The sequence below is a fragment of the Rhinoraja longicauda genome, chromosome 1 (assembly GCF_053455715.1).
Source record: "Rhinoraja longicauda isolate Sanriku21f chromosome 1, sRhiLon1.1, whole genome shotgun sequence".
Classification (NCBI taxonomy): domain Eukaryota; kingdom Metazoa; phylum Chordata; class Chondrichthyes; order Rajiformes; family Arhynchobatidae; genus Rhinoraja; species Rhinoraja longicauda.
The window spans coordinates 61,289,325-61,424,644 of record NC_135953.1 but is presented as its reverse complement, the minus strand read 5'-3'; the positions used below and the strand labels follow the sequence as shown (position 1 = coordinate 61,424,644).

At 42.8% G+C, this 135,320-nt stretch overlaps 1 protein-coding gene and 1 non-coding gene across 2 annotated transcripts; both read left to right on the top strand.

Annotated features, from left to right (window-relative positions):
* Positions 1–27,684: 27,684 nt before the first annotated feature.
* On the top strand, positions 27,685–27,757 carry trnar-ucu (transfer RNA arginine (anticodon UCU)). Its single transcript has one exon. It is a non-coding gene; the product is annotated as a tRNA-Arg (tRNA).
* A 23,481-nt stretch (positions 27,758–51,238) lies between these two features.
* Positions 51,239–114,589, top strand: kita (KIT proto-oncogene, receptor tyrosine kinase a). The gene is made up of 21 exons (XM_078398554.1): positions 51,239–51,356; positions 65,191–65,430; positions 66,657–66,947; positions 74,946–75,082; positions 79,756–79,918; positions 82,123–82,309; positions 83,182–83,297; positions 85,205–85,319; positions 88,201–88,388; positions 89,029–89,135; positions 89,228–89,354; positions 90,300–90,404; positions 90,752–90,862; positions 95,874–96,027; positions 97,024–97,112; positions 97,904–98,031; positions 98,159–98,281; positions 102,916–103,027; positions 103,110–103,209; positions 108,045–108,150; positions 109,625–114,589. The coding sequence occupies exons 1-21, from the start codon at positions 51,305–51,307 to the stop codon at positions 109,781–109,783; spliced, it is 2,910 nt and encodes a 969-aa protein (XP_078254680.1). The 5' UTR covers positions 51,239–51,304; the 3' UTR covers positions 109,784–114,589.
* The last annotated feature ends 20,731 nt before the right edge of the window (positions 114,590–135,320 follow it).

Here is a 135,320-nt window from a genome sequence, read left to right as displayed (position 1 = left end):
GCGAAATGATTTCAAAGGGATTGAATTGTTGATGCGTGTCTGGACTGTATGTAGGTTGATGTCTCAAACATTTTATTATGATGAAATTACACAGTTTAAATTTTTTTTAAAGAATTTCTTTATGTTACATCAAAAACACATTGTCTAAACTCAGCATTTCTATTTCAATAAATTCAGATGAATGTAATGACTGGTCTTGGACCGTTTTTCCCTCATTCTTTTTAGAAATAGATGTTTCTTAGCTTTTCGAGTATTGTTGGGACAGTAGTCATCCAATCATGTGAGTTGTATTTTGGCATAATCCTGACTCATGGTTAAAGGTGGTGGAAAGGCTTTCAGGACTTGCGAGCTGCGCAATTCATCACAAGAAACCCATTCTGTAACTGGCTTTTGTAGCCACAGTATTTGTGTGGTGCTGATTAATGGCGCTTTGGATGTTGATGAAGGATGCTCAGTGATATTAATGCCATTGAAGTCAAGAGGAGTTCTTTGGTCTTCTGTTGGAGATGATTACTGCCAAGCACTTGTGTGGTGTCACTTTTCAGCTGATACCTTAATTTTATCCTGATCTTTGAGATCTGAATGTTTAATTATGTGAAGAGTTGTAAATGGAAGTTGCCAGATGACCTGCAGGTATCTACTGATTGGTTAAAGCCTTGAACAGCCCAGCACAGTCTTCGGATTGTAAAGGAAACTAAACAGAAAGGTGGGTTGCTGGTGGTAATGGAGTACAAGAGTGAAGGACCAGGAATACTTGAATAGAATCATGCAATCTCACCAACGAGAAGTGGCCATTTTACCTATCCTTTAACAAAAAAAACATTATTCCCAGTCCTCCTTCTGCATAGTCCTAAAATTGTTATAATTTGAAGTGTCTATCCAATTACCGTTTGAATTTTATTTTAACCTGATTCAGTGGCTCTTTTCATCTTCTACCAACTGCATTTCATCTTCTACCAACTTTCTGTGTGGGGCAGAAAAATTTACACCTTTCCTCAGACTCTTCTGCCATTTATCTTGAAGATCCTAGCATTATAATAATTGTTTTTAAAATATAAAATATGAAATTCTCAGGAATGTTATTATTTCCATTTTCTCTGTGGGCAGTACATGTAGATAGAGTGAAAAAATAAGGCACCTGGTTTGCTTGCCTTCATTGGTTGGGACATTAAATATAAAATTCTGGGAATCATGATACGGCTGGATGGCTGCATTAGGAATGGACCGGAGCGAATATGCCACAGTTGCTACTGACTTCATAAGGAAATGCGTGGAGGAGTTCCCACAAAAACTATCTGAGTGTTCCCTTAACCAGAATCCTTGGATGAACCAGGAGGTTTGCAATCTTCTGAGGACCAGATCTCAGGGCAGTCAAGTCTGGTGATGTGGAATCATGTGAAAAGTCCAGATATGAGCTCAGTAAAATCATCAAAAAAGACTAAAAGGGACTTCTGGAGGATGAGATGTATGTTTGGCAGCTGTGGATGGGCTTGCACTCCATCACTTCCTAAAAGGCGAGAACTTGTGGCAGCTCAATTGACAGCGAAGCATCACTCCCGAAAGAGCTCCAATGCATTCTATGCATGCTTCAATAAGGAGAACACTGATGTGCCTTCTTAGGCCCCATAGCTCCCGATGGTATTACAATCTCAGTCACTGAGGCTGACGTTAGAAGAGGGTGAACCTTCGGAAAACATCTGAACCTGATGGTATACCTGGTCGCGTTCTCAAAACATGCACGGACCAGCCGGACAGAGTTTTTGCTTGCTTTCATTACTGAGGACTTGCTTTCATTACTGAGGACCTGCTTTGAAAGGGCATCAATAATACTAATTCACAAGAAGGGTAATGTAACATGCTTGAAGACTACCGACTTATGGCACTAATATTCATGGTGATTAAGTGTTTTGGGAGATTGGTTAAGGTGCTTATAAACTCCTAACTCAGTAACAACCTGGACCCGCTGCAATTTGCCTGCCAATGGGAGACACAATCTCACTGGTTCTCCACTTTGCACTGGACCACGTGGACAAAACAAGTGCATATGCCAAGCTTTTGTTCATAGACTACAGCTCAACGTTCAACACTATCGTCCCCTCTAAACGTGTTACCAAGCTTAGGGAACTAGGTCTCTGGGCTTCCCGTTGCAAGTGGATCCTCGACTTTCTCATCAATGGAACACAATCAGCATAATTGTGAAACAACACTTCCTCCTTGATAACCATCAGCACAGGGTTACCTCAAGGCTGTGTGCTCAGCCCTCCACTCTACTCAATCTACACCCATAACTGTGCAGAACACAGTAGGAACTCTGTCTTTAAATTGGCTGATGACACCATTGTTGTTGTTGATAATAACCAGAATAAAGGAGAGTGTACGACTGAATGGTGCAAGGAACAACCTTGCTCCTTACGTCAGTAGGACCAAACTGATTGTTGATATTAGAAGAGGAAGGCTGAGAATCAACAAACCTGTCTTCAACAACAGTTGGGTGGTAGAGATAGACAACAACCTCAAGTTCCTGGGCATGCATATCTCTGCACATCTACTTCCTTAGAAGATTGAGGAGATTCTGTATTTCAACAAATACTCTCTTGAACCTCCGCAGATATATAGTACTGAGCATACTGACTGGTTGCAACACGGCCTGTTTCAACAACTCAACAGGATAGAAGGAGATTACAAAAAGTGGCGGACACTGCCCGGTCCATCATGGGTACTGACTCCACACCATCAAAGGGACCTGTAAGAGGTGCTGACTCAAAAAGGAGTCTGAAAATTGTAATGTCCAGGTTCAGGAACAGCTTCTCCCCAACAACCGACAGGCAATTGAACAGTACCAACGCCAACTAAACTTTGAGGTGAGAATTGCCTGGGCTGCACTAGGGACTTTGAGCTATGTGTGTTTTTAATTTATTGAACTTATTTTATGATTAGTTATTATATTATCTATTGAGCACTGTTACAAACCTGTTGTACTGCTGCTGCAAGTTTTACAACATTTTCAACTTTTCATTGCTGTCTGACGTTCCCACCTGCTTTCAAAGGATATCAATAATACCAGTGCCCGACAAGAGTAAAGTGACATGCCTCAAGACTACCAACCTGTGACACTAGTTTCACAATAGATTATTTCATATTATTATCTTATCTATTGAGTACTGTGTTAACAAATCTCTTATGCTGCTGTTGCAAGTAAGAATTTCATTGTTCCATTTCAGGGCATATGACAATAAAACAATCTCTTGATTCTTGACTCCCCTGCAGGGGTGAAAGTACCAACTTTTTACCTGTCTGTTTATACTGGTCAACTTGGCTGCTTTACCCATTTGTACTTCAATACTTCAGCCATATTCCTACTGATATGTCAAGTCGTCAAGTCAATTTTATTTGTATAGCACATTTAAAAACAACCCACGTTGACCAAAGTGCTGTACATCTGATTAGGTACTAAGGAAAAAAAAAAGAAACATACAGTAGCACGCAAACAGTTCACAGCGCCTCCTCAATGAGCCTCAAACGCTAGGGAGTAGAAATAGGTTTTGAGCCTGGACTTAAAGGAGTCGATGGAGGGGGCAGTTCTGATGGGGAGAGGGATGCTGTTCCACAGTCTAGGAGCTGCAACCGCAAAAGCGCGGTCACCACTGAGCTTAAGCCTAGAACTGTCATGCCAGACAGTTCCAGCTTCATTTCCCCTCCACTCCCTCCATAAAATTTCACATGAATTTTTGTCAATGGGATAACAACTACATTGTATCAGGAAGAAGGGAAGTATCATTAAAGATGCCTGCCACCTTGACCATTCCCTTTTCTCTCTTAGGATTGACACAAAAAGCTGGAGAAACTCAGCAGGTCAGACAGCAACTCTGGAGATTTGGGTCTCGACCCTTCTTCAGACTGAAGAAGGGCTTGACCCGAAATGTCACCTATTCCTTTTCTCCAGGGATGCTGTCTGATCCGCTGTTACCCCAGCTTTTAGTGTCTATCCTCAGTTTAAACCCACATCTGCAGTTCCTTCCTACCCTTATCTCTCTTTCACTTTCTGAGAACTTGAAAGCCCAGAAGTCCAGACACATGAACAGCTAATGTAATCATGTTCCTGAAGGAATCACCTTTTGTACTAGTCACCTCTTTCACACCCCCTTTTGTCCAGAGGTGCTGCCATATTTTCTCACTCTGAACCTTACCTCATTCAGTTACTCCATGATTGCACTTTACTATATTTTTGCACGACCACAGACTGCACTAAAATATTTGCACCATTCTGCTATTTTGCACTCATCATCATATTTATTGTTTTTTCTATTATTATGTTATTATATTGTATGTTGTTTACTCTATGAGTTTCATGGAAACAAGAAATTTAGATTAATTTAGACAACTGAGGAAATTCAGAGTGTCTCTGAGGATCCTTCATTGCTTCTACTCTGGGGCTGTAGAGAGCATCCTGTCCGGCAACATTACAGTCTGGTTTGGGAACAGCTCTGCCCAGGACAGGATAGCCCTGCAGAGAGTAGTGCGTTCGGCAGAATGCACCATGGGAACTACACTCGTCCCCCTGCAGGACCTATACATCAGGAGGTGCAGATCCAGAGCAAGCAAGATCATGAGGGACCCCTGCCACCCCAGTAATGGACTGTTCCAGATGCTATGATCAGGCAAACACCTCCGCTGTCACGCTGTGAAAACGGAGAGGATGAGACGGAGTTTCTTCCCACAGGCCATCAGGACTGTCAACTTTTATAACTCCAGAGACTAAATTTTTGTCTACACTATAGTAACTTATTAACTTTATTTATATGCTGTAACTGTAATTCTTTTTTGTGCACAATCCGCAGGCATTGCCACTTTCATTTCACTGCACATCGTGTATGTGTATGTGACAAATAAACTTGACTTGACTTGACTTGACTTGAGATACAGAATGTAAACAGGCCCGTCGGCCCGCTGAGTCTGCGCCGACCAGTGATCTGCCATTCACAAGTTCTATCCTACACACTCGGGGCAATTTACAGAGGCCAATTGACCTACGAAGCTGTATTTCTTTGGAATTTGGGAGGAAACCGTGACACCTGGAGTAAACCCATGTGGTCACAGAGAGAACATACAAACTCTGTGCAGACAGCATCCACAGTCAGGATCTAATCTGGATCTTTGGCGCTGTAAGGCAGCAACTCCACCTTTGCACAACTGTGCTGCCCCAACTTGCTTTCACCCGTGCGAATACGGCAATGAAATCATCTGAATCTAAATCTATGGTATAACTAACTGCATGAAGTGAAATCTAAATCTATGGTATAACTAACTGTATGAAGCGAAATGAGTAACTCGTTAAGATGAGAAAATAAGAGGAGTGGAGATTCGGAATAATTGCCATTTGGTCTCGGGGTGTCTGTAACAAACAGCCCCAGATTAAAGTTACCATCACTGCTTGAGAAACGTATCTTTTTGTGCACCAGCATTTCCTACACCAACTACATCATCCTGTGTAAATGTCAAGACTAATTATTAGCAAATGAGGTGTGGAAATGTTTACATCCCAAACACTGTTACAACTTTTCAACAGATTTCTTTCATGGGCCTGAAAGCAGACTACATTAATAATTCATGATGGTGACGGGTGCCTTTAAAGCTGGTTCCATTATTCATGGTCATTGGTGAGGTGCTGGCACCTTGTCCTGCAGAGAAGGGTCAATAGTGAGCAGCTGTTTTCTGCACTGTTAAAATAGCTTCTTCAAAGAGTTTGTCACATCTTCACCGAGAGCTGATAACACAGCAGGTAGCAGCAACGCCATGCATTGAGTCAAATATTTAAACACACCAACAAATGTTCAAATCAATCAGAAGATTACAGTAGGGTAAAGTGGCTCGTCTGGTGTGTGCTTAACACGAAGGCAAATCAAGTTTCATGGGAACAGTCCTGGTCTCAAAACTTGCGTAGACCAACTGGCTGTAGTGTTTGCGGATATCTTTTATGAGTACTGTGTTTACAGACCAGTGTGTTGCTGCAAGTAAGAATTTTATTGTTCCATTTTCAATACATGTGACAATTAAATACCCTTGACACTGAACATTGCCTGGTCTTATTCCCTCTTTATGATTCCAGTGTTCTTGTCATCTGCTGATATCAAGTGGACTGGAGAGACTAGGCTTGTATACACTGGAATTTAGAAGGATGAGAGGGGATCTTATCGAAACGTATAAGATTATTAAGGGGTTGGACACATTAGAGGCAGGAAACATGTTCCCAATGTTGGGGGAGTCCAGAACAAGGGGCCACAGTTTAAGAATAAGGGGTAGGCCAGTCAGAGAGTTGTGAATCTGTGGAATTCTCTGCTTCAGAAGGCAGTGGAGGCCAATTTTCTGAATGCATTCAAGAGAGAGCTAGATAGAGCTCTTAAGGATAGCGGAGTCAGGGGGTATGGGGAGAAGGCAGGAACGGGGTACTGATTGAGAATGATCAGCCATGATCACATTGAATGGCGGTGCTGGCTCGAAGGGCCGAATGGCCTCCTCCTGCACCTATTGTCTATTGTCTATTGAATGACTTTATTGGTTGGAGGGGCATAGCCTCTGTGCGGATGGGGAATTCAGGAGGTTCTGAACAAGGATTTTAAAAAAAATGGGTTTGGTATAGTGGCGCTGTGATAGAGTTGCTGCCTCACAATTAATCTACAAATCCGCACATCTTTGGGATGAAGGAGGAAACCTATGCAGTCACAGGCCGAACATGCAAACTGTACACAGACAGCACCCAAGGTCAGGATCGAACCCAGGTCTCTGGTACTATGAGGCAGCAGCTGTACCAGTTTTTCGGTGTGCCGCCAAGTCCTTCTAGATGAACACGTCAGCACCCATGTCTTGTCTTCAGCACCCGCAGGCTGGGCCCCGCCACCATTATGAATGGGATCATTTTTGTGCTCTCTGCCTCCCAATACTTGTGGGGCAATCACCAATCACGAGTAAATGTGGCTGGACAGCAAAGTTTGATCTGACCTGTTGGTTATGGGATTGTTTGACTCAGTTAAACATTTAAACAGCATGTTGCGTCTGATGTTTAACAGTTTTGCAGTTTAGTTTTGGAAGACGTTGCTGAGGCCGAACTTCAAAGGTTTCAAAGGTCTTTTATTGTCACGTGTACCAATTAAAGTACATTGATATTCAAATTACTATACAGCCATATTTAAAAAAAAGCAACAAGACACACAACTATATAAAAGTTAACATAAACATCCACCACAGCAGATTCCCCACATTCCTCACTGTGATGGAAGGCATTAAAGTCCAATCTTCTTTCCTCTTTATTCTCCCATGGTCGGGGTAGTAGAACCATCCACATTCGGGGCGATTGAAGCTCCTACAACCGGCGGTCGAAGCCCCCACATCGGGGCGATCGAAGCCCCCGCTTTGGGGTGATCGAAGCTCCTGTGTCGGGGGAAGCTCCTGCGGTTGGAGCTCCCAAAGTCAGTCTCTAACCAGGGACCACGAGCTCCACGATGTGAAAGTCCACAGGCTCCCGCGGTTGGAGCTCTGAGGTCGATCCCTGGTAAAGGGATCGCAAGCTCCACGATGGTAAGTCCACAGGCACCCACAGTTGGAGCTCCCAAATTGATCTCCAGCAAGAGGCCACCAACTCCTCGATGTTAGGTCGCAGTGTGGATGTAGATACGATACGGAAAAAAAATCGCATCTCCGTCAAGGTAAGAAATGAAAAAAGTTTCCCCTAATCCCCACCCCCACATAAAGCATACATTTAACACATACTATTAAAACAACAAAGAAGGAAGGGACAGGCTGTTGGCGAGGCAACCATTGCTGTTGCCACGAAGCTTGGAGTATCATATTCAGATTTGGTCAATCTGATGAAGGAAAGATGCCATTACACTGGAATGAGTGGAAAGGAGATGTAGGAGGATGTTGCCAGGACTTGACGGACTGAGTTATTGGAAGAGGTTGGGCAGGCTAGGACTATCCCTTGGAGCACAGGAGACCAAGGGGGTGATCTTATAGTGGTGTATAAAATCACGAAGGGCATAGATAGGGTGAATGCACACAGCATTTTTCTCAAAGTTGAGGAATCTTGAAGGTGAGGGTATGGGTTTAAGGTGAAAGGGAAAAGATTTAACAGGAACCTGTGGGGCAAATAGAGACTGGTATGTATATGGAATGAGCTGTAAGGGGAAGTGGTCGAGGAAGGCATGATAAGAATCTGCAAAATGCATTTGGACTGGTACATGGATGGGAAAGATTAAGATGGATATGGGCAAACACAGGCAAATGGGACTCATGTAAATGAGCATTTTGTCGGCATGGATGGATTGGGCCAAAAGGCCGGTTTCCATGCTGCGTAACTCTATAACTCTGAATCTAAATGCCTGGTGCCACTCATGTTGTGCTCTACTGTAGCTCCTTTTTCAACTAGGGCTGATCCTGAAATCCCAGTTGTTTACGTTGGACTTCAAACCTTCAAGATTTGATTCCAGAATAACCAGTTGTACTTCCTCTTGAACATGACCGCACACTCAAATGTAGGGACGCAGCTGAATTGGTAGGACTTTAATTTCAATGGTAAATTCTGTAAGGATTTGTGCTAGGGTTGGATTCAAAAAGGCGATATTATCAAAATGTTTCAGTTGCAAGCCGAGGTTAAGTAGTTTATTTTTAAATGCTGGTCACCACAGCTACGTTGTGGCAGGTGATTGATGGTCGAAGTGGGAGTGATAATAGATTCTTAAGAACAATAAACCATTCACAGATACAGCTGTAATAGAATGGGACAGGAAATAATGTCCTCATTAAATCTTGTAGATGCAGTGTAGAAACAGGGCTTTCTGCCCACCAAGTCCGTGACGATCAGAGATCACCCATACACTAGTTCTATCCTTGAAACCAATTGAAGCCAATTAACCTACAAACCTGCACTGTATGGAAAGTAGGAGAAAACTAGAGCACCCAGAGAAAACTCACACGGTCACAGGGAGAACATACAAACACCATGCAGACAACACCCTTATTCAGGATCGAACTCGGGTCTCTGGCGCCGTTCGTCAATAACTCCACCACTCCAATGTGCCACCCTATGTTTTAGTAATAGATGTGGGATGGGAGTAAGGAGGAGAATGAAGGAAATTATAGTGCTGGCTGAGTTTGAATCGTTTTTGTGGCTTTTCAATGTCGATGAGCCATAAAATGTGAATTGTTGGTTTAGTTGAGTTGTTCAAATAGGGCACCGAGTCCTAAATCTCAGTAGGGGCAACGTGGAAAAGCTTAGTTTAAAACATGTGGGTGGTTGGTGTGCTGCACATATTTCCAGAACTGAATCATATATTGAGCCTTTGAGGACATTGCCATGGTACAACAGTGGCACCTACAGGTGAGGAAGCCAATTGCTACAGAGCGTTTAAACATTGGATTAAAGGAGGAAATGGACCACATCTTACTTACTTACCCTTGAAATTCAAAACTGGATTAGCATTTATTTTATTATGAACTACTGTGGACTGTGTCCTTGGTTGCACAATGGACTTTGATTTTTTTAATCTCAGATATTATTGTTCATAATTTACTGAATTTATATTATATATTGAAGTTCTTTTTGTTGTTTATTATGGCATCTACTGAGTACTATGTTTACATATCTGTTGTATTGCTGCGAGTAGGAATTTCATTGTTTCATTTTGGGACATATGACAATAAAACACTTTGGACTATTGATTTTTTGATTATTTTACTTATCTGCGCATATCGCCTTATACATGTCTGTTAAGCTGCTGCTAGTAAGAATTTATTTGTACCGTTGTTTGTACATATGTCAATTAAACACTCTTGACTCTTAACTTTTAGGGAAGGTATTTCACCAAATGTGTTTTAAGTTTTAGACATGGGAATGGTGAAGAGATAGCAATGTAATTCCAATTTAAGTAGTGGTGTTATAGAGTCATAGAGGCATAGAGTGATACAATGTGGAAACTGGGCCTTTGGCACAATTTGCCCACACCGGCCAACATGTCCCAGCTACACTGGTCCCACCAGCCCGCATTTGGAACATATCTCCTCCAAACCTGTCCTATCTATGTACTTGTCTAATTGTTTCTTAAAAGTTGGGATAGTCCCAGCCTCAACTACCTCCTCTGGCATCTTGTTCCAAACACCCACCACACCACCCTTTGTGTGAAAAAGTTACCGCACAGATTTCTATTAAATGTTTTCCCCTTCACCTTAAACATATGTCTTTTGGTCCTCGATTCACCTACTCTGGGCAAGAGACTCTGTGCATTTACCCTATCTATTCCTCATCATCTTATGCACCTCTATAAGATCATCCCTCATCCTGCTGCGCTCCAAGGAATAGAGTCCCACTTGATCAACCGCTCTCTATAGCTCAGACCCTCTAGTCCTGGCATCATCCTCGTAAATCTTCTCTTTACCCTTTCCAGCTTGTGTTTCCTTATTCTACTAGGTGGTGGTGGCCATGTGTTTGGGAAGAGCTGTTGGAGTGACCAAGCATTTCGGAGAGAGTACACACTGCAGGCAGAATGCACCATTGATGGAGGGAGTGAATGTTTAAGCTGCTGGATAAGGTTCCAGTGACGCAGTCCTCCGCAAGATCACCGGGGGCTGATGACTGACTTGCAATCTGGAAGAATAGCACCCAAGTCTGAAGAAGGGTCTGGACCCGAAACATCACTTATCCAGGTTCTCCAGAGATGCTGCCTGAATTGCTGAGTTACGCCAGCATTTTATGTCTATCTTCGGTGTAAAGCTGCATCTGCAGTTCCTTGTTCCTACCCTCACATTACAGTTCACTGGACAACATGAATCAGACCATCGGCTTCCCAGCCTTGTGACATCCGTTTCAAGAATTTTTCTACAATATGGTAATTAATTATTTTAATTATCTGCTCCCAATCACACCTCCTGCAGACATGCTTCTGTTCTTCATCAGTCTTTGAGGTGGCTCCAATGCAATCCGCTCATTCAGTCTCCCTTGATATTCGCATTATCACAGAGTTTGCATTTTGCTCTCTCTTCCACTCCCTATCGAGACAACTTGAATCTTTTATTTAATCTCTAAGATTTCCATGCCAGTAAAAAGCCATTGACCTGAAATGTTATAACTGTTTCTCTCTCCACAGACGCTCCCTGATCCGTTGAGTATTCCAAGCGTTTTCTGTTTTATTTAAGATTTTCAGCATCTGAGAACGTTGCTTTTGGCTTTTAAATGGGAGACAAGTCCCAGAGACTTTACAAGAAGGTGACTAGTTTAGTTTAGGATGATACAACGGCACAGCTGGTAGCGCCGCTGTCACAGTGACAGAGACCCGAGTTCAATGCTGACCTCGGGTGCTGTCCGTGTGGAATCTGTAGTGGTCCCTGTGGCCACATAGATTTATTTTGGGTGCTTTGGTGTACTCACACGTCCCAACGATGTGGACATTTGTAAGTTAACTGTCAGCTGTAAAATTGCTCTTAAGTACGTGGAGTGGATGTGAGAGTGAGACCTCATCACAATTAACCTTAAAACCTGCATGACTTTGGGATGTGGGAGGAAACCGGAGCACCTGAAAGAAACCCACACAGTCACAGGGAGAACGTTCAAACTCCATACAGATACGGCGGCACGGTGGCGCAGTGCCTTACAGCGAATGCAGCGCCGGAGACTCAGGTTCGATCCTGACTACGGGCGCCGTCTGTACGGAGTTTGACGTACAAAGACGTACAGGTATGTAGGTTAATTGGCTGGGTAAATGTAAAAAAAAAAAAATTGTCCCTAGTGGGTGTAGGATAGTGTTAATGTACGGGGATCGTTGGGCGGCACGGACTTGGTGGGCCGAAAAGGCCTGTTTCCGGCTGTATATATATGATATGATATGATGATATGTATGTAGGTTCATTGACTGGGTAAATGTTTTTTTTTTAAATTGTCCCTAGTGGGTGTAGGATAGTGTTAATGTGCGGGGATCACTGGGCGGCACGGACTTGGTGGGCTGAAGGGCCTGTTTCCGCGCTGTATCTCTAAATCTAAATCACATAGCACCTGAAGTCAGGAATGAACCCGGGTCGCTGGCGATGTGAGACAGCAGCTCTACCAGCAGCAGCCCCTGATTCTTGGTCACCATTACTGATCTCCGAATTTAAGAAAAATTTATTTAACCAACTGAATTTCAATTGCCGTCGAGTTGGGATTTGATCTTGAGATTATTAATACAGTAATTGAACCAGTTCCCTAGAGCTGCCATATTGGATCATAAACCCATCTATGTATAGAGGCAATATATCTGAAGTTGTCTCACAGATGGTTGCATTTAAGTGGAGACACAAACACTTGCAGATGTAAATCTGAAGCAAAATAAACAGCAGTTTATTTTTGTCACCTGCACTTAATATTGCTTTTCAATCTTTGCATTAGTAGAGGGCCATTAGCAGCCTGAATGTACCTCTGTATTCTGGCCACAAGATGGTGCTGCAGTGCAGATTTTAAATTCTTGGAAGAGACTCATTTGACTCGCTTTCCATAAGTGCTGAATATTTGATTATTAACTCAGTAGATTGTCATTTTAATTTGCATTTATTTTATTTTTATCTGGGTTTCATTTGTTTGTCTTAAAGTCTCCAGCATCCACTTGGATGCATAAGACAAACAGAATGACCTCATCCTCCAGTATTTCTGCTCTGTCCAGTTCAGGGTTTCTTTAGATTTTTTTTTCTTCTTTCTTTTTCTTTCATATTCCAGATACAGCGCGGAAACAGGCCTTTTCGGCCCACCAAGTCCGCACTGCCCAGTGATCCCCGCACACTAACACTATCCTACACACTAGGGACAATTTTTACATTTACCCAGTCAATTAACCTACATACCTGTACGTCTTTGGAGTGTGGGAGGAAACCGAAGATCTCGGAGAAAACCCACGCAGATCACGGGGAGAATGTACAAACTCCTTACAGTACAGCACCCGTAGTCAGGATCGAACCTGAGTCTCCGGCGCTGCATTCGCTGTAAAGCAGCAACTCTACCGCTGTGCTACCGTGCCTTGAGATAATTTAAAGAGAGGTTGAAATGCTCTTCCAAATTAAGATAAACTATGCAGTTGCAGTCATTACCAGTGAGGCTTCCTGCCACTCTTTGTACGAGAGACCTCCCCAAGATCTATCGTTGCCCCTTTCTTGTTTCTCACGCAGCTTGGAAACAGGCCCTTCAACCCACATTCTGTGCCCACCAGCAATCACCCCATATACTAACCTACATTCACTAGGGAAAATGTTTACAACCTATTGAAGCCAATTAACCTACAAACCTGTACATCTTTGGAGTGTGAGAGGTAACCGGAGCACCCGGGGAAAACAGACAACAGCCGTGGTCAGGATCGAACGCGGGTTTTTGGTGCTGTAAGGCAGCAACTCTACCATTATGCCACTCTGCCGCCACTTGCTGCCTTTCTCTTGAGTCATAAAATCCTAAACTGCGCAGAGACGGGATCTTTGACTCACAGGGTACCCACCGGGCATCAAAAACCCATTTATCCTTGTCCCATTTTATCCTCCCCACACTGCCATTACCTCCCGCCAGATTCTGCCCTCTCCCTTACACAGTGAAGGCAATTTACAGTGGCCGAATAATGTTCCAACCTGCTTACCTTTGGGGGGTGGGGAAAAAATTGGAGCATCTGTGGAAATCCCACGTGACCACGGGAAGAAGGTGCAAATAGCAACAGACTGAATGGAGATTAGAAATGAAACTCTCAAAGTGCCTCATTGGAGTTATGAGGCAGAAGTCACAACTGTGCCATAATGTTGACTATGCCAACATTTTGGCATAGTTGTGACTTCTGCCTCGCAACTCTCAAACATGTGCTCGCTCTGATTTGCCACGCTGTTCAGCACTCCTCACTGAACGAGCAGCGATTTCCTCCTACCCGATGACTGAGGAGATTGAAGCCATTATCTTTAGAATCCACCACAGGCAGATGAGGTTAGTTTATCTTGTCTCGACTCCAATCCTCCTCCGGCCTGCATCCTGAATCTGAACCAAACTGTGAGCCAACCTGATGTGCATGATGCTGAGATAAACTACTCAGTAGACAATAAACAATAGACAATAGGTGCAGGAATAGGCCATGCGGCCCTTCGAGCCAGCATCGCCATTCACCATGATCATGGCTGATCACGGCTGATCACGTAACAGATGTTTATTAACCTACTACATTAGTTCCAACTTAGATATTGTTGACACACTTATTTATCTGGAGAGCAGGAATGTGTGACATTTCGGGTCGAGACTCCTTCTGAAGAAGGTCTCGACCCGAAACATCACACAATCCTTCTCTCCAGAGATGTTGCCTATCCCGCTGTTACTCCAACTTTTTGTGTCTATCTTTGGTGCAAACTAGCATCTGCAGTTCCTTCCTACACCCTTGTTTATTTGTTACTTTCACACTTGACTGTCTCTGTGTTCTCCTGGCCAACCCCCTTTTCTCCATCCTGCATTAGCGAACTCCTCAAACATCTGAGGAAATAGAGGCATTGATGAGCTTTTTTTGTGATTGCATCAATGTGCTGGGTCCGACACAACACAATTCATCAGAGAGGTACATGGCCAGAAACTTGAAGCTGCTGATTCACTCCATTGTCATCCCATCGGTGAAATTTCATGGAACCACAACTTTCCCTTCCCTTTCCCTTCCTGTAGTTACCAACCAACTCCTTAGCCTTCCTAACATTGAGAGTAAGATTGTTATTTAGTTTAGTTTAGTTTAGTTTAGTTTAGTTTAGAGAGACAGCATGGAAACTGGCCCCACGGCTAACCGAGTCCGACCGACCAGCGATCCCTGCACATTAACGCTATCCTACACACACCTGGGACAATTTTACACTTATACAAATCTAATTAACCTACATACCTGTACGTCTTTGGAGTGTGGGAGGAAACCGAAGATCTCGGAGAAAATCCACGCAGTCACGGGGATAATACTCCAGTTTCTCACGCAGAACGTACAGACTCCGTACAGACAGCACCCGTAGTTGGGATCGAACCCGTCTCCAGCGCTGAAAGTGCTGCAAGGCAGTAACTCTACTGCTGCATCACTGTGCCACCCTCGCCCCACCAGGCCGTTCTCGCGCCAACCAGATTATCAATCCACCTCTTGTACTCTGACTGGGCATTATTCAAGCAATGATGATGGTATTGTCAGTGAACCTAAAGTTGGCAATGGAGCTGAGTCTGGCTGCACGTATATGGATACAGAGAGAGTGAAGCAGAGGACGGAGCACGTAGCCTTGAGGTGCCCTTTTACTAGCGGTTAGCAAGGAGGAGTTGTTTAGTTTTAATTTAGTTTAGTTTAGTTTCGTTTAATATTTTCATGTGTACCTAGGTACAGTGAAAAGCTTTTTTGTTGCATGGTATCCAGTCAGCGAAAATACTATATATGATTACTGTCATACAATCAAGCTGTCCACTGTGTATAGATACAGGATAAATGTTTAGTGCAAGATAAAGTCCAGTAGTCCAATTAAAGATAGTTGGAAGGTCTCCAGTGAGGTAGATGGGAGGTCAGGAAGGCATTGTTACTTAACAAAGAGAACATCGTGGAAGATAGAACTTGCAATAAACTGAAGTAATCATAACAACACTAGGCTATAGCAAAAGAAACATACAATTACAAGGGTGATATACGATGAACATAATGGATATTAGGGTTTTGTATAATTTCAGCAATAAGAAGGAATGGTTGACACAGGTTATAGAACATGATACCACAGGCCCTTCAGTTTATGATATCTGGGCAAACCATGATGCCAATTTAAACGACACATCTGCCTGCACAAGGTCCATATCCCTTTATTCCCTGCCTGTCTAAATGCTTCTTAAACATTGTCATTATATCTACTTCCACACTTCCCCTGGCAGCATGTTTCATGCACCTCTGCTAGGGTAGCATGCTGGCACAGCGGTAGAGCTGTTGCCTTACAGTGCCAGAAACCCAGGTTTGATTCTGACTATGGGTGCTGTTGGTACAGAGTATGTACCCACCCCCTGTGACCGCATGGGTTCTCACCGGGTGCTTCGGTTTCCTCCCACACTCAGACATACAGGTTTGTTGGTTAATTTGGCTTCTATAAATTGTAAATTGTCCCTCGTGTGTAGGATAGTGTTGTTGTGCGGGGATCACTGGCGGGTGTGGACTTGGTGGGTCGAAGGTCTTATTTCCGTGCAGTATCTCTAAATTAAACTAAAACTAAATCACTCTTTTTAAAATATTCCTTTAAATATCACCTTTATCACCTCAACGGAGATGCAACCTTTTTCCGTGTCGTATCTCCGTTCGCGCTACGGCCTAACACTGTGGAGTTGGCGGCCTCCAGCTGGGATCGACCTTGACGACTCTGGTCGCAGGGCCTGGACTTACCATCTCGGAGGCTTCGGCTGCGGGCCCTGTAGACTGCAACATCGGGAGCTCGCAGGTCCCTGGCTGGCGACCGGCTTTCGGGAGCTCCAGCCGTAGCAGCTTCGACCGCCCAGAAATCGCGAGGCTCGATCGACCTGCTTGCAGGGCCTTCATCGCCCTGTGTGGCTTGGCCGCGGCACTTTCCATCGCCCGGTGGGGGCTCAGGACCTTCATCGGCCTGCTCGGCTCGGTCCTGGGACTTTCCATCGCCCGGCGGGGGTTTCATAAGTCGGGAGCCTCGATCGCCTCGAGGCAGCAGTTTGACTGCCTGACCGTGGGAGAAGAATGAGGAGGAGATAAGACTTTCTTTGCCTTCCATCACAGTGAGGGTGTGCCTGGAGCAATCACTGTGATGGTTGTCTATGTTAAATTGTAATTGTGTGTCTTGTGTGCCGGACCCTGACGTGAGAGGACGCTGGCGCTGTTTGTTCACCGCTTCTCCGTCTGGATAAATCTTTTGTTTGTTTGTTTGTTTTTATGTCTTGTTTGCTCTGTAAAGCGTCTTTGAGTTTCTTGAAAAGCACTATATAAATTAAATGTATTATTATTATAATAATTTCCCCATCTTACTTTAAAGCTATGGCTTCTAGTATTTGACATTTCCACCCTGGGAAGAAGACTCCAACTCTCTACCCTATTTATGCTTCTCACAATTGTATATAATTACGGTATATCAGGTTGCCCCTCAGCCTCCGATGCTTCAGAGAAAATGATCCAAGCTTGTCCAATCTCATTCTACTGCTAATACTCTCTAATCCAGGCAACATCCCGATGAATCTCTTCTGTACCCCATCCAAAACCCCCCCATCCATTCTGTAATGTGGTGACCAGACTGCACACAATACTCTAAATGTGCTCAAGCAAAGATAATGCAGCTGCAACATGACTTGCCAACTTTTATATTCATGATTGCGACCGTTGCTGTCTACTTCTTTACCACCCTATCTACATGTGGTGCCCATTTCAGGACTTGCACCCCAAGATCTCTCTGTACATTAATGGTCCTAAATGTCCTACCATTTACTTGGAGGTCAAATGTAATGGGAATGTATATAGTACATAGCATTGGGACAAAGCCTGGTGTCGGGGAGGCACAGCTGGAAAACATTGAATTCCCCAGTTTCAAGCAATATCCCCCCTAACCCTCTCGTCCATCTGCCCCCTCAGCCCCAGAGTTTACACCCTGTCACCCTGCTCATTTCCACTCAACTCACCTCCAATCCCCTCATCTCACATTTCTCATTTCCCCCCCCCCACTTTCCCCTCCCCCTTGTCCCATTCCACCGATAACCTCCCTCTGGGTTTACATTTCACTACTCCTCTTCATTCCTTGTCTGACAATCTTACACTCTTGTACTTAAGAATGATTGTGCCTAATGTATAGTAAGATTATTACTGAACTCTATGCATACAAAGAATCTCAATGTACTTAGGTGTACTTTTCACTTCTAGCCTTTCTCACTTGCTCTACTCCGCACCTGTATCCACCTATCACTCACCAGGCTTTGTCCCACCTCCAACTCTCTTTTCAAGCATTCTCTCCCCCTACTTGAATCAGTCTGAAGGGAACCGCCCTGAAACATCGTCTGCCCATTCCCTCCACAGTTGTTGCCTTGCCCGCTGAATTCCTTCAGCACATTATTTTTTATTCATAATAACATTTTTGCCTCCAGCACACCTGCTGGAAATGTTTAGATATCTTCCATCCCATCCCACACCATTCCAACCAGATGTGGACAGACTGGGGTCAAGGGTAGCACCTTAAGAATTTTAGCATTTCACACTAGGAACTGCACAGTGGTAGAGTTGCTGCCTTACAGCGTCAGAGACCCGGGTTCAATCCTGATTGCAGGTGTTGTCTGTATAGAGTTTGTATGTTCTCCCCGTGACCACGTGGGTTTTCCCTGGGAGCTCCAGTTTCCTCCCACACTTCAAAGACGTACAGATTTGTAGCTTAATTGACTTTAATAAAATTATAAAATTATAAATTGTCCCTAGTGTGTAGGACAGCACTAGTGTACGGAGCCTGTCGGCATGGACTCGATGGGCCGAAGGGGTTGTTTCCGCACTGTATCCCTAAACTAAACTAAACGAAACTAAATATGATCCCCTCGCACTCATCTCACAGGTCTGAACACACTTCAACATACAACCTCTGCGTTGGCAGATGGGAATCTTAAAACAATTCAATCTGGAGGAGGGTCTCAACCCAAAACGTCATCCATTCCTTCTCTCCAGAGATGCAGCCTGTCCCACTGAGTTCCTCCAGCTCTTTGTGTCTATCTACGGTTTAAACCATCATCTGCAGTTCCTTCCTACACATCTGCAGTACCTTCCTAAACAAATCAATCTGGGGCAGGTAGGATGTTAACATTTTTTTAATCTTATTTTATCTAAAATTAGAATTGGATTGTGTGCCCCGATTCCACCTTATTTTACAGGCTTTGTGTGGTGTAGCAACCAATCCATAAGCACTGGCCAGTCATTCTCAGCACAACCACTGCTGTAACCCATTCTCATACGAAATAATAGGTTTCTGGCTGAACAATAAATGAGACAATTCAAAGTCTTTTGCCAAGTTGCAGAAACAATAGGTTCCCCCAGCATGTCTCTGGCTGAAGTCCATCAAAAATATCCCAGGCCATTTATATAAAAATACATATTGCTCTGAGACACCTGTAAAGTGAAATAATATTGATCCTTTGCATCTGTTAGGTTTTACAGTTATCAGTACAGTAAGGCAAGGCAAGTCAAGGCAAGGCAAGTTTATTTATATGGCACATTTCAGCAACAAGGCAATTCAAAGTGCTTTATATAAAACATTAAAGAGCAGTTAAAAGCAATTAAAAACAGTCATTAACTAGAATAGAAAATAAAAACAAGCTAAAATAAAATAAGCCAGGTATAAAAAACAAGAATAAAAGTTACAGTGCAATGTAAGAAATGAATCATTATTTGATTTAATAAAAGGCAGCGTCAAACAGAAAAGTTTTCAGCCTCGATTTAAAAGAACTGCAGCGGACCTGCAGTTTTCTGGGAGTTTGTTCCATATATGTGGTGCATAAAAACTAAACGCTGCTTCTCCATGTTTAGTTCTGACTCTGGGGACAGAAAGCAGACCTGTCCTAGACGACCTGAGAGGTCTGGATGGTTCACAATGTAGCAGAAGATCTGAACTGTATTTTGGCCCTAAACCAGTCAGTGCTTTATAAACCAATAGTAGTATTTTGAAATCAATTATTTGACAGACTGGAAGCCAGTGTAAAGACCTCAGAACTGGAGTGATGTGACCCACTTTCTTGGTCTTAGTGAGGACTCGAGCAGCAGCATTCTGTATCAGCTGCAGTTGGCTAATTGATTTTTTAGGGAGACCTGTAAAGACAGCATCACAGTAGTCAAGTCTACTGAAGATAAATGCATGGACAAGTTTTTCCAAATCCTGCTGAGCCACAAGTCCTTTAACCCTTGATATATTCTTCAGGTGATAGTAGGCTGACTTTGTAATTGTCTTAATGTGGCTGTTGAAATTCAGATCTGAGTCCATGACTACACCAAGATTTCTGGCTTTGTCTGTGGATTTTAACATTGCCGATCGAAACTGAGCGCTGACTTTTAATTGTTCCTCTTTGGTTCCAAAAGCAACTACCTCAGTTTTGTCTTCGTTTAATTGAAGAAAGTTTTGGCACATCCAATTGTTAATTTGTTCGATGCACTTACTCAGTGTTTGTATTGGACCATAGTCCCCTGGTGATATGGTTATGTAAATGTGTGTGTCGCATAATTATGGTAACTTATTTTGTTGTTTTCCATAATCTGAGCCAGTGGAAGCATATAGATGTTAAACAGGAGAGGTCCCAGAATGGAGCCCTGGGACCATTCCGCATGTCATATTAGTCCGCTCTGATGTGACAGAAACAGAACAAAGCAGTCACCAGGATGCAGCCTGGAGCTGTATAAACTTTATTCCACACAAATTGCATCAAACAACAGGGCAGTAATACATTGCAGTAGAGTAAACTCAACTGTGTCAGGGGCTGACTTTTCCATTAGGTTTTGATTTTTGTTAAACTTGGCAGAGAGAATTATCCCTTCAAAATAATTATATCTCCAAGGCCTTGAACTTTACTCCCGAGAGAGACTGAAGGAATCAATACAAGGATAACTTCTGATTTCATGTACAATATCAGAAGGGTTATTTTAAACATAATTTGGTGCTGGTGTGTAGAAGCAATTTCTTAATGCTAAATAAAACACAAAATGCTGTCAGGAAGCATTTCTGGAGAATATGGACAGGGGGTGTTTCAGGATGGGACCCTTCTTCAATCTGATTATAGTGGGGGGGGGGGGTGGGATAAGCTGGAATAGAGAGGTGGGGAGGGAATAGAGGTGGGGGAGGGCGTGAGGCAAATGATAGGTGGATACAGGTGAGGGGGGGTAAAGATGGAAACAAAATCAAAGTCAAAGTCAATGAGATAAGGAGAGAAGAGATTGGAAATCTGAAGCCAGACGAAGGGATACAAGGGAAAGGTGAAAGATGGAGCGGTTTAGTGGGAGAAATGGATGTGGATCCGGGTGGGGCACAGGGAAGAGAGGAGGAAATAAAAGGGAGGGGGATGGGATGTTGTTGGTTAGCTACCTAAAACTGGAGATTTCAAAGTCCGCATGGTAACTACATGTAAGCTACCCAGGCAGAATATGAGGCACTGTTCCTCTCCTCTGCTTTGCTTTGCTTTGTGGCCTCACTCTGGCAGTGGAGGAGGCCCAGGACGGGGAGGTCAGTATGGGAATGCGACGGGGAGTTAAAAGGGTTTGCAAACAAGAGATCCAGCTAGCCTTGATTTCTTGATGGTTATATATTTTTAAAGTGATTACCAAAGCAGCCACTGATTTAATTGAGGAAGCTGTCAACATTGGCAATTGTCCACTCTCATCTGCCATTCCAAATTCCCTTTTAGCTCTTCAAGGTTTGCAATGCTGGAAGGTGGAAGTGGAATCAGTAAAACCAAGACAAAATATACGACAAAGAATAGGGAAACAGGGCCTTTGGTCCACGGTGTCCATGCAGAACATTAATCCTCCTTCTCCATTTACATCAGTATGACATTAACTCCATTTATTCCATCCACATTTTCATTAACTCCCTCCAGATCCTTCCACCCATCTACACCAGGGACAACTTACAGTAGCCAGTTAACGGTAGAGTTCCTGCCTTACACAGCCAGAAACCCAGGTTCTATCCTGACTACGGGAGCTTTCCGTACGGAGTTTGTATATTTTCCATGTGACCGCAAGGTTTCTCCAGCTGCCCCGGTTTCCGCCCACATTCCAAAAACATTCAGGTTTGTAGGTTAATTGGTTTCTGTAAATTCTGTAAAAATCCTAGTGTGTAGGATAGTGTCAGTGTACGGAGTGATTGCTGATCGGTACGGACTCAGTGGCCGAAGGGCCTGTTTCCACACTGTATCTCTAAACCAAACAATGGAGGAGAACCGAAACCCCAGCTGAAGGAGGATGGGAGGTGGTAATCAGCAAAAGTCTCCCTGACCAAGTTTGACTTAATGCCGTCATGAGACCTCAAGAAGCGTGGGGAGAATTTTACAATGGGAGAATCATTGTCTTATCTGGATTTAGTACCCAGGCTGAACCTCATAGTTTTTGGGGGTTTTATCCCATGTACAGTTTCAGTGTAGCTATTATGCTGGTGTAGCTTGTTCAGCCATTTCTGAGGGTAATTAAGTGTTAACCTATTGCAATGAAGCTGGCTGTGTAAGAACATCATACTTCCTCAATCAAAGGTTATTAGTAAACCAGGTGGATTTTATGACAACTTGGCAGTCATCATTACTGGAACTAGTTTTTAGTTTAAAACATAATTTACATTTCACAGCTGCTGTGCTCTTTTGAATCACCCTGCACAGCCCTAATTATAACCTCCACCTCAGCACTGAATTGCTTTGGACATTGTATAAGGTTGCACTAGCTACTTTGGTTTGCACGATCTTAGTGCGGTTACCTTGTGTGACTGATATTTTATTGCACTATTGTTCATTGCATAGTTATTGTTGCATTGTTGTGTTAATGTGCCTGTAAATGCTGCAGTAAGTAAGGATTTCATTAAACCTATCCCAGTGGATATGACAATTAAACACCAAAAAACGGATCTTAATCATAATCATAATCATAATCATAATCATAATCATAATCATAATCATAATCATAATCATAATCATAATCATAATCATAATCATAATCATAATCGTAATATATTAGCCAAGTATGTTTTGCAACATACGAGGAATTTGGTTTGCCATTGTCATACCAAAAAAGCAAAAAGGCACACAACTACATAACAATTTGACATAAACACCCATCACATGGGCTCCTCCCCATTCCCCACTGTGATGGAAGGCAATAAAGTCTTATCTTCTTTCCTCCTTTTCTCCCGCGGTCGGGGGAGTCGAACTATCCGTAGTCGGGGCAATCGAAGCTTCGGCAGCCGGTGATCGAAGCTCCCACATCGGGATGATCGAAGTTCCCTCGTCGGGGCGGTCGAAGCTCAGGCGGCTTGGAGCTCCCGAAGTCGGTCTCTAACCAGGGACTGCGAGCTCCACGTTGTAAAGTCCGCAGGCTCCCGCGGTTGGAGCTTCGATGTCCCAGCATGAGGCCGCCATCTCCATGATGTTAGGCTGCAATGCAGATGGAGATATGACATGGAAAAAGTCGGATCTCCGTCGAGGAACGAGATAAAAAAAGTTTCCCCCACCCCCTCACCACCCCCCACATAATAGGCGATGTTTCGCATCGGAACCCTTCTTTGGGCAGATTGGAGTAGGATGGAGGAAGCTGGAAAAGAGAGGTAGGGTGGGGCAAAGCCTAGCAAGCAAGAGGTAGATACAGGTTGAGAGACAGGATGTGATCAGCAGATGGGCGGAGTAAGTGACCAAAGCTGGAGGAGAAAAGGAGACAAAAGGGTACCAGATAAGGAAAGAAGAGGAGGGAAATGTAAAGCCAGAGTAAGAGATATGAGTGGAAGGGAACAGGTGGGACGGGAAAGCAGGGGAATAAAATGGAAATATGGGAGATGTGCCTATATACATAGGAGGAGAAATAAGCAGGGTGACTGGGGTGCTGGGTGATGGTGGAAGAAATGTATGTGCACAGGGGTGGCGGAGGGCGGAGGGGGAGGAAGGGAAAGAGGGAATGTGAAAATGAAGCCTGAAGAGGTTTGCATGAATCTCTGACTCAGCTGGAAGGTCTGCTGATTTAAATGTTGAAGCAGTCTGAAGAAGGGTTTAGATTAATTTAGGGCAGCACAGTAACGCAGCAGTAGACTTGCTGCCACTTTCCTAAGACCAGCAGTTTTGTAGGTTAATTGGCTGCTGTAAATTGCCCCGAGTGTGTAGGATAAAACTTGTGTGGGGGTGTTCATTAGTAGGGGTGAACTCGTTGAGCCGAAGGGCCTGTTTCATAAACTAAACAAAACTAAACTAAACTAAGTTGACTGCCTTTTCCCTCCATTGATGCTGTCTGACCCGCTGAGTTACTCCAGCACTTTGTTTATTGGTCATGATTCCAGCATCTGCAGTTCCTTGTGTCTTGAGAATTAAATACTGTTGAAATTCACATCTTTAGGTCACTATTCCAGGTTGCTAGTTTGGAAACCTAACCACTCTGCCACAACCTTGCCGTGGAAAGGGTCTGTCAGTGTCACCTTTGCTGAAGGTGCTAAGTTTGATCTTTCGATTGGATTGGATTATCAATATTATGCAGGTTGGTGAAAATGCAGTAAAATTGCAAATACTGAAAATCTGAAATAAAAACAAAAATAGCCAGAATCACTCGGCATATCTAGAAACTCCCGTTTGTTTTGCTCACCGCCGCCTGGCTTACTGAGCTTTCCAGCAGTTTTTAAAAACATTTAAGACGGTGTGGTACTGGTTGGGGCTCATACCGCCCCTGTTTTTTCTGTGTTAGTCAAAATGCTGGAAGATTCCTGTACACAGTTTAATGATTCTCTTTGAGGATATGATGAGCATTGGGCAAGGGCAGGATTCGATTAACAATGATAAATCAGTCAGTCAATGGTCATCGTACAAGTGAATAAACAAATAGCCACTACTTACGGAGGTCTTTGAGACAACTTTGGGAGAGTCCAGAACCAGGGATTACAGTTTAAGAATAAGGGGTAGGCCATTTAGGACTGAGATGAGGAAAAACTTTTTCATCCAGAGAGTTGTGAATCTGTGGACTTCACTGCCACAGAAGGCAGTGGACGCCAATTCTCTGGATGTTTTCAAGAGAGAGTTGGATGTAGCTGTTAGGGCTAACGGAATCAAGGGATATGGGGAGAAAGCAGCAAAGGGCTACTGATTTTGGATGATCAGCCATTATCACATTGAATGGCGGTGCTGGCTCGAAGGGCTGAATGGCCTACCCCTGTACCTATTTTCTATGTTTCCATGATATTTATGGACCTTTTCCAAAATAATATCTCGAATCTGTTTAAGGCAGTCAAATAAACAGAACATTTGAGTTTATTACATGTGATTCACAATTGGCTTCTGTGCACTGTGCAGTAACATGAAAAACAGTTTTGTTAAGAAAGTGAAAAATATTTGCATTTGTTTTTCCTGGAAGCAGAAATAAGAGAAAACAATTACTTATTTTAAATATGACCTTGAAGTTGCACAAACATCTTTTATGCTCACCACCATAGATATGTTTTATTTTACTTTTGGTTTTCAGCCCCTGATGTGTCTTTTGTGTTTGTTACTTTCAGTTATGCTCTGATGTATATTTTATTTGTATCATGTTTGCTTTATTTATGTATGCTTTATTTGCATCATGTTAAAATGCTTTACACATGAAAATATGACACTTCATTTCAAAAAAATTTAATTTGCATTTGGAAAAGGAACACAGATGGTATAAAGCATTTGATGTGAATTTAAAAAAATGCAGCTTCCTGCTCAGAATTTCTTTTTGCAGGACTTTAAAGCTCTGGAATTCCTTACTTTATTCTCTCTTTTTCTTCCCTGCTACATCCCAACACTTGTAAAACTCAAGCCTACGAGAACCCAATCATGACATTATTATATACTTTGGTTTCATTCATAAGTGTTTCAATTTTCTCAGCATTAGCACTAGGTTCATATCAAACAGCAGTGGTTTTGTACACTGATTACCATGGGCTTTAGGACATCTTTGTTTACATCGCTGAATATGGCCCTGCACTAGACATTTGCAAGGCATATTACACAGACCTGCTGCCAGTGTACTGTACATATTAAATGTTCTTAGAATTAGAATGTAAATTTAGCCTATCAAGATACATCCTGGAGATCAGAAAGCTGAAGATCAAAACTAAATTGAGTAGTCAGATAAACTTGTAGGTAGCTCTGACTCCAGGTCCGCAATCAGGAATAGGATGCATTGATTTACTGAAATTAGACTTAAACCAGTTAAAAAATGATTCAGTATTTCGAGTTAAAATTATTGGTATGGTAAATTTCATCACGATTGATCAGCCTCCTGTAGATCTTTGTAATGATTCATGTTACGACATTTTAAATGGATGATGTGAAGTTCCACTCCATTGATTTAGAAGCTTGTTTATGCCAGCATGGACAGAGCCAATTCACACACAACACTGGGCCTTAAACTTATTGAGCTTGGTGAGTGCCTGTCAGATCCCCTGATGGAGCTCAGTGGTGAAGTCGATTCAAATTTTGGGTCACATCATGGCCTAAGGACTTCAGGTAGGTCTGGGAAGAGGAGTTGGGATGGGGATGGGATACAGGGACTGGGGAAAATGGGTGATTAAGAAAGAAGTTGTCGAGCAACACCTTCTGACAGAAGACACGGTGTGCTTTTAACATTGCATTTTTTGAGTGCAGCATCAACAGAGTGTGAACTTTGGAGAGTAGGGAGTCATTTTACTCTCCTTATAAACTAACTTGTACCATTTAGTTTTATCTTTACATTTTCTCAACATTGTATTTTACAACTGCAGTGATATAAAGTAGACTGTTAATCTCCGAGGGAATTTGGTAACCGGCTGCAATTGTTTAATTGAAGTTAGATGACTCAAGTACTGGTATAGATCATGAGCCCGTCTAAAACCACAGTGCAATTTTACCTCGGAGTCCACTGAGTGCAGTATTCATTGACTTTTAGTTTGATGAGTAAAGGGTTTTAGTGTAGTAAGGGCAATAGTGACAGATTTAAATGTATTGATTCCATTAGATGAATACTTTAAGACAGGTCTGCAAGTACAGATGATCTGCTGCAACTGTAGTATGGATGAGTTGGTATCCATGGCAACAACAGTAAGCATCTGCAGTTGATGAACCTTCGGTCAGAGTTGCTGAGCTGGAGTCTGCGATTTGGACACCAGGATGCATCAGGGAGCAGGAAGGTTGCCTGAATGTTTTGTTCCCCTTAGATTAACTACTGTAGACAGCTTTGAATGAATGGTGGAGCAGACTCGATTGGTTGAATGGCCTAATTCTGCTTCTATATCTAATGATTTACGATCCCTTTATCGCATCTTCTTGAGAAAAGTCTTGAGAAATTCTCTTCATAAACACCTTACTTTCCAGCACCCTAATCCCAGTCAAAGATGGAGAGTGGAGAGATGTTCGAACACAGGACCTTGATGGAAACAGGGAGTAACATCCCCTAGTGTCCTCCTTATTATCATTCCTTAAACACCCATCTGGTTACAGAATTGTGTGCAGTTTGCAAGGAAGGTGGAAGATTAAATTTATGGAATGGAATGTTGACATATAGATCATTGGAAAATGGTGTAATACAAGAATGTAGAGGCGGATAAGGCATTTTTCTTCAAGAATGTATATTAACACAGTTGACAAGGTAGGCCAATCCGGAAGGTGAGATCACATGGAATCCAGGGCGAGTTAGCCAACTAGATACTACATTGATTTGATGGTACACATTAGAGGATGGTAGTGAATCGTAGTGGAGTAATCGTAATGGTAGTTTTACAGAATAGAGGCCTGTGACCTGTGGTATGTGGCAGGGAGACACAAAATGCTGGAGTAACTCAAAGGGACAGGCAGCATCTCTAGAGAGAAGGAATGGGTGACGTTTTGGGTTGAGACCCTTCTTCAAACTGAAGAATGTTGCAGGGATTGGTGCTGAGTACATTGTTGTTCACCATTTATGCTAACGCTTTGGATGAGAATGGGAATGCTCACAGGCCTCAGTGAGAACCTGGATAGCCTGGATAGCTTCATCAGTAGAACATCAGATTTCTAATCTGATGGTCCAAGGTTCAAATCCTTGTTCAGGTATAATTTTGTGGGTGGCACAGCTGGCAGAGCTGTTGCCTCAGAGCGTCAGAGACCTGGGTTCAATCCTGACCTCAGATGCGGTCATGCACAGAATCCTGACCACGTGGACGTTGCATGTTCTCTCTGTGACCTTATGGGTTTCCTCCAGGTGTTCCGGTTCCGTCCCACATCCCAAAGACATACGGTTTTGTAGATTAATTGATCCCTGGACAAGGCCCTTAATGTGTAAGGAGTGGGAAAGTGGGATAACATAGAACTAATGTGAATTTGGCTGATCGATGGTTGGCATGGACTCGGTGGGTTAGGGCCCATGTCCATGCTGCATCTCTAAACTAAATTAAACAGAATGTCATTGGGATAGTCAGTAAGTTTGTAGATGATTCCAAAATAGGTGGTACTGTACAGTGAAAAAGGTTTTTGAAGTTTACAACAAGATCTAGATGGATTGGGAAAGTGGCCCGTAAATGATGACATTTAACTTGGACCTCTGTGGAGTTTAGGAGGAGAAGACCCTTGTCCCTTGTCTCTATCAATGGTGTGGATGTGCAGTTTACCAAGGAGTACAAATACCTCGGAGTATGCCTGGACAGTAAACTAGACTGGTCGATGAACGCTGGGGCCCTATACAAGAAGGGACAGAGCTGGCTGTGCTTTTTGAGCAGGCTCTGCTCCTTCAACGTCTGCAGTAAGATGCAGCAGATGTTCTACCAATCGGTTGTAGCCAGTGTCATCTTCCTCGCTGCCCTGTGCTGGGGCAGCAGGGCGAAGGCCGCGGATGCCAATAGGATCACAGGCTCATCAGGAAGGCTGGCTCTGTCCTGGAGTGGACTTGGGTTCATGGGAGATGGTCTTGGAGGGGAGGATGGTCCTCAAACTGCAGAGCATCCTGAACAATACAGCTCACCCCCACCATGACACACTGGTTAACCTGAGGAGTACCTTCAGCAACAGACTGGTTTCATCAAGATGCAGAACAGAACGCCACAGGGGCTATCAAACTGTACAACTCCTCCCCCTTCTGTCGTGGAGTAGACTGACACTGACTACCCCCCCCCCCCCCAATCTTTGCACATCCCCCAATCCTTTCCCCTCATCACTTTAATTTGCTGTTTCATGTATTTTGTGTTTTTATGACTGTTGGCAGATTAATTTCCCTCGTGGGATAAATAAAGTTCTATCATATCGTTTTGTATCGTATCGTATTGTGAAGTGTTGCATTTTGTGAGGTTAAACCAGAGCAGGACTTGCACAGAAAATGGAAAGGAATGTGCTGCAGAACAGACAGGCCTGGCAATACAAATAAATAATTCCTTGAAAATGGTGACAGAAGTAGACAGAGTGTTGATGAAGACGTTTGGCATGCTTGCCTTCAATGGTCAGGGTATCAAATACAAGAGTTGGGACATCATGTTACAACTGTCCAGCACATAGATGAGACCATACTTGGAGCAGTGTGTGCAGTTCATGTCACCTAGCAATAAGAAGGGTATAGTTAAACTGGAAAGAGTGTAGAAAGGATTCACAGGAACGCTAGATGGCATAGTTTTCTGTTTTGTTTATTGTCACATGTACCGAGGTACAATGAAAAGCTTTTGTTGTGTGCTATTCAGTCAGCAGAAAGACAATACATGATTATAATCAAGCCATTTACAGTGTATAGATACATGATAATGGAATAATGTTTAGTGCAAGGTAAAGTCCGATCAAAGATAGTCCGAGGGTCACCAAAGAGGTAGATAGTAGTTCAGCACTGCTCTCTGTTTGTGGTAGGATGATTCTGTTGCCTGATAACAACTGGAAAGAAACTGTCCCTGAATCTGGAGGTGTGCTGTCCCTGAATTTGGAGATTTAAGGAGAGAGGGGTAAGATTTAAAGGGGATCTGATGGGCAACATTTTCACATAGAAGGTGGTGGGAATGTGGAACAACCTGCCAAAGGAAGTGGTAAAGACGGGTACAATTACAATGTTTAAAAGACATTTGGATAGGCACGTGGATAGGACTAGCTTAAGTAGCCAACTAGGTTGGCATGGACAAAGGGCCTGTTTCTGTGCTGTATAGCTCTGACTCTGTCACTACATGACTATTACAACGCTGTCTTTTGTAATTATTAATGAGCTGGAGTTGGATATGCAAAGCATCATTCAAAAGTTTGCAGCTGACATGCCTCTCAGAAGTACAGTAAATAATGAACAGGATAAACATAGTTTGGAAGGACAAAGGCATACTGGTAAAAGGGACAAACACAAGACAAATGAAATTTAAGGGAAAGAAGTATGAAGTAGTACATTTTGTTCCGAAGAATGAAATGGCACAATTTTAAAGTGACAAATCTGCTTATGTATTTACAAGTCTTGTGTATTGAGATACAGTGGAAAACCTGTTTTGTGTTCTATCCGGTAAAATTATTTAAGACATGCGTGTGGCGGCTCCCGAGGGTCGGGCCATACCACTCACGACCCCTCGGCACGGGAATGGGTCGAGCCAAGTAAAGTGGTAAACTTGGCCCACTACATGCGTACAATTATACACAAGTACAAGCGTGGTATGATTGTAGTGGGTAAAAGTGGATCCTGGGACAGCACACAAAGCATTGCCACAGTCCGGTGCAATCTTATATTGTCTCAAATCTCAGTGAGAAATAGGTGGAGATGTATGGAGCATGTACACATCTTCAAAGAGCAGGTGGCTTTATTAAAATAGTAGGTGGCTTTATGAATCGCGCTGAAGTACAAAAACAAGAAAGATACATTAATTCTTTAAAAAAACCTCATCTAGCATATTGTGTTCAATTTTGGGCGCGGGTGTTTAGGAAGGATATAAAGGGCTTGGCATTCATGGGATGTGTATACCATTGTTCATCAATGATCACCCCAATGTGATTGGGTTGCTTGGGTATTTCAAAGGCCACTAAGAGTCAACTACAGTGGAGTGGATGTTTACTGCAATGGTGGCTTGGAATGATGAATGTAAAGGGAATGAAGAATGTGGTTGTTCTCCTTGTAGCAAAGAATATGGAGGAGTGGAGGATAAAGTTGTTCACAATGATGAATAATTTAAATAAAATAAATAATGACAAACTGTGTGCAGGGCAGAGAGGTCTATAACAAATGGGAATACAAAATAAAGGCTATTTTTTGATGTTGTGAGCTGTTATGGTCTGGTATGCATTTCCTGAAGGGCAGTGAAACTAAATTTAAGAGGTAATTTTAAAATGGAAACGCATAAATATTTGAAAGGAAAGTTAGTATTTGTTAACAAAATTTAAAACTAATTTACTTTCTCTTTTTTTTCCATTTCTGACAAAGGGTCTTCATCCTGAAACATTTACTTTGTTTCTCTTTCCACAGATGCTGGCCATCCTGCCAAGTTTTCTCTGTATTTTCAGTTTATTATTCAATCTTGTAGTAGATTTGTCTTTTCCATTTGCCTTGGAGCTGTACATGGTGCCTAACATACTTTTCACATATCATGGCATCCGGTTCCTTTATCTGTTTAAACATTCAAAACATGAATCCAGTGATTCCAGTATGGAAGCATCTTGGGGTGGAGATCTGGCACTTCCCTTGTTCGGTAGCAGTAAATAAATTGAGTTGTGACATGCCAGAAGGATCTGATTAACTCCCACATTGTATTCACAGCTTCCCATCCAAATTATACTTTGTTTTACATGTTGGGGTGGAATAGCAGCATTCTTACTGCACAGTAAATAATATTATCCTCAGGATAATACTTGGGAGTGCTGGTGCAGGATTCCCAAAGAGTTAATCTGCAAGTTGAATCGGTAGTAAAGAAAGCAAACACAATACTAGCATTTACAAGAGCGCTGGAGTACATAAAACAGGGATGTAATGCTGAGGCTCTAAGGCGCTAGTCAGACCGCATTTGGACTATCGTGAGCAATTTTGGTCACCATATCTGAGAAAGGATGTGTTGGCTCTGGAGGGGGCCAAAGATAGTTTGGAAGAATAATCCCAGGAATGAGTGGGTTAACAAATGATGAAGGTTTGATGGCACCGGGCCTGTGCTCACTGGAGTTTAGAAGAAAGAGGAGGGACCTCATTGAAACGTACAGAATAGTGAAAGGCTTGGATAGAGTGGATGTGGAGAGGATGTTTCCACTGGTGGGAGAGACTAGGACTTGAGGTCATAGCCTCAGAATTAAAGGACTTTCCTTTAGGAAGATGAGGAGGAATTTCTTCAGTCAGAGGGTGGCGAATCTGTGGAATTCTTTGCCACAGAAGGCTGTGGAGGCCTGGTCAGTGGTTATTTTTAAGGCAGAGATAGATAGATTCTTGATTAGAATACGGATGTCAGGGTTTATGGGGCGATGTCAGGGGAATGGGGTTGGGAGGAAGAGATAGTTTCGCCATGATTGAAAGGCAGAGTAGACTTGATGGGCTGAATGGTCTAATTCTGCTCCTCTCGCTTATAACCTTAAGTGAAAAGAAAAATCGACGTCCATGACTTGAACTCAATCATAGTATGATATATAGAAATAATTCTAGATAAAAAATTCTCTCATTCTCAATTTCTTCACCAAGTTTTTTAAATTTTACCCGGCAGCTCTCTGTTTTTGGTACTGATGATTCTAAAAATTGTGTACTGGGAAATCAGGATCGGATTCTGACATTGGGCATGTGAGTGATGTGGCCTATACGAGGAGGCAACTGTGTGCAATCTTGATGCTAAGGATGCAAAATTGTGATGGATCTTTTTTTAAAGTAAAAGCATTTGACTTTATAATCTCAGTACAAATGAAATTAGCATAGTTTAGTATCATTACATTTAAATGTTCTAACATACACATAATTTTCAATTATGCATTCTTTGCTTGCATGTCCCAGTAGAGATTCAATTACACCAATCTTTAAATCTCTTTCCCACTTGCAGATTTATCAGTACTTATGTTCTGCACGCTGGTATTTTTCTCTTCGCTCTACCTGTTATATATGGCTCGATTGTATTCATGTATAGTATTACATGATTTGACCAGTTAACCTGCAGGCAAATGTATTTCAGTACACATGACAATAATAAATCAATACCAATATCAGTTCCTCACAGCAATGCTAATAATACAACAACCTTACCCTGTTGCAGTTCAGTGCCTGTTCAATATGACAATGGTCTACATTATTAGAGACAAACTAAAGGTTAAGAGTAACTTGGAATTCTCTGGCTTCAAGTTACCACTAAATGTATTTGCATAACAGCCTATTATCTGAGAAAGGTTACTGAACAACCCTGTACTCTGTATTCATCATGACCAAATATATTACTGAACAGATATTTATCTGGATCGAGTTAATTATTGCAGCATTAGCAACTTTGTTTATGATACTTTTCCATGATCGCATCTTTGCGAGAGAAAAATTGCTCTCAGTTTCAAATTTTCCATGGGTCACATTAGTTATCATCTTTAACACTGTTTTCTGGTACAAATAGAAAAATATGGGTAAAGATATAATTCTCTGGTTTGTTTTATGTGCGGGGTGGGCAGGGGGGTCAGGGTAAACTTTTTTTCAATCTCTTACCTTGCCAGAGATGCGATTGTTTACCGGATTGTATCTCTGGTCGCTCTGCGGCCTAAAATTATGGAGCTGGCGGCCTTGCTCGGGAATGACTTTGAGCCCCACCGTGGGGACGTGGACTTATCATCAGAGCCTGCGATCCCTTGCCTGGGATTGACGCTCCAACCGCGGCCTCCAGACTTCAACATCGAGGAGCTCGCAGTCTCGGGTAGCTCCAAAGATGTAGAAGGTAGACCAGCCCTGATCCGGGTCAGATCGCCTGGCGCAGGGGAGCTGAGATTCCCATCCGATGCAGGAGCTTGATCGCCCTGACGAGGAGAGCCCATCCGCCGGCTACGGGAATCAAGATCGCTCCGTCAATGGAAGGCTTGAGGCCCCCGACCATGGGAGAACAAAGAAGGGAAGAGCCACTGGGAAGAGAACTTTTTTTCGCTTTCCATCACAGAGAGGGATGTGGAGGAGCCACTGTGGTGGATGTTCATGTTAAAATGCATTTTGTGTGTTCTGTTGCTTTTTATTGGTATGACTGTATGGCAAATGAAATTCCTCGCATGTTGCAAAACATACATGGCTAATAAAGTATGAGTATGATTCTGGTTAGATTATGATTATGATTATGATTATGAAAACAATTAATTTCTCCCATTTGCAATGTATGAAATTACGTTTTTAACTTCCTGCTTTCTACCAGATAGTTGTTACATTTATAGGAGGAATATATTCATTTGCCATGGCCAAAGGTAAAATGAATCCAGCCGAAAGATGAATTAATTTGAAAGAAAATTAGAATCACTTTTGAATACTGGCTTGATTAACACCCAACTTAAAATAAAGCGACAGACAAATATATGATTTAAACACTAAAGCACTTCAATAAGTAGATTTAATGAATAGTTTCACTGGTTTTAGTTTGATGCAGAGATCAGGGTCAATGCTTGAAGTTCCTTTAATTGGAAATTACTAAATGGAAAATTGTCCTATTTTGCCTTGTCTTTGCGCTTTATTTCCTGAGATTCCTTTCTTCTTTCCAAGACTTTTTGCAGCAATACCAATGCAAACATTATATCTGCTATCCAAGACAAGCAACACATTTAATTTGTACTCGACCTAGCAAGTTTCAAGAGTATTTAATTTTCATATGTACCAGCAACCGAACAATAACATTCTTATCTGCTGCAGCTTAACAGGCCCATTAATGCAATAACTCATAATAAATATTGAATATTCAATAGTACAATAAATTAATAATGAGTAATACTGAGTAAGCAGCCCATATAGTTCAAAACCAAAGTCCATAGTGCAACCAAAACAAAGTCCATACAGGTCATGGTTGCTAATGAAGTGCTGTGGTTAATGTTGTGCCTTGTTCGTGACCTTGATTGTTGTTGGGAAGAAGCTGTTCTTGAACCTAAAAGTCATTGTTTTCTGGCCCTTGTGCCTTCTTCCTGGTGGTAATGGTGAGATGAGTGTGATCAGGATGGTGTGGGGTTTTAATGGTATTAGCTGCCTTTTTGAGGCAGTGTCTTCTAAAGATTTTTTTGATGGTGGGGAGGTCAGTACCCATGAAGAACCAGGCATTTTCTACCAGTTTCGTCAGCCTCCTTCATTCCTGGATGTTTGAGTTCAGGCCATGAAGCAACGTCATTACGCTCTCTACTATATACCTATAGATAGAGTGTTTGGTGGCAAACCAAACCTCCTCAATCCCCTAAGGACGAGAGGTGTGGATTAGCTTTCTTTGTGATTTCATCAATATGCTGGGTACAGGGCAGATCTTCAAAGAAATGCATACCCAGGAACTTGAAGCTGTTGACTCTCTCCAGCGCCGACCCATCAATGAAGACAGGTTCATGAATCTCCGGGTTTCCCCTCCTGAAGTCACGTCAAGTCAAGCTCCTTTGCCTTCCTCTTGTTGAAAGCAAGATTGTTGTTCCGGCATGATTCAATTAGAATACCAGTTCCTCTCCTATACTGTGACTGATCTATATCCGTTATTCATCCAACAATGAATCGTGGTATCGTCAGCGAATTTAAAGATGGTGCTCGAGTTGTGTCAGGCTGTACAGTCATGGGTATAGAGGGAGCAGAGCTGGGTTCTCAGCACACAGCCTTGAAGTGCCTCTGTGTTGATGATTATCGAGGAGGAAGTGTTGTTGCCAATTCTTAATGATTGTGGTCTGCCGATGAGGAAGTTGAGGGTCAAATTGCACAGGCACAAGCAGAGACCTAGTTCTCTTAGTCTGAAGAAGGGTCCCGGCCTGAAACGTCACCCATTCATGTACTCCAGAGGTGTTGCCTGACCCACTGAGTCCTTTTGAGCATCTGCAGTTCTGTCCTTCATTGCATGGACTGCAACAGCACAGGACAACGATTCACCACCTCCTCAAAGGCAATGAGGGAGAAATACTGGATGCTGATCCTAACAATGATGCCCACAATTCTGGAATGACTAAAAAAATGTATACACTTGAACTATACAATTGAAGATGATGGTACTTATCAAACATCAGTAGGTTAGGAAAAGAATAGTCTTTTACCAAATGGCAAATCATTTGCATGCAAATGAATGGAATTATTTTAAAAACTTAGCGGCATAGTGAGCAGCGGTAGAGTTGATGCCTCACAGCGCCAGACACCCAGGTTTGATACAGACTACAGGTGGTATCCATGCTATCCATTGTGTTTAGTTCTGGGCACCATGTTAGAGGAAAGATATTGTCAAGCTTTAAAGGGTTCAGAGAAGTTTTACGAGGCTGTTGCCAGGACTAGAGGGTCTGAGCTAAAGGGGGGAGGTTGAATAGACTGGGTCTCTATTCCTTGGAGTGCAGGAAGAAGAGGGGTGATCTTTTAGAGGTGTATAAAATCATGAGAGGAATAGATCGGGTAGATGCACAGAATCTCTTGCCCAGAATAGGGGAATCGAGGACCAGGGGACATAGGTTCAAAGTGAAGGGGAAAAGATTTAATAGGAATCTGAGGGGTAACTTTTTCATACAAAGGGTGGTGGGTGTAAGGAACAAGCTGCCAGAGGAGGTAGTTGAGACTGGGACTATCCGATTGTTTAAGGAACAGTTAGACAGGTACATGGATAGAACAGGTTTAGAGGGATATGGACCAAGCGCAGGCAGATGGGACCAGTGTAGCTGGAACATGTTGGCCGGTGTGGACAGGTTTGGCCAAAGGGCCTGTTTCCACACTTTATCACTCTATGACTCTTTGATGGTGTGGAATTTGTACATTCTTCCTGTGACAATGTGGGCTTTCTCTGGGTGCTCTGGTTTCCTCACATTCCAAAGTCATGCAGGTTTGTAGTTTAATTGGCTTCTGTGCAAGAGTGAAGAGGGAAGAATGAAATATATGACTGCAAAGCACAAAGTGCTGAAGTAATTAAGCAGGTCAGGCAGCATCTGCAGAGGTAGTAAGCTACTCAAGTAGAATATGAGGTGCTGTTCCTCCGGTTTGCACGTGATCTCAATCTGGCAATGGAGGAGACCTGGCTCGGAAAGATTGGTATGGGAATGGGAAGGGGTGTTAAAATGATTAGCAACCGACCATTTCAGCAAAGCTTGGCGGACCAAATGCGTGTTTGGCAAAACAGTCGACGCTTGGTTTTGCCGATGTAAAGGAGGCCACATTGGGAGCACTAAATGTAGTAGATGATGTTTGAAGTAGTGCATGCGATCCTCTGTCTTAGCTGTCTTAACTGGTATGCCTGGATGGAGCTGAGGGAGAAGGTGTAGGGACAGGTGTTTAATCTCCTGCGGTTGGAGGGAAAAGTACCTAGGGGAGGTGGTTTAGATAGGAAGGGACGAGTGTAACAAAAGATTTGTGGAGGGAGTGATCTCTGTGAAAAGTGGAAAAGGGTGGGGATGGGCAGATGTGACTGATGGAATCATGTTCGAGGTAGTGGTAATGTTGGAGATTGATGTGTTAAATACGGAGGCTGATCGGGTAAAAGGTGAGGACCAGGGGAACACTACCCGTATTCCTTCTGGGGGGGGGGGGAGTGGGAACAAGAACAGAAATGCGGGATACAGAGGAGACTCGGACGATGGAACCCTCCACAACAGTAGCGAGAAAGCTATGTTTACTGAAGAAAGAATACAGCATGTCGGATGTCCTCGAGTGAAAAGCTTCATCTTGGGAGCAGTGCATTTGACATAAGTGTATGACAGAATTGTTTATAACTTTTTCAAAGGGCAGGAGTGTTTGTCTTTTTCCAGTAACCAAGTTTTAGATAATCCCTTTCAATTTCCCAGCAGCTTTGGCCAGCAGACAAATGGATGGGAAGTCTATGTTAACATATAAATATGAGCTCCATCAGGAAATTCGAGTAGATTGACCCTGTTGAAGTTTGGCTGCTGTTTTGCTCATTGTGCATGAGACTCACCTTATTTCTGGCCTCACAGAGAATTACTTTTGAATAGGATAACACATTTCTGAGAATAATTTTGTACATCCTGGAAATGAGAACTATTAATTATTGGAAGTCATGAGGACCAGGAATAACAGGATCCTGCACCTGATATCTTTTCGGTAATCGTGTTGACTTAGACGAAGGGATTAAAAGTACCATTAGCAAATTTGCAGATGATACTAAGTTGGGGGGTAGTGTGAATTGTGAGGAAGATGCAATAAGGCTGCAGGGTGACTTGGACAAGTTGTGTCAGTGGGCGGATACATGGCAGATGCAGTTTAATGTAGATAAGTGTGAGGTTATTCACTTTGGAAGTAAGAATAGAAAGGCAGATTATTATCTGAATGGTGTCAAGTTAGGAGGAGGGGGAGTTCAACGAGATCTGGGTGTCCTAGTGCATCAGTCAATGAAAGGAAGCATGCAGGTACAGCAGGCAGTGAAGAAAGCCAATGGAATGTTGGCCTTCGTAACAAGAGGAGTTGAGTATAGGAGCAAAGAGGTCCTTCTACAGTTGTACCGGGCCCTGGTGAGACCGCACCTGGAGTACTGTGTGCAGTTTTGGTCTCCAAATTTGAGGAAGGATATTCTTGCTATGGAGGGCGTGCAGCGTAGGTTCACTAGGTTAATTCCCGGAATGGCGGGGCTGTCGTATGTTGAAAGGCTGGAGCGATTGGGCTTGTATACACTGGAATTTAGAAGGATGAGGGGGGATCTTATTGAAACATATAAGATAATTAGGGGATTGGACACATTAGAGGCAGATAACATGTTCCCAATGTTGGGGGAGTCCAGAACAAGGGGCCACAGTTTAAGAATAAGGGGTAGGCCATTTAGAACGGAGATGAGGAAGAACTTTTTCAGTCAGAGGGTGGTGAAGGTGTGGAATTCTCTGCCTCAGAAGGCAGTGGAGGCCAGTTCGTTGGATGCTTTCAAGAGAGAGCTGGATAGAGCTCTTAAGGATAGCGGAGTGAGGGGGTATGGGGAGAAGGCAGGAACGGGGTACTGATTGAGAGTGATCAACCATGATCGCATTGAATGGCGGTGCTGGCTCGAAGGGCTGAATGGCCTACTCCTGCACCTATTGTCTATTGTCTATTGTCTATTGTCTATTGTTTTCTGTGTTGCAGAAAAAAGAAATTGAAGAACCTATAAAATAAATGATTTCATGATATTTTATTAATGTATGTTAATTTGATCTGATGCAGGCAACATGCCAAGCTTGAGCTACCTACTCTCAATAATAACTTGGTGGTTTGCATCCAGTTTTATTCTTTTGCATCGTTTCACGATCAAACCTGATTTTGTCTATGGTAAGCACTAGTGAAACCTATTACTTGCCATTTAAAGCCACTGTACACCTCTTTTAGGGGAGGTGCATGTAGCCCAGATAGGTGCTGATGTACATCATATACAAGCAGTCCCTGGGTTACATATGTGTTCTGTTCCTGAAAACTGTCCGTAAGCTGTTTTTTCCATAAATTAGAAATTGTTGTTTCCTATAGCTACCCATATTGTTTCACTCTACAGGCACTTGTTATAATTCTTTCATTTTATTGAATAATCACTTCAGCACTACCCATATTTAATCCAATATTGTTTCTAGTCATTAATGTATCTTCTGACACCCTTCCTCACTGTCTGCAATTCCTCCAACATAACATGAAGTATTTTATTATTATTACTAACAGATTGAAAAATATTTTAAAGAACTATTGGAGAATTTGGGTAAAGTCGCAAGTCAGTTCATATAACCCAGGGAGCCTCTGTACTCAAAGCCAGCTTGGGAGACATGGAATCAATTTATTTTATTTAGATACGGGAGGCAGATACCCTGACGAGGCCAGCATTTATTGCCCTTTAAATATCGCTCTTGAGAATGTGGTGAACCAAGTTCGGGAATTGCTGACGTTCTCACGGAGAGTACCAGTATGTGATAGGGGGTGGTATCTCAGTTTTCTGATATCACATTGGAGGCGCTGGCAGAAAGGAGGAGGGCATACTAGTTTAAGAGGATCTTGGATGCACTTCATTCTCACATGGGGAAGGCAAGGGAGGAGATAGCTTTTGATCTAAGTGCCAGGAATCAAGTGCAAAATCCTGGGGCAGTGCAGCAGGAAATGCAATGGCTCCACATGTGTGGTCAGGGTCTGTAAATACATTTCAAATGACAATCCTATCAACGTTTGGGTGGCACAGTGGCGCAGCGGTAGAATTGATGCCTTACAGCACCAGAGACCCGGGTTAGATCCTGACTATGGGCGCTGTCTGTATGGAGTTGAATGAATGGATATGTGAATGAATGAATGAATGGTACTTTATTGTCACATGGGATAACTCACAGTGATATTCTATGTTTTGCATACCCAAGGTATGCAAAGAGTCTCCACATAAAGGGTGCCGACAAAGTTACAAAGTATCCCACACCAGGTCCTCCTTTGTTCTCCCCCCCTCCCATGGAAGTTCTAACATGCTGAATCCTCCGTTGTTCTCAGTTGCGCGTCTGTCCTTCACCGCCCTCAACGACCGTTGATCCAGACCACCCATCTCGACCGCCGACATCCACCTCCGATGCCCTCATCGACCGCCAATCCAGCGCTCTCATCGATCTCCTCGTCGACCGCCTCACCGAGCTCCTTGTTGACCTCCTCGCCGGTCCACTCCTGATGCCTCAGCAGCACCTACCCAGAGTCCGGCTGTGGGGATTGTCGTCCGCCATCTTCGCAGCCTCCTGGTAGGCAGGCGTCTGCCAAGTTTGTACATTCTCCCCATGACCGCGTGGGTTTTCACCGGGTACTCCGGTTTCCGCCCATCACCTAAAGATGTACACATTTGTAGGTTCTTTAAATTGTCCTTAGTGTGTAGGATGTATGGGTGAGCGTGGTCGGTCAGCGCGGAATCCATGGGTTGAAGGGTCTGTTTCCATGCTGTGTCACTCAACTCAACAACTCAACTCAACCTGAAACTTCACCTATTCGCTTTTCTCAAGAGATGCTGTCCGACCAGCTGTTCTTCCAGTTTGTTGTGTCTATTGTCGGTTTAAAGCAGCATCTGCAGTTCCCTCCTACACATTAAGGATAGACAGCATGGCTGTGTGCAGCACAGGGATTTTAGATGAGGTGACAAAGATGATTGATGAAGGTAGGGCAGTGAATGTTGCATTCATGGACTTGTAAACTGAAGTTTGGCTTTCAGAAAGGTTCATTAGAAGTTTCCAAATACACAGGACAAGATGTTAGAAATCCAAAGTGCCAAATGTCAATTTGCTCCCGGTGGTGATGGGAGGCTTATGCACTCACCTATGCTCCTCCGATGTTGAGAAAGGCTAGGCAGACACGTCATTGGGGTTATCAAGTGGGCACCTACTTTCATCGACGTTTCGCTGATTGGACCCACGACGTCTCCAGTAGGCTCAGCAGTGCATTCTGACGTCCCAGAACCACCCCCCTCTGCATCTGCCTAGCCGGCTTATTTGGGAGACCAGATGGGGGTCTTTCCTCTTCAGCCAGAGCCACTGGCTACTCCGCTCTGCCACCTGTGATGTTTCCTTGATAGCCTGGCGTAGGGCTTGTCCGCTGATCCCCAGGTCCTTCATCAGTCTTACGGTAGATGTTGCCACAAATCCTCGACATCCAACTTCTACCGGGCAGATCTTTGCTCTCCAGCCCCGCTGTTCTGCCTCCACTGCAAGAAGGAATAGAGCATGGATTGACCAGGGCTCTGAGGATTAGGTTGAGAGGACGGATTACCTAAAGCAGATAATTACTGAAATATAGATGAATAAGAAATGAGGTTGGTAGAGTTTTAGAGAAAAATCAAGACGGACTGCCATTCAGGAAGGGGGGCCTATGAAAGTAGGAAGAGAGCAAATCAGAACTGGACCTTACAAGAAAGAAATTAGTCAACCATTTATCCCGATGATGATAAAAGAGACAGAATGTCAGCTCAATTAATACTTTCAACTCTATAATCAATTGTCAAGAGTCATTTGGAATGTAGTAGGAAAGAACTGCAGATGCTGGTTTAAATTGAAGGGAGGCACAAAATGCTGGAGTAGCTCAATGGGTCAGGCAGCATCTCTGGAGAGAAGGAATGGGTGACATTTCGGGTCAAGACCATTATAGATGAGGCTCTCACTAGGGTCTCCTCGATATCCCCTCTTGTTCCCCCTCCCCCCATTCGTAACAAGGACAGAATCCTCCTTGTCCTCACCTTCCACCCCATCAGCCATCGCATACAGCATTTAATACTCCAACATTTTTTGGCACCTCCAACGGCATCCCACTACTGGCAACATCTTCCATCTCCACCCTTTTCTGCTTTCAACAGAGAATGTTCCCTCCAAAACTCCCTGGTCAACTCGTCCCTTCCCACCCAAACCACCCCCTCCCCAAGTACTTTCCCCTGCAACTGCAGGAGATGCAACACCTGTCCCTTTAACTCCCCCCTTGACTCCTTCGAAGGACCCAAACAGTCTTTCCAGGTGAGGCAGAGGTTCACTTGCACCTCCTCCAACATCATCTACTGTATCCGTTGTTCCAGGTGTCAACTCCTGTATATCGGCGAGAACAAGCACAGGCTTGGTAATCGTTTCGCTGAACACCTCCGCTCAGTCCGTCTTAATCTACCTGATCTCCCTGTGGTGCAGCACTTCAACTCCACCTCCCATTCCCAATCTGACCTTTCTGTCCTGGGCATCCTCCGTTATTAGAGTGAGGCCCAGCACAAATTGGAGGAAAAGCCCCTCATATTTCGCTTGGGTAGTTTACACCCCAGCAATAAGAACATTGACTTCTCTAACTTCAGATCGCCCTTGCTTTCTCTCACCATCCCCTCCCCTTTCCCAGTTCTCACACTAGTCTTGCTGTCTCCAACTACATTCCAACTTTGTCCCCACCCTCCCCTGACATGTCTGAAGAAAGGTCTCGACCCGAAACGTCACCCATTCCTTCTCTCCAGAGATGTTGCCTGACCCGCTGAGTTACTCCAGCATTTTGAGTCTACCTATTTTGAATGTAGTGCTCTTTTGAGTGGATTGAAGTAGGATATAGATCAAGCAAGACCTCTATAAATGGACATGAAGATCATTTTGAGCCTGCCTTTTCTTGTTTCATTCTGGCCTTCATAGTTGCCTCCATAGCTGTAATATGTTTCTCTGATGCAGTATTGCCTTTAGTTACAGGATCTTCTATAGATTTTTGCATGGTAAACATTTTCTAAGTGAGAAACATTTTAGAGTTTAGAGTTTAGAGATACAGTGTGGAAACAGGCCCTTCGGCCCACTGAGTCCGCACTGACCAATGATCACTCGTGTACTAGTTCTATTCTATAAACTAGGGACAATTTTGAGAAGCAAATTAATCTACAAACCTACAAACCTGCACATCTGTGGAATATCACAACACTCGGAGAAAACCCATGTGGTCACAAGGTGCATGTACAAACTCCATATGGACAGCACCTGTAGTCAGGATCAAACCTGGGCCTCTGGTGCTGTAAGGCAGTAACTACCGCTGCACTATTGTGCCACCCCAGTTAGCAATAACAACAAAACTGTTGGCCATTGATATTCTCATCTTCATGAAATCTTAGTGTTTTTGAAACTCGCCTTATAAAGCTAGTATTTAGAAATAGGGATTAGCTCAACAATCACAACAAAAAAAATTCTTAAAAGTTAATACCTCCATTACAGGAGTACAAAATCTTGGATTTAAGCATATGCTGATCTCCCAATTCCTTAAACTCAGGTCTAATCCTTGAAGATTGAATGTATGATCTTATCGAAACATATAAGATTATTAAGGGGTTGGACACGTTAGAGGCAGGAAACATGTTCCCAATGTTGGGGGAGTCCAGAACCAGGGGCCACAGTTTAAGAATAAGGGGTAGGCCAAGAGAAGTTAGGGATGAAATAAAACTAAAAGAAAAGATGTATAACACAGCAAAGAGTAGCCGGAAGCCAAAGGATTTGGAAACTTTCACAGGACAACAGAAGGTAACAAAACGGGCAATACGGGCTGAGAAGATGAAGTACGAGGGGAAGCTGGCCAAGAATATAAAGAAGGACAGTAAAAGCTTCTTTAGATATGTTAAGAGAAAAAGAGTAGTAAAGTCAAATGTGGGTCCCTTGAAGGCAGACATGGGTGAAATTATAAGAAAATAACTGCAGATGCTGGTACAAATCGATTTATTCACATAAAGCTGGAGTAACTCAGCAGGTCAGGCAGCATCTCGGGAGAGAAGGAATGGGTGACGTTTCGGGTCGAGACCCTTCTTCAGACTGATGTCGGGGGTGGGACAAAGGAAGGATATAGGTGGAGACAGGAAGATAGAGGGAGATCTGGGAAGGAGGAGGGGAAGGGAGGGACAGAGGAGCTATCTGAAGTTGGAGAAGTCGATGTTCATACCACCGGGCTGCAAGCTGCCCAGGCGAAATATGAGGTGCTGCTCCTCCAATTTCCGGCGGGCCACACTATGGCACTGGAGGAGGCCCATGACAGAGAGGTCAGACTGGGAATGGGAGGGGGAGTTAAAGTGCTGGGCCACCGGGAGATCAGTTTTGTTAATGCGGACCGAGCGCAGGTGTTCAGCGAAGCGATCGCCGAGCCTGCGCTTGGTTTCGCCGATATAAATAAGTTGACATCTAGAGCAGCGGATGCAATAGATGAGGTTGGAGGTGGTGCAGGTGAACCTCTGTCTCACCTGGAAAGACTGTTTGGGTCCTTTGATGGAGTTGAGGGGGGAGGTAAAGGGACAGGTGTTGCATCTCGTGCGGTTGCAAGGGAAAGTGCCCGGGGTTGGGGTGGTTTGGGTAGGAAGGGACGAGTGGACCAGGGAGTTACGGAGGGAACGGTCTCTGCGGAATGCAGAGAGGGGAGGGGATGGGAAGATTTGGCCAGTGGTGGGGTCCCGTTGTAGATGACGGAAATGTTGGTGGATGATATGTTGGATCCGCTGGCTGGTGGGGTGGAAAGTGAGAACGAGGGGGATCCTGTCCTTGTTGCGAGTGGGGGGAGGGGGAGCAAGAGCGGAGCTGCGGGATGTAGAAGAGACCCTAGTGAGAGCCTCATCTATAATGGAGGAGGGGAAGCCCCGTTTTCTGAAGAACGAGGACATCTCGGAAGCCCTAGTCTGAAACACCTCATCCCGGGCGCAGATGCGGCGTAGACGGAGGAATTGGGAGTAGGGGATAGACTTTTTGCAGGGGACCGGGTGGGAAGAAGTGTAGTCCAGATAGCTGTGCGAGTCGGTGGGCTTGTAGTAAATGTCCGTCACTAGTCTGTCTCCTGTAATGGAGATGGTGAGGTCCAGAAACGGGAGGGAGATGTCAGAGATAGTCCAGGTATATTTAAGGGCAGGATGGAAATTGGAGGTGAAGTGTATGAAGTCAGTGAGTTCTGCATGGGTGCAAGAGGTAGCACCAATGCAGTCGTCGATGTAGCGGAGGTAGAGTTCGGGGATGGGGCCAGTGTACATCTGGAACAGGGATTGTTCGACGTACCCGACAAAGAGGCAGGCGTAGCTAGGGCCCATGCGAGTGCCCAAAGCTACGCCTCTGGTTTGGAGGAAGTGGGAGGAGTCAAAGGAGAAGTTGTTGAGGGTAAGAACCAGCTCTGCTGGGCGGAGGAGAGTGTTGGTCGATGGGGATTGGCTGGTTCTACGGTCGAGGAAGAAACGGAGGGCTTCGAGACCATCCTTGTGGGGGATGGAAGTGTAGAGTGACTGGACATCTATGGTGAAAATGAGGGAGTGGGGGCCTGGGAACCGGAAGTTATCCAGGAGATGGAGAGCATGTGAGGTGTCTTGGACGTAGGTGGGGAGGGATTTAACCAGGGGGGATAGGATGGAGTTGAGGTTGGTAGAGATAAGTTCGGTGGGGCATGAGCAGGCAGAGACAATGGGTCTGCCGGGACAGTTGTGTTTGTGGATTTTGGGTAGGAGGTAGAATCGGGCCGTGTGGGGCTGGGGAACTATGAGATTGGAGGCACTGGGGGGTAGATCGCCGGAGGTGATGAGGTCGGTGATGGTGCTGCTGATAAAGGTCTGGTGTTTATCAGTGGGGTCATGGTCCAGGGATAGGTAGGAAGAGGTGTCTGATAGTTGTCGTCTGGCCTCGGTGCGGTAGAGGTCAGCACGCCAGACTACCACAGCCTTTCCCTTGTCAGCGGGTTTAATTATTAAGTCCAGGTTGTTGCGGAGTGAGTGGAGGGCTGCACGTTCAGGAGGGGAGAGGTTGGAGTTAGTCAGGGGAGTGGGGAATTTGAGGCGGCTGATGTCACGCCGGCAGTTTGAGATAAAAAGTTCTAGTGAGGGTAGTTGGCCACACTGGGGGGTAAAAGAGGAGGGGGTCCGTTGGAGACGGGAGAAGGGGTCATCAGTGGGGGGTCGGGACTCCTTACCATGGTAAAAGTCTCGGAGGCGGAGGCGGCGGAAGAAGAGCTCCACGTCATGGCGGACGCGGAACTCGTTGATGTGGGGGCGGAGGGGAACAAAGGTAAGGCCTCTGCTGAGGACCGACCGTTCGGTGTCTGAAAGGGGGAGGTCAGGGGGGATGGTGAACACCCGGCAATGGTGGGGGTTGGGGTCGGATGGAGGCAGGGGGGCAGGTGGAGGGGATGTATGGTGGGGGGGTGGTGGGTTAGCTGGGCAGAGGGGGGCATGAGGACCGATGTGGGGAGTACTGGGGGTCATCTGGCTGGAGGGGGAAGGGGGAGACCCAGTGGAACCCCTGCTGCAGTTATCTGTAGTAGAGGGTGGGCAGTAGGACCCAGCAGTGCTGAGGGGCTCTGCCTGGTGGGGGCTGTGGGCCCAGCGCGGTGTGTGTGGGCCGGGTGGAGCTGCAGCCTGTTGTTGGTCCCGGGGGCCGGGTACAGCGACGGCTGTGACCTGCTGCTGGGCGGTGGAGCGGCGCGGGTCGGCACGGTCGCTGGGGGAGGCCCGCGGGGACCTGGAGCCCGGGTAAGTGGCGGTCGGCTCGGTCAGCGGATGGCCGGGGAGGGTGTGGGCGGCGGTGAAGGGGTCGGGAAGGTCGGCGGCAGCGGTGAAGGGGTCGGGAAGGACGTGGGCGGCAGCGGCGGTGCAGAGGCCTCGCTCGTCGGCGGCAACGGCCCCGGGGAGGCGGTGGAGGTCGGCGGCAGCAGCCTCAGGTAAGCTTATTATGGGTAATTATACAGGTGAAATTATTATGGGTAACAAGGAAATGGCAGAAGAGTTGAACAGGTATTTCGGATCTGTCTTCACTAAGGAAGGCACAAACAATCTCCCAGATGTACTGGAGGACAGAGGATCTAGGGGGTTAGAGGAACTGAAAGAAATTTTCATTAGGCGAGAAATAGTATTGGGTAGACTAATGGGACTGAAGGATAATAAATCCCCTGGGCCTGATGGTCTGCATCCCAGGGTCCTCAGGGAGGTAGCTCTAGAAAGAGTGGATGCATTGGTGATCATTTTCCAATGTTCAATAGATTCAGGATCAGTTCCTGTGGATTGGAGGATAGCTAATGTTATCCCACTTTTCAAGAAAGGAGCAAGAGAGAGAAAACGGGGAATTACAGACCAGTTAGCCTGACTTCGGTAGTAGGAAAGATGCTGGAGTCAATTATTAAAGAGGTAATAATGGTGCAATTGGATAGCAGTAAAAGGATAAGTCCAAGTCAGCATGGATTTATGAAAGGGAAATCATGCTTGACTAATCTTCTGGAATTTTTTGAGGATGTGACAAGTAAAATGGATGAAGGGGAGCCAGTGGATGTAGTGTATCTAGACTTTCAGAAAGACTTTGATAAGGTCCCGCAAGGGAGATTGGTGACTAAAATTAGAGCACATGGTATTGGGGGGAAGGGTGTTTACATGGATAGAAAATTGGTTGCAGACAGGAAGCAAAGAGTAGGAGTAATTGGGTCCTTTTGAGAATGGCAGGCAGGCAGTGGCGAGTGGAGTGCCGCAAGGCTCGGTGTTGGGGCCGCAAAGGTTTACCATATAAATGATTTCGAAGAGGGAATTAGAAGCAACACTAGCAAGTTTGCGGATGACACAAAGCTGGGTGGCAGTGTAAACTGTGAAGAGGATGTTAGGTGGTTGCAAGGTGACCTGGACAGGTTGAGTGAGTGGGCAGATGCGTGGCAGATGCAGTATAATATAGATAAATGTGAGTTTATCCACTTTGGCGGCAAAAACAAGGAGGCAGATTATTATCTCAATGGTGTTAGGTTAGGTAAGGGGGAGGTGCAGTGAGACCTGGGTGTTCTTGTACACCAGTCACTGAAAGTTGGCGTGCAGGTACAGCAGGCAGTGAAGAAAGCTAATGGAATGTTGGCCTTCATAACACGAGGATTTCAGTATCGGAGTAAAGAGGTTCTTCTGCAGTTGTATAGGGCCCTTGTAAGACCACATCTGGAGTATTGTGTACAGTTTTGTTCTCCTAATTTGAGGAAGGACATCCTTGTAATTGAGGCAGTGCAGCGTAGGTTCACGAGATTGATCCCTGTGATGGCGGGACTGTCATATGAGGAAAGATTGAAAAGACTAGGCTTGTATTCACTGGAGTTTAGAAGGATGAGAGGGGATCCTATAGAAACATATAAAATTATAAAAGGATTGGACAAGCTGGATGCAGGAAAAATGTTCCCAATGTTGGGCGAGTCCAGAACCAGGGGCCACAGTCTTAGAATAAAGGGGAGGCCATTTAAAACTGAGGTGAGAAAAAACTTTTTCACCCAGAGAGTTGTGAATTTGTGGAATTCTCTGCCACAGTGGGCAGTGGAAGTCAAATCACTGGATGGATTTAAGAGAGAGTTAGATAGAGCTCTAGGGGCTAGTGGAATCATGGGATATGGGGAGAAGGCAGGCACGGGTTATTGATTGGGGACAATCAGCCATGATCACAATGAATGGCGGTGCTGGCTCGAAGGGCTGAATGGCCTCCTCCTGCACCTATTTTCTATGTTTCTATTCTATGTTTCTAAATGGGACATTGTCTATCAGGCATCATATCAGGTCAGTGTCACGTTTGTGTAGAAACATAGAAAACAGGTGCAGGAGTAGGCCATTTGGCCCTTCAAGCCAGCACCGCCATTCAATATGATCATGGCTGATCATCCAAAATCAGTACCCCGTTCCAGCTTCCTCCCCATATCCCTTGATTCCGTTAGCTCTAAGAGCCATATCTAACTCTTGAAACCATCCGGTGAATTGCCCTCCACTGCCTTCTGTGGCAGAGAATTGCACAGATTCACAATTCTCTGGGTGAAAAGTTTTTCCTCATCTCAGTCCTAAATGGCCTTCGCCTTATTCATTCCCCTTAAACTGTGCAGCTGCTGTGCCGGGGAAACTAGGAGTTTGACAGTTGTCAGGGGTTATGGGGAGAAGGCAGGAGAATGGGGTTGAGAGGGAAAGATAGATCAGCCATGATGGAATGGCGGAGTAGACATGATGGGCCGAATGGCCTAATCCTGCTCTAAGAACCTTTGAATTTATGAACTACTTATGAGGAGTTCTAAGTGGAAGGATACAAGGGCAAATGATGATGGCAGTAGGTGGGAAAATCATTGCCCTAATTACATCCTTAAAAATCTGAACAGATTCTGGGATGAAGAGGAGTTGAGAGCATAAAGAATGAAGGTGCCTTAATTTTCAACGATCAATGTTGCTGCTGGAAAAAGTCACCATGGTTTCTGCAAGATTAACTGGCAGTATTCTCCTCTTCAGAACTGTAGTGCTGAATGTGTATTTGTCCACCATTGGTCTCCTATTACATCCCATCTTCTACAAAATAGAGAGTAGAGCCATACATCATAGAACTAAAAAGGCACAGAAACCGGTCACAAAAGCAAACACAAAAATATAAACTAGGAATAGCAGCAGAGATATTAACTCTTCTGATGGAAGTCATTGAGCTGGACTATTACAAAACATAAAGTGCTGGAGAAGCTTTTAGCGCGTCAGGTAGCGTCTGCATGTGGAACGGTCTGGTGATAAGTGATAGGTGGAAAAGGTGAGAAGGGTTTGATCGGCGCACGGGTGGACTGAGGCCAGAAATGAAAAGGGTGCTGGAAGGGGAGTGACAATTTAAAGCCAGGGGCTTTCCACAGATGTTGGAAATTTAAAATAAAAACAGGCTGACTTGAGCAGTGTTCGTTTTTTGTTTTTACTTTTTTTGTCTCTTATGCAATTGAATTCAATGGATAGGCACCAAGGCAATAAACGCCGGTTAGCGTCGCGGGGATGCTAATCTCATTAAAAAAATGAGAACACAAATTTTGTGTGCATGTGCAGGCGTTGACATGGGCGTGGGTTCAGTGATCACTGTGATCCCGGCGACATTTTCCAGGCTTAACTGATTTAAGGTGGAAAAACCTTATTTTCACCAGACTCTGGTCACGTTGGAGACATTAACACTAGGGCGCGCACTTTAGCATCGTCTCCAACTTTTAAATGAGACCAACATACCCGCCCCTCCTCATCCCCCCCCCCCCCCCTCACTATGACCAGAATTAGAGATGCTGATGTGTTCACTTGAGCAATAACACACGACTAATAAACTGCCACTGTTTATTATATTTATCTCTATGGATCAACACTGTTGGTGTTAATAACTGCCGATAATTGTTCCAAGGAGGGACGCGCATTTAATTATTTCGTGCTGGAGGCGCAAACTGAAAGCAAATAGACAGATCTGCTCATAGCAGATAGAGCTCAGTCTGAAGAAGTGTCTGGGCCTGAAAAGTCAGATATTCTTCTCCAGCGATGCTACCTGACCCGCTGAGTCACTCCAGCTTTTTGTGTCTATCTTCGATTCAAACCAGCATCTGCAGTTCCTTCCCACACAAGCTAAACACAGATATAGTTAAAGGTTGCTATTTGATGGAAGGCTTGAGAAACCGTGTGCTCCGATTATTAAATGTCTTCTTTAACTGATTATATTAGTGGAAATATGTGAAATTCCAACTCCCCAGCCACCGTTTGGTTGTTGTACATAATTTCTGACCACCTATCCCAGGTCTTTGATAATATGTAAGTGTTATCCATTTCTTTCCCTTATTAAATTATATGCAGGCAGGCCAATTGTCCAACAGTTTTGTAATGTGGAACTGCTGCACTATAGACTTCCCGATAAGATCCGTTGCATAAAATTTGTCCAATAAAATGGAAAATGCCAAAATGCTGGAAATCAATAATGGTATCAGCGACGTGCGAACAAAGAGATATACAACGTGAAGGAAATTTTGTGTTTACAACTTTTTGTTTACAGATGCTGACTGTCACTTTGCATTGCCAGCATTTCCCTCTTTTTTTAAACCATGTCCAAGAGTGGATGTAATTCATCGTTTAGTTTACTTTAAATATCCCACTTTCCAAAACAGCACGTTTGTTTTGCGAGCGGCGGTTATTCAAATGCATCGACACCAACAAAAGACATATTCTCGGAGTCAACCTCTTCGTAAGGCAAACCAACCCTCGGGAGAAAAGGGGAAGCACGTCAGAGCCCAGTGTGTAAAACTGTTGGGAACAGCACGGAGCGGATCAGAGGCGTGAGACTGGGACGTGCGAGCATTAGCTCCGGCAGGTGATTCAATCGAATAAGCAGCCACAACGCTGCCTCATGGCTCTACGCTGGGCTGCTGCACTTATCCTCACCCTGGCTCTCCATCAAGGCAAGGAAACGACTGTCTCTTTACTTTAGGAATATTGGTCATTTAAAATATCCGTCTGCGTGTGATATTCACGCGGAGAAGCCCGGTTTCGCGTTTGACTGTTAAGTGGATGATTGTGTACACTTTAACTGTAGTCGAAGTGTAAAAGGTAAATAAAGAAGCAAAGAAGCAGTATCACGGTCCGCCGCCAATTGTTGCTCTGGAGTTTGGAAAGTTAAGAGAACATTTGGGCGAGTGGTGATGTTTACTTTTAGACAACTTACTGTAGATTGCAACCAGCTGCTGTTCCTGGTCATGTCTGGCTATTTCTGACAGACCTTTACTATTTCTCAAAAGGACACAAAAGTGCTGGAGTAACTCAGCGGGTCAGGCAGCAGCTCTGGAGAACATGGATAGATAACATCTTCAGACTGATGAAGGGGCTCGACCCGAAACATCACCTATCTACGTTCTCCAGAGAGACCCGCTGAATTTCCCGCTGAATTTCTCAAAGCACTTTGTGTCCTTTTCTGTATTAGCCAGCATATGCAGTTCTTTGTTTCTAAACTTTTTCTTGCTATTTCTCTCTATTTCCAACTGTTTCTCCTCTGATCGCTGCCCCCAGGCGCTCTACCGTGGTCCCGAAAGTCGCTTGAAACCGCCTGCGCGCACAGTACAACGCTGCCCTTCATTAGTCTTGTGGGACAGGTACAATATCTCGGTCTAAAAGGTGCAATGGGAAGCTGGGGAAATACCAGGAAATCATCCTCGGTGCTAATAAATGCAGAATGAACGAATGGGAAATCAGATGCGCTAACATAGGGTTTATCCGTTCAAAGTTTTTGCTGTAAAAGAGGCTTTGATGTTAGCGCCGTCCGTGCGGGTTGAGCCGGAAGGTTTAGCCCTCTGGGAGGAAGGTGAATTTGCATTTAGTTTGAATGGTGAATTCCTTACAGACAATTCATTGAGGTTGCAGGCGCTTTATGTTCGCGGGCGCCAATGGTAAAGCGAGGTTGGGATCGCGTTTGAAGATCCCGCCGGCAGAGTTTACAGGTTGTAGTCGCTGGTTTTGCCTGCAACCCCCCAATGCAAGGCTCCGTGGCAGCCGGGGTTTCCCTGAGCTCGCCCAGGTCTCCACAATAATGCCCATTCAGTCTATTTCCAACGGGCGCTGGCAAATCATCGTGGTTGTGCAGGAAGAAAACGCGGATGCTGGTTTAAACCGAAGGTAGACACAAAAAGCTGGAGTAACTCAGCGGGACAGGCAGCATCTCTGGAGAGAAGGAATGGGCGACGTTTCGGGTCGAGACCCTTCTTCAGGCTGATGGAAATGTGAATGTAAACGGACACGTTTAAACGTACGCAGTCTGAAGAAGGGTCTCGACCCGAAACGTCACCCATTCCTTCTCTCCAGAGATGCTGCCTGACCCGCTGCGTTACTCCAGCTTCTTGAAAATGTGGAGGTTGTTCGGGAAAATAAAACACAAACATGCTGGAGGAAGTCAGGCAGCATCTCTGGAGAGAAGGAATGGGTGACGTTTCAGGTCGAGACCCTCCTTCAGACTGTTGGAAATGTAAAATCAAACGGGACATGGAAATACGCACCAAATCAGGCAACATATGTGGAAAGAGAAACTTGGCGTTTCGGGTCATTGACTTTACAGCATTCTTGGTAGTTATTCTCTATTGGTTTCCTATACGATTTTGGCTTATCAAGGGAAGCAAGGATTTGGAATGAGTGCAGAAAGAGGCACCCGTAAAACATTGACCCATATAAACAAGGTGCTGGAGGGAGTCAGCGGGATCAAACAGCATTTGTGGAGAAAAAAGGGATAGTCAATGTTTCGGGTCGAGGCCTTTTAGATCAGTCCTGATGCATCACGTCGCCTCCATGGATGATGTCTGAGCCCACTGAGTTCCTCCAGCAGCTTGTTTCCTTTGCCCAAGAACTGCCCCAGCAGCTGCAGTCTCTTCCTGATATTCTTGATTAGGAGAACAAGCAAGAAGAATCCAATGGCTGATCCTTGCTCCCATTTCTTCTGTTCTTCTCCTAAACATTCCTACTCTTTCAAACCACACCAGCATATCATTCTCTCCCTTCCTCACACGTGCATTTATCTACCTTCCCCTTCAAAGTGACAACTATGCTTTTGTGAACTATATATTTATATGTATCATTAACGGCAATTTCTATTGTGATGCTTCAGTTATATTTAGTTTATAATCTTTCAATGGTTTCATTTGAAACGGAATAAACAGAGAAAACACATTATATTTAAGAGAGAAAAACCTAAGTACATCCCTTAAGCCAGAGATAGTCTGCAGAGGATGAAACAAAATAACATTTCATATTGATGAAACACTTACAAATTCTTGACTTTAACTTGCCCACTATTGATAATGGTTCATTTAGCTGCATTCACCCTGATCCCTGGTATTCCCTTCCCTAAACTCTACCCCCCCCTCCCCCCCCCCCCCCCCCCCCCCCCCCCCCCCCCCGTCTCTCACCCCTCACCCTCTTCAGAGTTATCTTGAAGATGTATCTTTCTGACCATCCGTCTTAGAATAACCTGGTGTGCTTGATGTTTGATATCCCTTCTATCAAGCCAACTTGAAATGTTCAATCACAGTAAAAGTGTGAAATAAATGGTTTGTTGCTATTTTTCACTTCAAAGAAGCTGTCTATCCTGTTCTTTTATTCTTCGGTGGTATGTGTTGGCAAGACCATTATTTATCACCATCCCTATTTTCATTTGTTAGGTCAGAGCACTCTTGAACTGATTCACTCCATGTAATCCCATAATGTAATTTGAGTGGTGATCAAGTAGTCTAAGTGGTAAATGAAAGAAATACAATATATTTCCGAATTAATGTGTTGGATGACTTGGAGTGAACATGAACATGGTTCCATGTACCAGTTCTGAACATTAAGCATTCGCTCCGACTAAAATGATATTTGGTTGGGAAGATCTTCTGGAGAAGCCTGGGTGAGTTGGTACATGCGTTCTATTAACAGGACACACCGATCCCACTGTGGGCCAACGACGGATGAAATTAATGCTTAAGATAACGGAAGAGCAGTCAACCAAATGGACAATTTTGTACAGGACAGTGCTGAAACTCTGAGTATTAGCTTCTTAGATGGAAAAACTTTGGGGAATTAGAATATCACCCTCTTACCTGTTCTTGTTGAAACAGTATTTTTATGATCAACAAGGACTTCTTTTCTCTCTTCAACCAGAATGTTGCTGATGGGTGCTTTGGTGATTGTTGCAACATTAAATGCCTGAATGTTGTTCAGGTGTTGTGCCATGTGGTCACAGATCATGCCATAATCTAAGGTGCCACAAATGAAGATGAAACACTGTGAAATCCTTAGTGAAACATCACTGTGAAATCTTCCTTAGTGAAATCCTTAGTGTGAAACATCACCAAGCCTAAAATAAAAGCAGAAAATGGTGAGGATATTCGGCAGTTCATTCGAAAGCTGTGGAGAGGGAGTTAAAATTAATGTTTCAGGTCAGTGCCTTAGTATCCTCATGTCTTACATGAACCTGGTCTAAATAGGTTGCTGACCTGTAAAACTTTCAAAACTGAAGGGCCTGTTTCCATACTGCATCTCTAAAACTAAAACTAAAAAGCTACTGCACGCCAGCAAGGCAAGGGGAATTTGACAAAGAGAACTTAATCCAGGAAGGGATGCAGCGATATTGCTGGCAGAATTTTAGATGATTGTGGGTGTGGAGGACAGTAAAGATAGAATGGAAGAAGTGGAATCTAGTTGTTTTGAAACCTCAGGCATGGGTTAACTTTCTGATTGCTTTTGAACAAGATGGAGTTGAAGCTGGAAGCTAACAATTCCAATTGGATATAAGGGCGACACAGTGATGTAGCAGTAGAGCTACTGCCTTACAACGCCAGAGTTCGATCCCGACTACGGGTGCTGTCTGTACGGAGTTTGTGTGTTCTCCCAGTGACCTGCATGGGATTTATCTGAGATCTTCGGTTTCCCCCCACACTCCAAAGACGTAGGTTGTAGGTTAATTGGCTTGGTGTAAATGTAAAATTGTCGCTAGTGTGTGTAGGATAGTGTTAATGTGCGGGGACAAGGTTGGCTGAAGGGCCTATTTCGGCACTGTATCTCTAAACTAAACTAAAATGCAGTAGGTTTCATCATTAGCTGTAATTGAGCATTTACCTTATACCTCGGGAGAAGGTGGAGTATTGGCATGAGTGCTGTGGTCTTTATCATAACTAAAAAAGTCTGGCCTTGATCATAATGTCTGATGTAAGAAATTCTGCTTCAGTCACGTTTCAATTTCAGTCAGGCAGACTGACCATACAAAAGGGACAATGGAACAAAACACTTTGTTTATAATCAGCAAACATCTTAAGGGAACATTCAGTAAATATTGTCAGACTGAAGTACTGGATTTAATTTATTGAAACAATAGTTTTATCAAAGTCTTGGTTTTATCAGAAGGAAATGTTTACCTGGTGACTTGTTTGCAATGCATATAATTCCTGGCTGACAATGGCGCTCTCTGCCTTTCACAGATTTGGTAACTGACTATTGATGGAGAATTAGCTTATACAGAATACAACTTCAACAAAACCTGATAAGGTACTTTGCAGGTCACAAGTGTGTAAAGGACACTTGCGGATAGGCTGCCTGTGACTTTCTGATGCGCACTTACATTAAGTGATATAGCTATCTGTGAAAAGATTTTTTTTAAGTAGAAATTGATCAATGCATAAATCATTAAGTAATTCCTGCACTTGACAGAAATTGCATAGAATTTCTGAGCTTCCTCTTAGTAAATTTCCAATCTTCAGAGGTGGGCAAACATCTCCCCTCCATAGCAACCATCTTGAGTGCAGCATGAATTAGGAGTAAGACTCCAACTTCACAGAAAGGATCTGACTGGGAGTACCAAGCGAGGCCTTGGTACTTGTTGGTGAGTTCTGGCGGAGGCACTTTGCCAGACAAACTGGGCAGTCTACTCAGGGAAAGACACCACAGCGATCTGATGGATCGTTGGACTCTTGGTCAGAGATGTTGGTCTGGAAGAACCTTTTCACAAAGGAGAGGCAATGCGGCTATGTCCAGCTGATGGCACATTGTGTAACAACAGTGCCAGGTCCTTTCCTTGCAACTCTCTGGATAGATAGAACCTCAACAGGTAATAACAATTGGTGCCCCAACTTTGGATCAATGCAATTTAGTTTAGTTTAGTTTAGAGATACAGAGCGGAAACAAGCCCTTCAGCCCACCGAGTCCGCACTGACCAGCAATCCCCGCATACTAATACTACACACACCAGGCATAATTTACATTGATACCAAGCCAATTAAACTACAAACCTGTATGTCTTTGGAGTGTGGGAAAAAAACGATGATCTCGGAGAAAACCCACGCAGTCACGGGGAGAACGTACAAACTCCGTAGACAGCATCCGTAGTCGGGATCAAACCCAGGTGTTGCCTGACCTACTGAGTTACTCCAGCATTTTGGGTCCACCAGCATCTGCAGTTCCTTCCTACACATTCAGTTGTGAGTTGGGTCTCCAATTCTTCATGGTATCCAATGAAGGTGATGATACCTTTCCACATGGATTTTGACCTGCTGCTGACCAAAAATATACCATTGTACACTTCCAACAGGTCTGGACCCACCTAGTCCCACAGAGCCGAGCACAACTCAGCTGGTAAACCGTTATATCCGGGGGTTCTACTCGAGTCAAATGAATGGTTGGAGCACGTCAGGTCCTCCAGGGTCAGTGGTTGATCCAGACTATCCTGCCTGCTGTCCTCTATGACCTCCACAATAGAGGACAGGAAGCTCTGGGAGGCTGTGCTGTCTGCAGCCTCTCCTTCATACCACCGATATAGAAGGATTTGCAGCTCCTCAATATGTTCGTCCGCAAGGAATTTATCAAGCCGTCTTCCTTAAAGCTGTGGATCATACAGCTCCCCCTCTGATCCTTCTGGAGGAAGAAGTGTGAGCACATCTCATTCTGCCTCACGGAGGGGACTTGGATCAGAAGATGATCTTGGGGAATTCTGAGGCAAAGAAAACGGTTTGCCGACTTGTCAACTCTCAAAGTTCCTCCCTCACATCCACCCCCTTCGACTGTAGAAGGAGGAGATGCTGCAAGCCTGTATGGAGTTGGCACAATTCAGTCTGACCGTTTTGCTTTCTGAACACCTTTGAGGATGGCGAACCTGTCATTGATTGCTTCCCTTCAGTGTCGAATGTCTATTGTCATTGTCTATTCAAAGTAGAAGAGGCCCCTTTAGAAAATTCAGCACCACCCACTCGCACATCTGTCTCAGAGTTTTGTATAATTCACATCAAAGTGTGTAGTCGCTGTTGCCTGCAGCTTCCATGCTTACTAGGATCATACATGTAAAAATACAGAACGTATTAAATGCCATGTTACCATTTTCCATCCTATATTGCTCGTGTTCAATTCATTTTATTTTAAAAATAATAATGTGGTATTCATTTTAATTGAAGGAACTTGAAATATGAATAGCATCTAGTACAAGCAAGAGATAATATGAAGAGATTAATAAACCTTATACTGATAAACTAACAATGACAATCAGCACAGAGTAAACAAAATTGGAGACAAAATTGATTAGATTAGTTTATTGACATATACACCAGGGTGCAATTGACTTTGTGGTGGGAGTCAGAGGGTGGTATTAGAGGGTTGTTTTTTTCGGTTGGAGGCATGTGACACACGATCATATATATTAACGATTTTGATGGCATGATTAATAAATTTGCGGATGACACAATAAATGGTGGTATAGCGAACCGTGACGGTTATGACTGGATAGATCAAATGTGAACATGAGCAAAGGAATGGATGATGGAATTTAACTCAAGGTGCCAAATTATGCAATTTGGGAAGATAAACCAGAACAGGACATATATAGTGAACAGCAGGCTCCTGTTGGGTGCAAAGTGATTGTTCCCTTAAAGTGGTGACACAAGTAGGCAGTGAGGAAGGCATATGGAATGCTTGCCTTCAACTCGAAATGTACTCGAAATGTACTCGAAATGTCACCTATCCATATCCTCCAGAGATGCTGCCTGATGTGCTGAATTACTCTAGCACTTTGTGTCATTTTATGTATTAACCAGCATCTGCAGTTTCTTGTTTCTACAAGACTTAGGATGTCATATTACGACATTGGTGAGACCACATGGAGTATTGTGTGTAGTTTTGGTGGCCATGTTATAGAAAGATTGTGACTAAGCTAGAGCGGGTGCCGAAAAGATTCACATGAATGTTGCCAGGATTGGAGGCATAAGTTACAAGGCAAGACTGAAAAGGCTAAAACTGTTTTCCCTCAAGTGAAGGAGGCTGAGTGACTTTATAGAGATTTATAGAATCACTGGGTTATGGTCAAGGAAGGAGGGAGAGAGAAAACAGGGAATTATAGATCACTTAGCCTGACATCAGTGGTGGGAAGATGCATGGCAGATGAAAGATGAAATAGCGGCAGTAACAGTATTGGTCTGAGTCAGCATGGATTTACGAAGGGGAAATCATGCTTGACTAATCTTCTGGAATTTTTTGAGGATGTAACTAGGAAATTGGACAAGGGAGAGCCAGTGGATGTAGTGTACCTGGACTTTCAGAAAGCTTTTGATAAGGTCCCACATAGGAGAAAAGTGGGCAAAATTAGAGCACATGGTATTGGGGTTGGGGTACTGACATGGATAGAAAATTGGTTGGCAGACAGGAAACAGAGTAGGGATTAACGGGTCCCTTTCAGAATGGCAGGCAGTGACTAGTGAGGTGCTGCAAGGCTCGGTGCTGGGACCGCAGCTATTTACAATATACATTAATTATTTTGATGAAGGGATTAAAAGTAACATTAGCAAATTTGCAGATGACACAAAGCTGGGTGGCAGTGTGACCTGTGAGGAGGATGCTATGAGGATGCAGGGTGACTTGGACAGGTTGGATGAGTGGGCAGAGGCATGGCAGATACAGTTTAATGTGGATAAATGTGAGGTTATCCACTTTGGTGGCAAGAACAGGAAGGCAGATTATTATTTGAATGGTGTCAAGTTAGGAAAAGGGGAAGTACAATGAGATCTGGGTGTCCTTGTACATCAGTCACTGAAAGTAAGCATGCAGGTACAGCAGGCAGCGAAGAAAGCTAATGGCATGTTGGCCTTCATAACAAGAGGAGTTGAGTTTAGGAGCAAAGATGTCCTTCTGCAGTTGTACATGGCCCTGGTGAGAGCACACCTGCAGTATTGTGTGCAGTTTTGGTCTCCAAATTTGAGGAAGGACATTCTTGCTATTGAGGGAGTGCAGCATAGGTTCACAAGGTTAATTCCCGGAATGGCGGGACTGTCATATGTTGAAAGAATGGAGCGACTGGGCTTGTATACACTGGAATTTAGAAGGATGAGAGGGGATTTTATTGAAACATATAAGATTATTAAGGGATTGGACATGCTAGAGGCAGGAAACATGTCCTGATTTTGGGGAGTCCACAACCAGTAGCCATAGTTTAAGAATAAGGGGTAGGACATTTAGAACAGAGATGAGGAAAAACGTTTTCACCCAGAGTGTTGTGAATCTGTGGAATTCTCTGCCAGAAGGTAGTGGAGGCCGATCTCTGGATGCTTTCAAGAGAGACTTAGATGGATCAAGGGATGTGGGGAGAAGGCAGGAATGGGGTACTGATTGTGGATGATCAGCCATGATCACAATGAATGTCAGTGCTGGCTCGAAGGGCTGAATGGCCTACTCCTGCACCTATTTTTTATTGTCTATTGTCACAATCATTTCTTAAATGATAGGGGAATATAAAACGAGGTTTAAGGTGGAAGGAGACAGATTTAAAGGGTACATAAGGGGCAGGTTTTCCATACAGAGGGTGGTGGGTATATGGAATGAGCTGTCAACAGAGGAACCTGTAGAGATGGGTACAACTACACCATCTAAAAAACATTTCAGAGACATTTGGTCAGGGCCATGGATAGAGAGTTTAGAGAGTTATGAGCCAATAAGTGGGATTAGTTCAGGTCGGAATCTTGATTGGCATGGACAATTTGGGCCAATGGGTCAGATTTTATAACTCCAAAATTATTATTTATGTCCATTTACACGTATCTGAATGCAGTTCTGCTGAATTGCCAGAAGCTTCAAACTCATCCAAGAAACAACACATTTAGTTCACAAATTCTCTGCGTTTCAGGTAAAATCAACCAGAACATCAGTGCATGCATTGCTGACCCCTAAACCCCCCTCCCTCACCCCAATTTGTGTTTTAAACCCAGTAGAGCATTTATTTTGCACAGGGAAGGTCTTAAATACCCAAAACATCCAACGGCTTCTGTGCTAAGGTCTGAAAGTGGACATGATCATGGAACAGATTGACAGGAATGAATGAGAAACCTCTGTCAACATTAAGTCTTTTACTTTGCTGTGGACACTAATCCCAGGTTCTAGGTTCCCTCCCGTTATCTCAGCTATTATGTGAGGAGTGGTGAAAAGGCCACAAAATGCTGGAGTAACTCAGCAGATCAGGCAGCATTTCTGGAGAACATGGATAGGTGACATGGGTCGAGAGAAGGATCCCGTCTCGAGGGGTCAGTCTGAAGTAAGGCCTCTATTAACCAACATTTGCAGTTCTTTGTTTCTATTGTGAAGGAAGGTGACTTGGATCATTCTTCTGTGCTCTATGCTCACTGTTATTAGTCCACATCTCCCTGAACCTTCTGCTCCAAATGCACTGTATGGCTTGAAGATAGACACAAAATGCTGGAGTAACTCAGCGGACAGGCAGCATCTCTGGATAGGAATGGGTGATGTTTCGGGTCGAAACACTTCTCTGAAGAAGTCTGAAAAAGGGTCTTGACCAGAAACATCCTCCATTCCTTCTATCCAGACATGCTGCCTGTCCCGCTGAGTTACTCCAGCATTTTTTGTCCATTTTCGGTGTAAACCAGCATCTGCAGTTCCTTCCTGCACTGCATGGCTCTATATCTTTCCACTTACTTTCCTTTAATTGTCTCGGTGCACATAAACATTTTGTTCAAGATGGCCGCGCCGGTGTGTTTGGCTGCCTGCCACTGTATGTTGTTTCTTTCTTTTTTTTCCTAATCAGATGTGCAGCACTTTGGTCAACGTGGGTTGTTTTTAAATGTGCTATACAAATAAAATTGACTTGACTTGACTTGACATACCTACAGATAAAAATACTGGAGAAGGTTGTGTGTTTTAAGGGGGTCCTTCCATTCAGTAGTCCAGGTTCTTCAATAAATCTTGGTGGAGCCTGGCTCTCTGGTCAAGGAGCCCCCCATTGATACAGAGACTGGGAACCGGCAACTGAGAAGGTAGGTACTTTGGTGATTGGCGGGCAACTCAGCAATCTGCCTTCTTTCTAACCAGAGACAAGGTTAAGCAGGTAAATAACTGTAGTAACATTTGATGTTCTGGCCTACTGGACCTGAAATTTCAGACTTGATCTCATATGCAACATGTTTGCCAAGCAATTTTTGTGGAGATAAAAATTCTGTGATGGCCCTACTATGGCCGATACTGGATTTAATGCAACGAAGCTGGGAGCTTGGAATCGCCCAGTCTTTGTATCACATCAGCAGTTGCTAATGCTCTGAAGGAGTACTGGGGGTGAAAATAATATTCAATGAGAGGAGAAAACATGAAAGATAATTGGTAGACAGGTTTATGTGGCGATCATTGTTTTCCCTGTTGATTTCAATTGGCTGAATTGTTAGGTATGAGAGGAATTGAGCAATATGGAATCACTACAGGACTGTGGCACTGAGGTCAAAGATCAGGAGCCGGAGGGACTCCTGCTTTCAGTCTGAAGAAGGGTCTCGTCCTGAAACATCACCCGCTGAGTTACTCCAGCTTTTTGTGTCTATCTTGTACTTCTTACATTCCTGAGTTCAAAAATGACTTGCTAAGTAACTATCAGGCTTTCTTTAGTATGAATGCTCTCCACACACTGTTTTAGCAAGAATTGAAATGTATTCCAGTTCTCAAAAGTGTAAGTACGCACGCAAGTTGAAATGATGCAATTGACTCAGGCAAAAGTGACCATGATTTCAGCCTGGGGAAAATATTATTTTAAGGGGCACTTTTGGTGAAGAGAATTTTGTCTGCTGGGGCTTTAATCCTCAATTTTGGATCTTTGATTGCATCCCTGCTATCAGTTCTCTCGCTCTGATAAATACAAACTTCACAATGGGAAATCCATCATTCTTTTCAAACCATCAGTCTAGACAGAGCCCCTTGAGGCATGCACTTTAACAAGAGACATTTTTATCTCTAATCTCAGATAGAGTATCATGTTGCTTTGAGGGTCTTCACCTAACTTGGAAACCTGGGATGTTTACTGGTGGGGGATAATTATCTAACAAACAGGTTTAACTTGTTTTAATTTGTTTGAATCTTCATTAAAGTTCTTTCAGGTTGAATGGGCTAGTCAATGTTTGTGCAATGTTTCCATGCCATGTTCAGTTTAGATTTCATTATGGGTGCCTTACCACAAGTTTTATTTGGCATCATCCAAAATAAAATAATCCAAAATAGCTTTATTTGTCATTCCTCACAGAACGAGATTACTTGATGCATAATTTCAAACCACAGTTTGCTTTTCCATTCGTTTACATAAACATAATATACAATTCATTATAAACATTTTGTGCATAACAATTTCAAAGCCAGTTTTAGCCTAAAATCCCCTCTGGGCATCTATTGCAACATGTAATTGGAAGCAAGAGTACAAATAGCTCGAGTTTAGCTACTATTCTATTTTGAGGGTTGTGATGAAGGTTACATTTTCGCTGGGGATGCCTACAAAACCAATGTTAGAAAAATTAAAAGTAATATTTTATTTGGTCTTTCAATGTTTGTGCAATGTTTCCATGCCTCTTTCAAATGATTTGAACATGACATGGATAAAAACATGTATCTGCAATATCCCCTTAATGTCAGTTCCAACTATATATGGCTCAGTACAATAAGAAAGGTTTTTGGAAATTTTAGATGAAGTCAAATCCAAACATAGACTTTTATGGAAACTATAAATGTGTTCATATAGTTCCATATCTGTCCATCAAAATGTGAATACATTGTGTATGCAAGCAAAGAATTTCACTGTGCCTAGTCACATGTGGAAATAAAGTATTCCTAATGTAAATGCTTTTGTTCATAAATAATATGGGTAGAATGGAGGGTTTGTCAGCCGAGGCAATACTGGTACAGTTTAGAAATAGGAAAGGTGCAAGCACACAAATGGGATTATACTATAGCCCTCTAATAGCAAGCTGGAGATAGAGCAACAGATATATACAAAGATTACCGAAAGATGCCAAAGCAACAGGGTTGGTTTAATGGGTGATTTTAACTTCCCCCATATTGACTGGGATTTGTTCAGTGCCAAATGGTTGGACGGGGCAGAATTTGTGAGCTGTATCCAAGAGGGTTTCTGGAATTGGTATGTGGATACTGGGAGCGATTGTTATTGGGTAAGTCCATATCTGACATGTGGGAGTTTTTTAAAGATCAGTTGTTCGAAGTTCAGTACCGGCATGTTCCAGTTAAGAGGAGGGTTAAGGATGGCAAAGTAATGGAACCTTGGATGATCAGAGGTTGTAAATTTGGTCAAAAAGTCAAAGGGAATGCATGCAAGGTTTAAGAGGATGGAATCAGACAGGGCCTTTGAGGAATATAAAGAAAGGAGGAAATAACGAGCAGGCGAAAATGTGACATGAAAGCTCTTTACACTTTCATTAAAAGCACGAGGGTAGCCAGGTAGAAGGTTGGACCGCTCAAAGATCAAGAAGGGAATTTGTCCTTGGAGTCTGGGGTTGTAGGCGATGTACTAAACGAGTACCACGAGTACTTTGCACATATTTTTGCCAAGGAGAAGGACATGGAGGACAGTGAGATCAGTGTGATACCAAAATGCAAGGCCAGTTTTAGATTAAGGAGGAGGTTCTTAGGGGCTCTTGAAAAGTACTATGGAGGATAAAGCCCTTTTCTGGGACCTCTGTTGTTTGTGATATATATATAAAGGACTTGGATGTAAATGTAGATGGATTGCTTAGCAAGTTTGCAGATGACACCAAGATTGCTGGGATTGTGGACTATGAGAAGATATACAGCGAGATATTGTTCAGATGCCACAATGGGTGAAGAAATGGCAGTCATAATTTAATCTGAGAAAGTGTGAGGTGTTGCACTTTGGGAGGTCAAACGTAAGGGGAAATATACATTTATCTGGGGAAAAGGGGGGTGGGTGGAGAGTTTGTGAGGTTAGTTAAGATTGGAGAATTCAATGTTCATACCAATGGGTTGTAAGCTACCCAAGTGGAATATGGGGTGCTGTTCCTCCAGTTTGCATATGGCCTCACTCAGGCAATGGAAGAGGCCAAGGACAGAAAGGTCAGCGTGAGAATGGGAAGGAAAATGGTTAGCAATCAGGAGATCCAGTAGGCCTCGGTGGACCAAGAGCAAATGTTCAGCGAAATGGTTAAGTTTATGCTTGGTCTCGCTGGTGTACTGGAGGTCACATCGGATTGCAGTGGATGAGGTTAGAGGAGGTGCATGTGAATCTCTGGTCTCACCTGGAAGGACTGCTGGAGTCCTTGGATGGAGGCTGGGGAGAAGGTATAGGGATAGGTAGGGGCAGGTGAAGGATATGTTTTATGTGCATTAGATAAGCGATGGTCTTGGCATCATGTTCAGCACAGACAGTGCGGACAGGAAAGCCTGATCATATGCTGTAGTGTTCTAGAATATCAAATGGCCACTGCAAATTAAATCATTCTTGTGTTTCTTGTGCAGGTGTAACTATACCTTTGATTTATCCGAAAAATGGTACATTGATCAGGAAAATGGGTGATCCCATTGATCTTGAATGTAAGGATTGGTCTGAAGTGCAATGGGTAACTCCACCGAGTGCGAAGAGGAACATTGCTCGGAATAGAATCAACATCAAGACAGCGGAGCCAAAACATACCGGCCAATACACATGTGTCAATCCCACTTCTTCTGAGAACCGCTCTCTGTACTTGTTTGTGGAAGGTAATTGTTCCATTGTTCAAGTGATTTTTGAAACTTCATTGGGTTGATTTCCATCTGCCAGTGTGAATAAACTGTAATTGGTGACAAATTTGTGAAAATTTCAGATGGGCACATGCACTAATCTCAATTATTCTGAGACTACTCTCTTTGTTTATGGATGTAATTGTACGACTGTCACATTATTTGCCTATATTTAAAAATTCATCCTGATTGTGGGTAATGATAGGAAGGTGACAATTCAAATAAATTATCATCATAATCTTAAAAATATGGAAAATCTTGAAAAGCTTGAAGATCAATCAATGGCTTCATTCATGGCACAACAGGTAGACAGTTAAAGTACAGAACATTAGCATAAGGTGCATAACATAGTGGTCGTTCCTATTCAGGGTCCTGGGGTATTGCTGCAGAAGTGATATGTGAGTTTAAATGCCTCAAGCATATACACACACATGCACATGCACACCATGCATGCACACGCGCTCATATCCACGCACACATATGCATGTGCACGCACACATGCACGCACGCACACACACATGCACACACACACAAACACCCACACCCACACACTCACACACACACACACACACACACACACACACACACACACACACACACACACACACACACACACACACACACACACACACACACACACACACCAACCAACACCAACACACACACACACACACCAACACACACACACACACCAACATATACATACCAACATACACACACACACACACACACACACACACACACACACACCAACACACACACACACACACCAACACACCAACACCAACACACACACATCCAAGTTGCTTAACCGGCTGGACCCACTTATCTGAGCCTGGTCCATTTGCCTCTAGACCTTTTCCATCCATGTGCCAGTCTAAGTGTCTTTTAAATGTTGCAATTGTACCTGAGTTTACCAGTTCATTTATCCCTTTTAAATCTTTCCATTCACATTAAACCTATGCCCTCTAGTTTTTGACTCCCATGTCCTTGGGAAAAGATTGTGGCTATTCACCTACTCTACGTCTCTCATGATTTGGTATACCTCTGCAAGGTCACCTGTCTGCTAAGGCCTGCTGGAGGTCCTGATTGCTAACTAATTTAATTCCCATACCGTCCAAGTGTGATGATACTGTGGCTTTAAATATCTACAGGTTTGAAACCATTTTTGCTTCAAATTAACATTTTTCTTTTTTTTCATGAAGACTCCAGGAATTTGTTTGTGAATCCAACAACGTGGCAGAAGTTCGTGAGTGGATATGAAGGAGCTGAGGCACTTATACCTTGTCGAGTAACATCTCCTACCATTAAAGACCTCAGGCTGGAGAAAAGTAGGGGGGCCACCATGCCCAAAAACTTGTCCTATACAGCTGACATCTACACAGGGATAAGCGTCACAAATCTGAAAATGAATTTTGACGGGTATTATGTGTGCACTGCCATAAAGGATGGAACACTGAAGAAATCAAAAGAATTTAAATTGCAGATAGTACCAGGTAATTTTGTTTTTTGAATCGTGCTATGGTTTTGTTTAAAAAGAGCTGGCGATTACTATTCATTACAACACAAAATAGTATATAACTGTCATCGCCCATGTTTTCTCCTTATTTCGTTCCATCTTCAACCCCGCTGCCAAAGGCGAAGTTGTGCATTTAATGATTGGAAGGCAATCTCTGATCCCTCAGGCAATTAGCTATTGTCCATCATGAGCAAGAAAATTGCAGAAACTGGAAATTTGAAATCAAACCAGAAAGTGCCAGAAATACCTCGCAGGTCAGACAGCACCTGTGGAGGGAGAAGCAGTGTTCGTGTTTCAGGTTGATTATCTACATTTGATGAATATTTCTAACATTTTCTGTTTTTATATTAGCTACCCTTAATGTTCGATGCTAGACAGTAATGGTACCAGGCCATTCATTATTGCCCAGTATTAAAATGCTCATTTTTGTATTTCCTTTATTATTTCTCTGTAATCTCCTCTATATTACCATCAGAGTATCCTCTCATCTGCGGTTCTGGCTTTTTGATCATTTTTAATTCAATTGCTGCAGCTCTGCCGACTTTCATTTCTGTAGATAAAACTTAAACTCTGGAGTTTGCTCCCTAAATCTTACCATATTTTTATTCTCTCAATCCACATGCGCTTGTGCAGCTGTATTGTAGCATGGTTGGTCAGTGTTCGGCTGTTGCTTTTTCTTTACCTTTCATTGACATATCTTGTTGGGCTTTGGCTAGAAATGGATATCGGCTTAAAATGAAGGACGAGGGGGGATAAGTTTAATTCCTTAAAACCCAGAATGGGACAACGCGCAGTTGATAGAGCTGCTGTCTCACAGTGCCATAGATCCGGGTTCGTTCCTGAACTTGGGTGCTGACTGAGTGGAGTTTGCTCGTTCTCCCTATGACCACATGGGTTTCCTCCAAGTGCTCTGGTTTCTACCACATTCCAAAGATGTGCAGGTTTGCAGGTTAATTGGCCTCTGTAAAAAAAATGTCCCTAGTGTGTAGGGAGTGGATGAGAAAATGGGGTTACTGAGAACTAGTGTGAATGGAGATCTATGGTCGAGGTGGACCTGGTGGCCCGAAGGGCCTGTTTCTCTGCATTATCTCTAAATTAAACTAGGACAGGAATACAAACTGAAAAATACAAACGCTCAGCAGGTTAGGCAGTATTTGTGCAAAGAGAATCAGAGTAAACATTTCACGTCAAAGATCCATGGTCTCTGACTGTATGCCTTTGGGTCTGAAATATTCACTTTGTTTCTATATCCCCAGATGCTGCTTGATCAGCAGAGTGTTTGCAACATTTTCTGTTATTACTTTGATTTCCAGCATCTGCTGCTTTTTGATTTTCAGTAGAAGACAGAAAGTCAGGTTCAGTTTAGGTGCTGGAGCAATGGCAATTGAGGGCTAGTTTGCCGATGGGATGTATATTGTCCAGTCTCCCTAAAACAGAAGTACTTGCAAAAGAGTAAGGTGAGAAAGATTTATGGGATCTAGTTTATCATGCAAATTACTAGTAATGACTCACTCAAATTTTTCTTTTAAATTTAATCCACCTATGAGCAATTGTTTCACACAGTTGTTGACTATTATACAATTATACATTCTCCTCACAAAATAAACTAGATTGCATTCTTTGCAAAGAGGTAGGGGGGAGGCTAAAAAATCACCCATGAATTTAAATGATATTTTACCAGAGAATAGAACAAGGTCAAGGCCACACGGGGAAAATTCATCCTCGGTGGCTAATGGTAAAAGCATGTGTGAGTGACTTTAATGGACTTGAATATCAGTGGTTGAGTACGGTCAGCAGCTGGATTCTTATCCACGGGTCAATGGTAACTTTCTCTCTCCCTATGCTAGAATTGTCTGACAATTGTGATTTAAAATTATATACTTTGGCTTTATTCCGATTTTCCTCCAAAATTCTATTTTACATTCAGTATAATAATTGATCTTCACAAATGTCCTTTGAGACTTGCAAAACATTAATTTCCAGGGTTGGTTAGTAGGTTTAAGGAGTTGGGGGAAATATTTAGTCTTACTGACTTACTGATTTAGACTTGGTATCTTTTAGAATGTTACATATGTCTGTGAATTTAAAAAAATGTAATCAGTTAAAAAAAAAAATTAGAATAGGTATCAATTTCAAGTAATTTAAAGGGCGGCACGGTAGCGCAGCGGTAGAGTTGCTGCTTTACGTGAATGCAGCGCCGGAGACTCAGGTTCGATCCTGACTACGGGCGCTGTACTGTAAGGAGTTTGTACGTTCTCCCCGTGACCTGCGTGGGTTTTCTCCGAGATCTTCGGTTTCCTCCCACACTCCAAAGACGTACAGGTATGTAGGTTAATTGACTGGGTAAATGTTAAAATTGTCCCTAGTGTGTGTAGGATAGTGTTAATAGTGTTAGTGTGCGGGGATCGCTGGGCGGCGCGGACTTGGTGGGCCGAAAAGGCCTGTTTCCGCGCTGTATATATGAATTTTTTTTTTTTATAGAATCATAGAGTCATAAAGTATTGAAACAGGCCCTTTTGTCCAACTCACCCAAGATGCTTACCTGAGCTGGTCCCATTTGCCCGTGTTTTGCCCATTTCATATTAAACCATAAGGGCGGCACAGTGGAGCAGCAGTAGTGTTTAGCACTTGCAGCACCGCAGACCCGGGTTCGATACCGACTACTGGTGCTGTCTGTAAGGAGTTTGTACGTTGTCCCCTTGACCGCGTGGGTTTTTCTCTGAGATCTTCGGTTTCCTCCCACACTCCAAAGATGTACAGGTGTGTAGGTTAATTGGCTTGGTAAATGTAAAAATTGTCCCTAGTGTATGTAGGATAGTGTTAATGTGCGGGGATTGCTGAGCTGCGCTGATCTGTTGGCCGAAGGGCCGGTTTCCTCCCTGTATCACTAAACTAAACTTAACATTCCTCTCCATGTACCTGTCCAAATGCCTTTTAAATGTTACAATTTACCTATCTCTGCCACTTCCTCCCTTCCACATACCTACCACCATTTGTGTGAAAAACTTACCCCTCAGGTTGCTTTTAAATCTTTCCCCTCTTACCTTAATCCTATTCCCTCTAGTTTTAAACTCCCCTACACTGGGAGAAAGACTGGGACCATCTACCTTTATCTGTGCCTGTCATGATTTTGTAAAGCTGTTTAAGGTCACCCCTCAGTCTCCTTCGTTCCAAGGAAATATGACTTGCCGTATACCTTAAATCCCCCAGTCCTGCAACATTATTTGGATTATTTTCTAGATTAATCACATGCTTCCCACATCAATAATGCTTTCCCCAAGGTAAAAGGTAATTAACAGAGCCACTGCCTAACAATGACAGAGACCAGCGTTCAATTCTGACCACGGGTGCTGATTCTGGAGTTTGCACTTTCTCTTTGTGACTGTATAGATTTCCTCTGGGCGCACCAGTTTCCTTCCATGTCGCAAAGATCTCTGGACTGGCAGGTTAATTGACCATTATAAATTGCTTTATGTGTGTGTCAGTGAGTGGTAGAATCTGGAGAGTTGATGAGAATTTGGGGAGAACAAAACATGAAGGATTAATGCAAGAATGGGTGTTTGTTGGCCAGAGGGCTGAAGGGCCTATTTCCTTGCTGTATTTCTCTATGACTACAACTCGACATAAACTAGTGAAAGCAAAGGTGGAACCACAGGTGAGCAATTTACAGTCAGAGCACACATGGTCATTGTTGATGCAGTTCAAGCGCAACTTTGCATAACTTGGAAAAAATCCAGTTTTTATTTGCCTTTTCTTTCCGCCTCTTTTATGCCCTTGGATCAGCAGAAGCGAAGAGTGTGCCATCAAATCAAAACAGTTAGCAGGATATTTCACCATTTCCATTGATGTATCTGTCATTGCCTGTTACGGAGCATAATTTGCATCAGTTCCAGTATTACTTAGTTAGAATTAGAGTCATAGAGTCATAAAGTGATGCGGTGTGGAATCAGGCCCTTCAGCCGAACTCTCCCACACCGGCCAACAATGTCCCAGCTACACTAGTCCCACTTTCCTGCGCTTGGTCCATATCGCTCCAAACCTGTCCTATCCATGTACCTGTCTAACTGTTTCTTAAACGATGGGATAGTCCCAGCCCCAACTACATCCTCTGGCAGCTTGTTCCATACACCCACCACCCTTTGTGTGAAGAAGTTACCCCTCAGATTCCTATTAAATCTTTTCCCCTTCACCTTGAATCTATGTCCTCTGGTCTTCTACTCTGGGCAAGAGATTGTGTGCATCTACCCGATCTATTCCTTTCATAATTTTGTATACCTCTATAAGATCTCTCCTCATCCTCCTGCGCTCCATGTAATAGAGACCCAGCCTACTCAACCTCTCCCTATAGCTCACACCCTCTAGTCCTGGCAACATCGTTGTAAATCTTTACTGAACCCTTTCAAGCTTGGCAATATCTTTCCTATTAAATGGTGCCCAGAACTGAACACAATGTTCTAAATGCAGTCTCACCAACATCCTGTACAACAGCAACATGGCCTCCCAACTTCTATACTCAATACTCTGACTGATGAAGGCCAAAGTGCCAAAAGCCTTTTTGACCACCTTATCTACCTGCGACTTGGCCTTCAAGGGACCATGCACCTGTGCTCCTAGATCCCTCTGCTCTACGACACCACCCAGAGGCCTACCATATACTGTATAGGTCCTGCCCTTGTTCGACGTCCTAAAGTGCAACACCTCATACTTTTTTGTATTAAATTCCATAAACCATTCCTCCGCCCACCTGGCCAATTGATCCAGATCCTGCTACAATCTTTCACAACCACCTTCACTACTTCTTCAACGGTAACCCTGACTGCTCTCAAGACACTTCCAGTGACTGCTCCAATTTCCTCCGTCCTACTGTCTTTCTCCTCGGTAAATACAGAGGAGAAATACTCATTTGGGACTTTGCCCATCTCCTGTGGCTCCACACAGAGGTGACCGCTTTGATTCCTGAGAGGTCCCACTCTCTCTCGTTACCCTTTTCCCCCTTATGTATTTATAACATCTTTTGAGATTGTCCTTAATGCTACCTGCCAGAGCTATCTCCTGGCCCCTTTTTGCCCTTCTGATTTCCTTTTTTAGTTTACTCCTTGGTTCCCGAAACTCCTCCAGGGATGCACTTGACCCCAGCTCCTATACCTGTCCCATGCATCCTTCTTGTTTTTGACTAACGTCTCAATTTCCCTCGTCAGCCAAGCTTCCTTATGTTTGCCGCTTTGCCCTTCACTCTAACGGGGACGTTCACATTCTTCAGTACACTTTTAAAAACATTCCAATTGGCCGATGTTCCTTTCCCCTCAAAAAACCTGCTCCAGTCAACTTGAGCGAGACCTTCTCTCATACCCTCAAAGTTGGCCTTACCCCAGTTGAGCATTTTAACACATGGACCCTCTCCATCCCTATCCTTAACTAAAACCAAAAGGAACTATGGTCACTGGTGCCAAAAGGCTCCTCCGCACACACTTCATTAACTTGCCTTTCCCAATTTTCCAATACTCGATCCAGCGTTGCCCTCTCAAGTGTGGGGGTCTCCACATACTGCTTAAGAAAACTCTCCTGAACGCTTTTGAGGAATTGCACCCCACCTAAACCCTCCACGCTATGATTTTCCCAGTCTGTATTGGGAAAGTTAAAATCCCCTACAACAACCTTATTTGACCTGCAGCTGTCCACAATCTCCTGGCACATTTGTTGTTCTATTTCCCGTTGACTATTCGGGGGTCTGTAGTACACTCCCAACATGGTGATCATCCCTTTCTTGTTCCTCAGCTCCACCCATATAGCCTCACTAGACGAACCATCTATAATGTCACCTCTGAACACAGCCGTGACATCCTCCTTAACCAATAATGCAAACCCCCCTCCCCTTTTTTTCCTCACCCCTGTCTCTCCTGAAGTTCCTATACCCCAGAACATTGTGCTGCCAGTCCTGCCCCTCCCTTAACCAGGTTTCAGTCATGGCTACAATGTCCCAGTCGCTCGTACCTATCCATGCCCTAAGCTCATCTTACCTGTCAGGCCCCTTCCATTAAAATCCGTGCAGTTTAAACCAACCCTCCTTCCTCGCTCTCCGCCTTTCACCTGCCTATTCTGTCCACTAACCTCTCCCACACCACCCTCCATACCAACTTCTCGTCTCTTACGTGCCTCTGTCCTGCGCGAGATCCCACCCCCCGCCAATCTAGTTTCAACCCTTCCGTATAAAATTAGCAAACCCCGCTAGGATGTTGGTCCCCCTCCAGTTTAGGTGCAACCTGCCCCTTTTATACAGGTCACCCCTGTCCCAGAAGAGACCCCAATGATCCAGAAATCTGAATCCCTGCCCCCTGCACCAACTCCTCAGCTACACATTAATTTCCCCTATCTTCCTATTCTTAACTTCACTAGCACGAGGTGCTAGAAGTAATCCTGAAATCACTACCCTGCAGGTCCTGCTTTTCAGTCTTCGACCCAATTCCATAAATTCTTGTTGCAGAACCTCCTTCCTCTTCTGACCTATATCATTTGAGCCAACATGCACAACATCCTCCGGCTGCTCCCCCTCACTCTTGAGGATGCCGTGCAGCCGCTCCGAGATGTCCTGGACCCTGGAACCAGGGAGGCAACACACCATCCTGGAGTCTCGCCTGCTACCGCAGAATCTATCCGCACCTCTGACGATGGAGTCTCCCACCACTGTGGCTCTGCCTGACATCACTCTTCCCCATAGAGCCTCGGCACCAGGGTTGGAATCCCAGCCCTGGCTACCACTCAATCTTGTCGTGTCGGCTGCTCCCAAGACGGTGTACCTGTTTTCAATAGGTGCAGCCACCAGGGTCTGCTGCACTCCACGTTTACTCCTCTTTCTCGCAGTCACCCATCTTTGTTCTTCCTATATCCTTGCTGTGACAACCTCGCTGAAGGTCTTGTCCAGGAAATTCTCGTTTTCCCAGATGGCCCTGAGGTCATCCAGCTGCTGCTCCAGTTCTCCAACATGTTCATTCATGAGCAGCACCCAGGCACATTTTCTGCAGGTGGAGTGGTCAGCAATTGCAGCAACGCCTTTCCAACAGATGCCTTAAAGTTCAAGACCCAGGGTTTTAACAATCTTGCTTTTGTAACACGCATTCACCTTGAAACAAATGCTATGTTAACCTTTAAAATAGGCGATTTAGAGTGAAAAGGCAGTATGTCTGATAGACAGAGCTCGGTCTGTGCAATCCATCCCCATTATGGGGGGGGGGGGGTGTGCGGAATATGTTCAAAGCCACACTAAAGCTTCATGTCGCAACCCTCTGATTCATGGAAAGAGTGCTGTTTGCGACTAAGTCAAGTTGTCAATACCCTATTCAAAAGATATTTCACATACTTTTTTAAAATTTATGAAACATTGTTAACATTAAATGGACATCATTGAAGAAACAAATGCAGAAGGACATGCATTTATGTTTCATCTCTTGATTCTGACACGGAAGAGTTCTCTATGTGCAAAATACTATTATTTTGTGGTAAGGAACAAAAGGAATTGTTTTACTTGAAGGAATGAGAGATGTTTTAGCATTTTTCTTATTTCTCTCAGCATTTCTTCATTTTTATAATACCCTATCAGAAGGAAACAGTTTCTGTCACATGCGACTGAACAATGCAGACTAAGGAAGTTTGCAGTCATGTGAATTTTTCAGTAAAATTGGTGAAAAGCATATGTCAACGTTCCAGATTTTAACATGAAACTGACTTTTGTTATGTTTTGAGGAAAAAACCCACAAAATTCTCAGAAAATATTAGCCTTTATTTCAGAAGACCGGAAAATAAATGTTTTATTTCTATCAATTAAATATACTGCATAGGAGTCAAAATTACAGAATTGAATTGCTTTGCAAATGCAATGAGGATCGGTCAGTTCACTAGAGGATGAATGTTAAATGATTTGGATCAGAAAAATACAATTGTTGGTGTGCTATTTTATGTCAGCTATAACATTTTATGTCAGTTCCCAAAGGTCCACCAGAAATCACTTTGGAAGTCAACAAGAGGTTGCTGAAGGAAGGAGAGAAGTTTCAAATGTCTTGCACGATAAAAAATGTAAACCATGCAGTCAGTGTGAAATGGGACCATCCGCAAAGTCCAGTAAGTATGATAACATTAGCCTGTGTTTTCATAACCAATAGTTTCTAACTCAATCAATGCCATTTTGCCAAGAAGAACATAACTATGGGAGGGGTGTAGATTGTACGTCCATCCTCTTCAACCAGTGGCGTAACAATTCACTCACTCTCACCAGTTCCTCTTCGGTACCACTGCCACCTCCCGGTCAGAAGATTGAGTTCAGGTTGTGCTTTGGACATTACAGAACTAGGCTTGATACTCCAGTACAGTACAGTAGAGGTCCCTTCTTTCAGATGCATATCATGCATCATCATGATCTCACAGTAAACGGGTGTGTAGAATTGTAAAGGCAACATTGGTGGAAGGAAGATGAGAAGGAGGCAGACTTGTTGCTAGTGAATTTAAATGAAGGCAAATGAAAATTTTTCCATATTAAAACTTTAAAAAAGTAGGTTCAACTATTTAAATAGTTAATAAGAGGCTCCAAGGGGTTTTGTTGGCTGCGTAGACATCACTTAAACCCTTTCATCAAGCTGTTGTGAACTATAATGCACTGGTTGAATGGATGACAGAAACAGACTATGCTATTCAAAGGGAACTAGATGGATGTTGAGGAATGAAAAACAGAGGGAAAGAGTTGGGGAATAGGACTGACTGGGCTGATCTTGCACAGAAGCACCACAGAAGCCTCCTTAAACCCTGCTGTGATTCTGTGATTTGGTAATAAGAAGTCGCAGAGTTGAGTATTGTCGTAAGTGCAATATTATTATCCGCCACCCAGAATTTTTTCCAAAATACCATCATTAAACCAAGATCAATTCTGGACATTACACATAACTATTATTTACAGTGCAGTGTAATATTAATGTGCACAGAACCTAATGATCACAAAGCAGAGCCAGTACACAACGTTTGATATAACAGGTCTGGAGGGTCAGAGAGTCAGAGTGAGGCCCAGTGCAAATTGAAGGGCCAGCACATTATATTTTGCTTGGGTTGCTTGCACCCCAGTGGTATGAACATGGACTTCTCTACTTCAAGTAGCCCTTGCTTTCCCTCTCTCTCCCCATCCCCTCTTCCTGCCCAGTTCTCCAACCAGTCTTATTTTATTTCTGTACCACCTACTCCCCCGACATCAGTCTGAAAAAGGGTCTCAACTCGAAACGTCACCCATTCCTTCTCTCCAGAGACACTGCCTGTCCTGCTGAGTTACTCCAGCATTTTGTGTCTAGCTTGATATAACAGTGCAGAAATGGGAAATGCCACAGCAACATTTATATATCTTGTTCCATTGTTACCTTAACTATATATTTTGAATCTCACTGCACCATTACAAATGACAGCCTGGTTGCATGTTTTAAGTAACTAAATGACAGAGATTTCGAACCTAAAGAGATAAGCCATGTTTTAATCATATCTTCAAGTTCCTCAGGCTGGTGAATGATTACTTTACAAACACCCTATACATAGTCTTCAAAACCACTGGTCCAACTCTTTAAATAGTATCTTATTATGATATTGTTCCTTTGGTTCACTTTATAAAAGGAATTATGTATCATCAGAAGCTTTAGGCAATATTACAAAACTGTTCAATAAAGCAACTTGCTGATATAAATTCTTTTGCTGACTTATGTTGTTCTATTACTATCTGAGTGCTACGCCTTGTTTCTTTGCAATATCCCCCATGCCCCATAGAACTTGTTCAGGCCACTGTTCCTCTTTTAAAGTAATGGGAGATAATTTACCATTTTTATGTACGGTTCTTTCATTATTTTTCCACTGTGGACCAGTCCAATAATTGTCTTGAACCTCTGGAACAGTTCTCATTTGATGGTGCAGCTTAGTTAATCAGACTTCTGTAAAAATGTAGAGCTTAGCGTGTTTTCCTAAAAATGTTCTTAATCACAAATTAATGACTAAGTTATGAAACTATCACACAGTTGAGGAATTAAATGGCATGATAATAGTTCATTTGGCATTCTAAAGTTTATAAGGATCCAAGATGGCACCTAAATTTGTGTCTGGACTCAGTGTGGACTATGTTCTTACATTCTTATACTTCATATGATTGTGCCTAATGTATAGAAGATTGTCGTTTAACTGTATGCAAAAAAAGAATTCCATTGTACTTAGATACACGGGACAATAAAGTATCATTGTACCACAAGTAATACAAGAAAATAACTGCAGATGCTGGTACAAATCGACGGTATTTATTCACAAAATGCTGGAGTAACTCAGCAGGTCAGGCAGCATCTCGGGAGAGAAGGAATGGGTGACGTTTCTGGTCGAGACCCTTCTTCAGACTGATGTCAGGGGGGCGGGACAAAGGAAGGATATAGGTGGAGACAGAAAGATAGAGGGAGATCTGGGAAGGAGGAGGGGAAGGGAGGGACAGAGGAACTATCTAAAGTTGGAGAAATCGATGTTCATACCACTGGGCTGCAAACTGCCCAGGCGAAATATGAGGTGCTGTCCCTCCAATTTCCGGTGGGGTCCGCTCTTGCTCCCCCTCCCCCCACTCGCAACAAGGACAGAATCCCCCTCGTTCTCACCTTCCACCCCACCAGCCAGCGGATCCAACAAATCATCCACCAACATTTCCGTCACCTACAACGGTGGCCGAGCATTTCAACTCCCCTTCCCATTCCCAGTCTGACCTTTCTGTCATGGGCCTCCTCCAGTGCCATAGTGAGGCCCACCGGAAATTGGAGGAACAGCACCTCATATTTCGCCTGGGCAGTTTGCAGCCCAGTAGTATGAACATCGACTTCTCCAACTTTAGATAGTTCCTCTGTCCCTCCCTTCCCCTCCTCCTTCCCAGATCTCCCTCTATCTTCCTGTCTCCACCTATATCCTTCCTTTGTCCCGCCCCCCTGACATTAGTCTGAAGAAGGGTCTCGACCCGAAACGTCACCCATTCCTTCTCTCCCGAGATGCTGCCTGACCTGCTGAGTTACTCCAGCATTTTGTGAATAAATCATTGTACCACAGTACCATTGTCACCAAGATCCTAGTCCCTTATTTACATTGAAAAACAAAATGGTTGACAGAGAGCACACATCAAAATTCTGTGCCACTTCACTGCCTTAGACATGTCCAACTCAATTTCCGTGTCTTGAAATGGGTTAATGTGCTCTCAGTGGAAACGTGGGAACCATATTAAAATATCTAAATCAAGGTCTTCTACTGGTTCAGGGGGCTGGACATAATTGTCATGTACTAATCAGTGGAGCATATCCTACATACATCCAACCAGAAGACCAAAATAACCAGTGGTCCCAAAAACGTAATGCTGGAGCTTACTTCCAAATGGCAAGATGTCTTTGATACTGATAGTTTTGCGGTTGAGAAAGCGAAAATCTAACCATTCTGTAACCACTTGCCCTCCTTCAATTAAGGACTGCTCTTGCAGCGGCATCTCTAGATTTCCTTATTTCACACACTTACCCCTCTGCCCATTCCAACTCCCCACACACCCTCTCCCCACCATTAATCCCATTACCATCTTCATGAGCCCCAATTGGAAGGTTGTGATGTTGGCACTTGACCGTGAAAGAATTGCAATTGAACCATCAGGATGACTGTGTGATCACTTGGTCCACTGGGTCTCTAAAATGCACTTTATATCAGTATTTGTGTAGCATTAGTGTGTGAATAGCTGATATGGTCAAATAATATTCCAGTGTTATGATTTTAATTGTGGAATTTTATTGAAACATATAACATATAAGATTATTAAGGGATTTGACACGCTAGAGGCAGGAAACATGTTCCCGATGTTGGGGGAGTCCCGAACCAGGGGCCACAGTTTAAGAATAAGGGGTAGGCCATTTAGTACGGAGATGAAGAAGAACTTTTTGACTCAGAGAGTTGTGAAGCTGTGAAATTCGCTGCCTCAGAAGGCAGTGGAGGCCAATTCTCTGGGTGCTTTCAAGAGAGAGTTAGATTGAGATCCCAATGATAGCGGAGTCAGGGGATTTGGGGAGAAGGCAGGAACGGGGTACTGATTGTGTATGATCAGCCATGATCACGGTGAATGGCGGTGCTGGCTCGAAGGGCCGAATGGCCTACTCCTGCACCTATTGTCTATTGTCTATTTTCTATTGAATTAATATAAATACATAAATTACTTAATTAAAATGGTTGATTACATTTGTTCAATGAAAATGCTAGAAATCTTCATTAGATTAGTCAGCATCTGCAGAGGGAAAATAAAATTAATGTTTCATATCCCTTTTGTTTTGGAATCATTCCTTTGAACCTTCAAAGTAAATGGAGAGATATGTTCTAATCAATCAGTTAACAACGATTTACACGAGTATGCTCATGTTTTGATGAAGATAGTTAATATCTCAGTTGATTGTGAAATTAATCATAATGATCAGGGATGAAAATCCGAAACGTCATCTATCCATGTTCTCCAGAGATGCTGCCTGACCTGCTGAGTTACTCCAGCATTTGGTATCTTTTTTGTATTAGATCGTCTGGTTTAAACTCTGTGCTTAAAAATTGTTAATAATTTTTGGGAAGTTACCATAGGATCTACAGAATAAATTCCACAGAAACTAATATGAAGAGGAATTTTAGTGCAGAAAATTAGCATGAGCTTTGTGAAGAGTTTTGTGTTGCCCAGTCAGACTAAAAATAGTTAACAAAATAAAATATAATTATCTCCTGCACATTACTTCCAGGCACCTACAAAGACACGGTCGTCCCAAAACCTTCCAAAACACTATCAAAGCATAGAGGGATTGACGATTGATTCAGTGAATGTGAATGACACTGGAAATTTCACCTGCTTTGCTTGGAATGCATTTGGCATGTCAAGTGCTTCAGTATTCCTGCAGGTTGTAGGTAAAATACTTTATTATTACTCAACAGAAGATGATAGATCATGATGCAGTGGCATTTTAATTCTTTAGGTCATGTTTTAAATAAAATCTATGTAAGGACCTATTCTAATGTCTAATATCTTTATATTAACATGTTTTTTTTTATTGTTATTGAGGTATGAAGTTAACCAAAGTTCATTTGAGATTTTCTTTGGTTTAATTTCATCACAAACAAATTGTCTGACCCAGAATAATTGTCTCTTTTATTAAAGTTAATTCTAATTGCTTGGGTTAATGCAGTTTAAACATTTGTATGGCTGATACAATATATTATCCAATTGTACTGCAGTAAAATGCCATTTGCACCAACTGGTCTCTGCCATTGTTGGGACTACACACGAGGCTCCTGCCAATTGTCTTCATTGCACCTTTTTGCACTTTACCTTGTTTCCTTTTTTTTTTTTTGATAAATATTTTTATTAAACATAAATACATATTAATAAAATTTACTTATTACATACATTCGTGATATTATTAATATTAACAATTATGTCCTACATATTTCTATACTTTTTTTTAGAGAGGGAAAGATAGAGAAAAATAAAATAAAAATAAGAGATCCAAATTGGAGAAATGAATGGAGTATTAAAAAAGTTATCTATCATTGGAGATATATCCATGATTTATTATTCATAATTCTTCCTCCATTCCATTATTCAGGCCACGGTCAGGTCCTCGCACCAAGCCATTTTGACCCTTTAAATATACAATAAATGGAGACCATATTCCTCTGAAAAGATTCAACCTGTCCATTAGTACAAGTCTCAATCTTTCCAGATGAAGTGTCTCCGACATTCCTGTAATCCACATTTTAATTGTGGGGGATGTAGGACCTTTCCAGAATTTCAGTATTAATTTTTTCCCAATTATTAAACTATAATCAATAATACCTTGTTTCCTTTTAACGCTATCCAACACACTACCCCACATCTACTACCCCACAGAAATGCAACGGTAATTTACTTTCACTTCTTCCCAATGCCAAAGTGAATTCATTCATTCCAGAATGCTGGGCTGGTCACCCTGAACTCCCGATCATAAGACGAATCACAGGCGTGGGAAGAAAATAGAACAGTCAGTAGAGATGCTGCCTCACAAGTGTATTGACCTGGGCTCAATTCTAACCTTTGTCATTGTCTTTGTGGGGTTTGCTGATTCACTTTATGATTTTGTGGACTTTCTTCAGCAGCTCCATTTTCCATCCAAAACCCAAAAGCATGTGGATTGGCAGATTAATTGTAAATTGCCCCTGTCCTTGGTATGTATGTGAGCAGTAGATTCTGGGGGGAGCTGACGAGAGCATGGAGAGAATAAAATGGGAACAGTTTATGATTAGTGAAAATTGGTGGTTAATCATATCATATCATATCATCATATCATATATATACAGCCGGAAACATGCCTTTTCGGCCCACCAAGTCCGTGCCGCCCAGCGATCCCCGTACATTAACACTATCTTACACCCACTAGGGACAATTTTTACATTTACCCCAGCCAATAGACTTGGTGGGCTGAAGGGGTATATGACTGTGTGATTCAAACAACATGGTTTTGGAATCAAATAGTTAATTGTTCTGCTTGAAGCTCAAAGCGTTTACTATGTTCCAATATGACTTCAGATTTCCTTATTATATTGGAGATTTTATAATTTGAGTTGCATCAGGCATTTTAATCAAATTGAAAAAGAAAATGCAGTGTCATTAGCTATTGCACTAAATGTCATTAGCATTAGCTAATGCACTAAATTTTGTTTAGTTTAGAAATACAACACGGAAACAGGCCCTTCTGCCCACCAAGTCCGTGCTGACCAGCGATCCCCGGTCTGTCTAGCACTAGCATTATCCTACACACTAGGAACAATTTACAATTTATACTGAAGCCAATTAACGTACAAACCTGTACATCTTTGGAGTGTGGGAGGAAACCGGAGCACCCGGAAAAAACCCAGTCATGGGGAGAACGTACAAACTCCGTACAGACAGCACTCAGTCAGAATCCAACCCGTCTTTGGTGGTGTGAGGCAGCAACTTTATAGTTGTGCCACCACACCACCCTTTTGGCATTTTTTCTAATTTATAATAGTATTTCTTTGTATCTCTATGATTACTGCAAAATGATTTTAAGGTTGCTGATGGATGACTTACATGGTCTTTTCCCTTCAACCAGCTGAAGGATATGTAAAGTTTTCAACTCCAGAGAACAATACTTTTCATGTGGATCTTGGGGAAAATCTAGTGTTAAAAGTGGAGTTTGATGCCTACCCTGCACCTAATCAACAGTACTGGATTCACATGGAAGAGACATTACTTAACACATCTGATCACTACATGAAATCTACTGAGAGTGGGAACAGGTACATCATACCCAAATTGAATTGAACACATAAGTAAGATAGGTGTAGAATATGTCATGACAATAGTTATTCATCTTTATGCCATATCATAGTTAATGTACTGCCAATCCCATCCTTTGGACACATTGGGCTGGATTTACCACAAGTACCAATGTCCTCTGCAGTGTTTGTTTTTTGATCCAAAATGCGCAGTCCCTTTACAAAGCTACTAAGTGTTTCCTAAATCAATCCAAGTGAAGAATCATGAACAAGTAACGAATATCAGAGCCTGAATCAGAATGTCAGCTACACTATTTAATGAATGTAAAATCAGGTACAGAATGAAAAATAGAGAAGAGGAAAAAAAAAGTAAATGAAATATGATTTGCACTTATTAAATAATTTCTAGCAATAATTAAAACCTTGAAGGAGTTTGAAAAATTGTGATTAGTTTAGTGGCAGAGAGGTGGTTTCGCATTAAAGGGAAGCCTTCTAGTGGAATGGACAAAGCTTAACAATTTTTTTGTTGAGTCTAGTCCTTGCCTGTGAGGAAAGGACACATATTATACAATTTCAAGTATATTAATGGTGAATTTCTTAGCAGGATTCCATGGTCAGGCTGCTTTTGAAGAGGCAGGGCGTCTTAGACCACAAGCTCCTGACTTCTGCACCTCATCGCCCTTGAAAGAAATCCTAACTTTCCATCTGATTTACCTTTTGGAAGCAGTGATTGTTGATAAGCTCGATTACAAAATCCATCTTAATATCCCACAACCTTCATGATTGTCATTGAAGGAGAGTTGTGTAATGCCCATTACAATATGAGGTTTTAGCTATCCTTAATCGTTGATCTGAAATCATTGTTTTATAATCATCATATATTTTCCCCATAGATATGTTGGTGAACTTCATCTGGTCCGAGTAAAGGGAACAGAAGGTGGAATTTACACATTCTTTGCTTCGAATTCTGATTCCATCTCATCGGTTTCATTCGATGTATACATAAATAGTAAGTTTAAAAAGTAGCAAGGATCAAATCATGTGTTGGAGAGGCGGAGATCGTTGGTTCATTTTGTCTTTCCCTTTAATCATTACTTTTGCTTTGCCATATATAATTTAAATCTAAATAGAACCTCATTGTTTAATGATATTGAAAGAGATTATAGAGATTAATACACGAAATGTCCTGTTCTGTTAGACTGATAATAATCTGAGTATGATTGAAGTTGAGTTCAAAGATATTTTTTCACTACTTCACTGTCTGATATGCCTTTGTGTGTTTAGAACAGCTTGGTTCTTCCCATTTGTTCTAAATGCACTTAGTTAAAAATGTTGACATCTATTCATCATGTTTTCAGTTCTTCAATGCAAAATGCAACTATTTCCAAAAATGTGTTCAATAGATTATGCTTTTGGTAATCAGGTTGAATGGATATGGAAGATAAATAGACGTTTATCAGATGATTGAACCAATACATAAAGAAAAAATATCAGAATCATACAATTAAAAAAAATTATATAGTTTTTGTGCTTAGACTATCTAATGCGTTATGGTTAAGAATTAATTCACTGATAAATATAACAATTGCCCATGATGCTAGCCCAAAATATCTGAGCTAGCCCAAGATAAAAAGAGATCATTTGAAATCTCTTCAACCATTTCTACATGCAAACTGCAAAGAATATTTTCAAAATCGGGAGTCTTGTTTCTGTAACCTTTTTTAACATTTACACTATACATTCCACGTGACACTAAATATTTAATAGCATGTTCTTAGTGACCAATTTTAAAAAAATTGCTGCTTCCACAAATTCTCCATTTCGGTGGTTTAAAAAAAATAATAATTTGATCACTTTGCTGTGCTTGGGCTCTGCTTCCCACAGCTGGTGGTAAATAGCCCAACTTCCATCTCCAATTTTGCATGAGATATTGAGATGAAAAGAATGGCTCCTTTTCATCCTTTCTCTGCGAAAGTCTTCTTACAGTTCTTTGCATTCAATCAGTTATACTGTAGATTTCGTGTAAGATAGATACAAAATGCTGGAGTAACTCAACGAGTCAGGCAGCATGTCTTTAGACTTCTCTGGACCTGAAACGTCACCTATCCATTTTCTTCAGAGATGCTACCTGACCCGCTGAGTTAATCCAGCATTTTATAGATAATAGACAATAGACAATAGGTGCAGGAGGAGGCCATTCGGCCCTTTGAGCCAGCACCGCCATTCAATGTGATCATGGCTGATCATTCTCAATCAGTACCCCGTTCCTGCCTTCTCCCCATACCTCCTGACTCCGCTGTCCTTAAGACCTCTATCTAGCTCTCTCTTGAATTTATATTTTGTGATAATTTTTGGTAGAAACCAACATCAGCAGTTCCTTTTCATTACTTTATAGATTTAATTTAGTTTAGAGATACAGTGTGGAAAAAAGCCCTTCGGCCCACCGGGTCTTCACCGACCAGTGATCACCCATACACTAGTTCATCCCAGACACTAGGGACAATTTACAGAAGCCAATTAGCGACCTGCACATCTTAGAAATGTGGGAGGAAACTGGAGCACCCCGTGGAAACCCACACGGTCTCAAAGAGAACGTATAGGCTCTGTACAGACAGCACCCGTAGTCAGGATCGAACCCAGGTATCTGGCGCTTTAAGGCAGCAACTCTACTGCTGCATCATTGTGCAGCCATTCCAATTCCTTTTAAATTCCCTGCACTTTATTAGTTTATTAGTTTTTTCCTTTTAATATATTCCATGACTTTATGCAGCGCTACACATTATGTCTGGTGCATGATCCACTGTTAGATGAAAGAGGTTATGTTATTATTATAGTTCCTAAATATTGTTTTGTGGATGTGTGAATTATTGCAGAACTTTAAAAAAAAGCTGATTTTGAGAAATATTTTTGTTTTAGGCCGACCAGAAATTATTGTTCTTGAAGAATACAGGCCAACTAAAATTCGATGTGTAGCAGTGGGATACCCAGACCCAAAAATAAAATGGATTCACTGTGCTGGACAACAGAAACGGTGAGAAATATGAGTTGTGATATGCAGTATATAAATCATTAAAGTAATATTTTTTGTTCACAATGAAAATGGCACAGTGGCACAGCGGTAGAGTTGCTGCCTTACAGCGCTTGTAGCACCAGAGACCTGGGTTCGATCCCGACTACGGGTGTTGTCTGTACGGAGTTTGTACGTTCTTCTCGTTACCGCGTGGGATTTCTCTGAGATCTCGGTTTTCTCCCACACTCCAAAGACATACAGGTTTGTAGGTTAAGTGGCTTGGTATATGTGTAAATTGTCCCTAGTGTTTGTAGGATAGTGTTGATATGCGGGAATCGCTGGTTGGTGCGATCTTGGTGGACCAAAAGGCCAGTTTCCACGTTGTATCTCTAAACTAAACTAAACTAAACTAAACTAAACTAAACTAAACTAAACAAAAAAAAACATAAATTTAATGTAAAATACCCAAAATGTTAGTGACTCATATTCTTGGGTGCAGTGTAGCTATATATCTGGAAATCAGGAACATAATCAGGAAGAACAAAATGAAATGAAGTAAATGAATATGTTAGACCTGGAAAGCAAAACATTTAAATCACAGTGAGCTAAATGTTGTTATGGTAGGGACAGTGGAACTTTGAGGGTTTCTTCTGTTCTTCTGCAAAATTGATACCAACTTCCAAAGTGTGCATATGCAATTAAATAAAGCAGTTCAGCCACGATTATGAATGATTTCCTGCTATATTCTCCAGCATAATCTGCAGAAATATTCAATGACATGGTGTGAATTTAAGATATCTGAGGAATGCAAAAAATTCTGAAAACCCTCTGCTTTATCACTTAAGTTGTGAATTTTTAATTAAATGTTGACCTGCAATTATTGTTTGGTAACCTTTTTGGTTTGTCAAAAAGGGAAAGGAAGTAAATGAAAGGTTTAGGAAACTGAAATCTGACATGGCCCTTGAGGGATATAAAGGAAGCTAGAAAGAACTTGATAGACCCAAAATGTTGGAGTAACTCAGCGGGTCAGGCAGCATCTCTGGAGAAAAGGAGTAGGTGATGAAATAACTTAAACAGATGTCGAGAGGGCTAATAAGACCCATTAAATATCTTTAGAGAGTAGGATAAATGAAAATCCCAAGGCATTTTACACATACATCAAAAACATGACAGTAACTAGGGAATGGATGGGACCACTCAAGGACCCAGATTTATTGCCTGGAACCAAGGAAGAGGGTGAGGCACTAAATGAATACTGGGTCAGTATACACAGGGGAGAAGGGCATGGATGATAGTGAGATAGAGAAAGGGTATGCTGATATTTTAGGGTATGTTGATATCACGAAGAAGTGTTGGGTCTCCTGAAGAACATTAAGGTGAATAACCAGGGCATGAAGTGATCTATCCCAGGTAATTGAGTCAGGAGAAGAGATTGCATTCACAGAGACTTTTGATCCTCTTTAGGCACAGGTGTGGCCCCAGAAGACTAGAGAATAACCAATGTTCCTTTGTTTAAGAAGGGCACTGGGGTGAAAGTCGGTGAGTCTTACATCAGTGTTAGGGAAATTATTGGAAAGTATCTCAAGGATAGGACCTACTCACATCTGGATATGCTCAGGGACAGTCAGTGTGAATTTGTGTGGGGGAGGATATGTCTTACAAATTGGATTGAGTATAATGAGGAGGTGACATAGATAATGAATGAGGGTAGGACAGTGGATGTTGTATAATAGGCTTTAGTAAATAATTTGACGAGGTCACTCGTGGTAGGCTGATCCAAAAAGTAATGGACTGGCATCCACAGTGAATTTAGCAAAGTGGACTCAAAATTAGGATTAGTGATAGAAGGTAGTAGTGAACCTATAGTCTGTGGCCAATGACGTTATGCAGGGATCAGTGCTGGGGCCTCTATGGGTTGTGATTATATGTAAATGATTTGGATGAAAATGTAGGTTGACTGATTAGTAAGTTTGCAGATGACACAAAATTGTTGGAGTAGAGGAGAGTGGGCAAGATAATTAAAGGATGCAGCTGGGTAGATCAATAGATCAGTTGGAAAATGGGCTGAGAAAGAGTAGATAGAGTTTAATCGGGACAGGTTTAAGGTGTGGCACTTGGGGCAGGGCGGGGGGTTGTCGAATCTAAAAGAAAAGTTAAGTTAATGGAAGGGCCCTTAGGAGTATTGATGCAAAGAAGGAAATAAGTACCTTAGGGTACGTCCATAGATCCGTGAAAGTCGCAACACAAGTGGTTAGGTTGGTAAAGTCGCAACACAAGTGGTTAGGTTGGTAAAGTCGCAACACAAGTGGTTAGGTTGGTAAAGAAGGCATGTGGTATACTTGCTTTCATCGGTCAGGCCATGGAGTATAAAAGTTGTCAAATCATGTTGCAGCTTTTATAAAACTGGTTAGGCCATATTTGGATTATTGCATGCTGTATGTTCACTGCATTACAGCAATGATGTGGAAGCTTTGCCACTGGGGCAACTAAATTTAGATTGAAAAACATCTGCCAATTCATACATAAAGTTGAACATATATTGTAGGTTTGGTTTAAATTGCTCTCGACTTTGCCTTCCAGTTGGGCAGCTTTGAAGACACCTGAACACATCTTTGCAACACTTTTACCTTGCATCAGACAGAGGATCTGATTTTGACTTCTGCTTGAACCCTTCTCGTAGCAGTTCTCTAGTGGGAGAATTCATAGAATCCCTGCAGAAACAACACGAAAAGCCAGTTTCACCATTTCTCTGTCTTTCCATTGATTTTACCTTCAATTTATTAGGTGGAGTGAGAAGGTTGTTAAAAAACAACGATGTAAATTCTTCTGCTTTACGACCATTAACATGTTAAAACCAGATGACAATACATTTTATCCCATGGTGTTGGCTGTTTGATTTCAGGTGCTCCGAGACAGCCACAGCACCAGCAGAAGAACACTGGACAAACAGAATCATAGGCCAGCCCCTCTTTGGTAGGGTTGAAGTGGAAAGCATTCTTAACACCAAAGAACTGCCGAGCAACATTACTGTCGAGTGTCTGGCATACAACAGTGTTGGCAAAAATCATGCGATTTATCAGATAAAAGGAGGTAATATTCTGATTGCAAGTACAAATCCAACCAAGCTAGCAAAACTAAATGCTTTAATATCAAAATACCATGCATGGATGAAGCTTATCGAAAGGTTACCAAGTTGCTATATTGCACGTTTTAGTGATTTTTGGTTCAAATTAGACTATATATTTAACAAGACAAAGGATGAAATCTTTGTGTTCATATTTAACAGAATGCAATTTGGCAAATATACAGAAACTGCCCGAAAAAATGTAATGGCTGGCACTTCAGTCTGTGGCTTTGTGAATTTCCTTTGTTTCAGCCCTTCCCTTTAGAGTATTGTTGCAGCCCCACATCAGCACGCAACCTGCTGGACTTTTCCCCTCAAAGCCGTCTCCTATGAGGACCATGATTAATATTGGCAGCTCGCCTCTTTTTATTCAATGAGCCCAGCTGTTAATATCATTGGGTCTGTGGGCAGCAGGAGTATTCAGTCTTGTCCATTAGTTTAATCCCAGTCTCCTGCTCAGAAGTAGAGATGGACTTTCATCTTTGCATTTTGATATTAATTGATTTATAATATTGCAGCCTTATAGTCAAATAAAATTGCTTATAGATATTTTGGAAACAACGTGTTCAGAACCAATAAAATTATTTTATATATTATATTTTACAGAAATTATGATGACTCATCATCTCTTTACTCCACTCTTGTCCCTGTTTGCTGCAGCGGCAGGCATACTGTGTGTGATATTAGTTATTCTGTTTTACAAATATCAACAGGTAAAGTGCAACAAAACTCACACATTTTTTAAACTCATTTTGTCACTTTGTATTGTAAAATTGAGTATTAACAAAACCTTGGTTGTTTTTAGAAACCCAGGTACCAGATTCAGTGGAAGGTAGTTGAAGGAATCCATGGGAATAACTACACATACATCGACCCAACACAGTTACCATATGATGATAAATGGGAATTCCCCAGGGATAAGCTGCGTTTTGGTTAGTTGATCTTTTGTTTGGTCTATTTGAATTGCGATGACCTTAGAGCCTTTATTGTCATCACTATAAATGCAATTTAATGGAAAATTTAAAATATGGGAAATAAAAGTACTATTTTTAATCCCAGTCAAAATATTCAGGCTGAATGTTTGGAATGTTTAACCAGATTTTGAGAACGTGAGCAGGCAATCAGTAGTGAGTGCATGGAACAGAGATTCAGGTTTGACTATGGAAAAGGTGTTATCAACATAGTGTGAGGAAGTGGTTATGAGGGAACTGTCTACAAAGTACCAAAGGAGTATAGCAGGGGACTGTGCTTAAAATCTAATAGTTGGAACAGTGGAGATAATTGGCAACACAAACCAAATGTAATAGGGTTATAGGGAGCAGATAATAGGGTGTAGGGTGTTATCAAAATAGCATGGGTTGATGGGCTGTGGATGTAGAGTGAGAGGAGATAAATGGACCAGCATCGGTGAAGGAAATTTTTGAGGTTGCAATGTTGGCAATCATCCACAAGAGAGATGAAGAAAGAACATGCAAAGGGGATGGCCATGGGATATTAGATCATGGTGAGACAGATAGAAAGTATTAATAAGATAGCTGGTAAGAGACTGGCAGTAGGATGTCCAGTTCATCCACAAGAGTGACCATCCTGCCAAGTAAAGAAAATATCTATTGCATATTCCAGAGTGTTCATTGACTGAGCTTTGCTGACAATTAAGCTCAGTCAAAATTAACCATAATGAGACCCGATAGGCAACTCCTGATATATTAATATCTTTTTGATGTTTGAAATCTATTTAATAATTTGAATCCTCTTATTTCCATTTTATTATATTTTTATCTTTCTTAATGCAGGTACTGTTTCGCCACTCAAACAACACGTTTATGATTTTACAACTTTGATGCATTATGTTCTGAACAGTATGTTGTTATTTTCAGGTAAGACCCTTGGTGCTGGAGCCTTTGGGAAGGTTGTGGAGGCTGCAGCTTATGGATTGAGCAAGGCTGACTCCATTCTAACCGTTGCAGTAAAGATGCTTAAACGTAAGTATACATTTTAAATGTGTAGGAAGGAACTATTGATGCTGGTTTATACCGAAGATAGACACAAAGTGCTGGAGCAAATCAAAAGGTCAGGTAGCATCTCTGGAGAAAAGGAACAGATGATGTTTAGGGTCGGAACCCATCTTCAAACTCTTTCTCCCATCTGAAGACGGGTTCGGACCCGAAACATCACTTGTTCCTTTTCTCCAGAGATGTTGCCTGACCCGCTGAGTTGCTCAGGCACATTGTGTCTATACATATTAAATGGTCTATATGAAGTATCTGAATGTAAACTGACAACTGACTGACCACAACATAAACTGACAACTGCAAATCTGGCTTTGCAGCAAGCGCTCACTCCACGGAGAAGGAAGCTCTGATGTCTGAACTGAAAGTATTGAGCCATCTGGGGCAGCACATCAACATTGTCAACCTGCTGGGAGCATGCACTGTGGGAGGTCAGTTCATGCAACCTGAGACTGAGTCTTGTTTAACTATTTTATCTGAAAGGAGTCAAGAGTCAAGAGAGAGTCAAGAGTATTTTATTGTCATGTGTCCCAGATAGACCAATAAAATTCTTTGTTGCAGCAGCACAACAGAATATGTAAACATAGTACACAGTAAATAATATAATGAACGAGAGAGAAAAAAAAGTTCATTGGGTATATATGTACACGTACTCGCAAATACACATACACACACACAAGTATATGCTTGACACAAAAAGCTGGAGTAACTCAGCAGGACAGGCAGCATCTCTGGAGAGAAGGAATGGGTGACATTTCGGGTCGAGACCCTTCTTCAGACTGATTAGCGATAAGGGAAATGAGAGATATAGACGGTGATGTGGGGAGATAAAGAACAACGAATGAAAGATGTGCAAAAAAGTAACGATGATAAAGGAAACAGGCCATTGTAAGCTGTTTGTAGGGTGAAAATGAGAAGCTAGTGTGACTTGGGTGGGGGAGCAATAGAGAGGGAGAGAATGCCGGAACTATCTGAAGTGAGAGAAATCAATATTTGTACCACTGGGCTGCAAGCTGCCCAAGCGAAATATGAGATACTGCTCCTCCAATTTGCATTTAGTCTCACTGACAATGGAGGAGGCCAAGGACAGAAAGGTTTATGAAGGAATGGGGCGGAGAATTAAAGTGTGCAGCATCCAGGAGATCAGATAGGTTCAGGAGGGCTGAACGAAGGTATTCCATGAAACGATCGCCCAGTCTGCATTTGGTCTCGCCGATGTATAAGAGTCCACATCTTGAACAATGGATACAGTAGATGAGTTTGGAAGAGTGCAAGTGAACCTCTGCCTACCTTGAAAGGACTGTTGGGGTCCGTGGACAGAGCCAAGGGAGGAGGTATAGCGACAGGTGTTGCATCTTCCACGGTTGCAGGGGAAGGTAGTTAGGGTGGGAAGGGATGTGTTAACCAGGGAGTTGTGGAGGGAACGGTCTCCGCGGATGGCAGAAAGGGGTGGCAATGGGAAAATGTGGCTAGTGGTGGGATCCCATTGGAGGCAGCAGAAATTTTGGAGGATTATGTGTTGTATGCGACGGCTGATGGGGTGGGAGGTAAGGACTAGGGGGACTGTCTCTGTTGTGACTAGGTGGAGGGGGAGCAAGGGCGGAGCTGCGGGGTACCGAGGAGATACGAGTGAGAGCCTCATCTATGATGGGAGAAGGGGACCCCTATTCCCTAAAGAATGAGGACATCTCAGATGGAACATCTCATCTTGGGCGCAGACGCAGCGTCGACGGAGGAATTGGGAGTAGGGGATGGAGTCTTTGCAGGAAGCAGGGTGGGAAGAAGTGTAGTCAAGATAGTGTAGGAAAATAACTGCAGATGCTGGTACAAATCAAAGGTATCACAAAATACTGGAGTAAAGGGTCTTGACCCGAAACATCACCCATTCCCTCTCTCCGAGATGCTGCCTGATAGTCAAGATAGTTGTGGGAGTCAGTAGGTTTGTAATAGGCATAAGTCAATAGTGTATTTCCTGTGATGGAGACTGTGTGATCAAGAAAGGGGAGGGAGGTGACGGAGATGGTCCAAGTAAATTTGAGTGCAGGATGAAAATTGGTGTGAAGTTAATGAAGTCCATGAGTTCTGCATGGGTGCAGGAGGTAGCACTGATGCAGTCATCAATGTAACAGAGATAGGCAGGCATAGTTGGGGCCCATCTGGGTGCCCATAGCTACATCTTGGACTTGGAGGAAGTGGGAGGAGTCAAAGGAGAAGTTGTTGAGGGTGAGGACCAGCTCCACTAGGCAGAGTAGAATGTTAGTAGAGGGAAAATGGATGGTTTTGCAGCCAAGGAATAAATGAAGGCGTTAAGGCCTTCCTGGTGGGGGATGGAGGTGTAGTGTGACTGAATGATCGTCCACAGTAAAGGTGAGAGATTGGCGGCTCGGAAAGCGGAAGTCATTAAAGAGACGAAGGGCATGTGAGGTATCTTGGACAGGTCGTGAGAGATTGGACCAGGGGGGTTAGGATGGAGTCGAGGTATGCGGAAATGATTTATATACTATATATATATATATTATTGCATTATTATTGCTTGTTTTTTGTGTGTACTTATGTGTGCGTGTGTGTGGTGTGTGTGTGTATATATATATATATATACACACACACCACACACACGCACACATATGTACACACAAAAAACAAACAATAATAGTGCAATAATAACAATAATAGTCGATGTAGTTCAGAGCTTATTTGAGGTTATAGTGTTTAATAGCCGATTGGCTGCAGGGAAGATCCCGGACATTACAGTTTTCGGGCTCCTGTCCCATCTTCCCTATGGCGGGGGTAAAATGAATGTGTGGCCAGGGTGGTGTGGGTCTCTGATGATGCTGGCTGCTTTTTGAGGCAGCGACTCTGGTAAATCCTTTCGATGGTGGGGAGGTCAGAGCAGGTGATGGACTGGAAGAGAAATAGTCAGTCAAATAGTGGCACTGTTGTAATAGGAGACTGCAGATTCAAGTTCTACTTCAAGACCTGAGCACATAATCTTTGTTGACAGTTCAGCACAGTGCTGACACCCTCAGCACAGAAGTACTGTCTTTCACATGAGGCGTTAAACCAAGGCCTCATTGTCCCTTCAGTTGGAAATAAACTATTCCAGGGGATAATTCAGGAATTACAAGGAGATTTCCCTGTTGTCCTGACCAATATTTATCTCAATCGGAAGAACTAAAACACTGACCATATATCTTAATGATGGCGTTTGTGGAAGTTTACAGTGCTTACGGCGTCTGCTATATATTCCAAGGTGCAACAGTGCCCGTTTAATTTAGGCAAAGTGAAGGACGAACTCAGTAGGTCAGACAGCATCTTTGGAGGGAAATGACCCTTCTGACCGACTGAAATGTTGTCTGTCGATTTCCTTCCGCAAATGCTGCCTGACCTGCTGAGTTCCTCAAGCAATTTGTTTTTTTGCTCAAGATCGAGGAATTGCTGTCTCTTGTCTCCATTTTAAGATTTTTTTTGAGGATAAAGTATGAGAGACCCTTGCAGATCTAAAGATGGACAAATCACTGAGATCTGATGGCTTGCATTCAATGGTTTTAAAGAAATACAACAAATCCACCAATACAACAGGATTCCATTTGGGGAAAAAAAATCCAAAATAGGAAATTAATAATCCATTTAATAATAAATAATAATAGAATAACTTGGCCAAATGTTTTATTTGTAAACCATTTTTTCGACTTTGAAGTTCATAATTTTAGTGAGATAACTCCTCTGAAGATTGTAAAGTGATCAGTAATTTTTCCCAAACCAGCCATCTATATGTAATCTTCACTCAATTAATGCAAATTTAACAACATTCAAGATACACAACACTAAGCAGGACCCTGCTTCCTGTAAAGACTCTATCCTCCACTCCCAATTCCTCCGTCTATGCCGCATCTGCACCCAGGATGAGGTTTTCCATACTAGAACATCGGAGATGTCCTCATTCTTTAGGAAACAGAGGTTCCACTCTTCCATTATAGGTGAGGCTTTCACTAGGGTCTCCTGGATATCCTGCAGCTCCGTTCATGCTCCCCCTCCCCCCATTCGCAGCAAGGACAGAGTCCCCCTTGTCCTCACCTTCCACCCCATCAGCCGTCGCATACAGCATATAATCCTCCAACTATTTCGCCACCTCCAACAGGATCCCACTACTGGCCACATCTTCCAATCTCCACCCCTTTCTGCTTTCTGCAGAGACTGTTCCCTCCGCAACTCTCTGGTCAACTTGTCCCTTCCCACCCAAGCCATCCCCTCCCCAGGTACTTTCCCCTGCAACCACAGGAGATGCAACACCTGTCCCTTTACCTCCCCCCTCGACACCATCCAAGGACCCAGACAGTCTTTTCAGGTTAGGCAGAGGTTCACTTGCACCTCCTCCAACCTCATCTATTGTATCCGCTTTTCCAGGCGTCAACTTCTCTGCATTGGCGAGACCAAGTGCAGGCTCTGCGATCATTTCGTTGAACACCTCCGCTCAGTCCGCCTTAACCAAACTGATCTCCCGGTTGCTCAGCACTTTAACTCCCCCTCCCATTCCCAATCTGACCTTTCTGTCCTGGGCCTCCTCCATTGTCAGAGCGAGGCCCAGCGCAAATTGGAGGAACAGCACCTCATATTTCGCTTGGGTAGCTTACACCCCAGTGGTATGAACATTGACTTCTCTAACTTCAAATAGCCCCTGCTTTCCCTCTCTTTCCATCCTCTCCGCCTTTCCAGTTCTCCCACCTGTCTCTATCCCGCCCACTCCCCTGACATCAGTCTAAAGAAGGGTCTTGACCCAAAACGTCACGCGTTCCTTCTCTCCAGAGATGCTGCCTGTCCTGCTGAGTTACTCCAGCATTTTGTGTCTACTATATAGGACATAGCAGCCCGATTGATAGACACCTCGTCCACAACCATTCACTTATTCCACCACATCTGCAGTTGGTACCATCTACAATAACACCTAACCCCAATGCTTCTACCATCTAGAAAGACAAGGGCAGATAAAACACCGCTATTTGCAGGTTGCCCTTCAAGCCACATACCATCCGATTATAAGTATATCGCTGTTCCTTCACAGCCCCTGGACCAAAATCCCCAAACACACTCCCTAACAGCATGTGGACATACCCACACTGCAGCAGTTTAGGAAGGCAGCTGACCACCACCTTCTTGATGGCATTTAGAGATGACCAACTAAATATGGGCTCAACCTGTGGAGCCCGTAACCTTGAATGAATATAAAAAAGTGTCAGTGGATGCATAATGGCTGTTGTGGATTTGGTGGGCTATGGACCTGTTTCTGTACTATATCTCTCTGTAGCTGTATGCTTCTTTCAAAATAGATGAATTATTAATATGTGATGAATTAAGAGAAATGGCGTTACACAAATTGTTTCCAAACATCAGTTGATTCTGAATAATGCTTCTGCAAATTTTAATGAATTTACTGGTGTGTTCCAGGTCCAGTTCTGGTAATCACTGAATACTGCTGTTTTGGTGACCTTCTGAACTTCCTGAGGAGGAAACGAGACTCATTTATTTGGCCAGAAACTAGAGAACAGGATCTGGAGAAGACACAATATAAGAATATTCTGAATCTGTGTGATCCCGAGAAGTAAGAAAACAAATGCAACAAATCTTTATTAACATATACTGGGGATTTATTATTTATATTTATTATCTACTCTATAAAGTTTTATTTGCAGCAGCTCATGTTCAGAAATATGCAATAATCAAATTTGCTAATCTTGCTTTTTTAATGTTTTCAACCGCACCTGCCCCAAAATATGAAAATAAAACCTTTGCCTTTTCCCGTGCAAAGTATTCTCATGAATATTTTGTACTCTGCTCCTCAAATTTGTTCCAATGATTTAAAGGATTAAATTTCAGAAGCAAGGCACAAAGTGTTGATGTCACTATCTTCCACATTTTGTGTAATTGGGTATATATGAATTTCTAGATAATTGACTCTCCATCAATTAATATCACTTTTAAACTGAAGCACATTTGGGGGATTCATCTGCAACAGCTGTTGATGAGACAAAAATAATTGTTTATACAGGACACCAAGTAAATTTCCATGTTGCATGAAGTGTTTCTATTTTAGGACTATGCATTTAGAATGTAGCCATCAAACCGAAGGTACGCTGAGTGGTGGATACAAATGGCAACTGACTGCTTAGGCAGAGGGTGTTTGTGAATCCTCCTCCTATATTATGTTCCCTTCCCTCTCTCATCTCCCAAAGCAGCTTCATGAAAATATTAACAATTTGCAAAGTATTAATCACATTAATTTTTAAAATATTTGCAATCAAACCCATGCTATTTTGTCAGTCGGAAGCACAATTTGACACCAATTTAATGCACATTTTCAAGTATTTATTTCTTTCATTAAATCATGCATTCTAGTTTACTAGAATTACTCACTATTAGAATGCTGGTCAAAGATATATTTTTCAGAGTCAGTTTACATGCAAGACAAACTGTTTAGAAAAGATTCCAAAAGATAAGAGATCCCATATACCTCAAAATAAATACTATTAATTGTTTTTTTATGTATTTATCAAATCTCAATATATATTTTTTTCCATGTACCTTTTACTTCTTATAGCAATAGTTCTGGGTCATATATGGAAATGAGACCAAGTAGAACAGCAGTTCCTCAGACTACCCAGGACAGAAAAAGACTGCCAAGCAAGGGTAAGATACTTATGGTGATCGGAGCTACACTGTAATCGTGTCTTTGTTATAATGAATAACAAGCATTTAGAATTTGAGGATAAATTGTATAGCAAAGCCAAAGTCAAAATAACGGTGTTTTAGTTAGTGGAACTGCGGCATCACAAATTCAGCGACTCGAGCTTAATTCTGAGGGAATTTGCATGTTCTTTGCATTTTCCCCAATTAATCCAGTTTCCTCCCACACGCCCAAAATATGTTCATAAAGTCATAAGTGTTAGGAGTAGAATTAGGCCATTCAGCGCATCAAGTCTACTCCGCCATTCAATCATGGCTGATCTATCTCTCCTTCCTGCCTTCTCCCCATAACCTCTGATGCCTGTACTAATCAAAAATCTATCTATCTCCGCTTTAAAAATATCCATTGACGGCCTCCACAGCCTTCTGTGGCAAAGAATTCCACAGATTCACCACCGTCTGTCCAAAGAAATTTCTCCTCATCTACTTCCTAAAAGAAAGTCCTTTAATTCTGAGGCTGTGACCTCTAGTCCTGGACTCTCCCACAGTGGAAACATTCTTCCAACATCCACTCTATCCAAGCCTTTTACTATTCTGTATATTTCAATGAGGTCCCCCCTCATTCTTCTAAACTCCAGTGAGTGCAGGCCCAGTGCTAACAAACGCTGCATACTCCTTTGAAAGTACTTTCTATTATTGTGCTATGTGATCCAGATCTGTATCATAGGAAACATTATGAATAGGGGAAAATACAAGAAGCTGCCTGTTCAAACATCAGGTACTTTATTGTTTAGAATCCTTCAGTGATAAGGAAAACAACAACGATGACACAGAAGACTACAACCTGGCCCTTGAAGTTGAAGATCTTCTCATCTTTTCTTACCAGGTGGCAAAAGGAATGAGCTTCCTCTCCTCCAAAAATGTAAGATCAAAAACTACTCGTAAAAGACAATTTCAGATGTATTATTATTATTATTGATAACATTGTAAGTAAATCATGACATAAATTGTACTTATTCTATTTAAAATACATATTTCACCTATTACAGTGCATTCACAGAGACTTGGCAGCAAGAAATATTCTTCTGACAAATGGACAGATTGCAAAAATATGTGATTTTGGGCTGGCAAGAGACATTAGGAATGATTCCAACTACGTGGTGAAAGGCAATGTAAGTGATTTGGTAGCATTGATAGTTGTTGCCCATTCTACACCCACGGGCCTGTTTCCCACGATGATGTTAATTAATTTGCTTCCCTATTTAAGGCAATATTGTTTAAACCAGGGCTCTATCTGCAATGCAAAACTGCTGACGTTACAACCATTTATGAAAGAAGGCAAGACAAGGCAAGTTAATTTATGTGGCACATTTCAGCAATAAGGCAATTCAAAGTGCTTTACATAAAACATTAAAGAGCAGTTAAAAGCAATTAAAAACAGTCATTAAAGAGATTAGAAAATAAAAATAAGCTAAAATAAAATAAGTCAGGTATAAAATACAAGAATAAAAGTTACAGTGCAGTGTACGAAATGAATAATTATTTGATTTAATAAAAGGCAGCGTCAAACAGAAAAGTCTTCTGCGTCGATTTAAAAGAATGAGGGAATTAGAAGCAACACTAGCAAGTTTGCGGATGACACAAAGTTGGGTGGCAGTGTGAACTGTGAAGAGAATGTTAGGAGGTTGCACGTTAACCTGGACAGGTTGAGTGAGTGGGCAGATGCATGGCAGATGCAGTATAATATAGATAAATGTGAGGTTATCCACTTTGGCGGCAAAAACAAGGAGGCAGATTATTATCTCAATGGTGTTAGGTTAGGTAAGGGGGAAGTGCAGCGAGACCTGGGAGTCCTTGTACACCAGTCACTGAAAGTTGGTGTGTAGCTACAGCAGGCAGTGAAGAAAGCTAATGGCATGTTGGCCTTCATAACGAGAGGATTTGAGTATAGGAGTAAAGAGGTTCTTCTGCAGTTGTATAGGGCCCTGGTAAAACCACATCTGGAGTATTGTGTACAGTTTTGGTCTCCTAATTTGAGGAAGGGCATCCTTGTAATTGAGGCAGTGCAGCGTAGGTTCACAAGATTGATCCCTGTGATGGTGGGACTGACATATGAGGAAAGATTGAAAAACTAGGCTTGTATTCACTGGAGTTTAGAAGGATGAGGGGGGTCTTATAGAAACATATAAAATTATAAAAGGACTGGACAAGCTAGATGCAGGAAAAATGTTCCCAATGTTGGGTGAGTCCAGAACCAGGGGCCACAGTCTTAGCAAAAAGGGGAGGCCATTTAAAACTGAGATGAGAAGGAACCTTTTCACCCAGAGAGTTGTGAATTTGTGGAATTCTCTGCCACAGAGTGCAGTGGAGGCCAAATCACTGGATGGATTTAAGAGAGTTAGATAGAGCTCTGGGGGCTAGTGGAATCAAGGGATACGGGGAGAAGGCAGGCACGGGTTATTAATTGTGGGTGATCAGCCATGGTCACAATGCGGTAGAGTTGCTGCTTTACAGCGAATGCAGCGCCGGAGACTCAGGTTCGATCCTGACTACGGGTGCTGCACTGTAAGGAGTTTGTACGTTCTCCCCGTGACCTGCGTGGGTTTTCTCCGAGATCTTCGGTTTCCTCCCACACTCCAAAGACGTACAGGTATGTAGGTTAATTGGCTGGGTAAATGTAAAAATTGTCCCTAGTGTGTGTAGGATAGTGTTAATGTACGGGGATCGCTGGGCGGCACGGACTTGGTGGGCCGAAAAGGCCTGTTTCCGGCTGTATATATATGATATGATATGATATGAATGGCGGTGCTGGCTCGAAGGGCCAAAAGGTCTCCTCCTGCATCTATTTTTTATGTTTCTATGTTTCTATGTAGCAGAGTTGCAGCGGACCTGCAGTTTTCTGGGAGTTTGTTCCATATATGTGGTGCATAAAAACTAAACGCTGTTTCTCCATGTTTAGTTCTGACTCTGGGGACAGCAAGCAGACCTGTCCCAGACAACCTGAGAGGTCTGGATGGTTCACAATGTAGCAGAAGTTCAGAAATGTATTTTGGCCCTAAACCATTCAGTGCTTTATAAACCAACATTAGTATTTTGAAATCAATTCTTTGACAGACTGGAAGCCAGTGTAAAGACCTCAGAACTGGAGTGATGTGACCCACTTTCTTGGTCTTAGTGAGGACTCGAGCAGCAGCAATCTGTATCAGCTGCAGTTGTCTTATCAATTTTTTTGGAGAGACCCGTAAAGACAGCATTACAGTAGTCAAGTCTACTGAAGATAAATGCATGGACAAGTTTTTCCAAATCCTGCTGAGCCATAAGTCCTTTAACCCTTGATATATTCTTAAGGTGGTAGTAGGCTGACTTTGTAATTATCTTAATGTGGCTGTTGAAATTCAGGTCTGAGTCCATGACTACACCAAGATTTCTGGCTTTGTCCGTGGATTTTAACATTGCCGATTGAAGCTGAGCGCTGACATTTAATCGTTCCTCTTTGGCTCCAAAAACAACTACCTCAGTTTGTCTTCGTTTAATTGAAGAAAGTTTTGGCACATCCAATTGTTGATTTGTTTGATGCACTTACTCAGTGTTTGTATTGGACCATAGCCCCTGGTGATATGGTTATGTAAATTTATGTGTCGTCTGCATAATTATGGTAACTTATTTTGTTGTTTTCTATAATCTGAGCCAGTGAAAGCATGTCGATGTTAAACAGAAGAGGCCCCAGAATGGAGCCCTGTGGAACGCTGCATGTCATATTTGTCTGCTCTGATGTGTAATTACCTATAGACACAAAGTTCTTTAAGTAGGATTCAAACCAGTTTAGTACTGTGCCAGAAAGTCCAACCCAATTTTCGAATCGGTCTAATAATATGGTGTGGTCGACCGTGTCAAATGCAGCACTGAGATCCAGTAATACTAAAACTAAAATTTTGCCACTGTCTGGATTTAAGTGAATGTCATTGAAGACCTTAACAAGAGCAGTTTCAGTGCTGTGGTGTGGTCAAAAACCTGACTGGAAGACATCAAAGCAGTTGTTTAGTGACAAGAAGTTGTTAAGCTGTTGAAAAATAGCTTTTTCAATCATTTTACTTAAAAATGGCAGGTTTGATATGGGCCTGTAATTGCTCATTAGTGACGTGTCTAGATTGTTCTTTTTCAAGAGTGGCTTGATGGCTGCAGTTTTCAGGGCCTGTGGGAAGACACCTGAGAGAAGAGGCGTGTTTACAATTAAAGGCCAAATAAAATGAACCATTTTTGAAAAAGCCTGTTGGCAGAATATCAAGGCAGCAGGAGGAGGATTTCAGATGTTGTATAATGTCCAGGTTTTTATGGTGGATCACAAAAAATTGGGTCATAGCATTTGAATTGGTTTTATGACAAGAAGGAATGTTGTGTTTTTACATTAAACTTTACTTGCAAGTTGCTAGATTTGTATTATGAATTAAATGACAAACCAATACATGATGCCTGATTCAGGGGAGCTAAGGATGTCAGACAAAATCATACAGAAATACCACGTCATCATAGTCACAGATGCATAGTTAATCCTGACTGACCAAGGTTCAGAATCCAATTATCTCCTGACCAGTAGATACAGAGACTGACTTCGGCACTGGAGCATCAGGATTTCAGATGCAAAATACTTTTTTTTCCCACATAGGCTAACATAGAATATGGAATATATCAGGCCTCCCCTCAACCTTCGACGTTCCCAGGAAAATAACCCAAGTGTGCCCAACCTCTCCTTGTAGCTAATGCTCACTAATCCAGGCATCATTCTGGTAAACCTCCACTGCACCCTTTCCAAGGCTTCCACATTCTTCTTGTGTTGAGGTGATCAGAACAGCACAAAATACTCCAAAGACGGCCAAATCAAAGTCCTATACAGCCGTGTCATGACTTCTTGATTCTTATACACAATGCCTCAACCAATGAAGGCAAGATACCACCTGCCTTCCATACCATTCTATCTACTTGTGCTTCAACTTGTAAGGAGTTATGGACTTGGACCCCAAGATCCCTCAGTATGTCAATGCTGTTAAGAATCTTACCATATATATTATATACTAAAACTCTCGTTTGTTTGTTCCTGAACTACAGCCAAAACAGTACATGATAGCGTGACAATTTTAGGCCCACCTTACTCACCGTCATCCCTTTGGTGCTAATGAAAGAAGTTTCATTGAAATCGGTGTTATATTTTTTAAGTTATTCACATTTTAAAGTTTAAATCCATCTCCTAGGGAGGGAGGGGGAGGGAGGGAGGGGGAGGGAGGGAGGGGGGAGGGAGGGAGGGGGGAGGGAGGGGGAGGAGGGGGATGGAGTGGGGGGGAGGGGGAGGAAGGGGTGGGGAGGTTGGGGGGAGGGGGGAGCGAAGGGGGAGGGGGGGGAACAAAGGGTGTTGCACCAAAACAGGAGAGGTTTGGGTCCAACGGGTCCACTTGATCTAGTTAATTGCATATTTTCCCCTTATATTCGACTTCCCAAAGTGCAACACCACGCACCAAACAAATGATCTATTTACTGAATTTTGTCATTTTACAGACCATTTTCTAGTAGCTAGCTGCATGCAAGTGATCTCAAGAAAATGATCCTTACATCCAAAATATTTCTGCCTGAAACTCCCACATCTAAAACTCACTGGGAATAATTGGCGCACAGTTGTTTGATAACAAATGAACACAAGAATGATCTGACTGTTGCAGTTTAATTACATTTTATGTTGATAACCTTGCAAATATGATGATTGAATACTCAGATTGACAATAAAAGTGATCTATTTTATATATTTTTTAAACCCTAGGCTCGTCTTCCTGTGAAATGGATGGCCCCAGAGAGTATTTTTGACTGTGTCTACACATTTGAGAGTGACGTCTGGTCCTATGGTATTTTGTTGTGGGAGATTTTCTCATTAGGTAATAGTCCTATTTTTTCATTAAATCTGATTACCTTAATTAGATATATGTGTGTACAAGATTTAACTCCATTTCATTTTAGGAAGCAGCCCTTACCCTGGCATTCCTGTGGACAACAAGTTCTACAAGATGATTAAGGAAGGCTATAGAATGCTCAGTCCTGAACTAGCATCTGTTGAACTGTAAGTACAGTCATTATTTTCCTAACTGGTTACATTGCAAGCTGCCTGTTTTTTTTGGGTGTAATGACCTACTTGGCCAATTGTTTAGAAATTTCCAAACATCCAACTGTAATTATTTTCCAATCTTATAGGAAAGCCCAAGCGAGTACATTTGTGATATGTGTTTATTCATTGTGTAGGAATTGTGCTTTTCTTTTGGAAGTTATGGAATTACACAAGACTTTTCACACATTAGGAGGACTTTAGACTTTAGAGATAAGTGTGGAAGCGAGCCCTTTGGCCCACCGAGTCCGCCCCAACCAGTGATCACCCTGTACACTTGCACTATCCTACATACTCGGGACAATTTTGGCAGAAGCCAATTAACCTACAAACCTGTACGTCTTTGAAGTATACGAGGAAACCGGAGCACCCAGAGAAAACCCACACAGTCACAGGGAGAATGTATAAACTCCACGCAGACAGCACTCATAGTCAGGATTGAAGCCGGGTCTCTGGTGCTGCAAGGCAGCAACTCTACCACTGCACCACTTGCCGCCCATAATGAAGATGTTGGTGAGGACTCTCTGTGGCAAGCTGCGGTGTGATTATTTTCTAGACTTTTTTGAAGATAGTCAAGATTACAATGGGCTTGCATGCTCCCTCTTCCCTGATGAGGGAGATTAGGTCATGAATTAATCCCAGAAGGACTTCACCACCATGTTTTAGTACTGCGACAGGGCAGCTGAAACATTCAAGGACCCACCCTGTCGAGAGCCAAGAAACGAGAGAGCTCACTAAGGACAGTGATCAAAATGGTTGGAGTTTAAATTTGATGCAAAGGGATTGGAGTTTAACAACAGAGTTTTGTTGCAACTGTACTGGGTGTTGGTGAGGACTCACCTGGAATACTTTGTCTAGTTTTGGTCTCTTTACCTGAAAATATACAAAAATGAAAATGGGCTGATCATTTAAAATGGAGGTACACAGGAATTTCTTCTCATGCATGGTGGGGAACCTTTGGAATTTTCTGCCCTGGTGGGAAGCTGGATCATTGGAAGTATTTAACAATGGAAATGAATAAATATTTGATAGATCAAGGAGTAGAGGAGAAGTGGCTGAGAGGAAGGAAAGAGGCCAGCAAAGAGCCGATGTGATCATCTTAAATGGCAGTCTGGTTTGAAGTGCTTCATGGCCTATTGTTGCTCCTACTTTTGGTGTTTTCTTGTGTCCACTATTTAGTAAAGCATTTGGTGTGATCAGCTGCTAGATGATCTCATGAACCTTTTGCTGGATAAAGGTTGTGATTATGATGGAGGATGTGATGTGGGATGAAGTTAAGGCTGCTCATGTCAAAGATCGAAGTCATCTATTGATAGAGAAACTGGTCCATTGGCCCACCGAGTCTATGCTGACTATCAATTACCCATTTACACTAACCTTACAACCCAACTCTATTCTCTCTATATTGTTATCAATTTCTCCCTAGTTTCTATCACTCACCTATGCACAAAGGGCCAATTACAGCAACCAATTAACATGATTTTTGATGAGATCCTCAAAGTGCTGTTTCTCATGGGCGCTGACTGCCTCACTGTCTTTGATGAGCTCTCATGTTCTTGGTTGTCAATGGCTGGAGAGGCAGGGGGAAGATCAGATTATTTTATCCCTTGCATTTCAGCCTAGGGATATCATGTGTTTATGATTTATTAGTGCTTGGATCTCCGAATCAATAGACAATGCACAATAGACAATAGGTGTGGGAGTAGGCCATTTGCCCTTCGAGCCAGCACCACCATTCAATGTGATCATGGCTGATCATTCTCAATCAGTACCCCGTTCCTGCCTTCTCCCCATACCCCCTGACTCCGCTATCCTTAAGAGCTCTATCAAGCTCTCTATTGAATGCATTCAGAGAATTGGCCTCCACTGCCTTCTGAGGCAGAGAATTCCACAGATTCACAACTCTCTGACTGAAAAAGCTTTTCCTTATTTCCGTTCTAAATGGCCTACCCCTTATTCTTAAACTGCGGCCCCTGGTTCTGGACTCCCTCAACATGGGAACATGTTTCCTGCCTCTAACGTGTCCAACCCCTTAATAATCTTATATGTTTCGATACAATCCCCTCTCATCCTTCTAAATTCCAGTGTATACAAGCCTAGCTGCTCCAATCTTTCAACATATGACAGTCCCGCCATTCCGGGAATTAACCTAGTAAACCTACGCTGTACGCCCTCAAGAATATCCTTCCTCAAATTTGGAGACCAAAACTGCACACAATACTCCAGGTGCAGTCTCACTAGGGCCCTATACAACTGCAGAAGGACCTCTTTGCTCCTATACTCAACTCCTCTTGTTATGAAGGCTAACATTCCATTGGCTTTCTTCACTGCCTGCTGTACCTGCATGCTTCCTTTCAGTGACTGATGCACTAGGACACCCAGATCTCATTGTACGTCCCCTTTTCCTAACTTGACACCATTCAGATAATAATCTGCCTTCCTATTCTTACCACCAAAGCGGATAACCTCACACTTATCCACATTAAACTGCATCTGCCGCATCCGTCCACTCACACAACCTGTCCAAGTCACCCTGCAACCTCATAGCATCTTCCTCACAGTTCACACTACCACCCAGCTTTGTATCATCTGCAAATTTGCTAATGGTACTTTTAATCCCTTCATCCAAGTCATTAATGTATATTGTAAATAGCTGCGGTCCCAGCACTGAGCCTTGCGGTACCCCACTAGTCACTGCCTGCCATTCTGAAAGGGACCCATTTATCCTATATTCCTATAAACAGGTTTTGATAGTTTTTGGTGGAGAAACCAAACACTTTGTCACTGGCCTACGGTGGACTTCAAAGCAGACCAGTCGTTCAGGATAATCCATTAATTCTTTTAATTTTACTTTAGTCAGATATTCCTGCCAGGCATCCACTACAATAAATACAACGTTAACTTACAAGTTGTTCATGTGATTTTTGTTTTGGGCCATGTAAATGGACAATGCTTGTGCTACACACAATTGTCCCTTTGCTGTGTTCTCATATGAACAGCTGAATGAGGAGCACTGCCTGCAAGCTGTGAGTCACGGGCAAGGGATATGCAATGTGCGTGAACTTCTGGTGCAGTGTTTGAATATATGTTTGAAGCCTGATTATCAAACTTTTAGGTAGGTAGGTGATCATAGAGTCAGAGATTCATAGAGTTAAACAGCACGGGAACAGGCCTTTTTGTCCAACTCTTCCATACAGACCAAGATGCCTTCCTGAGCTAGTCCAATTTACCTCTGGGCGTTTCCTATCCATTAAATTGTCCAAATGAGATTTAAATGTTGCAATTGTACCTGACTCTACCACATCCCCTGGAAATTCAATCTATAAATCCACCACAATTCGTGCTAAAAAACCTGTCCCTCAGATCCCCACTAAATATTTCCCCTCAATCTTAAAACAATGCCGTTTTGTAGTGCATGCGTTTGGTGAGGGGTGGGATGATAAGGTATATTCACTGATATACCTTCCTACCCAAACCACCCCATCCCCGGGCACTTTCCCCTGCAACCGCACGAGATGCAACACCTGTCCCTTTACCTCCCCCCTCAACTCCATCCAAGGACCCAAACAGTCTTTCCAGGTGAGACAAAGGTTCACCTGCACCTCCTCCAACCTCATCTATTGCATCCGCTGCTCTAGATGTCAACTTATTTACATCGGGGAAACCAAGCACAGGCTTGGCGATCGCTTCGCTGAACACCTGCGCTCGGTCCGCATTAACCAAACTGATCACCCGGTGGCCGAGCACTTCAACTCCCCCTCCCATTCCCAGTCTGACCTTTCTGTCATGGGTCTCCTCCAGTGCCATAGTGAGGCCCACCAGAAATTGGAGGAACAGCACCTCATATTTCGCCTGGGCAGTTTGCAGCCCAGTGGTATGAACATCGACTTCTCCAACTTTAGATAGTTCCTCTGTCCCTCCCTTCCCCTCCTCCTTCCCAGATCTCCCTCTATCTTCCTGTCTCCATCTATATCCTTCCTTTGTCCCGCCCCCCTGACATCAGTCTGAAGAAGGGTCTCGATCCGAAACATCACCCATTCCTTCTCTCCCGAGATGCTTCCTGACCTGCTGAGTTACTTCAGCATTTTGTGAATAAATACCTTCGATTTGTACCAGCATCTGCAGTTATCTTCTTATATTCACTGAGTTTGCCTGTGTGGTTGTAAACTTTATCGCAGTGTGATGGAACTTGGTTTTTCACATTTGCCTTTACATCCTCCTGTGCTTCACTGTGTTCCTGGAGAGTTCCTAGCCTCCACGGGTGGTTGGCTTCTATCAATCACACTACTTTGATCAGCCAAGCATCCAGGGCTATCGGAAAAGTGGCTGTCCCTTCTTGCCCTTGTTTCCTCATGTCATTTAGCAAACTGCAAATAGCTGTTGTCTGACTCCCACAACCACCTCCTCTTGCAGAAGTGCAGGCTCGCTTTAAAGTGGATCAGCCTAGCCATTCATGAAATGGAGCCCTCGGGTTATGCATGCTTTATCTCGTCGGTTGCTGAAATCCTTTTACCGAGGCACAGTTTGAATTTTCTTCCTTCCTGCTCCAGGTCTAAGAGATGAGGTCAATTGTGCAAGGCCACCCCAACCTTCATTTTCATCGTAATGTAGACCCTAAAAGCTTTTCTTGGAAATCTTTTCATTGTTTGTTTCAAAGATCCCCTGCAGGATGCAAGAATTTAAGCAATTAAACGAGTGAAAAGTGCAATTACTTTCTGTGCAAACCCAATTACTGTTCAAATTACTGTCTCCTATGCTTTTTTTCTTATTGTTAATTGAGTAATGTCTCATAGGTATGAAGTCATGAAAGCTTGCTGGGATTCCGATGCTTTAAGAAGACCTACATTTGAACAAATAGTGGAGATGATTGAAGAGCAGCTCTCAGACACCTCTAAACATGTAAGCAGCTGAGTGAGTGGATGCAGCGGCTTGTGGCTACAATATGTGTGGGATGATATGACCCAGAGTGGTTGGTTATTTCCTGAATGTGGTAGCTGCTGCAATAGTTACATCTGCCCACAGCCTGTTTGTGGATCTTTGCCATGAGCAGTAAATTAAAGATACAAATTTAAATTACTTCATCAAATGCACCAATTCAAAGGGGAATTTAAAAAAAAAACAAGAGTGAAAGTTCATTGTCAACATGTGGCTTCAAATCATGTGAAAATGGCTTGTAGATTCAAAGCCTCTGCCAATAATTGTCCTTTCTGGTCGCGTGTTACAAATATATTAAAATGTATCTGGCTCTCAGTGAGTGGTTTCTGGCTGAAGTTATATAAATATTGGCCTTGTAATGAATCCTGGCCATACTGTTACATAACTCACAGCTCTTTGCATCACCGGTTATACTTGATTGTACTCATGCATGGTATGATTTGCCCAGATAGCACACAAAATCTAGAGTTAGATATAGCACAGGGCTAACAGAATCAAGGGATATAGGGAAAAAGCAGGAACGGGGTACTGATTTTGCATGATCGGCCATGATCATATTGAATGGCGGTGCTGTGCTGGCTCGAAAGGTCGAATGGCCTGCCCCTGCACCTATTTTCTAAGTTTCTATGTTTCTAAAACAACGTTTTTCACTGCATCTTGGTACATGTGAAAACAATAAACCAATAGCATATTATACACTTTGTCACTGCCACACACCCTATAGAGACACTTTTCCAGTTACCATTGGTGGATAAACAAATCCTTTTCTCTCTACAAGATCTTCAACGAAACATAATCGCTCAATACCTTTAACCCACAATATAAAATGCTGCTAATTTGAAACAAGCATGTAATTCGCAATACCATTCAAATAAACCATAAGATGCCTGGTGTGGAAACAAATTTGTCCTGGGGTTGTGGCAAAGTTTACTCATGGGTTGGAAGGTGGATTGTTCAGGCATAGTAGTAGAACTGAGTGGTAGTATATTTTGGTAAGAAAATTGAGGAGGTCTCTATTGGCCTGGAACCTACCAATTTAGATGGAGTAGAGTAATAACATTCATATTGAAATTGACCCATCACTATAATGCACTCACACTCACAAGTTGATTCATACATTGGTACAGTCATTAAAAAGAAGCAAATCAAAGATTGTCCATTGGATTATTGGGGCATTTAGTTGAGTATCTGTTGTGTAAACAAAAAGAATGGTGAATTAAAATATCAGCTATATGGCTCTTTTCTATTGCTTTCTGATGTGCATGTTGAAGTGAATGTTGCAGCTTTCTGTAGTCTCTGCAATTATTGCTGCGGTCAATACAATAACAAATGGACAGAGCAGGGCAACCAGAATTACCCACGTTTCAAAATGTCAAAAACATATAATTTGCAGAAGTTTTACAGGCTGACGATTCATTTCCACCATTTTTTTTTACAGAGGTATTCCAACCTGGAGTCAAATTTCACCACGAGGCTTAAGTTCTCCAGCCATTCCTCACGTCTTAATTCAGCTGGCAGCAGCAATGCATCCGATCAACCGCTACTCATTAATGATGACGTGTTCTTCGAAGATGAAAACAAACGAATGGGAATTTGACCTTTAGTAAAGTGTCCAAATTACACATGCCCTGCTGAGACTAATATACAGAAAAAAATGACTGAATGGATATTTTATTAACATTTTTTATAATTCATGTTGGAATCATAAAGCTACTTGGAAACTACTATACTGTAGCCCTCAGTGGCCAAGTTAAATGCATCAGAATGATTGTTCACTGCAAGACTGCTTGAGGGCTGCTTTGCAGACATGTCATGCAGCCTGACATTTAAAAAAGATGCCGTTTGTCATTTTGTTTTGAATTATGCAATTACCTTTATCCCCTATTTTGCTGCAATGCTTACATCAGATCACTATTCTGCTGACTTAGCTAATTTAACCAGCAAATTAAAAAAAAATCTGACTGTTAATATAAGAAGTGTGAAGGAACCAGCTTGCTCACTAAAGGAGATCTGCACCAGCGACGGAATGGAACCCAAATGTCCATTCCTGCATTTATTTTCTGCATGAAATACAATTCTTTTTGCTGAGTTGATTCCAAATGCAATTGTGTGTGGGGGAAAAAATAGAATGTGCCAAACTTCAAATATGACTTTTAATTAATAGAAGCTTTATCAGCAATTTTTGTTACATATGCAACCATATGTAAATAGCATTGCCATGAGTCCAACCTTCTTTTAATTCATTGGAAATGTGATATTTTACTGAGCTTTGTAGCTCCAGCACTGCTGTGAGTGAATATAATGCCTACATACTGCAACTATCAAAAAGAATGGCAAATGCACTGAGTTTATAGAAAACTGAGTACGTTATTCACTTACCTTTTTATGGTCCTGTCTAGATTAGTACAAGTTAACACAAATCTTATTCCACACCATGAAAACCACGTAACAAGCATGTTTGTTGATCTCCATGAAAGGTTGTTGTACAAAGAGCAGACATTGCATTTTAAAGCATCTTCTGAAGCCATTGTTACCACATTGCATGTCTTCCATTGTTATCAATTAGTTAAGCTTGAATAACTTCTGTTTGGGTTCAGTTATAAATAATTTGCGGACTTAAAATTGTTTTTTACTAAGCTCTGTTAACTGTACAAATACTGTAGCTAGATTTCAATAAGCTAAACTAAATGGCTGTAAAAGCTCAAGAAGAAATTAAACAAAATACCTGCATGTAATGAAAATCAATGTTTGAAAATATTAATGTCATTTTATTATTTGTGTTTGTTTTAAAGCATTACTAAGTTCTAAAGAGTGCATTTTATTTACCCACTGAGGTAAGTTGCACGTTGAGTTGTAAACATTAATCATATGAAAGGTCATTGCACTGATACCTGCCATACTTGAGTGTCATATTTCTATATTTGGAAGCACATACCAGTTAATCAACAACTTGATGAAAATGAGAAGTTATCCAAAGTCGTAGAACAGATATAATCAGTTCTTCCTTGGTATTCAAATAAGTGGATGTAACTGGACCTACCATGCATGTCCCAGGTACCAGTAAGAACTCTTGGACAATACTTGGCAGTGATTAGCATCCTTATTCCCCGCAAATTTGGAATTTTCCTATGTTCTCTTTAATTCTGGAAATACTTAGTTATCGAGGATAACATCAATGCCTGTGCTGTTTGTAGCCTTTTCTGACATAATCACGCTGACATCACTCAAACTGATGAAAATTTAGGCATTGTGCACTGCAAAATATCCTGAAGATCTTACTTGAGATGCAAGAGAATGTTTGATTGCATAAGTAATGCCACAGAAACTAGCCCCAAATATATAATTTTATGCAAATATATGCTCCAATCCTATTTAGGAATCAGCATAATGTTTAAAATGCAAAATAAAATTGCTTCCTGGTTTATTTTGGAAGTTTTTAATGCCATTGGCTGTTCAGCCAGCTTATTGACATCGTAACTGGTGGACTTAAAAGATGGAAGACCACATGACAAAAATGTTTGGAAAGCTGTGTTTTTGCTGTGTATGTAGATTATTGAGAGTTGCAATTGCTGCAAATATATAAGTTGCCAGTGTAAAAAAGATTGCCTGGCAGTTCGGGCATACTGATCCCTGAAATGTGCCGGAAATACGTATGAACCATGAAGCAACCATGTTATTAGTCCTCAGGCCTCATTTCCACAGAGCCAGCCTAGACAAGCCAATGGCTACCAGGTGAAGTTTGACCCATGGTTGGTCAATATTTATTTTTATTGTCACGTGACTGAAATATAAAATTGTATACATTTTATTTTTCTTTATAATGCCTTATTAGTTGTGTGGTGTTGCAATATTTAAATTTTAGGACAGTCCTTGTTTCCAGGACATAGTAACAGTCTGTTTTGAATTTGTATCTCAGATCTGCCCCACAAGAATGGAGTATTAATGTTAATGAGACCTCGATATGTTGTAAGTTCAGGAATTGTTTGGGAGGCAGTGATTATTATTCTTCATGCTTGCACTTGAAAATAAACTATTTTGCAGGATCTTGCTGTTGTGAACTTCCTCATTTGAAAGATCATTTTACAATGCTCTGCAACAGTAAAGGATTCTGATTTTTTTAAAATCCATATTAGTGTATGTAGTGGTGATTAGTTTATTGCAGCTAGTTAGAATATGTCTGAGTTTCTGTAAAGTTTAAGTATGAATATTGTAGAAGATTTGCAATTCAATTTTTCTTTCTATTCATGAATATGCATTAAAATGTAACTCCCATTTTAATGGTTTTTAAATAGTAGGCAAAATATGTCAGGTGATTGCAATACTAGGTTGCACGATTCTATTTCTCATATGAATTCTCTCAGGAAATTGGAACTGAAAATATGCCTAAGATTTGTGATGTTTATGGCACATTTTGAATCCTGGCTTAGGCATGCATTGACAAAACACCATAGATACTGAAAAAGCTGGAAACATTCAGCAAGTCAGGCAGCATTTGTGGAAAGAGAAACAGAGTTAAAATCTCAGGTCCAGGACCCTTCATCATAAGTGGGAATGAGAGAAAACAGGTTGGTTTTAAATTGCAGAGTATATAATAGAGGGATGTAGAGGTGAAAAAATAAACAAAAAAGCTTTTCACGGAACCTCGGTACACATGACAATAATAATAAACTAAACTAAACAAAGTGAACATCTATGTTAGGGTGAGATGAGGTTTCTTTGGGGATAGGTTGTGGTGGTCATCAGATCAATTGGTTAATGAGGCTAGTTTGATAGAGACAATGAAAACAAAAGTAAGAAATGAGAGCAACGAGAGAGTCCAAACACCAGAAGAGAAACATGAAATGTTGTTAGGATGAAGCAAGGCTGGAGGGCATATCTACTAGGTGTGCTAATGGAAAGAGAAAACCTGAGCCAATATATGGTGGCGCAGCTGTAGAGTTGCTGCCTTACAGCGTTTACAGCGTCGGAGACTCGTGCTCGATCCCGACTACGGCTGCTGTCTTTATGGAGTTTGTGCGTTCTCCTCGAGACCGCGTGGGTTTTCTCCGAGATCTTTGGTTTCCTCCCACACTCCAAAGATGTAAACTAAACACAGATGGGTGACTTATAGACGAGATGATCCAGTCTGAGAAAGCAAGTTAGCTGAAGTTGGAGAGTTTAATGTTGAGCCCAGGAAGCGGCCAATTGTCCAGATGGAGGATGAGGTGCTGTTTCTCACAGGAAATTGTAGCACATACATCATCCTGCCTGCTTCTCCTCTGCACTCCACTAATTTCATTGGGAGTGCAAATCAAACCATTGATACTTTAGGTCATGAGAGTTTTACAATTTCTATCTTCTGTAATCTGATGACAGTGTTGATACTGTGTGGCTGCTTAGGTGGTGGGAATTTTTGCTTGAGCAAATTTATAAAAGCCAGAGTAACAGACTTCCAATTAGCAGTTCTGGCTGAAAATAGATAGTCCAAAATTAATATTGCATTTAATGTCCTAATATTAAATTTCCAGGTGTTGAATGGTTTTTAGTTTTATTACATTTGCTGATGTATGCATGAACTGCTGAGAACTTTTGATGCCTATTGGATCTGAATTGTGTGCATAATTTAGTTTTGTTTATTGTCATGTATAACAAGGTACTGAAAGGTTTTTGTTGTTGTGTACTATCCACTCAGCAGGCAATATAGTCAGTTAACAAACAATGGAGTGAAGGAAGCTTGCAGTTAGATAATCTAAGCTTCCACTGCCAGTTTCAGCACCCCAGTACAAGCATATGACCAACAAAGTACTGGGCCAGGCAGCACCCTGTTTTGGAGCCCAAGAGGAAATAAGAGGAGTAAGAGATAGGAGTAAACCTCATGATAACCTAAAAGGACACAAAGTGCTGGAGTAACTCAGCAGGTCAGGCAGCATCTCTGGAGAACATGGATAAGTGATGTTTCACATCAAGACCATTCCTTAAATCAGATTCTAAGGAAAGATGCTGACCTGACATGTTGCCTATCCATGTTCACCAGAGATGCTGCCTGATCTGCTGAGTTACTCCAGCACTTTGTGTGCATTTGTGTTCATTAACCAGCATCTGCAGTTCATTGTTTCTACTTCATGATAACCTCCTCCATTATTGCTCCTAGGTGGACAGTCGTGACCAATATGATCTATGGTTGTTGGCAATAATAAACAATGGCTAATGAACCTACACAGTACCCGGTAAATGCCAGTCTCTGCCAACAGAAATAAAAGTGTACTTGATTCCATGGGTCAGAAATATTTGTTTCTGATGGATGGCTTGACCTTTGTATCTATGCTGTATATAGTGCTTTAAATTTTTTTTAGTTGTCTACAGTATGGTTCTATGTAATTTAACCTGGTGTATTGTTTTCATAGAAATGTTTAAATAAAATAATTCTGTTGGTGTGAAGGAAGTATGTTGTATTCATTAAGTGTGCAGCTTTTGTTGGATGGGTGCACCATAGCTTTACTGCTATCACAGTATCCAGTGTTTATCCATTCAGGTGCTGAAACTCAATTCAGCATGGCTGGCTTTCCGGAAACTTGGCAAGGTCCCCAGAATGTGCAGTCGCTATGGAACAAATAGATAGTTTGTATGTTGACCTGTGGCTTACTTGCAGCTATCAATCGTGTAGGAAAAAATGATCACTGCGATATCACATGATCTTGGGCCACTTCACCATAGCAGTTATACATATCCATTCAAAATTGATGAAAGGAACATTCCTCTTCCAGGCACCATTTCTTACCACAGAACACTGAGGTGCATTTTATTGTTTTGATTTTGCTGAGACTGCCGTTAAACATTATTTTGGTAGGCGCGCAAGAATACTTATTTTCCGATGTGGCCTATTTATCCCATTTATTCATGTGAACTGATCTTTAATTTACTTTGAATACTTCAGTAAAGGATAGCAATTGATAAACTGTTGATTGAATAGGTCACAGGGGAAACGTGAACCATTTCTATCAGTGGAACTTAATTTTCCAGTGCTTGCTATAAATTTAGTCAAACAGCATGGAAATAGTCCCTTCGGTCCAACTCATCCATGTCAATCGATGCCTCATCTAAGCTGATCTTATTTGTCTGCATATGGCACATATCGCTCTAAACCTTTCTTTTCTATGTACCTGCCCAGGTGACTTTTAAATGCTGTTATAGTATCTGCCTCTACTACCTCCACGGACAGCTCCTTTCATATACTTACCACCCTCTAAGTGAAAATGTTGCCCCTCATGTTTGTATTAAATCTTGCCCCTCTCACTTTAAACATATGTCATCTTGTTTTTGATTCTCCGACTCTGGGTTAAAGAGTCGGCCTCCTGCACTCTAAGGAATAAAGTCTTAGCCTATAGCTCATCCCCTCAAGTCCTGACAACACCCTTGTAAATCTTCTCTGCACTCTTTCCAGCTTACTGACAGGGTGATCAAAACTGAATACAGTGTGCACCTAGTATGGCCTCACCAAGGACTTACACAACTGTAACATAACATCCCAGCTTCTTTACACCATGCCTTGACCGATGAAGGCCAATTTACCAAAAGCCTTGACCACTCCATCTACCTGTGGTGCTATTTTCAGGGAACTATGTACCTGTATCCTGGATTCCTTTGCTCTGCAACACTCCCCAGGGTCTCATTATTCACTGTGCAAGTCATGCCCTAGTTTGTCTTCACAAAATGCAACATCTCGCGCTTATCTACATTAAACTAGATTCCTCAGCCCACTTGCCCAGCTGATCAAGGGACTGCTACAATTTTTGATAACCATCTTCACTATGACACCACAAATTTAGTGTCATCTGCAAACTTATTAATCATGCTTTGTCCATTCTCATCCAAATCATTGATATTAAAAAAAACAGCAGTAATGGGCCTAGCACTGATCTCTGAGGCAGCACATCATAGGCCTCCAGTCCTAAAAACATCTCTTGCACTACCACACTCTGTGTGTTTCCATAAAGCCAATTCTGTATCCAGTTAGCTAACTCTCCCTGGATCCCATGCGATCTAACCTTCCAGAGCAAACTACTATGTGGAACCTTAATCAAAGGCCTTGCTCAAGTCCATATAGACAACGTCTGTAGCTTTGGTCTCATCAACCTTTTTGGTTACTCCTTCAAAAAACTCAATAAAATTTGTAAGAAATTATAGACACAAAAAGCTAGAGTAACTCAGCGGGTCAGACAGCATCTCTGGTGAAAAGGAATAGGTGACATTTTGGGTTGAGATCCTTCTTCAGACTTCTGACCCAAAATGTCACCTATTCCTTTTCTCCAGTGAAGCTGTCTGACCCACTGAGTTACTCTTGCTTCGTGTGTCTATCCGGTTTAAACCAGCATCCGCAGTTTCTACACATTTTGTAAGAAATGATAACCCATGTGCAAAACTGTGCTGACTATCCCTAATCAGCCCCCCCCCCCCCCCAATCCAAATGCAAATAAATCTTATCCCTCAGAATCCTCTTCGGTAACTTACATATCACTGATATTAAGCTCACTGGTCTATAGTTCCCCTGCTTTTCCTGTGTCTAACAATGATTCATATATCTCAACCAGGGCTCTGACAATTTCATCTCTAACATTCAGATATATGTGATCAGGCCTGGGAATATATTTACCTCCATACACCCTAGGAAGTCCAGTACCTCCTTGTCCATAATACAGATTGTCCCCAAGACATTTCCATTATGGAATTTGCTTTTCTGCACACCTCATTGTGAGCAACTGTGATATTCTGCAAACTTGAAGTAATCAGAATCAAATCAAATTCACCTCAGTTTGGTTTTCTCAGTGGAAGACTTCCAATTTTATTCATCATCGAATGCAGTTGATAGTGAATTTCTTTCTCACTGAAGTCATCCCACATTGTCAAATTACCCCATGTTGGGCCCATGGGCCGTAACATTAAAGAAGAAGGCCCATACCATATAAGGCAATGGAGGATAGCAAAATATATCAGATTGACTAGTGTTGAAGCAATCACACGGATTCATAAGATCATAAGTGATGGTAGCAGAATTAAGCCATTCGGCCCATCAATTCTACTCCGCCATTCAATCATGGCTGATCTATCTCTCCTAACCCCATTCTCCTGCCTTCTCCCCATACCCTCTGACACCTGTGCTAATCAAGAATCTCTGCCTTAAATATATCCATTGACATGGCCTCCACAGACTTCTGTGGCAAAAAAGTACACAGATTCATCATCATCTGACTAAGGAAATTCCTCCTCATCTCCTTCCTAAAAGAACGTTCTTCAATTCTGAGGCATTTCATTGGTCCTTCTTCTAAACTCCAGCGAATATAGGCCCAATGCCGTCAAACGCTCATCATATGTTAAATTCAATCATATGTTTAACTGATTAGTGACGGTGTAGAAACTTCCCTTGATAGCGAGGAACAAGTGCGGCACTTCCAACTGTACCAATCCGCAACCAACCCTGTTTTCCATCCAGACCACTGGATGACAGGCTGGCTGCTGGGCCAAAGGGCTTTTCTCATTAGCAGCTACTAAATAATCCCATCAGGAAACCAGACCAGATATCTGCATGAGCATCCAACAAATATCCTGATTGATTAATTGAGTCAGGAATAGTAATGGGGTATTAGATTCTGTGACTGTAGATCCACTTGGATTACAGTGTAGATTGGAAACAGCTTTAAACTCATTTAAACCTAATCCTAAAGTTCAACTACTCTGCTTGAATCAAAGTTGCTTAATTTAACAAATCTCATTATTTTTCCAGGTTGCAAAACAACTCTGCGTTACTGTAGTATCCTTTATTTTTGAATGCAAACAGAACATTCCTCTGGTAAAGACTCCAAATTAAATAGCTAATTTAAAGAAGAATGAACAAGCCTCAATTCAAATCTTTGTCAGCACAACCTGAACTGCTCCCAATTATTTTAACTTAACCTTGCTTTGTGGTTATTCAGCAGTACAGGTTGCAACTTGCCCTTTTGTTCTTTTGTTACAACCAAAATGAAAAGTTGAAAAATCTCAAGGCTTGGAGAATTGATTAGTGGCATAAAATAATGTTTTTTCATTGTGGGTAGTTAAAAAAGAGATTGAGACACCTCAGAAAATTTGGTACTAAACCATACCAATCAATGTAGAGCATCAGGCAACACAGCCATTGATGAATTAAATAGTGGAGCTGGCAAAAGCTTTAAAAGGTCATGCTCAAACCGTACAGAGATCCAACCAGACAACAACGTGTAAGCTGTAGGAAGGAACTGCAGATGCTGGTTTAAACCGAAGATAAACACAAAAAGCTGGAGTAACTCAGTGGGACAGGCAGCATCTCTAGAGAGAAGAAATGGGTGACATTTCGGGTCGAGACCCAGAATGAAGAAGGATCTTGACCTGAAACTTCATCCATTCCTTCTCTCCAGAGATGCTGCCCGTCCCGCTGAGTTATTCCAGCTTTTTGTGTCTAACGTGTCTATTGTCTATCGTGTTTGCCTCCACCACCACCTGTGGTGGCACGTTTCAGGCACCCATCACTCTCTGCATAAAAAAAAACTTGCTCCACACTTCTCTTTTAAACTTTGCCACTCTCACATGGAGAACATGCAAACTCCACACAGATAACACCCAAGGTCAGGATCAAACACGGGGTTTTGGCGCTATGAGGCATCTGCCCAACCAGCTGCACCACTGTGACACCCAGGTCAAACAGAATAGTGGGACAGCTGTGATCTGTGACACCCAGGTCAAACAGAATAGTGGGACAGTTGTGATCTGAGACCCATTTCTTTTGAGCACAGGCTGATTTCAATATTTAAAATTAAATGATTGTGCAACCTGAAAGCTAAAAAGGTATAAAATCAACAACAAAATTATTCTGTTATAAATGGTCCTGCATTGCGATGATCAACTGGATATTGTGAAACAGGGAGCTTTGTTTTCAGTTATGATTTATTAGTTTACTGCTTTTCACTGTGGCAGTTTCTGGTTTGTGGTTTTACAAGCATTATCACCCAGTTCAGGCCAAAGAGAAAAGCAAGCGAGGCTGACCATAACATGGAACAGAGACTGTTTACTACTTCCTACTGTGGTTAAGGCTTTGGAAAAGAGGGAACTAAAATGCACTGGCTTGTTACGTTTAGAAACAGAACTCAATTTATGCAGTTGCATTATAACTAAGGATACCAATTTTATCCTGCAAGTGGAATTAAAGGGAATACAGTTCAAAATGAAAACATAAACAATAATTTAAAGGTTTTCAAAATAAATGAGCACACATCCCTGTAATATTTAATTTGTTCACAAATCTAGATATCATTTTAATAAATGCTGAACTTTCTTTGTAATTATTTTTACTGGTGAATGGGAAGCAGGCTCTACAGTAGAATTATTGGTCATTAAATGGCCATTTAACATGTTGAATGGTCTTGTTGGCTTATTTGCTTTTTCCAGAAATGGACAGTTTAAATAACTCAAACCGTTGGACCATAGCATACAACAGACCGTGTTGGAATAACCATTAAAACAGGTTTGAGACAAGACACTGCCATTTAGTCACTTAGCCAGTAAATAAAGATAATTACTGTTATTTTATTTTTTAATGAATGGTTATTTATTTTTGCTATCCACTTTGCTGCTGTAACCCTACAAATTTCCCCGTTGTGGGACGAATAAAGGATTATTATTATTATTATTATTATTATTATTATTATTAATATAGGATGCTCAGCAGCAAATGCTATTGCTCTGCTATAGACTGTTTGGGAGTTGGCTTTGGACATTGCTATTTTCATCATCAACATTCCTTATTGAATAACATTATTTAGATATATAAACATAAAAGTGGGATAAGGGGAAGAGGGAGGGCCTATTAGGAGCAAATATGGGAACTTGAATATGGATACGGGGGATACTGTTAAGGTACTAAATGTGAAAGGTGCACCAATCTTCACCAGGGAAGAGAGAACTTCCAAAGTAATAGTGAAGGAGAAGATACAGGATATGCTAAAAAAAATGATACAACATAGAACAGTACAGCACAGGAACAGGCCCTTCAGACCATAATGTTCAAGGTAAACATAATGTCAAGTTCAACTAATCTCCTTTGCCTGAACATGATCCAAATTCTTCCATTTCCTGCATATCCAAAAGTCGCTAGGGTAGATTGAATGCTTCCTAGGATTCTGATAGAAGTATGGGACGAAATCATGGGAAACTAACAATAATCTGATTCTTTTTTACATATGGGAGAAGTGTCAGAGAACTGCAGAGTAACAAACGTTATTTCCTTCTTCACAAAGGGCAGAACTATGGCGCAGTAAAGTCAACAACAGGACAACTGCAGAACCTCACTGAACACATTGAAGATGGCTTCGAGTGGAAGCTGATCACAGGTGCAGTATTTGTAGACTTGTCCGCAGCATATGACACTGTAAACCACCGTACCATGAAAGCCAAACTACAACAAACACTACAGGACTCTCATCTTGTCCAGTTCATCATGACAACCGCCGCTTCTTCATATGCCTGAATAGTCAGAACAGTCATTGGAGATGCAAAAAAAAAAGAATGGTCTACCAGAGGGCTGTGTCCTTGCCCCAACGTTGTTCAATATATGCACCAATGACCAAACCATCACCCTGAAAACTAGGTCGTTTCTGTATGCCGATAACTTATGCATTGCAACGCAATCCTCAGACTTCAGCCAGATTGAGACGGTACTAGAGGCTGCTCTGCAGAATATGACAACCTACTACCAACAGAATTCCCTGCGTCCAAACCCAACAAAAACGCAAAGCGTAGCTTTCCACCTCCGGAACCGGGATGCGAAATGTCAACTGCAGGTGCGATGGAATGATGTCCTGTTGGAACACTGCAAAGCCCCAAGGTACCTAGGTGTGGTCCTTGATCGCACGCTATCTTATCGCCAACATGTTGAGAAAACCAAGGCAAAGGACAACACCCGGAACAATGTCTCCTTTGTGGCGGCCCCTGGGTATTAGGCCACTCCTAGGGTCAGTCCCCTCGGCACTTGACGGACAGGGACGAGGGACTGCCCACAGGCTACGGGGTTTCTACCCAGCGCTTTTTGGGGAGTGTTCATCCCTTCGGTGGAACTCGTTGTGAGTGGATGCTTACAACCTGCATTAAAGAACTTTCAAAACCTGCCTGGTGTCCAGCCGATTTCTGGCCACGTCCAGGCCACTAAATCATCGAAAATCTGGCAAACAGCTCATTTGGAAGTGACCCAACAACAATCCGCACTGCAACCCTGGTGCTCTGTTTCGCAGTGACAGAATATGCAAGCACACAGCTGCTCTAAACATGCATGCAAGTCTGGAGCCGGTCTAAACATGCATGCAAGGTGGACTCTGCCTTGAACACTGCCTGCAGGAAAATCACAGGCTGCCTGAAGCCGACAAAGGTTGAACATCTGTACAAGCTGGCTGGCATCGACGAACCATCTCGAACACGAGATCGGGCAGCTGCAGTAGAACACTTCAATGCGGACACAGACCCCCATCACCCCTTGCACAATCACCAACATGCCGAGAAACGCTTGAAGAGTCAGGACAGCTTCGTGGAACTAGAGCCAACCGTGGCAGGTACAAAAACCAAACAACAGATGGCACCAGGACAGCACCTGCCTTATCTTATATAAGAAAATAACTGCAGATGCTGGTACAAATCGATTTATTCACAAAATGCTGGAGTAACTCAGCAGGTCAGGCAGCATCTCGGGAGAGAAGGAATGGGTGACGTTTCGGGTCGAGACCCTTCTTCAGACCTTATCTTACCTGGAAAGCCCTAAACCGCCTCCGCACTGGGGTGAGACGTTGCGGACTCAACATGAAGAAGTGGGGCTTCTCGGACTCTGATAAATGCAACTGTGGAGAGGTACAGACAATGGCCCACCTACTGACTTGTGGCGGAGAGGCATGCACGGCGGACGATCTCCACAGAGCCACAGGTGTGGCACTGGCTGAGGCAAAGCGATAGCAGAACGTTGTCTGACACACAAGCGAAAATGGCGCAGCGGTAGAGATGCTGCCTTACAGTGCCAAGGACCCGGATTCGATCCTGACTATGGGTGCTGTCTGTAAGGGGCTTCTCCCCGTGACCAGGTAGGTTTTCTCCGGGTGCACTGGTTTCCTCCCACATTCCAAAGATGTGCAGCTTTGCAGGTTAATTGGCTTCTGTAAATTGTCCCTATTGTGTAGGTTAGAACTAATAGAAACATAGAATCATAGAAACATAGAAAATAGGTGCAGGAGGAGGCCATTGGGCACTTCGAGCCAGCACCGCCATTCATTGTGATCATGGCGGATCATTTACAATCAGTAATTTGTGTCAGCCTTCTCCCCATATCCCTTGATTCCACTAGCCCTTAGAGTTCTATCTAATTCTCTTTTAAATTCATCCAGTGAATTGGCCTCCACTGTCTTCTGTGGCAGAGAATCCCACAAATCCACAACTCTCTGGGTGAAAAGGTTTCTTCTCACCTCAGTTTTAAATAGCCTCCCCTTTATTCTTAGACTGTGTCCCCTGGTTCTGGACTCCCCCAACATTGGGAACATTTTTCCTGCATCTAGCTTGTCTCGTCCTTTTATAATTTTATACGTTTCTATAAGATCCCCTCTCATCCTTCTAAACTCCAGTGAATACAAGCCCAGTCTTTCCAATCTTTCCTCATATGACAATCCCTCCATCCCAGGGATTAACCTCGTGAACCTAAACTGCACTGCCTCAATAGGAAGGACGTCTATCCTCAAATTAGGAGACCAAAACTGCACACAATACTCCAGATGTGGTTTCACCCTATACAACTGCAGAAGGACTTTTTTGCTCCTGTACTCAAATCCTCTCGTTATGGCCAACATGCCATTAGCTTTCTTCACTGCCTGCTGTACCTGCACGCTTACTTTCAGTGACTGGTGTACAAGGACACCAAGGTCTTATTGCACTTTCCCTTTACCTAATCTGACACCATTGAGATAATAATCTGCCTCCTTATTTTTGCCGCCAAAGTGGATAACCTCACATTTATCTACATTATACTGCATCTGCCATGCATCTGCCCACTCACTCAACTTGTCTAAGTCACCCTACAACCTCTTAACATCATCTTCGGTTCACACTGCCACCCAGATTTGTGTCGGATGTACAGATCATCGTTTGTCGTGTGGACTCAATAGGCCAAAGTTTCCCAGCTGTATCTCTAAACTAAACTAAAGTAAACTAAACTAAAGTAAACTAAACTAAACTAAACTAAACTAAACTAAGGGATGAGAATATTCTCTGCACAGCAGACAATTTAGCCTAACCTTGGTGGGTATTGACGCAAACATAGAAACATAGAACATAGAAAATAGGTGCAGGAGTAGGCCATTCGGCCCTTCGAGCCTGCACCGCCATTCAATATGATCATGGCTGATCATCCAGCTCAGTAACCTGTACCTGCCTTCTCTCCAAACTCCCTGATCCCTTTAGCCACAAGGGCCACATCTAACTCCCTCTTAAATATAGCCAATGAACTGGCCTCAACTACCTTCTGTGGCAGAGAATTCCACAGACTCACCACTCTCTGTGTGAAGAAATGTTTTCTCATCTCGGTCCTAAAAGACTTCCCCCTTATCCTTAAGCTGTGACCCCTGGTTCTGGACTCCCCCAACATCGGGAACAATCTTCCCGCATCTAGCCTCTCCAACCCCTTAAGAATTTTATATGTTTCAATAAGATCCCCCCTCAGTCTTCTAAATTCCAGCGAGTATAAGCCGAGTCTATCCAGTCTTTCTTCATATGAAAGTCCTGTCATCAACATGTGGGACAAATGGACCTGGGATGTGAGGCATTTGGGGCAACGTGGATCAATTAAGGCAAGTTAGCATGGATTTGTAAAGGGCAAATCCCCTCAACCTTCAAGATTGTCTAACTTCTTATAGCTAATACTCTCTAATCCAGGCAGCAAATTAATTAATTTGATAGGATTTTTTAATAATGTAATAGACAGAGTTTATGAGGTGAATGAAGTTGATGTGGTGTACCTGCACTTCTAGAAGGCTTTTGCTAAGGTGATACAGTAAGGCTTATCAGCAAAGTTGAAGCGCCTGGCATACGAGAGATACTGTAAGCACGGCGATGAACTTGGCTAAATTGCAGACAACTGAGGGTGATGGTGAATGGTTACTTTTCAGGCTGGAGAAAGGTGAATACTGCAATTCCCTAGGATTTGGTGTGGGGGGGAGGGGGGTTGGTGTTATCGCTTTTATATTTATATTAATGACCTAGACGAGGGTGCGTTACAATTTCTAGATTAAGATCAGCCATGATTGAAAGGCGGAGTAGACTTGATGGAATGAATGGCCTAATTCTACTCCTATCACATGACCTTATGACACTTTATCAATAGAGGCACACCATATAAAAGATGGGAAGCCATGCAAAGCCTTTATTAAATAGCAATCCTACATCAGCTGGAGTATTGTGTGAAATTCTGTTTTTTATGCTATTGGAAGGATGTGAAAGGATTAGAAAGATTCCAGAAAAATAGTATGAGAATCAGTCCTGTAATGAGTAACTGCAGAAGTATAAGCATAAGGTTAGGTTTGAGTGGGTGGGATAATTTATTTTGGAGAAGAGAAAGCCGAGAGAGATTCGATAAATGAGGGATACGGACAGAGTGGACAGTGGGAGGCTGTTCCCTTTGGTGGAGGGATGAAGGACTGGAGGTCACACATATTAAACAAAGGGGAAGAAAATTAAGAGTGACAAGAGAAAAAAACTTGTTTTACACAGTCTATGGTTGGGATGTGGACAGCACAACCTGCAGATGTGGTGGAGACAGATTCCTTTGTGGCCTTTGAGATGGAATTGGATAAAGATATGATAAACAAAAATTCACAAAAGTGCAGAGACTTGAGACTTTAGACTTTAGAGCGACAGTGTGGAAACAGGCCCTTTGACCCACTGAGTCCATGCCGACCAGCGATCACTCTGTACACTAACACAATCCTACATACGGGGGACAATTTACAATTTTCACGAAACCAATTGTCCCCCGTATGTAGGACAATTTGCAATTTTCACGAAACCAATTAGCCTACAAACCTGTACTTATTTGGAGTGTGAGAGGAAACCGGAGCACTCGGAGAAAACCCACGCGGTCACAGGGAGAACGTACAAACACCGTACAGACGGCACCTGTAGTCAGGATCAAACCCAGGTCTTTGGCGCTGTGAGGCTGCAACTCAACCACTGCACCACTGTGCCGCCCAAAAGAGAATTAGCAAAATTTGCAAAACTGCAGAGAACTTTGATTGTCCGGTATAGAGCTGACACAGACTGATGGGCTGCGTGGCCTCCTCCGTGCCGTAGCCACTCTCTAATTCTAAGATGAGCAGACAGTTATGCAGCCTCACATAGTTCTGTTTTGCCTATGACTGTGTTCACATCTGTTCAGCTCTTGTGACTCATTTTCACCGCTTAGTGTTTCAGGTATGTATTGAAAGGGCCTCTGGTAAGGATAAAGAACACCAATGTGTAAACCTCACTAGGCTGAATTTAGATAGATTTCTGCACATTTTTAATTATTAGTTTGAAAACAAAGTATAAAATAAAACTTAACATAAATCCTATATTGCATTCCAAAGCTGGAAAAATGGTGTCTAAATTACAGTTTTGACACAACTTGTTTTCAATAGTGTGATTACATGAATCCAATCATTCTTAGATAACAAAATATGAGGGAGCTCGATAAGCTTTTTGCAAGTCCCAGCACTTTTCACAGCTGATTTGTCATCTTGCACACTGGTGAATGACCAGGATAATGAGACATTTGCCAAGACATTCTTTCGTGGAAATCGGTAAAATAAACTTTTTGTTTTCTCGCTGCAAACCTCCTTTTTTGTTGTAACAATGTGAGATAAGTGATGCAACAGCTTGTGCTGTGAAACTTATTTCTCTGCAGATAAAGAAGCAGATATCACAAAGATAAACAAACCAAATATCACCAATGCATAAAAAAGGATCAGTTTCAATGTTGTGTCATATAATCTGGCTGCAAAGCATAAATCCTTTGCATTGAAAATAATAAAATTAATTCACTAAAATTTAACTTTCGTGCTTTTGTTGCCTTAAATTTATTTCAGTGAATCCATAAATGTTCAATGGGTTGAAAGTTGTGCATTCTGTAGAGTGGTGATGTGTAGGTAATCCATATCTGCCTGTTGATATGTGGCTTGTTTTCACACACCTCATGCCAAAACATAAGTGATAACAAGGTTTTGGAGGCACAATGGTGCAGGGTGGTAAAGTACTACCTCACCTCACCAGAGACCCGGATTCGATCCTGGCCACCTTCTCCCTGTGACCTCGCAGGTTTCCTCTGGGTGCTCCGGTTTGCTTCCACATCTAAAAGACGTGTAGGTTTGTAGGTTGTTTGGCCTCTGTAAACTGCCCCTCATGTGTGAGGAGTGGCAGTGAGGGTGGGATAACATAGAACTAGTGTGAACAGGTGATCGATGTTTAGTGTGTTCTTCGTGGGCTGAACGGCCTGTTTCTATGCTGTATCTCTAAAGGAGACAAAGTATGAATCAGCAGCTTTTCTCTTATATAGTTTGCTCAGTGCCATAGGATTGGGTGCAGAATGCAAATCTCAAAGGCTGTAGAGATGGGCACAGGTGCAAACAGTAACTCTGACTTTGGGCTAGCTCGGGCTGTGGGTGAGCTGCACCCAGCCTCAAATGGCCCAGCATTAAACTATGAACATCTGAATGCTGATTATTCAAGGTTATGGTTATGATGCTTTCCAATTAACATTTGCATAATGATGTTTTTGTTTTCATGTTATTCTATTTGAACATTTACATTTTACTTTTAAATCATGTGAAGCTGATGACTCATTTCTTTGCTCCCACTTAGAAACATAGAAACATAGAAACATAGAAAATAGGTGCAGGAGGAGGCCATTTGGCATAATGAGCCAGCACCGCCATTCATTGTGAGCAAGGCTGATCATCTACAATCAGTAACCTGTGCCTGCTTTCTCCCCATATCCCTTGATTCCACTAGTCCCTAGAGCTCTATCTAACTCTCTTTTAAATTCATCCAGTGAATTGACCACTGCCTTCTGTGGCAGAGAATTCCACAAATTCACAACACCCTGGGTGAAAAAGTTTCTTCTCACCTCAGTTTTAAATGGCCTCCCCTTTATTCTAAGGTTGTGGCCCCTGGTTCTGGACTCCCCCAACATTGGGAATATTTTTCCTGCATTTAGCTTGTCTAGTCCGTTTATGATTTTATACGTCTCTATAAAATCCCCTCTCATCCTTCTACACTCCAGTAAATACAAGCCTAGTCTTTCCAATCTTTCCTCATATGTCAGTCCCTCCATCCCAGGGATTAACCTCGTGAACCTACGTTGCACTGCTTCAATAGCAAGGATGTTGTTCCTCAAATTAGGAGACCAAAACTGCACACAATACTCCAGATGTGGTCTTACCATGGCCCTATACAACTGCAGAAGGACTTCTTTGCTCCTGTACTCAAATCCTCTAATTATGAAGGCCAACATGCCATTAGCTTTCTTCACTGCCTGCTGTACCTGCACGCTTATTTTCAGTGACTGGTTTACAAGGACACAAACGTCTCGTTGCACTTCCCCTTTACCTAATCTGACACCATTGAGATAATAATCTGCCTCCTTATTTTTACCGCCAAAGTGGATAATCTCACATTTATCTACATTATACTGCATCTGCCATGTATCTGCCAACTCACTCAACCTGTCCAGGTCATCCTGCATCCTCATAGCATCCTCCTCGCAGTTCACACTGCCACCCAGCTTTGTGTCATCCGCAAACTTGCTAGTGTTACTTCTAATTCCATTATCCAAATCATTAATATATATTGTAAATAGTTGCGGCCCCAGCACCGATCCTTGCGGCACTCAACTCTCCACTGCCTGCCATTCTAAAAAGGACCCGTTTATTCCTACTCTTTGCTTCCTGTCTGCCAACCAATACTCTATCCATGTCAATACCCTATCCCCAATACCTTGTGCTCTAAGTTTGCACACTAACCTCCCGTGTGATACCTTATCAAAGGCTTTCTGAAAGTCTAGATACACTACATCCACTGGCTCTCCTTCATCCATTTTACTTGGCACATCCTCAAAAAATTCCAGAAGACTTTACTTGTCACATCCTCAAAAAATTCCAGAAGATTAGTCCAGCAGGATGTCCCCTTCATAAATCCATGCTGACTTGGACCAATCCCTTACTGCTATCCTAATGCGCCGTTATTACTTCTTGAACAGGAAGATGCGGCGCTGCGCAGCAGCTGCGGCTCGCCTGCAGTACGTTTGTCTTTTGTGTTTTTTGTTGGTTTTTGTCTTAATTGTAGTGTTTAGATGTGATGTAGTGTTTTTTGTGGTTGTGTACTATGTGTGTGGGGGGGGGGGGGGGGGGAACTGTAAAAATGATCTCTTCCGAACGGAGACCCAACCTTTTTTTCTGGGTCGTGTCTCCGTTCCCGCTGCGGCCTACCATCGGCCAAACACCTGGAGCTGGCGGCCTCTAGCTGGGACGACCTGGGGCTCTGGTTCGCAGAGCCCGCGGACCGGACTTACCATCTGCGGAGGCTTTGGTGGTGCTGTGAGGGCGGCTGTGACTCGCCTTTGGAGGCTCCGGAGGCTTTGGCCGCGTGGATATTGGAAGCTCGCAGGTCCCTGGGTGGGAGCCGACATCGGGAGCTCCGGCAGCGGCAGCATCTTCGCCTGCCCCGAATCGTGGGGCTTGGGTCGGCCCGCTGTGGAAATTCACCGTCCGGCGCGGCTTGAAATAGGCCGCGGGACTTTCTCCGCCCGGTGGGGGCTTCAATGCCCCGACCGCCCCGACATGGCAACTTCAACAGCCCGACAGCAGGAGAAGACATTCTGGCCTTCCATCACAGTGACAGTGACTGGAGGAGATTCACTGTGATGGATGTCTCTTTTTTTTGTTTTGTGTTGGTTTGTGATTGTGTGTGTTATTGCTTATTTTTATTGCTCTTATTGTTGGACTGTGGGTAACAGAATTTCGTCTAAAAGACTTGTTTTTTTTGGATGACAATAAAGGTTATTCTGATTCTGATTCTATTCTTGAATAATTGACTCCATCATCTTCCCCACCTCCGATGTCAGGCTAACTGGTCTATAATTCCCCGACTTCTCTCTTGCTCCTTTCTTGAAAAGTGGGATAACATTAGCTACCTTCCAATCCACAGGAACTGATCCTGATTCTATTGAACATTGGAAAATGATCACCAATACGTCCACGATTTCTTGAGCCACCTCTTTGAGTACCCTGGGAAGAAATTTGAAAGAAATAAATTTGCATTGGGCGAGAAATAGTATTTCTCGACCAATGCAAATTTCTTTCAGTTCCTCTGTCTCCCTTGATCCTCTGTCCACTAGTGCATCTGGGAGATTGTTTGTGTCTTCCTTAGTGAAGACAGATCCGAAGTACCTGTTCAACTCTTCTGCCATTTCCTTGTTCCCCATAATAATTTCACCTGTTCATCTGCCTTCAAGGGACCCACATTTGTCTTTACTAATCTTTTTCTCTTAACATACCTAAATAAGCTTTTACTGTCCTCCTTTATATCCTTGGCCAGCTTCGCTTCGCTTCGCTTCGTACTTCATCTTTTCAGCCCGTATTGCCCATTTTGCTATATTCTGTTGTCCTTTGAAAGTTACCCACTCCTCTAGCCCACTCTTTGCTATCTTATACATCTTTTTTTAAAGTTTAATTCCATCCCTAACTTCTCTTGTCAGCCACGGTTGCCTCCGACTCCCCTTAGAACCTTTCTTCCTCTTTGGAATGAAATGATTCTGCATCTTCCGGATTATGCCCAGAAATTCCTGCCATTGCTGTTCCACCGTCATTCCTGCTAGGAGCCTTTTCCATTCGACCTTGGCCAGCTCCTCATGCCTTCATAGTACCCTTTGTACAATTGCAACACTGACATTCCTGGTTTAACCTTCTCTCTCTCAAATTGCAGATTAAAACTAATCATATTATGGTCACTACCTCCAAGCGGTTCCTTTACCTTGAGTTCTCTTATTAAATCTGGTTCATTGGACAACACTAAATCCAGAATTGCCTTCTCTCTGGTAGGCTCCAGTACAAGCTGCTCCAAGAATCCATCTCAGAGGCACTCTACAAACTCCCTTTCTTGGGGTCCAGAACCAACCTGATTTTCCCAGTCTACCTGCTTATGGAAATCCCCCATAACTACAGTGGCATTACCTTTGTTACATGCCAATTTTAACTCCTGCAGCAACTTACACCCTATATCCAGGCTACTGTTTGGAGGTCTGTAGATAACTCCCATTAGTTTCTTATCCTCCAACATTTCCGTCACCTTCAACGGGATACCACTACTGGCCACATCTTCCCATCTCCTCCCCTTTCTGCTTTCTGCAGAGACTGTTCCCTCCGTAACTCCCTGGTCCACTCGTCCCTTCCTACCCAAACCATCCCTTCCCCAAGCACTTTCCCCTGCAACCGCAGGAGATGCAACACTTGTCCCTTTACCTCCCCCCTCGACTCCATCCAAGGACCCAAATAGTCTTTCCAGGTGAGGCAGAGGTTCACCTGCACCTCCTCCTACCTCATCTATTGTATCCGCTGTTCCAGATGTCAACTTCTCTACATCGGCGAGACCAAACGCAGGCTCAGCGATCGTTTCGCTCAACACCTTCGCTCAGTCCGCCTTAACCAACCTAATCTCCCGGTGGCTGAGCACTTCAACTCCCGCTCCCACTCCCAGTCTGACCTTCATGTCATGGGCCTCCTCCAGTGTCATAGTGAGGCCCACCGCAAATTGGAGGAACAGCACCTCATATTTCACTTGGGCAGCTTACAGCCCAGCGATATGAACATTGACTTCTCTAACTTTAGATAGCTCCTCTGTCCCTCTCTTCCCCTCCCCCTTCCCAGTTCTCCCACTATCTTCCTGTCTCCACCTATATCCTCTTTGTTCCACCCCCCTGACATCATCAGTCTGAAGAAGAGTCTCGATCCAAAACGTCACTAATTCCTTCTCTCCAGAGATGCTGCCTGACCCGCTGAGTTACTCCAGGATTTTGTGATACCTTCGATTTGTACCATCATCTGCAGTTATTTTCCTACCCATTAGTGTCTTCTTACCTTTCCAATTCCTGAATATCCACAGTGACACTACATTGTCAGTCCCAATGTCACCCCTCGCGAGGGACTGAATTCCATCCCTCACCAACAGAGCTACCCCACCTCCTCTGCCCACCTGCCTGTCCTTTCTATAGGACATATAACCCTGAATATTCAGTTCCCAGTCCCAATCCTTCTCCAGCCACGTCTCTGTAATCCCCACAATGCCAAACTTACCAATCTCTAACTGAGCCTTAAGCTCATCCACTTTACTTCTTATACTTTGCGCATTCATTTATAGTACTTTTAATCCTTTGCTCATCTCAGCTTCCACATCGATTCCTATTACACTTGACCATTCTCTCCTATTGCTTCGTGAGCTTTCTGTCCCGTTAATTCTGGGGTGTTTCTTAATTATTCCTATACTCTCTTTCCCTTTTACTCCATCCTTGTCTATCCCATTTGAACCCCCCACCCTCACTATTTAGTTTAAAACCACCCGTGTAGCAGTGGCAAAGCTGCCTGCCAGAATGCTGATCCCCTGCCTGTTGAGGTGCAACCCGTCCCTTTTGTACAATCCACCCTCACCCCAAAACAGATCCCAGTGGTTTAAGAATCTAAATCCCTGCCCCCTGCACCAGCAGCCACACATTCAGAACCCATATCTCCCTGTTCCTGCCCTCAACAGCATGAGGAACTGGAAGCAAACCGGAGATAACCACCCTGGAGGTCCTGCTTTTCTGCCTTCTTCCGAGCTCTCTAAAGTCACGCTGCGGAATATCTTTCCTCTTCTTCCCGACGTCATTTGTGCCGACATGCACTACCACTTCCGGCTGCTCACCTTCACTCTTGAGGATGCACTGCATTTGGTCCGTGATATCCTGGATCCTAGCACCAGGGAGGCAACACACCATCCTTGAATCCCGCTTGTTGCCGCAGAAACCCCTATCCGTGCCTCTCACGATGGAGTCCCCGACTACCACGGCTCTGCCTGACATCTGTCACTTCGGCTTTCCATCAGCGCCACGTTTTGCCTCGCAGACCTGTCCGCCGGTCAGAATGGCAGTGTCTTCTGTCCCGACAGCTTCCAAGAGGGTGAACCTGTTTTTCAGAGATACAACCCCCGGGGCTGGAGGGACCATTGAGATGGTTAGTATTGGATAAAGGACAGGGAAACAGTCAAGCCATGTCAAGTTTGGTGTCATATGCATAGGTGTGGTAATGTAATGAAAATCTTGTGTGCAGTAGTATCACAGGCACATAGACACAGATAGCACACAAAACATAAATATGCACATAAATTCGACAAAACAATGAAAAGAAAGACTGTACAAAAGACATTAGTGCAAAATACAATTGGAAAACAAGTCCATGACAGTATAAAGAGGTAGTCTTTAGCGTACTGTTGCTCAAGTTGGATCAGGATTGTGCTGCCTCCTGCACCCATGCAGAACTCATGGACTTCATCAACTTCACCACCAATTTTCATCCTGCACTCAAATTTACTTGGACCATCTCCGACACCTCCCTCGCCTTTCTTGATCTCACGGTCTCTATCACAAGAAATAGACCATTAACTGATGTCTATTCAATCCCACTGACTCCCACAACTATCTCAACTACACCTCTTCGCACCATGCTTCCTGCAAAAACTATCCGCTACTCCCAATTCCCCCGTCAATAGACAATAGACAATAGACAATAGGTGCAGGAGGAGGCCATTCGGCCCTTCGAGCCAGCACCGCCATTCAATGTGATCATGGCTGATCATTCTCAATCAGTACCCCGTTCCTGCCTTCTCCCCATACCCCCTGCGTCTACGCCGCATCTGAGCCCAAGATGAGGTGCTCCATTCTAGAACATCCGAGGCCTCCTCATTCTTTAGGGAACTGGGGTTCCCCTCTCCCATCATAGATGAGGCCCTCACTCGTGTCTCCTCGGTACCCCGAAGCTCCGCCCTGGCTCCCCCTCCCCCTAGTCGCAACAGAGACAGAGTCCTCCTAGTCCTCACCTTCCACTTCATCAGCCATCGCATACAACACATAACCCTCTGAAATTTCCGCCACCTCCAACGGGATCCTACCACTAGCTACATTTTCCCATCTCCTCCCCTTTCCACCTTCTGCAGAGACCGTTCCCTCCACAACTCCCTGGCTAACTCTTCCCTTCCCACCCAAACAAGCCCCTCCGCAGGTACCTTCCCCTGCAACTGCAGAAGATGCAACACCTGTCGCTATACCTCTTCCCTCGACTCTGTCCAGGGACCCCAACAGTCCTTTCAGGTTCGGCAGAGGTTCACTTGCACCTCCGCCAACCTCATCTACTCTATCCATTGTTCAAGATGTGGACTCTTTTACATCGGCGAGACCAAACGCAGACTGGGCGATCGTTTCGAGGAACACCTTCTCTCAGCCCATGTGAACCAACCTGATCTCCCGGTTGCTGGACACTTGAATTCTCCTTCCCATTCCTACACAGACCTTTCTGTCCTCAGTCTCCTCCATTGTCAGAGTGAGGCTAAACACAAATTGGAGGAACAGCATCTCATATTTCGCTTGAGCAGCTCACAGCCCATTGGTATGAATATTGATTTCTCTCATTTCAGGTAGCCCCGGCATTCCCTCTCTCTCTATCCCTCCCCCACCTAAGTCACACTAGCTTCTCATTTTCACCCTACAGCTAACAATGGCCTGTTTCCATCATCGTCGTTACTTTTTTGCTTATGTTTCATTCATTGTTCTTTATTTCCCCACCTCGTCTATATCTCTCATTTCCCTTATCCCTAACCAGTCTGAAGAAAGGTCTTGATCTGAAACGTCATCCATTCCTTCTCTCCAGAGATGCTGCCTGTCCCGCTGAGTTACTCCAGCTTTTTGTGTTTATCTTTGGTTTAAACTAGCATCTACAGTTCGTTCTTACACATTGTTTGTTGTAGTTGGGCCAGCACTCATGAAGGCAGCTTGTTCCTGTATTTACCTGTAGTAAGGGTTGTTTTCATATGTTTGGTTTCATTCATTGTGACCGGAAGCTTGTAGATACATTATTTCAATGCCATATTCAAATAGAACTTTGGTGAGTAACCAGACATGAACCTCATTACTGGAGCAACAGACTGGCAGATCATTAACTACAGCATTATATCATGAAAGCCTTCAGTATTTATCTGCACAACCATTCAGCCAGTGCCTGCTTAATATTCTCTTGTGATCATAAGTGAGTTTAATGATCCTTTTCTAAAGGGTAATGGTCAACAGTCATGATGTTATCTTCAGAGGAGACCTGGCTTGACTTTCACTGGCAGCCAATGGCCTCTGATGGACATTAGAGAATGGGTTGAGGGGGGAATAAATAGCTCAGCCATGAACGAATGGCGGAGCAGACTCGATGGGCTGAATATCCTCATTCTGCTCCCATGTCTTATGATCTTATGACCTACTATAGTACTTAGCTGGGTAGTTAGAATTTCCAACATTTGGACAGGCTTGTCAATGTAGGCAAGGGAATGCTTAATTGTTTGGATGCACAAGTTGGTGAAATGGGATCCTCAACTAAATCTTACCCTGAACCCTTAGCCAGAGAAAAACCATTGCATTTTGCTCCCATCTTACTTTTCCACATTCTTCTGCTGTGGCAGATAAGATTGCATAGCATGAACACAGCTTGCGACTCTCTGATAATTGCAATCGGGTTCTCCCAGCTTCATCTGAGCCCAGGAATCATATCTTCAGGTCCCCATTCCCACTCTCCTTTCAGCTCCGTCAACCCATGATTCTAATTGTGATGAGCAGAAGGACAAGGAGTACAGTTTGGGGTGAAATGCAAAGGATGGAGGGAATAGCTCTTATCCCACATGATCCAGCTCATTGTCTTAGTTTAGAGATACAGTGCGGAAACAGGCCCTTCGGCCCACCGAGTCCGCACCGACCAACGATCCCTGCACATTTACACTATCTTACACACACTACGGACAATTTACATTTACAC

What these genes read in the sequence shown, in the direction of transcription:
- kita (XM_078398554.1), top strand. Translation starts at nt 51,305, where the DNA reads ATGGCTCTACGCTGGGCTGCTGCACTTATCCTCACCCTGGCTCTCCAT. An exon ending in TGTGCTGGACAACAGAAACG is followed by an intron (nt 85,320 to 88,200) that starts GTGAGAAATATG and finishes GTTTGATTTCAG; the next exon opens with GTGCTCCGAGACAGCCACAG. An exon ending in GATTTATCAGATAAAAGGAG is followed by an intron (nt 88,389 to 89,028) that starts GTAATATTCTGA and finishes TATATTTTACAG; the next exon opens with AAATTATGATGACTCATCAT.